Source organism: Ambystoma mexicanum, chromosome 7q (genome assembly GCF_040938575.1).
Source record: "Ambystoma mexicanum isolate Mex_15411 chromosome 7q, UKY_AmexF1_1, whole genome shotgun sequence".
Classification (NCBI taxonomy): domain Eukaryota; kingdom Metazoa; phylum Chordata; class Amphibia; order Caudata; family Ambystomatidae; genus Ambystoma; species Ambystoma mexicanum.
In genome coordinates, this window is record NC_090941.1 from 715,130,978 (window position 1) to 715,275,156 (window position 144,179).

A 144,179-nucleotide genomic window follows, 5' to 3' on the forward strand; every position below is an offset into this window, starting at 1 on the left:
TGTTTAAAGGTTCCTCCGTTGCTGCGTAAAGGTTGGCCTGCATGTACCTTTACTTTTTATGCAATAACCTTAGCTTTCACCCTAGTTTGGTTGGAGTCAGAGCTAATGGATGAACTATCAAGGTCACTCAAGGAGGAGTTTGTCTTTTCTCTATTCACATTAGCATTGTTATCATTACTAGGTTTATATTCATGCAAAATACAGCTAGCAAGAAGGCCTCTTTTCATTTCTTGTCATCTTCTTCTATGATTTGCTTTTTTCCGTAAACGTCTGTTATTCCCTTTAGGTTCTTTTTGGGACGTTGTTGTTGAGCTAAGGGGGTGAATAGGTACATTTGAAACTTCATCCGTACCAGTTACAGATAAGATCTTTTCAGATAACTGTTTCTTTAATCTAGCTTGTTTTCTTGCTTTCTTTCTAGGTATATATGTGGCAGGTGAGCCATCCATACTTCTTGGTTAACTGGGGGGTCTACGATCAGCACTGATTTGTTCTTAATCTCCTCGTCCATTTCCGCTTGATACACAGAAGTTTTTCCCCTATTGTCAACATTAAGCAGATTATTATGGTGTAATAAGAGTTCTAGACTCTCACTATGCAGTAATGTCTGCGTATCTATTCTGTCACACAACTTGATCAAAATTTTGAAAGCAAAATGCAGTAGGTTGGAGGACGGGAGTGTGGTGTTTGCGATCGGCATATTCAAATGCGTCTTGGAGTCATTAGTCTCCAATCCTCTACCTTGCATTGTTTACCACATCTTCTTCCATGATAGTAGTGGATTGTATTCTAGGCTGGTTTGTGGGTGGAAACAAGGAGGGAGTGCTCGATAGTCTAGATGAAGTCTGCGCCACGTGGTTTTCCATCATCACACTGCCATTTACCTGGTCGCTTGTCACAGGATCATTACTATTGCTGCCCATTTCAGCCACAGCTCTGTTAGATCCACATAAACCACAACATAAATCCAGCAATGAGTTATTGTCAATGGCGCCAAAGTTTACCTACCCCTTTTCTGGCATGAATCTGCGCAGTGGTTTTTCTTGAATTCTGATCCATTCCTTCGTTGTCTGGTTTAGAGAAGTCCGCAATTTGATTTGGGTTCTCCCCCTGGTAATATAGTTTCTTTTCAGGGGGTTTTATTGGCAGCTGTTTTCTCAGGTATGGTGGACGTGTCACGTTTTGCTGATTTACCGTCTTCAGAGTTCTGCTTTGAAGTTTTACCATAGGGTTTAGTTTTCCAGCGATTGTAATGCTTACTTTTACTTTGCACTTTCCCCGGCATATTGGAAAACAGTTATTCTCCTTTGCACAGTAGGTTTACTTGTTGGCACACTCATAGCTCCCTTCGCGGCAATAACAAAAGGGACAATGTCAGTACATCTAAAATATGTTACCTTATTTACTGCTAACCTCGCCGAACACCGCCAAACACTCAGCCACACACTCCGCTACATGCTCCGCTTGTGTATCTGTGGATATAGAGTTCTGCAAAGCAGTCCGGAGTGGCTGTTCAGCACGGGCTGAAAAAAGACCAAATCCTTTCCAAGATAAGGAAAACAGACGCTGTTCGTGTTAGTTGCCCACTTCCACACCGCCAAACACTCAGCCACTCACAAAATGGGGTAGTCTGCTGATCAACCATGCAATCTTATCAGCCTCACCCACTTCTTGCACCTCACAAGCATACTCAAAAGTTTTCATCCAATCCATGATGTCATTATTTTCATCATACACACTGAGCCGATCTTTAGGAAACCTAGGATGAGACAAAGGCCCAGAACCATTCCCAGACCCACTGGAGGAACCATGTGAAACCTGAATACTGGCAAGCTCCAGCTAATGATCTCTGTCTTTCTGCCTCTCGGCCCTCTCAAATTCAAGCTTTGCCATGTTAAGCGCAATCTCTTTTTGCTTGATCCTGAGCTTCTCCTTTTTTAACTCCCACATAACTTCAGCCTCTGAGGTGGATGGAGAAACATTTGTAGAATCATCATCATCATCATGCCCCTCCTCTTCCCTCTGAATGGTGGCAGTAGCAGTAGTAGCAGTAATACCATTACTGCTACTGGGGGCAGCCCCAGCACCTCCTGAATCACCCTTGGAAGGTAAAGGAACACTTCTGCTTTCTTGCAGATCTATTGTTCTCTGTATTAGTTCAGCTTTGTAGCCAGAGGATAGGAGTCCTCTGTCAACACATAACGTTCTCAATTGATCAACTTAAGAAGCATTCAAAGTAGGTGCAGTGACTGTTTCTATGATTCTAAGTATTGTAGGTGACTGTTATATTACCAGAAAAATAAAATCACAGTGTTTCTGTGTAAATATAATCCAGGCACTATGCCAGTGGACAACACTGGGGTACCCTAGATGTTTTCCTCACCACTGTATACCAATTTATTAGAATGGATTTTAAAATTCTGGCCTGGTAGACAGATGTTTAGGAGGCCGCCCTTGTTATAGTGAACAGGCAGCAACTTCTGGGAGTTAACCAAACCAATCAATGTAGCATGGAGAGAGGCCAAGACTAGATCTCAGGAGAGGTGAGTGGGGCTTCTATTGCGGTAGCCCAATCAGGTGCTGGTCACTCCACTGAGTGATCCAGAGACACTTCCAAGGGCTCCAACTTGCTTTAGTACCAGAAGACACTGGGACCAGTTTTCCTATTTGTCCAGAAGGTTGAAGCACTGACAAGGGTCTTCTGAGATCAGTAGCCAGACAGGGCTCCACCAGGACTGCAGACAAAGTTGGTTGCCAGTTCATCTCATGAATCGTGCACAGGTCTTCCACTGTCTTCTCAGCTATGACAGGACACTTGGCTCCTCTTCATATCTCCTGGAATGGCTGCAGGACACTTCTTGTTAGTCAGGTGGTCCAGTCGGGTTTCCAGTTTTGTGGTCCTATCTATCCCCTCTACCCATGCTGCCACGGGTTATTGTTCCCCCCGTAGCTCCCTAGTATACAGAGCAGCGAAGATCCAGAAATAGAAGTTGGAAAGAGTCAAAGCCAAGGACCTGTACGGAGAAAACAAAGCCTGTACAGCTCCCTTCCTAAAATAGAGAGAAGTGAAACAAAAGTGTTCTTCACGATCAGATTGCACATGTAGGGCTCAGGTAAAGGAGGGGTTAGAGACAACAAAGGGGCATGCGTCCCATATTTCTTCTCCACATCCATACCAGGTTCATGTAATGCTAGTGCCTCTCCTATCTCCCTACTCTTATTATCATTAATAATGAATTGTGTTCATTGTTCTCTTAGTGTGGTGCATGGCTGCAATGCTTAGGTGCCACAGTTACATTCCTATTGATTTTTCTGCAAAGGCGGTGGCCAGCCGCTTCATGATGTTTATGCAGACCAGATTGAATTTAAAATAGGCAGAGTACCTTCCATCCTTGTTTCTTAAGTGTGGCTAGTGGTCGGGGAGTTCATCAGTGTGTTCATGGTAAGCACAATGGGGGCTCACAGATTGAGTGAACTCTTCCAACAATTGTCAAGTTTCAAGGTTCATTTTGTGTTAAACCATCACCCTAATGTCACTACAACTAAAGATATTTAACTTCAAGGATATTGTTGTGTCGAACTGTTTCATTTTAACTCTTTTTGAACTAAGGTTTTTCACTGAAGGCAATAAACAACAATAATTCGGCAATTAGGTAGCAGAAGCACCTCAGAAGAACCAGAAACTAAAAACATTAAATGCATAATATTGAATGAATTGTTGTATTTGAGCAATAATGCTCTCTTCTAAAGGCTATACTATCTGGTTAGGGCCCAGGAGCCCAGGTTGATAGATAGGCCTGAGAGCAGCAGTACAGCTTTTAGACCAGGGTATTGTTCCTATTAGCACTCCAGGAACACTCCCAGAGTTGTAAGAGCAAGTAGAACAAATGGAAAATACAGTCTGCACTGAGCGTGCAACCTCTGGATGCAATGTTTTAACAAAAGCTGCCTTGGGGAGGTGCATGTGTGTTATGGAGCCTGGAGGAGACTAGAGTGTGGCATTTCAGGAGTTCAGGTCAGGTAAAGATTAGTGGGGTTGAAGAGGGAGTGGGGAAGTGGGCAGGGGATGTGGGTCATGGCAACAGTGGTGATCCCGGGGGAGGAGATGTCAGCCAGCTGGGTGTAATGTTGACCTTTTACCAGGAAATCAAGCCTGCATTCTGAACTCCCGGAATGGCATGCTGGTATTCCCCTTGGTGTGAATTAGGCAATATAGCCCGAGAAGGGGAGCATTAATGGTGAGGTAATACCCTGGGGCAGCTGTTAGAAAGACCTCACTGCTAATGCCCCCCTCCGAGGGGTATATTGCTATAGTACCCCGGCACATTGTACCAGGGTACTATTTGTGTATTTTTCCCCGTGTTGAGAAATGGTGTGTTAACTCGAGAATAAACAACAAAAAAAGAAGGCCATCATGCATCACGGAGAAGGGAACTACTGTGGGGTACATTTACCAGCCCAACAGAGATCCCCTGCATCACAAAACTGCATTTTAGCAGTTACAAAAATAATGGCTGCGCTCTGTCTGCTGAGCACATATGGGGCAAGATGGAACATAGACACCCCGAGATTGGCTGCATTTATTTTCTTCATGTGAATCCAAAGAGAAGAATTCAAAGGTAGAATGGCTCAGCGCTGCTGTGCTGTCATCTCAAAAGCTTAAAAATGCACAAGAAAATGTCCTGTGTTTAAAACAACCTTGCACTGATACTACTTTCATCTTTAAACATCACACAGTTTGTTCTAAGTAAAGCACAGCAATGCCCATCTATTTCAGGCTGAACATCATCAAATGAGGGCCATCCCTCCCTGAATGGCATTGTTTTGTCAAATAGAGTCTGTGAAAACCAGGGAATTTAATTTCAGTCCGCATGGCTAGCATTCAATTTGAAAACAAATCAACACACGCAAAGCACTTCAAAAGAAGCTCTTTCTCACCTTTGCCTGGTGTCAGTTTCAAAGAACCCATTCCCCAAGCATATCCCTGTGTATAGAAATTGACCAGAGCTATGAAAGCTTTCAGAAAGTAAATGCGAGGAAAACCGCATTTTGTTAAATGAACATGGAAAAAAACCTGTATTAACCTGCTTTGCAAAGCAGTGAAATGACATTGTGAAAGCTAAAAGGAAATAATACTGTAAAAGGCACAGAAACACAACTGTACATTTTGGGAACAGGGGCTGCAAAAACATAGGTGTATTGTACTCTGTGTATTTTATTTTTCCTCACAAAAAGAACTTCAACAGCCTGGCTGAGGCAGGCATTCCTTTTAGACCAGTTTGGTTTATAAGCCAAATGTCGCATCTAACCCGTGATTTGATAATGCCAGTGCAGGGGCCCTGTTCTATGTACTGAAAAGTGTGATAATTACAGATTGCCTCAGACAGCCTGGCAGAGATGCTCCCAAGGAAAAAGGGAGATTCAAACCCATGTGTTTGCCTCAGAAGTGTAAATTCCCCTGCATTCAATGCAGTTTAAACTGAAGGACTTCAAAGGAGGAGTCATGACAACCCCTGTGTAAGCTGACCAGGGAAAGACATTTGGCTGGGGGGTTGGAAATACCGGCCACATTTGGGAACAAATCCAGCCCATTTGAATTAAAAGACTTTTTTACATTAAGACATTTATTTCAGTAATCGGAATAAGCAGTAATGTGAAATTATGACGGTTTTTAATGTAATTTTTGTATCAGCAAGATGAGACTATGTGGGTCATCCTGGCATGTGGTTGACGTGAATGGCATTAAAGGGGCATTTCTGGGGAAAGCGTAAATGGCGGAGATATGAAACTTGATGGAAATATGTTTGACACTGTTAGGCTTATGTGTAGCCATTTGTAGAATTTTAGGTAAAATGTTTTCCATAGAAATTGCAAAAGAGTGCCAGAAGGGCAAAGAAGCATCGCACAGACTTGGCATTTGAAATGGCATATTCCTTGTAAAATATGGGATCTGCCTCTCTGATTTTTATGATGAGTGAAGAAATTCCCGGACACCTAATCCAATTGTTTAAAAATCAAATGTTTTAGTTTTTTTGTGTTGTTTTTTTTAATTCCACATTTCACACGGTGCCCCTCCTGATGACACGTGTTTCGGCACCTTGCCTTTATCAAATCAGGGCTTGTTCATATCTCATTCTCAATTCATATTCAATTCAATTCAATTCATATCCAGATTTCAAATGCGTCGGCTCTTTCCTCGTGCACAAGGAAAGAGCCGACACGGATGAAATGTGGAGCAGTTACGGGATTTGACCCATGATAAATGCGAGATTTGAGAATAATATGAATTGAGAATGAGATATGAACAAGCCCTGATTTGATAAAGGCAAGGTGTCTAAACACTTGTCATCAGGAGGGGCACCATGTTTAATGTGGAATTAAAAAAATTATTTTGATTCTAAAACAATTGGAGCAGGTCTCAGTTTCTTCACTCATTGCGGTTTTTTGGCCTTTCGCCGCTTAACTCCGGTGAGACGCGACTAGTAACAAGAATTCAGTTCAAATACTGAAATCGCTCATATACGCAGAAATAGGAACTTATGTAAAGGTGCCGCCGAACAGACCAGATCGCAAGATAAAAACTAGTTCTGTGATTCAATCTGATTTTTATGATGATAACAATTGTAAATATAAGGGTTTTGTTTCATAACTGATTTTGTCAAAAGTAACTGTGTTGAAACAAAGCACATCATAAAACACACAAACTAAAACTGATGTCACTTTCTTCAGTCCAATCAGCTCAGAGGGATGTGGCGACATCCACAGCCTGACCTATCCCATCCAAGAGGTATGTCCAGATTACTTCTGCCCATGTAGTAAAAATTCTCTGATGCCATCGTGCTTATATAAGAGGAAGGCATAGGGACATTCAGGACATTCAAAAATCAACAAATGCAAGATCCAGACATTCAAAATTCACCCTGCAAGACTCCAGAGCCAGGCCAGAGGTAGCTGATCCAGATACAGGCAGAACCACCTATCCAGAACTACCTACCAGAACCTCCTAGCCAGGCAGAACCACCTATCCAGAACTTAACCCGACAAAAATCCCAATAATTCAGGGAGAAAGGAGGAAAGGCTGCTGATCCGTTTGGGAGAATCCAGTGACCAGACCTGTCCTTGCCCAGTTGATGCATCACGCTGCACAGTGACCAGACCCCTGTTTCCCCGCTGTTCCTTTAAAGGAGAGCCCAGCCGCTGCACGGTGACCAGATCCTTGTCCCGCCATCCAGAGACCCATTTAGCTGTCCAAACTTCCCATCTCAAGTGCAATTTGTAAGTACCACCCTTCCCCAGTACCCAAAAAACTGTATACACCGCTCTGTTACCTTGCATTCTGTCGAACCCTATAAAAATCCTATAAGTACCCTAGTAACTTCGTAAATTGTCAGAATCCTTTGTGTATCCTGTCCTTAGACAAATCCGTGTTAGTCTCCATGTGTTAGCGTAATTATTTTCAAATCATTTCAGTCCTTTGTGTAAGTCCTTAGTACTATTTTGAATACATTAATTTCCCAAAAGGATTAATGCAGCGTGAATTGGTTAACATTGCAGTGTCTTTCTTTAATAATTTAGCCACTAATATACAGTTACAGTAGAACAAATCATTTTGCTAACAAAACCGAGTTTGCCTGTGAAATTGTTTCCATTCTAAAATCCGATTTTCCTTTCCTATATATACCCGTTATGTGCCTTTGTTCCTCATCAGAAAAAACGATTTTCGATTTTGACTGTTTAGCTCATTTCTTAAGCTGTTTGCTAGTTTTAAACCAGTGAAATCTAAGAAATTGCAATTCGGTCCTATGTGATTTTGCTGCACTGCTTTCCTTCCCAAAGTCAATTTTCTCAACTGCATGCATGTTGTTTAGTACCTTGCCTTGTAGCTTGTAAGCTTTCTCGTCTCTTTAGCCCAGCCACCCAAATTCCTGTCTTATCCATTCTACTGCACGTGAAAACTGGCTTCTAACTATCCAGTGAATTTCCGAGCGCCATTTTGCTCATTTTTCAAGGGTTTTCAATTCATTTTGGCCTCTCATTCAGGGGTGATAAGTCAGATTTCCAATGTGAGTTTTTCCTTATACCTGACTCCTTGCTACTCCTCTCCACCCACACAAAACTTGTGCAACATGGGTTTGGGGGAGTGTTGCAGGGGGAATGCATAACAGTTGTGCCATCTTAAAGTATGACCAAAAAGCGATCTTGCTTCTATTCATATTTGCATTGATGTATCTGATGTCAGAAAGTTAAATTAAGTGTATCATATCATTTTGCTGTGTAATTATCACCAAACTGGCGATTGCTGCATCATATTGACTCTGTTTGATTTTCATTTGGATTTAAAAATGAATAAATATTTCATTATTACACACTGGCCTGGTTCATACATGGGGTGTTTGTCAAGGGGGGTGTGAGATGGGTTGGCTGCCTTCTCAAAGCAGAATCCGAAATTGAAAACGTTTTTATTGCGCGCCATATCCCTCGCCAGTGGAAAGTGTCTTGGCCTAGAGTGTGCCGTGTATTTAAATCCGTGACACATGTAGTCCCTTCTCCCTTTCCATGGCATCTATTTGCATAATGGGGACCCACCGGGAACACTACTGTTCCCCGTACCAGGCGAGGGACAGCAGTGCAACATTAGTGGAACGAGGACTAAATATGTGGAAAAGGGGAATGGGGGATTGGGATACAGGGGCGCAGGAGCAGACTTACCTGATTATCCGGCAGGGAAAGATGGTGGCCTCCAGCACCGAGGAGGCTCAAAGCAGGGCCTTTACCATGCGTTAAAGCCCCCATTCTGAGCCTCCTCATTGGCTGGGAGGCCAAGACCATGCCCCTGCCGGGTACTAGTAGTTTATAGGGTGCTCAATCTGTTCATTAACTAAAAATCAACATAATTTACATTTCCAATTGTTCCTAAAGGTATTGACTTGCCTAAAGGCCCCCATTCTCTCTGCGATGTTGCTTTACAGGTTTCCTGTTTATAGGTTCTCATATGATTCAGAATAGTTAAGCACCAAAAACACTATTCAGGAACTCAAAAGTATAACTGGTATTATAGCAGTAGTATTCAATGAATGTGATGATGAACAATGAAATGCCATAGAATTGTTAAATTAAAAACTCAATTGCAAAAATGGGCGATATGTGCAAATAATCCACAATAATTAGAATAATTGCTTTTTATGAATATTTCCCAATTGAAGTGAGTCCCTTATCTAACCAATGTTTATGGTGTCCAAAACAGGAATGTTACACAAACATGGAAGGACTGAACAATATAAATATAAGTATTTGAAAGTGGGTGGATGAATTATTCATTTAAAGAACGCATATGCCCCTCGCTGAGATGTATTTCTTATATGTTGCACTTACATTTAATCCAAAGCAAAAGAATCATTACGTCCATTATTTTAGGTGCCCTATATTTAAGCAATAATGTTGTATTCCAAGGGCATTATCAGGTGGTAAAAGCATGGGGCATAAACTTAACAAAGACCAAGGGGCATTATTATTTGTGTAGGGACCCGAACCTCTGTTTTTCTGTGTGAGACCAGAACGTTGCACCTGTGCTATCCTCCACTGCCAACTGGCAACTGCCAGAGGAGGGGACATTATTGCTATTAGAACATTCCACCCAATATGAGAAAACGGTTCTGTTTAAAACAAGGAAAGGTAAACGAGAAACATTGGAATGTTTGGACAAAAGACTTATAGCAACCATTAGTACCCGGAATGCAACAAGCATTCTGATTGGATCTCGCCGGGTCATTTCCTGGCTGAGAATCCTTCGATTCTCGGCCGGGATTCCAGCCGCCTTGTCCTCGGCGGGGGGCATGGCAGCCCCTCAGTCAATGAGGAGGCTCGAAGCGGGGCCATCCCCGCTCCGAGCCTCCCCATGGCTGGAGGCTTCCTTCGTCCCCCACCGGGGACTCAGGTTAGATTTATTTTTTCCCCAGCCTTTCCTCCCTTCTCCCTCCTCCCTCTCCACCCCACTTACCTTCTATCCCGCGGTCTCCGGCGGGGGACCATGGAAACCTCAAGCCGTGTGGAGACTCATTCCAAGCCTCCACACAGCTGGAGGCTTCCATCGTCCCCCGCCAGAGACAGCGGTACGTTTTTTCTTTTTTTTCTTCCTCCCCATCCCCTCCCGACCCCTCTTACCTTCTTTTTTCTCCTGGTCTTGGAAGTGAACGCACTGGGAACACTTCTGTTCCCAGCGCGTCCGCTCCCGATGGCCGCCATGGAAAGGGAAAATGGACTACGTTTTCCCTTTCCATGGCGGTGGCCATTTTTTTGCCATTTTTTTCTGTTCCGAAACTTCTTTCGGAACAGAAAAAAAGCAATTAGTACCCCGGTCTAACGGGCCAGGGTACTAATAGCAATAAGCCACTCGGTGGCTTACTTCGCTCGGGCCTATAACTCGCCCCGGGGGCATTACCTGGGGCGGTATTGGCCCGCCACCTGGTGGCTTATTGCCACATTATTGCCCTCTGCCACTACATTGTCCGCAATGGGACGGCCAACATGCCACTGCTCTAATTATGAAAGAATGAAGCTCAACTGAAGGGTTGGATGCTAATTGATGGGAAGAGTCCTGAGGATGGCCGAAGATCCTATGCTCTTCATTGCTCACTTTTGACCTCTGTGACTCCCCAGTGCTCCTGTTAAGCTGCAGCCAGAGCTGTAAGCGTCACCGGGACTGGTGTGCAGTCAGTCGAGGAGCGCAGATGATCAGACGTAGCAGCGCATAATTAGTGCCCGGTACAAACAGAAGAAATAAGCACATTTTCAGCTCACATGATAATCAACATCAAGGTTGTGCTTAGTGACTCCGGCCCCTTTTGCTGCCAGGGTGGCCACTTATCCTGAAGCAGCACCACCCTTATGACTCATTCAAAGCCAGTGACCGCTGATGATTATGTTAATTGGGGAAGGGCGCTAATATTTCTCCCTTACTTACGTGAGTAAGGACTGACTGCAACAAAGGGCCCAAACTAAAATAGGTGCATCTGGGGGAGGTGGGTTCTTCCCATAAATATCTTTTAAATAATGGGTTGACATGGTGCCTTTTGCAGCACAATTTCTGAGAAGAATTGGGTAAAAAGCCATGAAATTTGCAATCTGTTCTTTAGGGTATCACATGCAAATGTCCTATAGATAGATGCAAGAACACCAACTGTACATAGAGGCATTTTACAGCAATGTCATGGTGCTTGCGTTTACAATACAGGCTGGCAATGATACTTTCATGATGATGCCCACAATATATATCAGCACTGCTACTGTGAAGCACATGTTTGTTATGCTAATACTATATGGAGTGGCAGCGAGTGGCAGTCCTGCAGGGTATTCTATTGTGCAGAGTCTGTCTTCGCTGCCCTTTACTACTGGAGGAGGAGTTATTCCAATCCTATCTACAAGAAACACTACAGTCCGCGCAGCAGACGCTACGGTGTGTGGCAGTCCTGCAGGGTAGTCTATTGTGCAGAGTCTGTCTTTGCTGCCCTTTACTACTGGAGGAGGAGTGATTCCAATCCTATCTTCAAGAACCACTACAGTCCGCGGAGCGGACGCGGAGTGGCGGCGAGTGGCAGTCCTGCAGTCATGACAGTCGAGGCTGCGAGGACTGCCTTCGCCGTTAACTCTCTGCTGAATGAAGAGAGGCGCAGGCTGCGCAGCTCACATCCACACTGGGAGTCTGACTGAGAGATGCCTTTGTATTTCTGATATGTGGACTTTTAGCTAAGTCTATTGTGTATGTGCATGTGCGTTGTATGGCAGAGGCACAGTGTTCCCATTTTTGTGAACGTTTGTGTCCATTGATTCTGTAGCTTGAAGACAAACTTACTTTTGGAGGCTGAGCTTCGGTTGTTTTCCTTTTGAGATTGGTTGGCGCAATCAGGGGATTGATGGTTTTAAGTGCTCTCTTTCCAGCAGTTGTCGCTCTTTCTGGTCGAAGGTCCTTTTTTGTAAAAATCTGAAAGGGTTGGTCCGTACTTTCAGGTTGTAAACGGACAGACTTGTCTACAATTAATAGCACTTCCGTGTTCCCACATTTCCTCCACCTATTACGGATCTTTTAGGTGGTGGTGGTTCCATTTGGCTTAAAGGGTCTGTCGGCACACTTGGTATAGTTAAGTCAATGGCTGGAGTTGTTTGCTCAGCCTTGTCTCTCGTGGTCTGGCCGTGGACCGCCCATCTTCCTGGAGGAAAGTTAGCCCACCTAGGCTCTGTGTTAGGGCGCTATGGTGGAGATGGTCTTTGGTCTGTTTTAGGCGGTCCTCCTGTGCCATTACGTAGCCTTCTAGGTAAATCAGCTTTGTATGAATCATTGCTTGGAGTGTAATATGATCCTTTAAGGTGTCATTCATAGATTCATAAAGTTTTGTAAAGGGAGAAAGTGCTATTGTGATAGCCGACATCTGCATTCTGCATGACCAAAGGCGTGCTGCAGTGAAAAGCCCAAGAGGAAAAAAAGGAAAAACAACTAAAAATGAACTATGCCAGACATTTAAAGACATTTAAAGACACGACATTAGAAGTTCCACACATTCCCCAATTTACTCCAGCAGATCACAGAGGAGCGCAGTGGCTAAACCCAATGAACTCAAGAAAATTGCAAAATCTTGACACAGTCTTCCCCAACTTGGATTGGTTACTGACATGGTCAAACGGGTCGATTAAATCTACAATCGACCACATCTTCACCTCAAGATCATTCTTGGACCTGATTACATCCTTTGAGGTAATTCTAACCAAGGCCAGTGACCATAACCTCTTAACCACTACTTGGAAGAGCACCAATGACCCTGGGGAGACATTGGATTACCAACTGGAACAGAACATGCAAGGAAACAGACTCCGGCTGTTGGCGAAAGACATCAATGACCTGACGAATAATTATAAAAAAATCAAAACTGAAGTCCAGATCAATACGACCGACTACGGCCCTCTGCTAATAGCATATAAAAAGCCCTGTTTAAAGATGCGTTCATCCTCTGAGCTTAAAAGACACACCTAATGACACAATGCTAGTCAATAAACGATGGGGCTATTGAAAAGCACTGAGAAACGCAGCAAAGCTAAACAGAGACCAAGTGGAAATGGCCAGCCAGGAAGCAAAAACCTCATATTGTGCATGGTTAAGAGCTCACCGACTGAACCTACACCAACAAGATTCAGAAGCAATTATTAAGTCCATTTGCACAAAGAACTCGAGAGAATTTTGGTCACTACTAAACTCCACATCATCGAACAAGACTAGTAGTACCCAAAACGCAATCGGTGAAAGGTCCTGGAGAAAGTACATCGAGGAAGCCTTCAAGCTTCCTTTTGGCAGTCAAACACAAAACCCCACGGAAAATCCTACCGTTTGGGAAAAACTGGATGACCAAGAAGAAATTCATGAGCTAATAACCTCACTGAAAAACTCCAGAGCACCGGGCCCGCAGGGCATCACAAATATCGACTTAAAAGCCCACCCCGAAGCCTGGTCTATATTCATCAGCCAAGTCTTCGCAAGATGTGCAGAGTCTAAATCGATACCCGTCTCTTGGATGTCTGGCATCATAATTCCAATCTATAAAAAAGGAGATACCAACAATCCTTCAAATTACCGACCAATTGCTTTGCTCGACCCTATTGGAAAGGTCTATGGCTCATTACTGGTGAGAAGATTTCAAACCTGGGCCAATGATGCCCTGTGCAATGACCAATTCCAATCGGGGTTCAAGAAAAGCATGGGAACCACCACCAATATCCTGACGTTAAGTGTTCTTAAAAGCAGAATGATGGAAGGAGGTCCTAGGCTTTACATGGCCTTCATAGATTTCACCCAAGCCTTCAACAGAGTCGATAGGTGCCTTTTATGGAACAAACTAGAAGCTTGGTCCTGCCCTAAAGGAATCTTGGAACCTATCAAAGCCCTCCATACAAACACCACTGTTAGAGTTCGATTAAACTGTAAAGGCTCTCTGTCATCCACCATCGCGACTCACAGAGGAGTCAAACAAGGGTGCCCGTTGGCCCCTTAAATCTTCTTGGCCTACACTAGAGACTATCAGTCATCAGAAGCTTCAGTTAGATCTTTTCCTCCGTAGTTAGGCCAACAAAGAATAAGTAGGCTCCTTTACGCTGATGATCTAATTTTAATCAACCAGACGTCAGTAGGATTACAACGCCAGCTTGACAATCTTCTGTCATATGCAACAACTAACAATCTGGAAGTAAATAAGGAAAAAACTAAAATTGTAATCCTTGAAAGAACAGCCAAGAAACCAGACAGAACCAAATGGTTTTACCAATGATCAGAGATTGAAAAGGTTCAAAGCTTCAAATACCTGGGTATAACATTGGACAGTTCCAAAAAAGAATTAGCCATGCAGGAAGCGCTCCACTCAAAAATCAGGAAACTGGCAACCCAAGGCAAAGCAATCGACCAAAAATTTGGTTGGTTCTCGACAATTTCAGCTATAAACTTTTACAAAATGAAAGCAGTACCATCAATAACCTATGGAGCGGAAGCCATGTTACTGCTACCGAATGAAATATGGCCGAAACTGGAAGCCTATTATTGGAGAACAGTTTTTGGCTTCCCTACTTCTACACCAGTAGCCTCGATCCGTAGAGAACTGAGCCTCCTGTCCTTACAAGGGACTATGAACTGCAACTCCTTGAGACTATACAGAAAATGCCTGCTACCCACGAGCCCACTGTTGTACAAATTAATAAAAACTGAGTTGGCAACAGACACAAATAAGATGCTACAAACCTGGAGGAAAGACATACTCGCCCATTTGAAATGAGTTGAGAGCGACAAGGAGGAACTGCTCCTAAATCCAACAAAGATTCAGAGGAAAATCAAAGAACTAGACTGGATACAGACCTTGTCAAAAGCCTCTGAAAACAAACCAGCCCTTCATCTGCCCCCAAACATAAAAAAACTGAATGAACTTCAGGGCTATATTAAACAATTTCCGAGCAGACAAGCCAGAAACTGCCTTTTAGGAGCGAGGCTTAACCTTTTTCCAACGAACAAAATCAAAGCTATTAGAGGACTTCACATATAAGGGACTGTAGACTCTGTCTTAAGACAAATGAAAAGGAAACAATACGTCATCTTCTCCTCAGATGCACGGAAACAGAAAAACTCAGGACAACATACATGCAATATTTTGCGTCTGACCCTTCGTTGGAGTCGGAACACTGCTGGTGGTCAAGGATGATTAGTGGTGACAAACCGACGTGGCTTACGGCAATGTCAAAAATACTCCAACACGTGATGACCCAACTCGAAAATTCTCCCTAAGCAATGGACTTTCGCTTGTAAACGTAGAAATAAAAAAAGGGCCGATAGTCAGCCGAAAACCCCAGTTAATCACAAGAAAAACAATTTGAAAATCACTTATCGGAGTCATAGACAATGTTTTGTAAAAATCATTTATTTGATTAAAACAATAAAAAAAAAAAAAATGTCAGCATGCCCCGTTGAACACCTTCCTACGCTGCCTGGGACCAAATATATCCCAGGATTGCCACTGTAAAATATTTTCGTGATGTGCTCATAATGTACTCCAGCACTGCCACTGTAATGCACACATTCATTATGCCATTTTTCACATTTGCTTGCATTGCTTTGTGAATACCTTTTCATGTTCCCTGTAAAATATTTGCCGGTATAGTATAAGTCACTGTAAAACACTTCCCGGATGGTGCACACAATATATGCCAGCTACTGCAAAGCACATTCATTGTGCTGGTGCTGTTCGCCTCCCCTGCCAAACACAGACACACACACACACACGTGTCTCACTCCCACAAACACACACACTCACTGACACAAACATTCATAAAAAGACTCACTCATACTCACTTGCAGACACTCATTCTCTCTTGCACACACGCATGCAGACTCACACACATTCCGTTTTGCACATGCCCGCACACAAATACACCCACACACTTTCACTTACGTAGACACCACAAAGCAATCACAGCAATTATGTACACAAACCCTTTTATTGTTAACTTACCTTTCAACACAATGGTGGTGTCTGCTCCTCCTGTCTGGTGCTCTTCGTTGCACTCTGGAACGAAGGCTCCAGAGTGGAAGCAACATTTCTAGCACAGGGGGAGTGGACTACGTTTTCTAGAGGGCAGTGAGGGAGATGAAGGTACCAGAGGACAAAGGCAGCAGCTGGACACTGCGCTGTGATGCAGCGTGCAACCACTGCCTGTGTTTTGCACACTAGGTATTTGACCGAAAAGTTCGAGTTGATGGTGTCTCGAAATTGCAATGTTCCTTCGTGCACATTTGCCCCTCTTGCGTCTGAGTGATTCATAAGCAATTGGGACAGAAATGACAGCACGTGAACATTGACACAAGCATTTTGAACTTGGTCAGGCAATTTTAATTAAATACATTGCGCAGTGCGGCAGTTTGGGCTTGAGGCCAATATACATCATTTGCATGAACTTCAAATGTTCTCAAGCAGTGTTGCATGTTGGCGCCGGCTGTACTTAATCTTTATCTGGTTGCCTTTGTGTTGCTAGATCTTAATGTTGTTGGATTACAAAAGAAGCTAGCAGGTTTGGATCCTACCACAAATGTGAGGATATAATTTGCCCCATCAATAATATTTCGGTATCGATGTTTGTGAGTATAACAATAAAGCCTTCACAAATCTTTCAGAGTGCTAATTTGCAATAAGTAGCCTAACATAATTATTTATGACAGACATCACAAATTCTTTACATTTGAGATTGAAAATGAATAGGCAAATAGAAAGCTTGATTACAATCACAAGCTTTACTCAAAATAAATGTGTACATTGACCTAAAATCTGAAGCGTTTTGAACAAATTCCATTGTTGAAGGCATAAATAACACCTTTTGTCACTGTGGTGTCTGGAGCTCTAATATGGAGAACACGGGATTCCTAGGATTGTACAGAAACCAATGGCGTGCATTTGAAAAATCATGTATCCTTACGCAATATGCTGTGTGTTCTTAAATGAGGCTTGAGGAGCCTGTTGTGTTAGCCAAATTAGAGTTTGTGTAGAATATATCATGCAAATTAATTCTGACTGAATATCTTGGAGATATGTAGGGGAGTAATTACATTCTATTGATGGACTGCTACAGACCTGTATACTATGACTCATGCGATAACCACATTCCAAGTGGAAACTAATCAAGGAATTATTTGCTTTTGAGTACAATTGACACATTTTGCATAATGCACAAAAAACAATTAAATGCATACAATTTGTTTTAAAAATTGGGTTTCGTACCGACCATTGGCTACAAACATACCTAGAATGAAAATCCAAAAAGAGATTAGATTCCATATTTGCTGTTCCAAATGATTAAATACCTACAGTATGCCAAGACCAATAAGGCAAATGTCTAATCAATTAGTAAGGACTCTAAATCCTTCTTTTGTTTGCATCACCTCGCCTTCCCAGCCCTTCTTCCACCTCCAAACACCTCCTTGATGACCGTTGAAAAAAGGTTCCCTCCTTAACTTTAAGCTGCTTGTTTACAAATGCATGCATGAACTTGCTCCCCCTGTCTTGCTAGCCATACCTCTCCAGTGAATCTCCTCTGTGCAACCTCCACTCTAGTTCCAACCCTGATCTGTGCTTCTCCTGGTTGTTAGGGAGAATTCTCCAGAAGGGCTAATTTCCCTTATCTGTTGAGTCCCTCAGCAGCTTTAATGGATTTCTAGGATTTAAATCTTTTTACCTGGTAAGGGTGTGAGCCTTTTTTCCCACTCTTACATGTGTTTTGCTGTGTGTCGTACATTTTATGCTCATGGCATATGGAGTCTCACCCACTCCATAGGCATCATCGTTTTACTGTGTGTCACACAGCACCTTCAGTGCAGTGACACAGGGTTGTCTTTTCAGACTTCCCTCTTTAAACTCCATTTTCTGGGACTGACAACTGTCTCCTAGAACATGTAAAGTTGCCATTGACTTTACTAGTCTTTTTAAATTTACAGACCCAGTACAACCTATCTTCCAATAGAGTACTGGAGGGGTTAATAGTTATCCTCTTTTGTCTGATTCTCATGGGACATTTTTATGTTCCCCTTTATCTAAGATTTGGCTGGTGGCAGTGGTATCTACCATTTTTATCCTACAGCGAGCTATGAAAATAGCCTCAGTAACATTAGAGGCTATGGTGGTAGCCTCAAACTCTAACCCGCTGTACTCCATTTATTTTTATTTGGTTCCGGTCAAGTTTATTCACCATTTCTTTTTGTAAAGATCTTTCTCGTGTTTTACTCTGCGCGCCAAACCAGGTTTGGTTCCTTTGTTCTCCGTCCTTTGGCAGGCTTATGCACAGAAGCCCTCCTTAGGCGCCTGAGTGTCTGAGTGGACAGGATGTGAGCGAGGGGTTTGATGGCCCCTGCAGAGGGTCTCCTTGGAGACTCAAGTCGCACTGTAGTTTGATTAGCTAGGAGGCTGTCCAGCCAGGACAGCCACCCTGCTGTGTGATTGACAGCCAGGCTGTGTGAATGGGGACAAACTGCTTAAAAGCAGGTCTCTGGGACTTGGAAGGCAGAGTCACCACTGGATCGAGAGAAAGAGAAGCTGAAGGAAGAGGACTACTGCAACTACTGAATCTCCTGGTGAAGCCCTGCTGCGGGTCCGAATTGCCCGAATCTTTGATGACTGGGAAGACCTGCAAGGAATCTTCTCCCCTTGAGCTGGTGAGACCAACCAGTTCGCCAAATGCCGAGCAATACCTCCCTCTCCTGGTTGAATTTGCTGTGCATCGCTGCAGTGAACCGGATAGCCAGGAGGACCGGCCCTGTTTGGGTTTTAAGGAGCGCACCTTTTATTCGTCGCTTTGCTCTGCTGCTGGTTTCTTCCCTGGGCAGTGCAGGACCCTCCACTCTTCCTCCTTCTTGTCAGTCCAACAGTCGCTTCAGCAACCGTGAACCTGTAGGAACTGCCTGGAACTTCTGCCTCAGCTACAGCATTTTTCTTCTACTAAGGTAATGTTCAAATCCGGTCGTTTGGTCTGTCCGACCGAGGTGAAAGTGTTTTAAATCCTTCGCTAATCCGAGGGCTTGTCCTTCTCTACTCTTTTAAATAACTTTTCTTCCGACCAACTTCGTTTTGAACTCTTGGCAAAGACTTAACCGCAAACTACTCTGAACTGTGTGATCCTCTGCAAAGAATCTGAACCATTAACATTGGCCCAGGCCAATTTGAATCCTAGTTGTAGTAAGTCATTTCTAGATTACCCTGCATATTACTTGTTGTTGCTGCTTGATTTTGTATATCCTTGTCTTTCCCTCCCTTTTTAAATTGCTGGAGTGCCATTTTGCTCACACTTCATTTTGAGCTTAACTTGTCCAGAATTGATTGGGTGTTGTGTAGTGGATTAATATTGTGATTTTCTGCTGCTTTATATTAGTGAACTATTTTTTAATTGATTGTGTAAATAAATGTATAATCTTTTACTCAGAAACCTTGAATCAGTGTTTGTTTGAACCATAGTCATTGCTGTCCTTTGTGTAACTTCTGATACTGCTCACTTTACTCTTGCGATAAGTGTGGATGCTCAGCCATCGCTACCACTTTACTGTGTAGTACAGGCTTGTACCAAAGGTGAATTTGTACTTGCACTTGTAGTCTTATTTGTGTGTGGTGTTCCCAAAGGGTACTGCATATGATTTTGCCTGACACTGGTCACCGTGCTCTTCCTCTACCTCCTGTTCCTTCGCCATTCTGGCCTTAAATCATTGGCACTCCCATCCATCCCATGTGATAAACGTTTCTTACGACAGGATCAAGGTCATGACCCTGTTATAAGGAACAGGGATTACTCTCCACCTGGGGTAGGTGCCCTACTAGGGAGTATTTCAGGCCTGGTCCTATCCCAGAGGTGGAGTGTGGGAATAGGAGGGGGGCAAGTCCCTACCTTCCTGGAGGGTGCATTATATATAACTGCTGGTACCACTGTATCTTCCACAATGCCTGTTAGCCTCTCTTTCAAGCATAGTTCTCTTCTGTCTTTTTCAGAACCACAACTCCCAGAATGCACCCACATTGGAACCAGAGTCATGGAATCGAGGAAAGGCATGGAAAGTACTGGGATTTATCCTGTCAAAAGGAGATGAGACACTTCACAACCGACCTACCAATCCTAGATGGACCTCAGGGGAATAGTGGGGCAGCGAAAAACAAACCGAGAGTGGTATGGACATGCAGGGGAGCAGGCGAGACACAAAAATCATCCCCAAACTCAGTTGGAAACACAACTCACCAGAAACAGAAGCAAAGCACAAGGAAAACGAGCAGCCGGTGCACATGACTGCTAATCCACGAGTGGAGATGATTGGGGCAGGGGCTAAAAGACTTCTTAAAGTCTTTCAGAGGAAGTCCTAACCCCCTGAGGAATAGCTTAGCTAGAGATTGGCCGAGAGGAGCATGTGAGCAGGGAGTAAAATTGGGAGCCGGGAGGAGTTTGGGAAGGGATAAGCTGGGCTATAGAAGCCCAGCCCAGAGGAGTGTGGCTGAGGCTAGTTGGACAAGTCATGGACCAAGAAACCAGTGGGAGGGCGGATGGTGGTGTGGAGTGGAGAGGAGACTGTGGCAGTGTTCTGAGAGAGTGCATTTAACGTTTGTGTATGAGAGAGGGTGGTACCCGTTGAGTGCAGTGAGGGGTGTAAGGTGAAAGAGAACACTAGAAAGAGAGAGGAAGAAATGTGCAGGTTGATTTTGAGAGGGGTGGAAATGTGTTGAATTGATAGAGTTTATAGTGGAAGAGTGTTAAGAGACTGCAAGGTGGCACTACGTGTCATGGTGAGGGAAGAGTGAAGCAGGGGGAAGGTAGTTGGGAGGCATAGATGGAGAGGGTGTGTTAAGATCAGGACATAAAGCCGTACATAGGGGATTGAGAGTATCGAGAGGGAGAGGAGAGAAGAGAAGGAGAGTGGGGAGCATAGAGAAAGCGAGGGTGAGGAGAAAAGACTGGCAAAAGGAGCAAAGACAGCTAGAGTAAAGGAGGAGGAGTGGGGCTATGGGCAGAAAAGGGGGAAAGAGTGCAACCATTCTGGCGGGAGGAGAGCAGAGACAGATATAGAGGCAAAAACAAAGAGAGAGAGAGTGAAGGGGAGAGACTGGAATCGAAACCGTGGTGACATCAGACAGTAGAAACAGGCCAGAAATATCTCTTAGAAAAATCCCATAGAGAGATAGAAAAGGACACAGCCTTTGGGTTTCCCTCACAGATAGGAGAAGACTTATACAGTGGGGTTACCTTGTGTTAGAATACGTGGGGGCATTCTGACGATAACTGATGCCTGGGCTGGGATGGAGGGAGCCCACGGGGAGTTTGAAATGGACGTAGGTACCCACTACATTCCACCACCCCAGCGTTCTCGTATGATTTTTTTTAAAGGTAATAGAGCACCTTACAATGTATTAGCCTTGTCTGTAGATTTCTGAGGCCATTGTGGCGTTCTACTATCCACTCCTTGAAATCTTCACTCAAGCTCCACCGTCTTTATGAAGACAAAACACACTCTACCAACTTTCTCATTACTCTCCCTGACCAATTCCATGAGACAATGTAGCCTGTGCCACCTTATTTTAGCCTCAGTCTGCTGAATGCAAAGTCAGTTCTGGCCATGGTTTATGTAACATCTGCTCACAATTGCCCCCTGCTTATCCATGGCAGCCAGATCTGGATTGTCCTGTTGACTGTTACTTGCTTTGGTTGTGCACCTGTTTACCCTGAAAATATAAAGTTTAAGCATGAAATGTTCTTCAGCTACTCTGTCGGTTTCTACATTTCTTTCTGCATTCTTCTTTCCAAAATAGCTTGACGACAGCAGAAAGTAAGCGTCATTACTGATTGATTAGACATTGGCCCTCATTACGACCCTGGCGGAGGACCATGGTGCAATTTGCACCATGGTCCATGGCGCAGAGCTGCCAACTCCGCCATGGGGGTTGGCGGACTTACCGCCCCATTCCGACCTTGGCGGGGCGGTAAGTCCCCAATCCCCATTTACCCTTCCCCATTCCCATTTTTGCCCCATAGGGTATAATGGGAGTGGGGAAGGCGTTAATTACGCCACCGTAAATTACGGTGGCGTAATTAACAACAGGTCCCGTAGCGCCATGGATTTTTCCGCCCGGAAAAACCAGGCGAAAAAACCACCATGGCGCTACGGGAACTCGTAGTAAGGCGGAAAGGTACGCCAAGCATTACGCTGGCGTAAAACCCTTTCCGCCAGGGTCGTAATGAGGGCCATTGTATTTAAAAAGTTCACAGGCCAACATATTTGCAAGAAATACACTATGTAACAAGTGGAATGTGATAATTGTGTTCGCAGTTACTAGCGTATCGGTAATAGATCTGTGGCAGTTCTATTTTTTATTTAATGTATTAGACACAAAATGGATAGTTCAAAAATCGAGAAGTTTTAATTTTAATTCGTGAACCATGGCCTTTAAATCTTTTTTGAAAGAGACGGATTTAGAAACGATTTTCCGCTGGTCCATCTGTGAATAAGTTCTGAAATAGAACCAGAAGAACCACCAGAACACTTCACTCATGCAGATACACACTTTCATATACACATGCACACAAGCAGTCACACACCCATGAATCCTTTCTCAATCATTCCCTGGCACTCACCAGAACACTTCACTCATGCAGATACACACTTTCATATACACATGCACACAAGCAGTCACACACCCATGAATCCGTTCTCAATCATTCCCTGGCACTCACCAGAACACTTCACTCATGCAGATACACACTTTCATATACACATGCACACAAGCAGTCACACACCCATGAATCCTTTCTCAATCATTCCCTGGCACTCACCAGAACACTTCACTCAGGAAGATATATGCATGCACACAAGCAGTAACACAACCATACAGCCTCTCTCAATCATTTACAACGCACCCAGCAGAACACTTTACTCACACAGATATACACATGTACACGAGCGGTCACACACCCACACAGCCTCTCTCAATCATTCACAAGACATGCTCCACTACTCTAGACTCACGCAGATATACACAAACACACTAGCAGTCACAAATCCATGCAGCCTCTCTCAATTATTCACACGACACTCACCAGAACACTTCACTCACTCCAATATGCACATGCACACAAGCAGTCATGCACCCATACAACCTCTCTCAATCATTCATGTACACGGCACCCACCAAAACACTTAACTCATGCACATTCATATACACGCTCACACAAGCAGACATGCATCCATGCAGTGTCTCTCAATCATTCATGCACACGGCACCCACTAGAACATTTCACTCATGCACATTCATATACATGCTTACACAAGCAGTCATGCACCATACAACCTCTCTCAATCATTCATGTACACAGCACCCACCAAAACACTTTAGGTATGCACATTCAAATACATGCTCACACAAGCAGACATGCATCCATGCAGCGTCTCTCAATCATTCATGCACACGGCACCCACTAGAACACTTCACTCATGCACATTCATATACATGCTTACACAAGCAGTCATGCACCCATACAACCTCTCTCAATCATTCATGTACACAGCATTCACCAAAACACTTCACTCATACACATTCATATACACGCTCACTCACACAAGCAGACATGCATCCATGCAGCGACTCAGAATATGATTGAGAGCAGCTGTATGGGTGTGTGAAATCTTGTGTCAACATGCATATGAATTTGTCTATCTGCGCGAGTAAAGTGTTCTGGTAGTTACTGTGTGAATGATTCACTGTGTACTGGAGGACCCGAATTAAAGATGTATTGAATCAACAGCTGAATGAAGTGGAGGGCACCCCCGTGCCCCCACTTAAACCTAAGCGGAGAAATTCGTATGGACTAATGTGGTGTTGTAATTATGTGAAAATGGTATCCATAATGTTAGTATATACAAGTAGTCAAAAGCATCATGGTTATAATGTCGAAAATGTCATTACCATGATGTAGTAAGGTGGCAAGGCACAGAATGGACAATAAGCTTTTCTGTATACAGACAGATAATAGCGCTGCCTAATGCCTTTAATGAAAATGCATGTAATTGAAAATGTGGCTAAAATGAGAGGAAACTGAGTAGTGCTCAGAGTGTGTAAGATGAGGTAATTTTAAAGTTGAAACATTCAAGGTTAGCATGCAGTCAGAAACTTGACGAATGGGCAGAACCTAGACTCTTAATTAGGTCCTGTCTGGAACCTTATCTGAAGAATCCAGCTGCACCAATTATAATTGAGCAGAGCACCGAAGAAAAGTTAGACATGCATGCTAGAGCGTATTTCATTCTGAAGGTTTAGTTTAATTAAAAATAATTGCCCAATGAGCTAATGTTTGATGAAGAAGTTGCTTAAGACTGTGCAGGAACGGTGGGGGCAGACTTCTCAATCACATTTGGCTATAAAAATGAGCTCTATGTGATGCCGAGGGTGGTTGAGGCTGGGATCTCGACCAAGGCACTAAGGCTGCTCTGTCTCAGCAGTGGCATGAAATAAACCGTTATGAACTTTACAGTCTCTTTGCCAAATCCTTGAGTTGTCCCTATTGAATTGTGTTGGAGTATGTGAATCCCTCACCCTAACCTCCTTGAGGTGCAGCTATCTTATCTTAAGGTATTCGAGGGCGAGCTCTGATTCTATGGGCCCATCAGAGGTCACCCGGTCCTCGTTTACATTTGGTAGTGAGGAGGATGGTTATTGACCATCAACTATTGATTAAAATAAGACACCTAACGGCCGTTGACACAAAGTAACTATAGGTCTTTGGCAAAATCACAAGTCCTTCGCCATTTCTGGCTGAGTAGACTGTGAAGATCCCCGTAGACAATGGTAGTGTAATTGAGACTGCAGACGGGACCTGAAGGAGCCCGTCTTTATGAACATCTCCATTTCCATTCCTACGGGCAGCAGACCAGACGAAAACCTGAAGAAGGCAGTGATCACGAGGGTCGGGAGAACAAAAAAGTTGAGTGAAAACTGCCCTAGCCGATAGAGACAGGGACACAGAGAAAAAGAATAATGGCAGTCAAGATTTGGGAACAAACCAAAAATATTAACTACATTTAAAAATCAATAACAAGAGTAAAATATTTGTGAGGGGCTCGCATGCAGCCGACCAGATCGTGTCTGATTTTGACACGTCATGTTATGTTGTGTGTCTAATTGTTGTATGTTACGGCTGTTCATGTGATTTATTTTATGGCATAGCTGCATGTGCACTGTAAAAATATTGGAATTAGTATAAAATGATATTTTAAGCTAAATTAAAAATTGGCGTTAAGCCAAGGTTTTGAAATTGCGAAAAAGTGCATTAAAATAGGTGATCAGATATTATAGTTTAAAGCACACAAATTCATGGTGATTGCAGCCCAAAAAGAGTTAAACAGCCTGTGAAAAGTGCAAAAAGTTGGTACACTTTAAGCAAACACATTTTGTTTCAAACCAGCAGCTATGGAGTTAAATTTGTGATGTCCTCGTAGAAGACAAGATAACTGATAAATCATGCCAAGAACGATAGATTTTCGTAGTAAAATAGCTGAATTATAATGATTTATAGAAGTACTGGTCTTGTGCGTTAAGTGTGCTGAGCGAAAGGAATGCACTGTATGGTAAATGCAGGGCTCAGATCTGGCTGGGTCATTAAATTTTTTAATTTTGACTCGTGGTGGACACGCTAGCAGCCGTCGTAATTGTGAGGGTATTTCAGTAATCTGGAGAATGCTTGAGTGAATGTGTCTTACACATTGCATTTATTTTTGAAACTAGAGTGCATTACATGCAGAATGAATGTGTCTCACTGCAGAACAGCCCCAGGAATTGTAGGTGTCCGGCCTGTTGTGGAAAACACTGCAAGAATCTTTCATTTTAGCACTGGTGGGCGGACATTCCAGCTTTTAGGAGCCGGATGACTAAAGCTAGGCCCCGTTTGTGGAGTTTCAAGAATAGGCGTATATTATTGGGGTGACCTGGAGGGTCTAGAGGACTAACAAGAGTGATTCATTCCGATAAGGATGAATGAGCGCGGACGAAAAGACATCTTTTGCACGCTGCCAATGAGGTTAACAAGAAATGCATTATTTTACTGATAACCTGTGCCCTTCTCTCATGTCTTATGAGAGGCATCTGTATGGGAATATTCAGTATTGCCTAGAGGCCTTACTCTCTGTGAGACATACTCATGCTGATGTGCAGCATTCAAGATAAGCATGTTTACGCCCTTTTTAAATCCCTTACCCTCTCCATTCCTGCACTATTCAGAATGAGAAACAAGTAGCATTTGAAGGCCAACATTAGCAATTTACGAAGAGGTTACTTCTCTTTCAGTATAGAAACAAGATACCTTTTAGCATCCGGGAAAGTATGCAGCCTGCAGTATTAATGTAGGACTGTATGTGAAAAGATACATGCAACTCAGAATAGGCAGATTAGAAGCAGCCAGGAAGGTGTCTTTATCCAGGCAGACTGAGAGTAGGAGTGGGACATAGTTTTCGAACTGAGTTGCCATTAGAGATCGAGGAGACAAGTGCCTGTGGTATGCAATATGTCAATGCTCACTATCATAATGGAAACAACCCCATAGCCAGTGAAACTATGAGTGGTGCCTCGATGAAAAACATACCCTGAGAAGGAAATGACCCTGAAGGGCTGACGATTTTGAAAGGTTTAGAGACTGACAATTAAAAAATGTTAGGCAATACAAGATTAAATGAGATGCCCAGGATCACACAGTGTTTATGGGGTGCAGCTGGGATTTGTGCCAATATTGCAATTCCTGCAGTTGAGCACTTTCTCTTCCAGCTCTTAACATGAACCAAAACAATCTAATGTTATAAAACTGACTTGCAAAAGTATGCAACCCGCATTTCCAAACCTGACAATTTTTAAACCAAAATATTACAGAAGGGGTTACACAACGTGAGAACTATGTTAGCATCAGTCTCTCCATTATCAAGGGGAGTTCCAGCATGCAAGTAGGTAAAACCTCACAGAAGACAGCACAGTAATGCAAGGGATCCTGTATAATCTGACCAGGATCACTGTGCCGTTTGCTGGCATAGCCAGGATACAAGCATGAACACTTTGGCTGCTTAGTCTCGAATCTGCATGCTTGTTTGCCACTTGGATGGATATTCTATGCACATCTTTTAAGGGATTGCTTACGTTTTAGTAATGCCTAGCTGAGCAAACTAATTTCAACCCCTATCTGGTGCAGGAACAGTGCTGTTAATTGCGCCGCTTGTGCTGCAAACCCAAGTAAATGTGCAGGTATGTTTGTGAACTGCAGATTTAAAGGCGGTTCAGCCAGTCTTACTGGGATGTGCCCTTCTGATCTTTCACATGAACACATATCCCTAAAATAAGTGCTTAAAACACTGAGACAACTTCTGAACCTCCATGGATGAATATGGATTTCAACTTTGGTTATTGCACACGATCAGCAACTTCCCACAGAGGGGAAGTAACGCTACAAAGGTCGTGTTACCCAAACTATGTATTCCACAATGAAAATGAAAGGCATTGCATGTGTTCTTGATCAAGGCAGAATGTACTTGTCAAAACCGACAGGCAATGGGTTTGGAGCCTCAGCAGCATGCAATCAAATTTTCCTGGCATGTGCTATTTAAACTGGAATCTTACTTCAGACCAGGCAGCATTGTGGGGGGCCCTGGGCAGTCACCCCATGTGCCCTCCAATAAAAACGTCTCTGGCACCTACTGTCATCTGGCAAGGAATGAGCGATTCCTGGTAGCATGGAGCACACAGAAGCCCGTAGGCATTGTGGTGCTGTTACAAGGAAGGGGCTTGCAGATTACAATAAAAAGGCATACACTAGGGACTGCGTGACGAAGCATCGTCCGTAGTTATAGTATAAATAGATATATATTGTAATTACTATGAATGAGCTGCATGTTAAGCTCACACTGGATAGAGTATATTAAGTAAAACACAGCATAGTGGTTAATTTTGCAAAAGGGGGATGAGTGCAGACACCGCTGGGGGAACTGATAGAGGTAGGTAACCAAAGTAGGGTTGAGAGTTTTGCAGGAAATGAGGAGGGATGGATCCGCTCTAAGTTCGCTAGAGAAAGCATTCCAGGGTACGGAGACAAGACGGGGGAGCTTAGCCCTGTGGCATTAGCTTCTTTGGTTAATGGGGATAGCAGCTGGTGACAAGGAGTCCATGAGCATGGGCACTGGGGGGTAGCTCAGGATTTAAGAATTGCTTGCCTCTCGTATTGCATGCCGAAAAAGCTTCTCATCTAGGTAGGCGCTGCATCGACGAGTGTGTATGTATTTATATATATTGGTAAGTGCTGTATGGAAACAGAATGCTAGCAGTAGTGGTGAATTTTAAAACTGAGTTTGCAGGGTGTGCACGCCTAATTGACTTGTTAAATTGGGATTTTATTCCTTGCATGGGGAGGGGGAATTTAAGGCTGTGTATGACCATCCTGCGCACCCAATAGGGGAACCAGTGATGACAATGAAACAGGTCTTAGCTCCTTTTCTATTTCGTTATATTGTGGGGTGGCAAGCAGCCTGGTGCAGGTAGGCAACCTGACCCAGGTAGGCAACCTGACCCTGGCTGAGCATCACAGAAGATATTGGCTGGGTCAATGCGCCAACCGTCCCAGTGACGCATACATGCAGGACTACCAGCAACTTAGGCAAATGGAATATGGCAGTCAGAGTATGAATGCTGCTCCCTATAGCATGTGTGGCTCTGAAAGAGCTAGAGAATGGGGGATATAGTCACATCTAGCTGCCTCCTCGCTCTCAACCGCTTTCTGGGCTGGCAGAGATCCTTCGAAAGAGCAGAATCTGTGTCTGTGCATAGCTCAGAATTCCACCAGTCTCATACATGTCACTCAATGGTGTGCTGTTTGGACACTTGGCTTTCATACCCTTTGTTTGCAGACACCTTGGCACAGATATTGCTTTGTATTTCTGATATGTGGACTTTTAGTTAAGTCTATTGTGTATGTGCGTTGTATGGCAGAGGCACAGTGTTCCCATTTTTGTGAACTGCCTTTGATGGTGTCGATAGGTGCTACATTTTAGAAAAATGTATTCATATGCATTTTTTGTTAATGCTTTCACATTAGTCCAGTCCAGATGTCCTTGAGCTGGAAAAAACCATTGCCAACATTTCAGAGGATTGCAGGCTGTTTTCGACTCATAATTAGGCCAGGATTTGTGATGTCATATTTCTGTCAGCCTGGACAGTAAATTGCACATCTTGGAAGCCATTTTTCCAAAATGCCTTGCAGAGAGAGAAGCCACCGGCACACTGGTTGGTGTGAGTTGGCCTAGCTCGCTCCCAAATTCCCGCCAAGATATGTACGCCCCACCAACTTCCAAAGTCACCAGTCGCCACTGGGCTGAACTGACCCTAGTAGCAGCATCAGTTAAATAAACTAGCGCTGTGTAAGACTTACATTCATGATTTTAAAAATTAACCTTTCCTCCATGGGTAGCCAGTGCGCAGCTCGTCTGACGTGAAATCACGTGTATTCTCTCAATGAACACTGAGAGTTGCGCACAGCAGCACTCCGCACTTTTAGAGCTTGTGACGATTTGTAAGATGCCTGCAAGAATGGCAGTGTAGTAATACAATTTAACACTGATAATGACACGAGACATGAATGAGCAAGGTGTTGTAAGTATGGCGGGGGAAGGAAAGGGCCGGAGGCATTAGCATATGTGGTAGTGAAAAGGAAGTTATGACACAGGGACGTCATTCCACCAAAATGATAGAGGTAGCGGACGTGACATCTCATGACCCTTGACCTCTGATGGTTTCACTGTAGGAAAAGTTTTAAACATTTATTTTTATTGTAGGGTGAGACCGCGGGGCAACAAGGGATACCTCAGGGGTTGCAGCCTCGACCCCTGGCGTCTCCCAAATGATATCCCTGCAATGGCACTCAAACGATAAGTGCAACAATGCAGAGTGTAGCATGTAACCTGGTATGACATGAGCAAGGGTTATTTTACAGCTACAAAAGTAGTGTCAGAATTAAAAGAGGTAGTAATAAACTTCAAGAGATGAGAAACAGGCGATTTTACATGGGGTTTTAAATCAACGTGCTGGCAGGAGCAGGCACTGCCCTGTAGCTGAATGGTCCATTCCCATTCATGTATACTATCATATTTGACTTAGAATGCCCCCTGAAACTGAAGGAGGTTACTGAGTCATCTGCGACCTGCTTTTGGGAAAATTTGGGGATAGCACACATGTAGTGAAGGGGGTTTTTGGGGTGCTCCTAAAGGCTTTTTCTAGGAGCTCCACAGTGAGGGGTAGGACATTTTGCATGGAGTCATACCAGGGGTGGTATTTTATAATTTGAAGCCTCGACGGCCAGAGTAGAAAACATTTTTATTAAATAGGGAAAATCCTTTTGTGATTTGAGACGAGCAGTTGTGATTCAGGTATTATAGGATTTAGATGAATGAACAAAGGTGTGAATGACAATACGTGAAAGCATGATGATAGCGTTTAGATTGCCAAGGAAAGCATATTTTATGTAGAATATGCCCCATTTCGGGATAAGCACGATTTTGAGGCATGAAAGCGGCAGAAGGTCAATGAGAATGTTTGGGTGAAAACTAAAAGATTTCATTATCATGACAGCATGGTAAGGAACAGCTAGCTGTATGACCTGGTGAAGAAATAACGAAAAAGTAGAGGAAGGATTTTAGAAATTCAGGCGCAGGCTGCGAATTATGAATGTTTGCAGACATGAGGTAGAAACAGATGACCTCCAGGAAAATAAAGGCAGCCATAAAATAGGGAAATATGGCAAAAAAATAAAGAGCAAGCAGAATGAAATAAGAATCATGAAGGACAGTAGTGGTTCAAGTAAGGTTTCTGGGGGGGGCACCCGAGAGAAAAATGTAAGGTTTCCGGGGGGTACCCAAGAGAAAAAAATAAGGTTTCCGGGGGGGCACTCGAGAGAAAAACATAAGGTTACCGGGGGGGCACCCGAGAGAAAAATGTACAGAGGATTCGCCTTGTTCCTGCGCTTTAATACAGCGGTCAGAAGAAACGTGAACCCAGAGCCCACATAATAGGGAACGATAGGCTACGGTGACGATTAAAGACGGCATCAAAGGGGTTAGTTTACAACCCATGTCGGGGTATTGATTAGAAGGCAGGTATATGTGTGTCCAGCTGGTGTTTGGCTAGTCTGTCAAGTGTCTGTCATACATGTCCTGTTGTATGTCACATGTAAGGAATTATGTCTCCTTGTTGGTGGAAATCAAGAAAGGGTTTTATGTGATTCTATAGTTGAGAGGGAATCGCACACAGATTGATGTTCTTGAGGAAACTGGCGGTATAAATAATTTCCCGGGAAGAGACTGGATTGGAGCTTGCGGTATTTGGTGCTCGCTCATAGTAATGGCAGTGTTGGACTCATATAAGGATATCGTTAGAAACAGAGTTAAGCCCAGAAAACATTGCTCAAATTGGAGGAGTGGGTTAAAGGTACCACCCACAAGATGTTTATGCCACGGCCACAAATTGAGTCTTCATCTAAAGCCATCTTACAACGCATGGCAACTTACTTGCATGCCGCATATACAAGAAAAAGGTCAGAAAACGCTATGCTGTTCTATATAAGAACAAGGAAAGGAGGAAGAGCCTCCAGAAGCTTGGTTGCAAAAAAAAAAATATGCACTGAGGGGGGTGAGACACCTGCAGCAACGCCTGCCCTGCCTGAAACAAGAACCGAGGGAAGTAAACCTGAGGGACTTTACCCATTAAAGAGAGCTAAAAGCAGCCACAGGGTATAGCAACCCCGCTTATGAGTAGCCTACATACAGTAGTAACAAAAATCAAGGCGAAGGATAAGAACAAGAATCTCACATCCCTAGCCCCAAGGGACAAGTGGAGACGTGATGATGTGTTAATAAAGGAGGGGATCAGGCACAGACAAGTGCATCTCTCAATAAGGGGAGAGGGGGAAAGAAGAGGAAAGGAAGTGAAGCCAAAACTGATGAGATAGCATTTACAAAGGACGAATAGATGGGAGGACAACTCTCATTGAAACTCGATGGGAAAGAAAGCGATGATGGGAGACCTAAAAAGAAGTTAGATGAGGCACAGAGGAAGAAGAAAGAGAAGGAGTTAAGGGACAGAAGGATAAGAAGGAAGGTTAGACTAAGGCGAGAAACACCTATATCGCGAAGAGCAAGAAAAGCAGCTCGATCGCAAACCAGAGAACAGCCTAGAACGAGAAAGACAGAAACACCAAGGTTTAGAAGAAAAGCAAAAGGTACGTGAAAGAAGGGATGAGGAAGTTCAAAAGAAAGGTGAATGTAGAAATAAAGGGAAAAGGAAGAAGGTAGGGTTAGAGAAGAGGCGAGGAAGCGCAAAAGGATTGGTCACAGAAATAAATAACAAATAAATAAATAAATAAATCGGGAAATACTGAAAATGAGTGGTTATCTTGAATAAACAATGAATAAAGGGAAAATTGAGAAATAGGAACAATTGGGCAAATTAATAAAAGGATAAAGGATACACTCAAAAGCATAAAGCGAAAAAAAAGCAAAAAGTGGAAAACAAATAGCACTTCCAACAGAAAAAAGGAGCTTTGGGCAATAAAAAACATCAAGAGACCATGAATTGGGTTGATTAAACAAAGGAAACTCGCACAAGCCATTTTAAGTAAATATGGTGAAGTAAGCAAAACAACTTGTGAATGCCTGTAACAATTTTGATTTATTTTACAGACAAGCATGGTCCTCTTGCATGGAAGTACAAGAAATTGTCTGCATAGCCTTAAATTAGGGAGAAAGAGAAAAAGATAAGTACTAGTTCACGCCAAAAGGGTCTGAACACACAATCGATTAACACTAAAAGTAAGAGGATCCAGGTGAGTAACAGGAAAAAGGTAGTAAGAGACACAATGTCTTCAAAAGTTAGCTGTTTTTCCCAAGACAGGTACAACAGGTGTGGGGAGAGTAGAAAATAGATAACAACGTGGCCATTTCAGACAACCACAGAAAACAGAAGTCAAATTGAAGGTAAGTAATCATTTTCATGTTCATAATGTCAAAAGGATTGTTATGATAGAGGTATGCAGCATTAGAATAGGCAAGCATTAATGGGAACAATAAAGGTGGTTAATGGGAACAATAAAGGTGGAGGAATGTAGTAAGAATTGGTGCCATAGTCTTAAAAGAAGGGGTAGGCTAGATCAAGTTACACAGGGACGGTGTGCAGCGAAATGCCTCTGTTTTATCTCCCTAGGATGAACACAAAGTACTAGCATAGACCATGGTCCAACGAACGACAACACAAAAAAGTTTAGGAAGAATAGCTGCTAAGCTGAAGAAGAATGTGCAGCTAACCAGCAAGAATGTACTGCTAAGCTGAAGAAGTATGTGCAGCTAACCAGCAAGAATGTACTGCTAAACTGAGGAAGTATGTGCAGCTAAGCAGCAAGTATTTACTGCTAACCTGGATGAATGCAGCTAAACTGACCAAAGAACCAAGCCGAAACTAAGTATCCCCACGGGGTGGTTGGAAAATAGTGTTTATGTGCACCAACGAATAGGGGAGAATGAGGAGGAAGGGGGTTAAAGTCAGAAAGAAAACCTGACCCCTTGCCGATGCTCGAATGACTTTTGTCTTTATTTTGACTTTCTACAGACAACAGGAATCCCCAAGGACATTTCTGTCATTTACTACAGACGTGCCTAGAAGACCAGGAAAGAAGAAGACATCTTTCTTTAATTGTTTTGTCTCCTTAGGGTTGCATGTGGCACCCAGAAGGGGAAAATGTTTCCCATGAAGGACGAGATGTATTTTGTGTTATTGAAAACAAAAATCATTTTCTAAGCCAGCTGACACAGAGCTAGGAATGGGGGGTATTTTAGTTGTGGTGTGAACATGACCCAAAAAAGGGAAATGTTTAAAAGAAAATGTTTTGTAGCTTCTCTATGAGGCAGGGGTGTCAAATAAGAAGGAAAGTCTTGCAATTTCTGGGGATTAAGGTATAAGAGCCATTGCAAAAAGAGGTTTTAAGGAAATGGGTTGGTAGGAAATGTGTTAAATAGTAGAGACCTGTGTATAAGAAACTCATTCTGTTTTATATTACAGGTATACGTCGAGGAACCTGTATGCCTTGGGAAATTAACGTTGAACCGCGTGAGGAGAAAGGGAGGTCATAGAGAAACCCAGTGAAAGTCCGACGCTGAATTGCATCTGCAAAAAGACTCCCCCAAACCTGCATCCGCATGCTGAACCGTCCCCTCTTGTGGACTCATTGAACAATGAACCCTTTTTTCTTAAAAAGAGACACTCTGGAAAAATAAAACTGAATTTCTTGTGAAAAGGAAAAAACAATGGACTTCTGGTCTAAGCATCAAAAGAACCTGGGAGACAGACTGTGAAAACAGCACAATGGAAAGGAAAAGGCGACAGGATGCAGACGGAAGATACAGAAAAGGAAAGAGTGTGGAAAAGAGTTAAGGACAAAGTGAAAACGATATGCATGGGCAGGAAAAGATGATCAAGGAGAGACTGTACTTTGTTGGGGTGGGAGTTGGTGACAAGGTGCAACATACGAAGAGACAATGGGCTAATGGGTTACCTCAAAGCTTGACCAAACCTCTCGAGTCTCACAATGACTGTGAATCGTCCAAGGCATACAGTTAGATTAGAGGCACACGATTACAGGAAGTAGGGCTTACATGGAAGGAGATGAGACACAAATGATTGTTTTAAATAACAATACGTTAGTATGTGCCAAATTATAAGATTGTGTTAAGATGTTTTGGATAAATATTAAGGAGAATAGACATTGGATACGGTTCAAAGTAGTTGTTTTACAAACAAAAAACTTTCAACACGGGGGAGTATACTGGAGGACCCGAATTAAAGATATATTGAATCAACAGCTGAATGAAGTGGAGGGCACTCCCCCGCATTAAACCTAAGCGGAGAAATTCGTATGGACTAATGTGGTGTTGTAATTATGTGAAAATGGTATCCATAATGTTATTATATACAAGTAGTCAAAAGCATCATGGTTATAATGTCGAAAATGTCATTACCATGATGTAGTAAGGTGGCAAGGCACAGAATGGACAGTAAGATTTTCTGTATACAGACATATAATAGCGCTGCCTAATGCCTTTAATGAAAATGCATGTAATTGAAAATGTGGCTAAAATGAGAAGAAACTGAGTAGTGCTCAGAGTGTGTTAGATGAGGTAATTTTAAAGTTGAAACATTCAAGGGTAGCATGCAGTCAGAAACTTGACGAATGGGCAGAACCTAGACTCTTAATTAGGCCCTGTCTGGAACCTTATCTGAAGAATCCAGCTGCACCAATTATAATTGAGCAGAGCACCAAACAAAAGTTAGACATGCATGCTAGAGCGTATTTAATTTTGAAGGTTTAGTTTAATTAAAAATAATTGCCCAATGAGCTAATGTTTGACGATGAAGTTGCTTAAGACTGTGCAGAAACAGTGGGGGCAGATTGCTCCCTCACATTTGGCTATAAAAATGAGCTCTGTGTGATGCTGAGGGTGGTTGAGGCTGGGAGCTCGACCACGGCACTAAGGCTGCTCTCTCTCAGCAGTGGCATGTAATAAACTGTTATGAACTTAACAGTCTCTTTGCCAAATCCATGAGTTGTCCTTATTGAATTGTGTTGGAGTATGTGAATCCTGCACCCTAACCTCCTTGAGGTGCTGCTATCTTGTTTTAAGGTATTCGAGGGCAAGTTCTGATTCTATGGGCCCATCAGAGGTCACTCGGTACTCGTTTACAACTGTGTTAAAGTTGAATCTAGAAAGTGTGCCCAAATAGTGTCAATGTTTTAAAGTTGAATCTAGAAACTGTGCCCCAATAGCATCACTGAGTTAAAGCTGAACTTAGAAATATGCCCTAATAGCGTCACTGTATTAGAGCTGAATTAAGATGGTATTCCCAACATCATTGAATGTGCCTAATAGCGTCACTGTGTTAAAAGTTGAATTTAGAAGCTATTCCCAACATCATTGAGTCGGCCTGGTCGCATACACTTTACTGATTACCACAATATCACATTACTACCTCTCTCCTATACACCACCATTCAACTAGAACACAGCAGTACTATGGCACATTCGGTAAAGCTGTTCCCATACTAACATGACTCATCAAACTACCCATTATCCTAATAAAACACAGCTAGCTAGCACATACCAGCTATCTTAGGCATCTCCTCAGGCCTAACGCAGCCAGAACTCAGTCTGGATGTCCACCCTCCAGACTGAACACATTCAATTGATCTCCTCAGCAACACACCTACCGCTAAGAAGCAGCTATCATGCAACAACTGCACCAGCTTCACACATACCTGGTGCACCCACGCACTTTACAACTCTCTCTCTCTCAACTGACTTGAACTGCGGTTCCCGAGGGCGTTCAAACTACCAGCGCTTTGAGATCATACCAATGATACATAAGGTGCTATACAAATGCAAAATAACATAACATAACATTAAGACGTGCAAGACAGTCGCTCATGTAGTTACTGTATGTGTGTGAGATTAACCCATAACAACTGGTGACGAATAAAGGACCACGCCCGCCGTCTCAGTGAGGAGACACCATGGTTCGGAAGGAGGAGACGTCGGCCCACCCGCAAGCACCAGACCTGTGCTCCTGACGACAGAGAAGGCCAACAACAGAGGTGCAGAAGACAGCATGACCTGGGGAGTTGGTCGACGCTGGTGCTACAGCCCGCGGTGCAGAGGACCGGAGGTCTGCCGGAGGACCGAAGAAGGCAGTGAGACCTGAGGAGGTGGTCAACGCGAGTGATCCAGCCAGCGGTGAGGAGGACCACCGGAGGACGTAAGAAGGCTGCTGACACCCACCTGCAACAGAGAGGTGAGCCCCGACATCCTCGAGCGGCGCCAGCATGGAGGGACGCTTGCACGTGGGGCACAAAGCTGGCCGCAGCTCCACAGTAAGGAGCAATGGAGGGAAGGGCACACCCGCTGATTGCCGCGCGTATCATATATGCCATGTAGCATCTTCACATGAACCCACTAGAAAGCGAGGAGTGCAAAGGAAACACAACCATATGCACTATGCGGAAGTCACCACAAACAAGCCCACTAGAAAGCGAGGAGGGTAACCCGCACTATGCAGAAGTCACCACAAAAATACCCACTAGAAAGCAAGGAGGGTAACCCAATAAAGGCGCAGACCCTCCAATGTACAGACAACCCAGGACAACGGTCACACGTAGGGCACCAAGACCAGTGCTCCCAACCAAAGACTGCAGACAAAGGAAGCTGCATTCCACTCACGCTATGTGGTTTAAAGGTAAACAGGCTCATGCAAGTCAGTGCAGCCTGTCAGACGCCTTGAAGGCCATACAAGGCAGCCCACCGGCCCACATGAGGGTGAACACGGTCCACAAACCAGACACCCAGAACCCCAGCACCACAAGTGCAGTGCCAATCAGGGCAGGAAGCCCAGACAACACTCTAACCATTGAAGAAGGGAACAAACCTTGATGCCACACAGGTACAGGGCAGCCATGTCTCAAGGGCTCACAGGAGCAGTAGCCGCACCAGTGCAAAACGTGGCAGGAATTGTCCTTCTTACAAACCCAATAACTTTCATACGCCGGCCAAACCCTTTCACCCTAGAGCCACAGGAAGATCAGGGCCAAAGATGGCATGAGTGGATGGAAGAATTCGAGAAGTTCATGAGAGCAGTAGGAAATCAGGACACGCCCAACAAACTGGACATTTTTAAAAATTTGGTAGGAAAAGAAGTGAAAGGCATCATTAAAACCCTACCTGCTCAAGAAAAGTCCACTTATCAACTCCTAACCGCCGCCATCAATGGACGACTGGTAGTCCTCCTCAACCGGGACTACGAGCGATATACTTTCAACCAATGTGTGCAGGCACCCCATGAAACAATTGGTCAATTGTTCTACGCCTCCAGAGGAAGATTACGTACTGCAACTACGCAAACTTTAATAATGACGAAGCCATCAGACTAAGGGTGATAGAAAGGTGCATATCATCACAATTCAGGAAACATCTACTAAAGAAACCCCTCCCACTGAAGGAAGTCACAGACTTAGCGAGGATATACGAGAGAGTCGACACGCAAGCAGCCAACATTGATAGTCCCAAAAAATTGAAACAATAGCCGCCATTGTCTCCAACCCACAAGGGCACGCCCTATATTCTGGTAACAGCCTGCCAAGATCCATGGAACACCAATTGCAGAGCCCTGCCAGGAAGACAATGCTACAGATGCGGGTTCGATTTTCCACAGAAGTGCCAATACGCAGCCCTTGGTCAAATGTGCATGAGGTGCGGCCAGGAGAACATTTTCCAGATCATGTGCAGGGAAAAGGCACCACTACTGCCAGCATATAGACCGCCACAACAGTCGGGCCCCAACAGGAGATACGACCCAACAAGGCCACCCAACCCATGGCCGTACCCAGAGAGGGATAACACAAGGACCAACCTCAACAGAAACACAGTGACCTATCCGACACAGGATTCATACGAGCTGTGGAAAACGTAGACGTTGACATATCTGGTGGACCCTTCGAGACATCGGAGCACCTCTTCCAAAAACAACCTTACCAGGTGGAAGACCAAAGACCTGGGAGGGAGGTTTCCATAGACAACCCATATGAGAATCCCTCAGTAGAAGAAGAGCCGTCAAACACAAAACAGTACTATGAGTTTGACAGGTACAGCAGGGAATGCATCCGACTCATATCTGATATCTCTGATGATAGCATGCCCAAAAAGTGCAAATAGGAGGACTCCACACGCTGTTACTCATCGATGCGGGGCCACTGTGAACGTGATGAATGAGAAGACATACGAGACCATGACAAGCACCTACCCTTTACAACCGTCCCAAGCTCAGATCTTCCAGTGGAGAGCGACCCGCCCCTTACAATCTAAAGGACAATTCTGGTGTGATCTAATGCATATAGGGCAGCACATTCCTGTTGCGAACCATGTCATAAACAGTATTTTGACAAAGGTAGCGGGCGCCCCTCTCTCGCAAGAACAGACATGATAACCTGTTCAGTGGTTATTAACCACTTGAGAGTTCGCAGCCACTGCTTTTACTCACTGTGCCTTTCACAGATGGGAAATATCCATTTGCATATCAGTCTTTGTCCTGCCCAGGGGCAGTCCAGCACCGAAATACAATGGCAACTCCAATCTGAACGAGAGTACCACCAGCAACCCCATACACGTGTTTCACCCTTGTTGGGGATCATCAGTGAGGTGAAGCTGATGCCTCTCTAAGCACAGTGAGAGGGAGACCACGTCTGGTTGCCCCCAGGAGACCTAGGGTTACCAATCCCAGGTTCCTTAAAAAATATTTTTACAAAGGTAGCGGGCGCCCCTCTCTCGCAAGAACAGACATGATAACCTGTTCAGTGGTTATTAACCACTTGAGAGTTCGCAGCCACTGCTTTTACTCACTGTGCCTTTCACAGATGGGAAATATCCATTTGCATATCAGTCTTTGTCCTGCCCAGGGGCAGTCCAGCACCGAAATACAATGGCAACTCCAATCTGAACGAGAGTACCACCAGCAACCCCATACACATGTTTCACCCTTGTTGGGGATCATCAGTGAGGTGAAGCTGATGCCTCTCTAAGCACAGTGAGAGGGAGACCACGTCTGGTTGCCCCCAGGAGACCTAGGGTTACCAATCCCAGGTTCCTTAAAAAATATTTTTACAAAGGTAGCGGGCGCCCCTCTCTCGCAAGAACAGACATGATAACCTGTTCAGTGGTTATTAACCACTTGAGAGTTCGCAGCCACTGCTTTTACTCACTGTGCCTTTCACAGATGGGAAATATCCATTTGCATATCAGTCTTTGTCCTGCCCAGGGGCAGTCCAGCACCGAAATACAATGGCAACTCCAATCTGAACGAGAGTACCACCAGCAACCCCATACACGTGTTTCACCCATGTTGGGGATCATCAGTGAGGTGAAGCTGATGCCTCTCTAAGCACAGTGAGAGGGAGACCACGTCTGGTTGCCCCCATAAACAGCCCGGTGACTGGGAGATGTCTCCTCAGCTTCAAAACAGCCACCACTCTACAACTTTTTAACATCCAATGCGACCAATTCGAAACAATACAGGGCCTCCCTCCACAAACTCAAACCTTACAGACCCTATCTCGAGAACTAGATATCAGTGAACTGAAAGACAAGTTTCCCGACCTATTCAAAGGTGTCGGCATGCTAAAGGACACCGTTATCTGACTTCACATTGATCTCACGGTACCCCCCAGTACTGCAACATCCGTGGAGAATAGGGTTTCATCCCCAGGCTAAAGTGACACACGAGCTACAACTACTACTTGAAAAGGACATCATGAAAAGAGTTGACGGGCCTACCCCATGGGTATCCCCCTTAGTGGTAGTGCCCAAATTGGAGGGGCCTCTGTGTAGATATGCGGATCCCAACACCGCAATTCAGAGGGAGAGACATCCTGGGCCCGACATCGAGGACATGCTAGTCAGACTCAACCAAGCCACCCGGTTCCCGAAGTTGGATCTGAACCAAGGCTACCATCAACTGGTCATCGAGCCAACATCAAGACCCATCACCACCTTCACTACACATGAAGGCATATTCCACTACAAGCAGCTTAACTTTGGTATATCGAGATGATACGCTGACTCATATCACCAGTCACCAATGCTTTCAATTACAGCAATGACATCATGGTATTTGGCATCACCCAAGATCAACATGACGATGCACTATGACAAGTCTGCACCATCCTGCACAACAGTGGCCTCACCCTCAATGGCACAAAATGCACCGTCAACAAACGCAGCTGTGCTTCTTTGGACACATATTCTCTGATCAATGGATAAGAGCAGACCCCGATAAAATCAATGCCATTGTAAATCGGGAGTCCCCGAAGGACGTGATGGAACTGCGATCATTCCTGGGAATGGCTGGCCACTGTGTCCACTACCTGCCACACTACACAACGCTAACCAGCACACTCAGGCAGCTCCTCAAGAAAGACCTCACCTTCGCTTGGGATACAGACTGTCAAGTAGCTTTCGACACGATCAAGCGTGAACGGGCAAACGACTGCCAGTTGGCATACTTCAACCCTGACTGGGATTCCGAGATCACGGTTGACGCCAGTCCGGTTGGGCTGGGTGCTATCCTAGCCCAAACAGACCAAGGTGGGAAATCAGATGGGTGCATAGTTGCATAAACCAGCAGAGCAATCACCATCGTCGAGCAGACCTATTCCCAGGCCGAACGTGAAAGCCTTGCTGCGGTCTGGGCATGCGAGATGTTTCACCACTTCGTTATCAGGAGAACATTCACCCTCGTAACGGACCATCAAGCACTTCTCTCCCTATTTGGGAACCCCAAGATCAAGATGCCACCACAGATAGAATGGTGGGGTATTCTATTGCAAGAATACAACTACACCATCGTTCACAAACCCGGAGGCGAGGCCAATTCAGCAGACTGTCATGACACCCAGAAAGCACACCAGAAAATGGCATGCAACTTGGGCCTGAAGCATACATTGCATACTTATCTCTCAATGACCTTCCCCCAGCCCTCACGAAAGACCTATTTGCCCAGAGGTGCAAGGTTGACCCCACCATCCAGGAGGCCATCCAGCTCACAAACACCAACGGGTGGCGGCACCTGACCATGGAACACTTTGAAAACGGGGAGGTGGACTAAAGTGACCTACAGAGAATGGCAACAATACAAGGTGAACTGGCCACAACGGACCAAGCAACACTGCTGAGAGGTAACCGACTAGTGGCCCCCAAGATTCTCAGGAAAGCCCTTGTCATCATAGCGCACAAAGGCCACAGGGGAATCGCCAATACAAAGAAGATTTTGCGAAACCAGGTGTGGTACCCATACACGGACACAATAGTGGGAGAACACTGGTGGCACACTCGGTGGCACTCTGAGTGGAATCATATTGTCAGTAGGATGGCATGTGGGAGTGCAGTCTATAGTTTCCTGGCAGTTCTCCGTGCGCATGCTGTGTATAACAGATCGAACAGCTGGAGAGGTGTTGTTTACCCATACAGAGTCGCTCAGGGTCTATTGCCATATGAAATACTGCTGTGCCCACATGACTGTGGGCAGCGCTGTGAGTACACATCCCACTTCCTATTTCACTGAGCACCTGTCAGGTCAGAATCTTAGGGGAGCACAGAACACACAAGGGAACGATGGAGGATCAGTTTGCCCAGACATCCTTCCCTCCTACCCATCCTACCACTCCTTGCACTGGAATTCCTGCTTTTTCCACGTGTTAAATGATAAAAAGAGAGACGCTTGTGTGGTGTCTTGTCAGAATTAGAACAACTTTGTGGAATTCATATAGTTGGAGATGGCATTAATAATGTGTTATATGGACAAAGTGTGTTGTTCATGGGGCAGCCATTACCTAATGCCAAGTACTTACCATACCAGACATCTTAATATTTGATTCTACCTTTAATCTATTTCTTATCATATTTTTGCTTGATTTTACTATCGAAAATGTGAACATTGAAAACATTATTTCCTACAGAAAGATGTAATGGAAGTTACCAAATTAAGCCATTCACATATATGTTGGTATTAAGTAACATGACAACGAGAAACCTTTTGAGAATATGGCTTGTGGGCATCTCTGTTCCATAGAAAAACTGTGATCTCCATTCTAGCTTCTGCATCAAGCTAATAGTAAGCCAGGTTTAAAGGCATAAGGAAGATTAGAATGGGTAAACAAGTGCCAGCTGAAGACTGCTGGTCAAACACTTTACCATCTCTGACAAGTGTGGCCATCAGGTCAAAATACGCTGCCCAGAGTAAGCCTAAGAAGGGTCTCCCTCAGCAGGATACTACAAGCCTAAAATGATTAAACAGGTCAGAAGGAAGGCTCACATTAGGCCTATGCACATTTGTTGTTCCTTTCCAATGTCCCCACTCAAGACGCAGTCCTGAGGAATGTGGTAGGACCACGGGACCGCCGAAACGTCCATTCACTAATAAAGGAACAGAACTAGTTGAATAATGTTTCCAATAAGGCGTAGACCTGGTTGCAATTGAATACGTGTTTTTATAGGTTATAAGTGGGGTCTAGCTCACAAGGTGATGGTGGCTGTGTGAACAGCATTTATGGTTCACGGTAGAATTGTTTGCATATTTGTAAATGTGAATGCAGCCCCTATGGTTTGCAAAATTGACAAACGCCAGGGGGCGTATGATAAATACAGCATGTTCATGTGAGTATGAAATATGCGCGTATTGGCATCAAATAATGGATGCAGGAGGCCACCAGGGGGCGCACAGGCAATGGCAGCCTGAACACGCCGCTCCCGCCGTAACTGGGACACGAAGAGGGATTGAGCCCCCCCCCGCGACCCCCCCACGAGAGATCTACGGCCCACGGGGCCCGTGAACCTCGGGTGCCCCCCGAGGCGAAGGAGCGGCATCTGGGGACCCCCGGGGGCCCGAGAACGAGCTCCGCGGCCCGAGGGGAGGAGCCCCGGGGAGCTCCAGGCAGCATCGCATCCATCGAGAGGGGAAGCGGCGGCCTGTATTCGGAGGCGCGCGCGATCCCCTCACCCCCCCGAACACGGAGCGCGCCGGCGCCCCGGCAGAAGACCCGCCGGCGACACCCCCATAGCACCCTGCCGAGGAGCCGTCGCGGAGGGGAAGTCCCCCGCTGAGGAGCTGGGAGAAACGCGGGCCGCGACCCGCTTAGGGAGAGGCGGCCTGCCCGCGCTCCCGAACTCGGCGCCGAGGTAGGTGGGGGAAGCCCATCCCAGCCCCCACGCAACCCTCAAGGACCCCGGGGGACCAGCTGCGGGACGCATCAGTGGGCTCGGAGGGGCGAGTCGGCCCCGCCCCCCCCCCTCGCGAGCCCCCCCAAAAAAAAAAATAAAAAAAATAAAAATAAAGAAAAGTGAAGTGGGGAAAAAAAAAAGGTCAGGAAGACGCGGGGGGAAACGCCCCCAGCCCTGGAGGGGACACAAATCTTTTGGAGGAGAGTATCCTCGAGCCCATCACTTTCTTAGGTGGAGGCCCCTGGGCTCAACCCCAGGGCGAGTGCCCGCCTGGGGGCTCTCGCTGAAGGAGTCGCGCCTGAGAGCCCCCCAACAAACCGCGATTGGACGACCATGGCCGCTCCCCCCCACCCTAAGAACTGCCACCAAAGACAGAGGACACAAGGGGGGAGGGGGTGTGAGGCCCCCACCGGAGGTCGGTGGGGCGAGTGCCCGCCCACGAGAGGCCCCCCACAGAGGGCCACACCAGAAGGTGAGAGAGCGCGTTCCCCGACCGGGCTCTGTCCCTTGCCCCTAGGGACGCATCAGCGGAGGGGAGAAGCAGGAGGACCGAATGAGTTGGCGCCATACCCTCCAGGAGTACCGCTACCAAGGCACCAGCAGGGAGAACAGCGACCCAGACCAACGGGCCGGCATGTCTCATTCCGAGACCCCACCCCTGCCCACCCTCACCATGGAAAAGGGCTTTGCCTCGGTCTTGCAGGAGATCAGGGACATGCGGGCAGACATCGCCCAAAAAATGGAAAACATGGACCGCAGAGTGGACAAAGTCGAGGATAGACTGTCACAACTAGAGTCCAACCAGTCCTCAGCAGCGACCCAGGAGCTGGACACGGCCCTGAGACTAACGGCCCTGGAAAAGAGAGATGAGGAGAGGGCAAGACAAATGGACGACTTTGAAAATAGAGAGCGGAGGAACAACCTCAGAATTTTCGGGGTGCCGGAGTCGGAGGGGGAGACGGAAAGAGACTTAACCAGGGTGGTGAGGGACATCATTACCCTCCTCTTCTCGGATGAGATGACAACCGAACCGACGTTTGATCGGATCCATAGAGCGGGGGGAAGAGCTGGGGGCCCCCGGTCAATTCTGGTCCGCTTCCACTACTACACTGAAAAAGCGAAGGTCCTAGAGGAGGCCAGGAAATCCAGGGAGATAACCTATAACAACGCTCAGGTGGCCATCTTCCAGGACCTCTCATCATACACGCTGGCCAAACGGAGGATGTGCCGCCCACTGACCCAGATGCTGAAAACAAAGGGGGTACGCTACAGATGGGGGTTCCCCTTCTCCCTCATGTTCGAATACGAAGGCCAACGAGTGAACCTGATTACAGAGGAAGATATAAGGGGAGCAATACAGGAATACACAACGGACCCGACCCCGCGAAGGGAACCCTCCGGGTTCGCCGCGGATGAAGCCAGAGCGCGCCGGTCACGAGGAGAGAGGAGAAAAAAGACTGGCCCACGGAAATTTAAAAAATTGAACCCTCCGTCCCCATCGACGGACAGGAATGACACGGATCCCGGCCAGGGTGGAGCGGGACTGTCGGACCCGGGCGAGGAAGGGAGCTGAGGCATCTCACGGCAGGCGTCATCAGCCTCGGGGGAACTGTGTAAAGAATTCATCACGGGGACTCACCATCTGTTCCGGCCTGCAGACAGGCCGGGCTCCAGGACCATGGGGTCCGAACTTTTGTGGATCCTCCCGGAACAGCAAGTATGAGAGTTACATTGAGGGGGGGGAGAGGGGGTAGGGGGGCTCATGGAGGCTCTAATTTGGATATTCACCCAGCAGGAGGCGGTAGGCTGGTGGTCCGGCCAGTTACCAACAATGGTAGAACTATTTGGCTGGACGCCGGGGTGGGGGGAGGGGGGTAGGGGGTTTGTTGATATTGTTACGTTCACAGGGGGGACCAGGGGTCAGTTGGGGAAAGGTTACAGGACCACCTGGGGGGGAGGGGGGGAAGGGAAATGGGAGATCAGAGGATAACACGAAATGAGCCGGACAAGGAAAGTGCCACGAGTCAGCTATCCGGTAGCTGGTTATTCTTAGAAAATGGCTGAGGATCTGCCTACCCTGGACGTGGGCTCCCTTAACGTGAGGGGACTGAACACCCCCACCAAAAGATCCCTGGTCTGCAGGGAATTCAGGAGGGCTAAACTAGACGTGCTTTTCCTTCAGGAGACGCACTGGGCGAAGGGGAAAGAACCAAAGCTACGAGGGGGGGGATTGGAGAAGTCCTCAGCGCCTCCCACAAGACCAAGAAAAGGGGGGTGGCCATAGTGCTAGCGAGGGACATTGGCTTTGAAGTAGAAGCCTCACTGAAAGACCCAGAGGGACAATTCCTGCTGACGAGGGGCTCCCTGCGGGGCTCCCCTTTAACACTTGCAGTTGTGTACAGCCCCAATGAAGGCCAGGCGCAATTTTGGGAGGGAGTGAAGGACAGACTGAAATTATTCGTACGCGGGCTAATGGTGGTGGGGGGGGACTTTAACATGGTCCTGGACCCGAAAATTGATAGGAAACGCTTGGAATCCCAACCCACCAGGGCTGCAGACGAAATGATGGCCCGCTCCTTCCAAAGGGCGAACACAGAGCTGGGCCTAGTGGACACCATCCCGACCCCTAGGGCAGAACACCCCTCCTTCACATACTATTCTGCAATCCACACATCATACTCCCGTATAGACTACATCCTGGTAGACGAGTCCCTGCGCCCATATGTCTCTGGCTATGAGGTTGACCCGGTCCCCTCGTCCGACCATGACCTGGTCCGTACCACCATTATAGGGGAATGGCGAGGTGGCAGAAAAGGGCGATGGAAGTGCAACGACTCCCTGCTGAAGGACGACGTCCTGGTGCAGGAAGTGCAGGACGCCATTGTGGAATACTTTAAGCTGAACGACAATGGCGAGGTGGGTGCGCACGTGCTGTGGGACGCCTTCAAGGCGACCTTACGCGGGGTTCTCATAAGAATGGGGGCTCAGAAAAAAAGGGAAAGGGAGGCCCAAGAAAAATCCCTTAGGGAAAAGATCGCACAGATCCAGCCGGGAGGCCCCCCGGAGGCACCCTTGGCTATGGAACAGATCACGGCCCTAGAAAATCACAAATTTCAATTGAAAGATCTCTTGTTGCATAAAACTGAGCGCAACCTCCAGCTAGTGAAACAAAAATACTATGAGAAGGGGGATAGAGCCGATAAAATCCTGGCCTGGAAACTCAGAGAGGTCCAGCGAAGCAGAATGGTGAGGGCGATCAGAAACGAACAGGGCTCACTAGACCATAGCACCCCAGTCATAGGAGCGGCTTTCCGACGCTACTATGAACAACTATATTCGTCAGAATATGCCGGGGAAGACACTCAGATTGAGGAGTTCCTGGACTCCATTCAGATCCCGTCCCTGACAGGCGAAATGGCAGAAGGTCTAGAGGGAGGGGTCACAGAGGAGGAGGTGGAGAATGCAATCGGTGGGATGAAGGCGGGAACGTCCCCGGGGGAAGATGGGTTCTCAGTACTCTTCTATAAGAGGTTCCGGTCTATTTTGGCCACACACCTGGCGAGGGTGTTCAATGCAGTACTGGAGGGGGGCACCCTGCCGGAAACGATGATGAGAGCCATCATAGTGGTACTGCCCAAGGAAGGAAAGGACCCCACTGACTGCTCCTCCTACCGCCCGATCTCCCTCTTAAATATAGATGTAAAGATCCTAGCCAAGGTGATGGGTACACGGTTAGAGGGGATAATGCCCAAATTAGTACACGGGGATCAAGTGGGGTTCGTGAAGGGCAGGCAGGGCTCAGATAATATCAGGAAGACTATTGACCTAATCCACTATGCCCAGGAATCAGACCTAGAGGCTAGTTTGCTTTCCTTGGACTCCGAGAAGGCATTCGACAGGGTCGAGTGGAGGTACATGCAACTCCTCCTCCGTCGAATGGGCTTCGGGCCTCACGTCAGGACCTGGGTCTCTGCCCTCTATGAAGCCCCAACAGCGAGAGTGCAGGTGAACGGGGAACTCTCTGACTCATTCCCCCTCACGAGGGGAACACGACAGGGGTGCCCACTCTCTCCGTTAATATACGTCCTGACGATGGAACCTCTGGCCATAGCGGTCCGGGCCCACCCCGACATCAAAGGGATCAAAAGGGGAGAAGTAGAGTTCAAGCTCTCCCTGTTCGCTGACGACATCCTAGCGTACTTGGTGGAGCCCAGCTCCTCGCTCCCCCCCCTACTGCGTCTGATGACAGCCTTCGGGCAGTTCTCGGGACTAAAAATAAATGCAGCAAAATCAAAGCTCCTACCCATGAGGGTCCAGGACCCGAGGTTGGACCCCCGGGACAGGTGTGCGGGGATTGCGGTGGGGAAGGATTCCATCAGGTACCTGGGGGTAACCCTGACCAGAGATCTCTCGAGACTGGCCCCGGTGAACTATGGGCCTACCTTGGCGGGGGTTACGTCAGATCTGAGGAGATGGGATGGTATGATTCTGTCCTGGTATGGGCGCATGACAGCGATAAAGATGAACGTTCTGCCGAGATTACTATATTTATTCACCGCGCTCCCAACGGAGGTCCCCTCCCAGCTGCTCCGCGATCTACAAAAAGCAATCTGCGAGTTTATATGGCAAGGGCGGGCCCCGAGGATAGGAAAGGCCATTCTAACACTACCCAGAGAGGAGGGCGGGTTCGGGCTACCGGACTTTCTCCTTTACTACCGGGCCGCCCAGCTGCGGGTCTTGCTGGAGCACATGAAGGAGGGGATGGGCACCTACTGGTCATACCTTGAGGATATGGATGCCCACCCTCTGAAAGTGCGCGACCTCCTGTGGCTGCCGCGCAGACTCATCCCTAGCAAACTGAAAGCCCACCCAACCCTGGGAATACTTTGGACACTCTGGAAAGAGGGACCCACAACCTCATACCTCACGACATGGCCCTCTCCAATGTCATCGCTTTGGGGCCACCCGCTCAAACTAGGTAGCAGAGGTTTCAGGAGTGCCCAGTCCTGGTCGGACGGGGGTCTGGAATGGGCGGGACAACTGTTCAAAGAGGGCGAGTTCCTCGAATACGAGGCCCTGCGAGACGCACTGGGGCGGGAGTCCCTTTCAATCTTTGAATATCTGCGCCTGAAAGGCATCCTTTGCGACCAATCATGGGGCCAGAACCTACGGAGACAGCTGACCCCCTTCGAAAAATTTCTGGACACGGCCACATCAAGGAAGGGGGCGGTCTCCAAAATGTACCGAATACTGAACACCGTTAACTTGGAGGGGAGAAGAGGGTTTCGAGGGTTTTGGGATGACCTGGCGGGAGAACCACTTACAGAGGAGGCGTGGTCCAAAGTCTTTAAGATAGCATTCCATGGGAACCTATTTACATCGGACATGGAGCACAACTTCAAAATCTTACAGGGCTGGCACAGGGACCCGTTGAAACTGTCCAGGATGTTTTCGGGAGTGTCCCCCAGGTGTCCAAGGGGCTGTGGCCAAGTGGGGTCGAGGGGGCATATGTGGTGGTCCTGCCCCAAGGTGCAGGAGTTCTGGGAGAAAGTACGGGGGTGGATGGCCGAGGTCACCGAGGAACTAATCCCACTCAACCCCCTAACGATGTTGCTGGGCCTCCCCCCGGAGGACACTGAACTGTATAGGTACCCAAGAATGTGGGAGACGATGTTACGGGCGGGTAGAGTGGCCCTTGCACAAAGGTGGAAGAGCCCAGAGACCCCATCCAAAGAAGACTGGCTTAAGAAACTCAAAAACATGTTCTTAATGGATAAACTGACGGCCATGGTAAATAATGAACTGGGCTCCTTTCAGGTTAACTGGTATGGGGTCTATGGGGCATGGGGTTGGGACCCCCACTGACAACATGAGAACACTCTGGCGAGTTGGCGGGGGGTAGGTTTGGAATGCTTCAACCAAGGATGTAGGAGTAGCCCAGGACCCGGGAGACAGCGGATCTCATCCAGCCAATTTGGACGTGAGAGCATAGCATACCTCTGTGGCAACGTACAATGAGCTACGATGGCAGCCCCAGCTGTCCGACTTTCGAAGTGACTCTGATCTGGGGGGAGGGGAGGAGTTGGGGTGGGGGGGGAGGGGGGGGAAGGGAACCTGGGGGTTTTATGACAATGTTAAAAGTGATGATAACAACGCTCCCAGCGTTGCCGTTTGTTTTTTCCTTCTAAAAACTACTAATAAAACCAAAGTTTAAAAAAAAAAATAATGGATGCAGACAACGAAATGGTAAAGAAACAACCAATACATTGAATCTGATCAACTATTAAAAGTGAGTCAGGAGATTTTGCTTGAGGCATTGAGTGCAACAAAACAGTGAAGTTGTGAGAAATAAGAAAAAAAATATGAAAAGTTGAGGTAGAGGTGTGTAATTATAACATAAGGCAGGCTCAGCCTGCACTGGAAAGGCCTCTTGCAGCGAATCCATAGTGTGCAAGGCCAGCAGGGAAACACTCTAAGGTTGAGGGTGAGGCTCTCGGTTCCATGTGTTAATATCTCTGCAAAAATATTGCGATACAAAAATATCGCCATATTTTTGCTGCGATATTGAGGCATGGACCCTGCGGGGGACACCCCCACAATCCACGCATTATTTTTAAATGTGCGTGAGACACCCACGCAACCATGCTCCCACAAATTATCCCTCCCAAAAATATCGCCTATGGCGTTCCAGACGACCATATATACGGTGATAATTTTGGTGTGGATAATATGTAGGAATACTGAGGCTCTCCTTTCAGATCTTGCAAGGAAGCTGCTGAACAGGAGAGAGAAGGCCCCTACCCAGCTCATGTGGATTACTGTGGGATTCTTTACATCAGTCTGGGCTCTCTAGAAGACAAATAGTGCATATGTGTGATTGAATGAATTCTACACAGGGGAGCTAGAGGAGGTCTCTTGATAAACTGAAAGCTTAATATTTGTACTGCCGTTTTGGGCTGATCCAACATTTTGAGTGTTCTTATGTGGCATAACATTTTCAATAACATTATGGCCACTATCAACATAATGATTGATCTTATGTAGGAATACTAGCCTTGCTGCGTCATCTATAAGGTAGTCGCCCGCAAATAACCCAACTACCTCGCTGAGAAATTCAGCATCTCCGTTGGACAGCGCATCACCAGAAGCCAGGACATGTGCAGTCTTGAAATCAACTGCTACAAAATGGAAAGGACCAGAAAACAAGCCTTCTCTGCCTATGTCCCAAGACAATAGAACCTCCTTCCCGTCAGCATCAGACTCGCCCCTATTCTCCTACAATTCAGAAAAGAACTCAAGACCCACCTCTTCAAGGAGTCTCCCCTCCTCAATATTTAGGCCATCACGTTGCCCCTTGCGCCATCTGACTTGCTAGATATCACCTGCCACTCGCCTCACCACCACCCGGTACAGCTATACCCCTCCTATGTGCCCCTGTGTATCCAGCCCCCCACTTTATATCTGTTCTGTTGTTACCTCTGAAAAGCGCTCGGTTATGCATCAGTACTGTTGTATACCTCTGTAAAGCTCTCCGTTGTGTATCTGCATTGTTTTATACCACTGTAAAGAGCTCTGTTGCTTCTCGAAGTTAGATCTCCGCTCAATAAATACCATAAAATGAATAATAATAATAGTAATAGTAATAATAATAATAATACAATAGTGCAGTCAGTATGGACATGTTTTTTAACAATGGGCATAGATTTTTTACTGAGTGTTATTGTCCTCTACATTGAATTGCGCCACACTCAAAGTTTGTGAAGTCATGTGTAGCTAACACCTGACAGCCGTGGGTACATCAAAAGCCTTTGGCTGTGGGCAGCCTGATTAGAGTTTCAAGGCCCCATGGATTTGCATCTCCATTGTCAAACCTTGCTGGTGGCGGCGAATACTGAAGAATGTTAATTAGCAGGCCTCCGGGAAGGCCTGGGTGCCGGAAGTGACAATGGAGACCAGACACCAACACCTCTTTGTAATGCAATGTGTCCACTTGGTACTAACACCCCTCCTTGGAATGAAAGGGCAGTGAATGTCCTGTCTGGAACCACTCCTTTCAGAGCAGGGACGTATGTGAATTGTAGGAGATGAAAGTCTGCCTGTAACCACCTACTTCAAAGGAGGCCCATGTTGTGATCAAACGCGGCATAGGGCTCAGTTAATTAGGGAGACACTTTGATGTCCAGCAGAGAGGAAGATGGGTGGGACTTAGAAGTATATGTTGTCATCCTTCCCTTGTCTGTTGGCAAGCGCCCTGGTTCTGACCTGAAGCATCACTGAAGATTGTTGGTGGAGACGCAGGATTGGCTCACTTAAGTTAGGCTTGGCCTACACCAATCCCTGCGCCCCGTTTGGCTTTAAAAGGGAGCTGAGCCCCTCACTGATCTGATCCTCTAAAGACTTTGCAAGGAGTAAGAAGAAGGATTCATTTGGACCCGAGCTGAAGGTACAGTCTACCTTACATATTCCACCAGTGAAGGAAGGCCATGAGTTCCAACAGGGATAAGGCTCTCATAACCGGGACTAATGTCTGGCAGAGGGACTAACGAGGACCCCACTTGTTTTTTTGCATATGTTAAGTAACTTTGGGTCTCACCCTTAGTTACTAGGGGAATCCAGACGTGGGCCCCTTGCTCACTATTCTTAGAGAGGCAAAGCTCCACCCTACTGATGAGGTCCAACCAGACCAAAACACGTGTCTGGGGTTGCTGTTAGTACTCTTGTTCAGAGGAGAATTGCCTAGCCTTTTTCTGCTGAAATGCCCCAGGGCAGGACAAAGACTGATATGCTTTGGATATTTCTCCTCTCTGAAAGACAGTGAGCTAAAAAACCTGGGTAAAGCTCTCATAACCGCGACTAATGTCCGGCAGAGGGACTTCCCAAGATCGCCCTTGATTTTTGTCCCAAAAGGGAAGCAAGATCCCTTCCCTAAACATCTCCCAGGGAATAGAGGGAGATACTGGACTCAGAGGACCCATCCAGCAGCTCCAGACCCGGTACCCAGACAGCACACAGTGAGCCCTGCTAGGTTCTGACAGAAAGCTTCCTAGGTGGGAAGAGCCGGAGAGTCTCTGGACAAAGGACAAGGCTGTTGCCTGCTAACACCATCCTGAGCTTTGGACTATCTGCCTTGATAGGACAAAAGCCCTGCAAAGAAGGTAGAAGGAGTGCCACACAAGCATCATCCAGCGTCCATCTTTATAAGGACAATTATGAGACAGTCGAGTCCTCGAACTGCATCCGGCTGCACCGCTGATTGTTGTCATGCCGCAGTCACCAGAGCTGTAGAGGAGGTCCCAAATGCAGCCTGCACTCCGACCGTCCATTTCCAAGTACCAAGAATGTTCACGCCACAATATGTGACGTATGATGAGCAAATAAACCAGCAGAGAGCCGCAGTAGGTATCCTGGTTCAACTCATGACTCTTTGGTCCTGCGGAACTCCACTCTACCACACTATATGGAGCGACATGCTGGACGACATGCCTGGCTGCTTGGTGAGTTGCCTGACTGGGCCATGGCAGTGCATCGGGGTTGTGAGGTGTGTGCCTGAATACTCCACCTGGGTGGAAAGTGGGGCGGAGATGCATACTCCACTTGGGTGGAAATCTTGAAGCCAGTGCACGATGTGCACCTCACCGAACACTGTGCCCCAGAGCCAGTGAAACGGTACATGACTACCAAATTCAAAAGGGAAGAAGTAAGGCTGACACCTAACACTACGTGAATAACAGGTGACCAGGCCACATCCCACAACACATGCACCACTCTTTGCTGGACCTCACACACCGTAAGGGCATCTAGCACTATGCACTGCAAATGCACTATGTTGCTTCTTCAAGCATATCACCACACCGGAGAGTCATCCCTGGGAGTGCATTTAACTGAGCCTAACAGGGATACCACAGTGTGGTACGAATATGCTACTGACAACAGCCAACACTCCCTACTACCAAATCTCACTGAACACAACACATCAATGAGTTCACTCCAACACTACTGCATGCATATACGATGCACGTGCAACAAGATGTGAGTGCGCACCATAACCCATACTGAGGATGCTCATAAATTACTATCTTGTCTTAAAGTGCTTCTGGGAAAACCCCGACTCTATAGGCCGGTTGGGGGTCTCAGAGAACACTTGGTAGCAGAGATTGATGGTTATCGATTATCGATTAGATAAGACACCCGTGACCATCGACATAAAGTAACTCTAGGTCCTCGGCAATATCACGATTCCTTTGCCATCCGGCTGAGTAGACCGTGAAGCTCCCCGTAGACAGTGGTTAGAGTAAAAGTTAAATCTGCAGACAGAGGTCTGAAGGGACCTGTGTTCCCCACATAACCCCTTCCCACTCCTACGTGTAGCTGAGCGGGTGAACAGCATGAGAGGCAGTGACGAAGGCGGTGATTCCGAGCATCCAGAGAGGAAACATGCGAACGATGGGTGAAAAAGACTAAATGCTTTTGCAAAAAGTATAGACCATAGAACAAGTAAGGGAAAAGGTAACGGACGGAGGCAGGAATATAAAACACAGTCAGAAGTTGAGATAGGACATTATATATGGGGAAGGAAATAGTGATTTAAAGGGTGAATAAAAGTAGTAAAAGAGGATACCGGGGAGAACACCTGAGAAAAGAGAGGGTACCGGAGAGGACACCCCAGAAGAGAGAGGATACACCTAATTCCTATGCTTTAATATAGCGGCTTGAAGAAACTTGCATCCAGAGACCTAAATGAAGAGGAGCAAATAGGTCACCACAGCGTTTAAAGACGCTTTGTGAAAGGGATGTTTTTAATCTCCATGTCGGGGTAATATTAAAGGCAGAGGTCTATGTAACCAGCTGGAGTTCGTCTAGTCTGTTAACGTCTGTCTTATGTGTTGTTTGTTGTGACGTCATAGGTTAAAAACATTTCCTTCGAGGAACTAGTATACAAATTACAGGATTGGGTACTTGAAATGGTGTAGAATACAACCTGATTTTTTTGGAGTAAAATAGAAGATATCAAAGTTTGCGGACGATTGGTGCTCGCTCATATTGATGGAATTGTTTAAGTGACAAAAGATATTACCAAGTATTGTATAAAGAGGAAGTGAACAGATTTAAATGTGGAAGCCATGACTCCATTAGTACACATGTGCCAACACATGCACCCAAGCTTAAAAAGTACAGTGCAGAATGGGTTAAAGGAACCGCAAACAAAATGTTAATGCCTTGGCCCCAGGGTGGATCGTTATCTAAAACAGACTTGCAACACATGATGACATACTTGCACGCCACATACACGGGCAAAAAGTTAGACAAACGCCTAGCTAGTCTAGAGTTGTGGAAAATGTACCAATAAGATAAAGAGGAGGAGCCGCCATTAGATTGGATAATCAATGTATGTACAGATGAGGGTGAGATGCCCTCAGCGCCACCCAACCCATCTGAAATAAAAATCGAAGACAGTAAGGACAAAGAGTTATACCCGTTAAGAGAACTTAAAGCAGCCACAGGGTATAGCAACCCGGCATATGAGTCACCTATGCAAAGTGGGGACGGAGTTCTAGACAAAGATAGCGATAGAGATATCACCTCCAAAGTCCAGAGGGACAAGGAGAGACGCGAGAATGAGAAAAAAAAACAGACACAAGCAAGTACATCTCTCAATACAGAGAAAGAAGGCAAAAGATGAAAAGGCAATGAGGATAGAACTGATGAGATAGCATTCACACAAAACGAATGAATGTGAGGGCAGATTTTATTCAAACTTGATGGTAAAGGTTTAGATGACGTGAAACAAAAAGAGAAGCTAGATGATTTACAGAGAAAAGAGAAGGAAAAAGAAAGATGATTGAGAGGCGAAAGAATAAGGAAAAAGATAGGCAGAAACGAGAACAGTTATATCGTGAAGAGCAAGAAAGGCAACACGATCGTAAACAGAGAGTAGCCAATGATCAAGGCAGACAGGAACAGCAAAGGATGGAGGAAGAACAAAGGGTACGAGAGCCAAGAATAAAGAGACGAAGGGATGAGGAAATCTGAAGGTCAAATGAACGTAGAGATGCAAAGAAAGAGGAAGAAGATAGGGTTAGAGAGAAGTGAGGAAGTGCAGAGAATTCGATGATGATGTAGAACGTAAGCGAAGACAGAGAGCACATGATCTTGAATATCTGGAAAGAGAGGTTAAAAAACCTGAGCCAGTAGTAGACTGGGTAGATATAGAAGAGTTCTTTCCTGAGTACGAGTCAGTACCAGGCACGTCTAGGATGAATATCAAGGACGACTTCAACACAAGAAGCATCAGAGAGATGATCGATAGAATATATGATGAAATGGGGCTAGAACAAGTACCCCAAGGGGAGGGGAAGACGAGCGCCTAGAGAGCACTCAGCTGTACAATGCTGAGGATGTCTTCCGAAGTAGTGGGAATAGAGAACTGTCCCTAGATAGTTTGGAAATAAGTAGGAACAAAGAGGATGCAAGAAGTTGCACAAATTGGGCACATACAATGTCTGACACCGAAAGCGAGGAGCATGAGGAAAAAGAGGAAGGAAGGAGACGCAAAAGCGATTCTCAGGAGGGAAAGGGATTAGATGGCTAGATTCTAGTGGGTCTGCACTGACGGCATCAGGATCAACCAGACAGTCAGACCGACTCGAAGAAGTATCTCACGGTCAGAGGGGGCTGTCTCCACCATCCTATGTGAGCAGGCTAAGGACATTGCCAGGTAGGCAGTGATGCAGGAATATTACTCCTGCAATAGACAGGAGAACAATGAGATAAGAGAGAGAGGGCTATGCGTCCCAATTTCCGTTGCTTGAGAAAGGTGGAATAAGATCACAGTATATTCCATGGCCACACATGGATCGGGAAACTCTGAAAAATAAGCTTCCAATGCTGACATCGGGAGCCGGAAAATGGATACAAGAGTTAGAAAAAATGACATTAGGGAACACGTTAACTATAGGGAATATCAAAGGTCTCTTAATCGCCATATTTGGTGATAGAGCAGACAATGTGTGGGCAGGGCAGGTTACCCTGGTGTGACCACAGTTAATACCGCACATGATGGAGCTCCATTTACCAATTGCAGAGCTGCAGTGTGGAAAGCATTACAATTGCTATATCGAGATACTTCCGATATGGGAGCTCTCATGACTTGAAAAATGAAGGAGTCGGAAGACCCGATGATTTACATTCAGAATTTCCAAGACGCATGGGTACTCGAGACTCGGGAATCTTGGAGGAAATTTATACCTGTGTTCTACCATATATTGTGCCAAGGGCTGCCAGAGCCGGTACAGAAACAGCTCAAGAAATTGGTAGGAATCGAGGCCAAACCATGGTCGGAAATACAGTTGACCATTGCACATTATTGCAGGCTACTGCAAGAAAAGAATTGCAAAAAAGAAGCTGCACGAAAGGGTGAAGAGGCAAAATTACTGCAGAAGAAATTGTCAAAATATGCCCTTGAAGGAGCAATGATAACTAGCACAGACAGATCCAACATGCAACAAGCCAATTATCCACAGCAGAATAATCAGGGCAATACTGGGTTTTACCCCAGGGGAAGAGGATTTAGAGGAAGAGGATGGCAGAGTAATCAGGGAGGTTTTCAAAGTAATCAAGGAGGTTTTCAAAACATGCAAAATGGAAACCAAGATGTGTCAAATGGGCAGATGAACAGACCACCGCCAGTATGTTGGTTGTGTGGGATGACAGGGCATCTAGCACACACATACAGAAATGAAGGCATGATGCAAAACGGCCAAGTAACAGGAGCAGGTATGGCAGCCAGGGGGAAATGGAGTTGCACAGAATCACACTGTGCAACAGCAAACACCAGGAGCACAACAAAGCTTGCAACCCCAGAATTCGATAGGTTTTCCACAAGGACAGTCTCAACAGTCGCCAATGCAGCTGACAACATCAGTAAGTACAGGACAGGCAGCGAACCCTGGAATGAGGAGTAACACTGGTGATGGGGGAAGTTCATTCTCAAAGGGTGGGACAAAATTATATATGGACTAGGACAGCTCACTGTGAAGCCTGATGTGTTCTATCCTATTAGTCACACCAGACCCTCACCAGGAACCAAGGGTGGACGTTGTTGTAGGGGATAAAGAATATTCCTTCCTTGTTGACATGCGTGCAACACGTTTGTTTATACGTGAAGGCAAATTTTCCTTGTCCAGCGATGCTATTAATACTCAGAGTTTCACAGGAGCTACAAGTCGTGTTCCTTTCACAAACACACTTCCAGTATCTATAGGAGAATGTGATTTGAATGTACCTTTGTTATATTCACGACAAACCCCAGTAAACATTTTGGGTCGAGATCTAATGACGGAGTTAAATATAACAATCTCCTTCATGGAGGAGGGCACAGTATGGTCCACTCCAGGAATGCATTATTTGAACGTATGTGAAATAATTAGAGCTTACGCAGGACACATAGCTATGAGGGCTATACCATTAGAGCCTGAAATATTCATGTATGGTGTACGTGTGCTAATTGCAGTACTGCCAGGCCTGGCAGACAAAACCATGAGGACCCCAGATGAATTTCTCTTTAGGCCAAGAATACCTATACAAGATGAAAAGGGACAAGTATTTCCCTTGATGATACACACAGCCATAATACGAGGGAAAATGGCTTTGATCGATGGTTGTGATGATGAAGTCCAACAATGGTGCGCAGTGATCAACATTGAAGACGGGTACAGATTGACTGACATCACTGATGACGATCTGTTTGATGAGCAAGCAGATGGGGGAGAAACAGCATTTGAGGTAAACCTCAACTTTTGGGTAAAAATGATCAAAAGAGAAGAGCCTCACAGAATGATGGTGGCACAGAACCGTCCTGAATATTTTGAGGAAGACATGGCCCAGGTGCCTGTCTCAGTTTGGACCACAGGCCCCTATGATTGAAAGGAGTCAGAGAAGTGAAAATTAAACTGAAGCCAGGAGCAATTTAACCAAAAGCATGACAATACCCCATGTCCAGGGTGGCAGATGAAGGACTTTTTAAGACAATTTCGGGTATGATGGAGCAGTGCATCTTAGTGACGTCAGAGTCATCATGCAATACTGCAGTTTACCCTATCAAAAAATCAAAGAGAGGGTCTTGGAGGCTAATTCAAGATCTGAGGCCGATAAATGACATTGTTGAGGCCGAGTTCCCTTTAGTTCCGGGGTACGGCGATGAAGCAGAGTTGACTGCGCCAACCCGAGATGAGGTGAATACCTCCCGTGGTAAATAAGGTAAATCCTTGGGGGTAGCTTGTATAGCCTTAGAGTGTCCCCTTGCTCACCTTGCTGTCTTTGTCTCCTTAGGTGTCGGAGGGCGACCGCGAGATGGAGAGAGCATGATGGAATGCTGAAGTACTGCCAAGCAGGTGAGTTCAGCGCGGCGCCGTAGGAATGCGAAGCGATGCTTCAAAGACTTCTGTCTTTCAGTTCCGTGGCGAAATGGATCAGGATTCAGGTAAGGATTAAAGTTAAAACTCCTGTTCTAACCTTTATCCTTCTTTTCTTCTTGTTTCAGGAGTCCCAGGACTGAAGCGGGCGTGGCTGAAGACTGGAGCTGCTGAAAACACGGTGAGCGTTACGCTGCAGCAAGCAGAATAACGCAAAGCACGTGTGGCTGTCCGGGCGTGGTTTAAATAGCCTTGGAAGAAGATCCAGGTAAGTATTCTTCCACAGCCCCACCCAAGTAACAAAATAGTCCCTTCAGTAAAATAGTCCCTCCTAAACCTCATTTGGCTTGAGTCTTCATGCAGCATGGTCTGCCTCAGGTGAGTATGCAGCATGGTCTGCTTCAGGTAAGTTATCAATAATGAGCCTGGTGCCCATGGCGCCAGGACTGACTTTATCTTTATGAGCCTGGCGCCATAGGCGCCAGCACTGCACCCAAACAGCCCCTAACTGGGGCTTTTGGGCATGCTCCAAGTGGCATGATGCCTGCTTCCGGGGCTGCTGGGCCTGGTCTGGTCTTCCGGGGGCAGGCATCATGACAATACCATCTCAATTTTCAGCACAGGCTGCAAAATTATTAGCGTTGATACTCGCGATTGAGAATCACACAGAGCAGGAAGTAACGGTGTACAGTGACTCTGCCTATGTGACGTCTAAGTGTATGCAGGCTTAGCGCGCTCGAAAAGGAGGGGCTACCTCAGAGCGGATAGAACACCAGTGCAGCACGCAGCCCTATTGGGCAGATTAATTAAGGCACTACAGCTCCCAGTGGGCATAGCAGTCGTGAAATGTGCCGCCCACACGAAAGGGACAGATTTTATCTGACAAGGAAATCAAGCAGCAGACACAGAAGCAAAGTGTATGACATCCAAGAGCGAGACAATCCTGGATGTGGAAGTCATTAACATAAATGAGAAAATGATTGTCGCACGGAGTGAACCTGAAAGCTACAATAACATGGGACAAAAGCGGTTAATGGCACTCCAAGAGGAGGCACCACAGCAGGAGAAGGAGTTTTGGAAGTGGCAAGGGTGTTCTTTAAACTCCTCCGAAAGCTTGTGGCAACAAGACAGCACTGGTAAACCAGTAATGCCTATAGGCCTGTTAAAATAGCGCTGGAGCAGTTACACTATCCAGCACACATGACAAAACAGAATCTAGCAGCAACACTCACGGAAGACTGGTTCATACTGAACCTAGCAGAGCATGTTGCATTTTTTCTGGTGAACTGTATAATGTGTCAACAGTTCACAGCTGGGCACACACTAAAAGTAATTAGAGGAGTTAACCCAAGGCCCAATGGACCTTTTCAGCACTTGCATTTTGACTACACGATATGATTCAAGTATGTAACGGGTACAGGTATCTAATTGTTGTGGTGTGTCCATTCTCTAGCTGGATGGAAGCAGGTCCATGTACACGCCCAGACTCTACCTGTGCTGCCAAATTTCTAGTGACAGAGGTATTTCCCAGGTGGGCAGTATGTGAAGTCATGAGATCAGATAACAGGACTCATTTTGTAAATGAAGTTTTTGAGCAGATTAGCTTGTTGCTTGGTATAAAGCACACGTTCTCATCGGCTTATATCCGCAAGGTAACTGGATATGTGAGAAGTTCAACAGCTTGTTAAAGGAAAGGATAGCCAAGTTGAAGCTTGCTCTAAGAAAGGGTTGGTTACATTGCCTTCCCTTGGCACAATATGCACTCAAGAACCAACCCAGTTTGACCATCATCTTACGCCGCACGAAATAACCACAGGAAGAAGAATGCACACTCCACTGACACCCCAAGACAGAGCTAGATGTGATGCCCAGTCGACAGGAGAAATCTTAGGGTCTGAAATGCAAAATTACTTCAATTGCATGACATCTTGCCTTACTGAAATTTCAGGCCAGCTGAAGCGATGATGAAAAGGGTGCAGGGCAGCACGGAACACAGAAGGAGATACTACTGCAGACACAGCTCAAGGATTACATCTTCCATCCATCTTCCCTGGAGATACCGTCCTGGTAAAGAATCATACTAGGAAAAGGTGGGATGAGCCAAGGTTTAACAGCCCCTATATAGTGGAAGACTGCACTCCCTTTGCAGTGAAGCTACAAGGAAGAAGAGCTTGCATCTTTTTAGGTGACATCAAGCCAATCATCGGAGAAGGCCCCCTGCCTGCACCCCACCACGAAGAGACTACAGACGACGGGGAAGAACCACAGCACGTGCAGACGCGATCCATGATGAGGGAGAAGGACACATGACCAGCAACAAAATAAAGACAAAGAACTTTTGTGCAATAGTTGTGGCTTCATTTTGGACATTCCTCTGAGCAAAAAATGGGATAAGGACATAGAAAACTGACACCCTGTGCATCCTAGTTGCAGGGTGAAGAAGAAAATTGCATTTATAAGCCACAACATAGTCTGCCAACTTTGAACTTTGGACTGGGGCGCATTGAAGCCTTGATGAGAAAAGAATATGCCAAATTTTGACCGAGGACACATAAATTGGAAGAAAATACAGTATCCAGATTCCTTCCACACAGAGACCTTGTTCGGAATCACTTATGGTGTTCCACAGTAGCGACATCACCAAAGATGTGGTGACATATTTAGATCTAGTGCTAAAATCACACCCGTCACTGGTAGGGAGGCTCACCAGCATCACTGACTTTCTTCAAAATCCCGAAAATGAAAAAACTATAAGGAGGCCGCTTTCTGTAACTGCCGAACAGTTCCTCCTACTTCCAGAATACAGCGAGGCAAAACCAAATGTCCCAAGTAGAGGAAGAAGCGAATAGGCTTATCAATGTACTGTTCATTCGCCTAATTGAAGACTGTCCAGATCTTGTCAGAAGAAGGACAGACGTATTGAATTTCTTCGAGATCCAGCAAATACAGAACGTTTAGCATAATCCTAAACGATATTGTTATGCAAGTAGCTCTTCACGCACACCGAAATTTCAGAAACTGTTCACAGTGAGTAAGAGCCAACAGACCCCAAACCTCAGCAAGGGCAGGACAAATGTCCCTGTCACCAGAAGACAGCAGGTTGGCGAGTAATGTCTTCTTTCGCCTAATCAAGGATTTTCCAGAGCTTGTATGGAGACTTGTCGATGTTGACATTCTCACATTCATCAGAGACCCAGCTAATTCTATGCAAATGGGCATGCTCTTGCATGGTATTGTGATGCAAGTGGAACTCTTTAACCATCAACAGAACTATTTGAGAAGATTTTAAACTTTCCGCCAAGGGACAGATCGAGAGAGCAGTGCCAGAGATTTCATTTCTTATTTTTATATTGACAAGGACACAGCAATGACACACACGCACACACTTGTGGTATCAAACAAATTGAAAAGCCGGAGATAGGGACGGCAGAGTATGAATGTAAAAAGGTTACTAACAACCACACGCATGCAAACATTGAATGCACACACATCAGGCCTAGTGTCAACAACTGCAGAACCACAATCCAAAGCATGGGAGAAGAAAAGACTGCCTACTATGAGAAGTTCCATTACAAGTGAAGTGAAAAGACAAATGAAAAAAGCTGAACTCCTGAAGAGGCAGAGGACTTGGAAAATAAACCACCAGAGACAACATTAACAAGCACACATGATCCAATGAGGAGGAAGAGTACAAGTCCTACAATGCATCCATATACTGGACCAATGACAGAGTGGAAATGGACATTCTTAACCAAAAGGAAACAAATGCAAGAGAAGTTGTAGAAGAAACCAACCGAAATAACATTGACGAACACGCCTGATATGACACGAACAAAGGCAGAGACAAGCTCAAAGAAAATCTCACGGGCAGAGCTGATAGCAAAACCACTCTGGATGTCATTAGCTAGAGCCAGGAAGAGGCAAGAGCAAATAGAAAGAATTGCCAGACTTTCCTCCACCCGACTGGCACAGATGGAAATATTTGTATCATGGACCAGGATACCCAAGAATCCTCCAGAAAGAAGGAGCCATACAGATGCATTCAGGGATAGCGAACTACATGAGAACCATAAGGATCAAGAGAAGCACACAAGGAGATGCGAGTGAACTAAATAACTGCTCATTTGGGAAATAACATCTGGTACCAGCACATGAAAGAAGTTGGAAGACGGAGTTCAGAAGGGGAATGTTTTGTTTGTGCACTCCTACCGTACAGCATGGGGAAGTCCAACATCTTCCTAGCTGTCGAAATTGATGTCCAGACAGCACACTGTCTTTCACACATAGCAATGTGCAAGACCAGAGGCCAGTTCATTGGTAGTGATGCCTCACTGTAGTGGGCAACTGAAGCAACCAATCCAAAAGAAGACGATTATGTCCAGGATATAAAGACAAGAAACCATGGAAAGATGAAACACATTGTGAACAGACATGAGAAGCATGGAGTTAAAGGAGAAGAAATCAGAGGAGAAGCAAACCAGAAGCTAAATGTCCAAGGAAAAACTCCAGAAGAGACGCGAAGTTGGGAAAACAGAGGCCAAATGCAGATTTGGGGTAAAGTGCTTTCACCAGACGGATGGGAGAAAGGGGTGGTAATTTGTAGAGCCTGGATGGTCATTGGTCAATACGAACCTACCAACAACATAATGCGAAATGGAAGTAAGCCATTATGACCAAAGCTTGCAAAGCTGCTGACATGGGTCAAAGACAGAGGAGGACCCTTGCAGATAGTACCACTAGAAAGCCCAATATTCTGCTTCAGGAATAATGGCACAAGAAAGATGGGACAGAATCAGAACTGTGGACAAGTTTTTGATGCTCCAGGAATGGTGCATGGGACTGCAGTAATTATGGATCATTATTGGGCATGTAGATCAAAAGCATACATCAGACTGCCGAGAAACTGGGGAGGTATATGGACAATAGTGAATGTTCACGTTCAGCGTTGGTGATCCTGAAAAGTGACCTGAACATTGACAGTTTCCCGAAAGCAGATGCTCGCCTAAGGAAGAAGAGATCTGTGGAACTGCTGACTCGAATGAAGAGAGAGAATTACTTTTCTGCCAAATCAGAAGAAGCTTTTCATGCACTCCCATGTGAACACACGCTGTTTAGCCTCACCTCATCAATGTTCATGACAATTTTCATGCCAAGATTTCAAGTTGGAGCAAATACTAAATGGTTGCAGATAACCAGATGGGAATTGCTCCAAACCATCAACACAACCATAAAGGGATTCAACGCAATCAAAGAAGAGTTAAGGGCAGTCCGCCTGATGACTCTCCAGAACAGATATGTACTTGACATTATCACAGCTATGGATGGAGGAGTTTGTGCATACATTGGAGAATCATGTTGCACATTTATACCATCTCACGATGATGAAAATGGAACTTTAACAGAAGCCATAGGTATGCTGAAAAAATTTAAAACCAAATGATTGATGAAACTGACAAAGTGGACAAAGACAGTTGTTTTGGATCACTATTCCCATGGGTTCCACAATGGATGGCAGATGCATTCAAATTCCTAGGAGCCCTGTTAGTGATGATATTGCTAAGATTCTGTGTTATCAAGATAATGATCTCTCAATGCCAGAAAACTGCGAAAAAAAGCCACAGGGATGAAGATCATGATTGATGTCAAGCCAGGATGGAAGCCCAAAGACCTGACTGATGAAGAAATAAGAGACTTTGTGAAGGCCAGCATTCATGCATCAGAAGGAACAAAGTTTCGATATCCCAGGAAGCATAGAAATTATGTGGGAAGATGGATTTACTGCAGCCCAAATGGACAATGTCAACTGATGACATGGAACAAGGATGAACACGTGAGAATAGCAGGAAGTTTAAAAGGAGTAATAAAGATATGGACCTCAAAAAGACATTTCTTCAGACCATCATGTATAGACCCAGAAGATGAAGAAAGAATGGATCCAGGCGATGAAGTAAAGGTGAACACAGAGGATCCAAAGAAGGAGGTGAAAGTGGTTGATGAATCACCCAGAGGGGGGAGTGTAGAGGAGGTCCCAAATACAGCCTGCACTCCAACCGTCCATTTCAAAGTACCAGGAACATTCACGCTGAAATATGTGATGTATGATGAACAAATAAACCAGCAGAGAGCTGCAGTAGGGCTCTGTCCAGTGCCTATCAGAAGAACATCACCTATTGAAGTACCGATACCAAGGAAACCATGCACAGTAAGGTACCCATTGAGAAAACCATATCAACAAATGAAACAAAATGAAGATCGTCTAAGTACAGTCCCTGAAGAAACCAAAAAGGTCTTAATGGAAGATGAATGGTGACATAACGAGAACCTGGACTGACTCACATATAAAAGAAATGATGACCAGAGAAGATGTAAAGAGACGAAACGCCATGGGCTAAGGATATCGTGAACCTAAAGTGAAAGGACGATGTCAAATGTAAGAAGCTCAAGCCATGAGCATGATGAAGATATTCGACCAGTTTATGCATGTACATATGCTTGGAACTGCAAGAAAGCTAAGAAAATTGTGCGGCTTGCTATGCTTAGTAGAAAGATAGTGCGGCAAGCGCCACATATACATATCTAACTCAGACAAAACACATTATATGTGTATTTCCACTTTGCACAAGAAGCAGAATCAACCCACGTTTACTAAAGGCCACACGAGAAGGACTTCATATTTAGCAATATCAAAAATAAGCATCAGAAGTGAAACTCTGCAGAGTCGAACCGAGCCAGGAAAACCAAGGTCGTAGCAGTAGAATAGACAAACAGTAGCTACAATTAATTGAAGCTAAGAACAGAATATCCTGCCTCTGAAAGGTCAAGATAAGAAGGCAAAGGCAGGTGGTGGGTGAAACGAAAATCAAATACACAAATTATGTGGAGAAGAGGCAAATTCACAGTGTCTGAATCACGTGACCAGCCGAGCAAGAAGAAGCGAGAGTTTCACACCTACACATGGCAGCAGGCCAGGCGAAGATATCAGAACTTTTTCCAGACAGGAGATGCAGTCTTGAGGTCAACCACAGTGAAATAATTAACACATGGCCACTAAAGTGATGATTGATGTAGCACAATTGGAGCAAGGTGGGGGGAAGTAAGGGGCAACCCGCACCTCGCCCACCATTCTCCGTGCTGCTAAGCAAAGTGGAAAAGTATGCATGGGGTTGGTGCCAAACCAATCAAAATTAACCAAGTAATCTAGGGTCCTAAAGTTAGTAGAACCAATAGAACATCATACTGTTAGTGACGTTTGAAGTAGCCATTTTGAAGGAAGGGCTTAGATACCCCACCTGACAGTGTTAACCCAATCCCCTTACTCCGTTACCATATGCAGATATAGTACCTATATTGAAGTTACCTTTTCCAAACCAAAAGAGGTGCATGCCAATTTTTAAATGTTACACGTCAATGATGACAAGTTTTCAGTATAAATGTTATGTTTAATGAAGTTTGTTGGAGAAGGAAGATCTTGCATCCGCTGATATTCATGAGACTCACAGTTTTTTGTACTTGTCATTAAACAGACTCCCTTTGCCAAACAGTCAAGTTGTCATTATTGATTTGGTGTTGGAGTATTTAATCTGCACCCCCATCCATCTCACGGGTGCTGCAATGTTGTCTTAAAGTGCTTCTGGGCAAACCACGACTCTATGGGCCGGTTGGGTGTCTCAGATCTCAGAGCCACCCTAGATACCTCGACCAGCATTCCAGATCCGCCAACCAGCTCAGAGACAACAGTTCATGGCCGGAGCTACCGCATCGGACAGCCTGCAGACATCTGTCCAGCTTTGCTTCCCGAAACACCTGCCGTCTGGTACCCGCAGCTGTCTCCTGCCACGAACTCAGTCTCACGAGCTGCAAAGGGCCCTAGAACCGCCTCGATGCTGTCGAGCACCAATAACTTATTCAGCACAGGTACATTGTGATTCCGCCCCCCTGGTCCTTCTACAAAGGCCCCTAGAGACAGTTATGACCCTTTTGCCCCTTTGGTGCTGAAACCAAAATAACTTTGAACAGTAAGACTGATTGCTTTACCAACTACCCTCCTGTCAGTATCCAGAGTGCATTTCCTTCCTTTGTGAAACTGTCTGTCCTCTGTGTTCCTTTACAGTGTGTGTTGTAATTGTAGTGTGCTAGAACTGTCTATTGTAATAATAATAAAGTCGATGTTTTTATACAACCTTGACTGGACAGTCCCTTTTATCATTGGGTAATAATTGTATTTTTGCTGTGTTGCAACTAACCAACGATCCACAACAGTGCGGAGATAAGCCTGCCGTCTGTCCACGTTACCAAAAACTGGTGAAGGAGGTCTTAAAATGTACTTTTATTCCAATACGTTCAGATCCCTTCTGGTGTACTAGAGGTGTGGGGTTGATTGATGGTTTAGAAGCCGATATTCATCCCTGGACCACTGGTGCCCCGGAAGTTGATTTGTCACACTGCATGAAAATATCTTTCCACTGGCAGAATACTGGCATGTGGTGCGTTCAAATGCATATTGAAAATGCATTGTAAAATGCTCAGGTATACTGTTGGTGGCTTGGCATTTGTTGGATTTTTACATATGTTAGAATACCAAACTGATTGCAAACTGTGTGGCTTTTTACACATTTTTTCACAGGAAGTGTACCATAAAATGCACCATTGTAACCCACTATTTAAGCCTTGATGTGCCCCCATTGGGAGGTTGGGGTTCTTTCGCTACGCCTTTTCGTTTGTGCAAATTCATGGGAAATGTTTGCGCCACCCCAATTAATAATTCACCAGCCACCACTGCCTAAACCTATGAGGGGCTGAGGCAGCAAGCGAAAGTGAATTACAGGGTGCTGGGGGACATCCCTTGTTCTTAGGGGCCCCAGACCAGGCAGTGGTTATCTCCCTGTGCACAGGCCAGACATATGGCCTTCTTCTCTAAGACTGGGGGTGGAGATTCCTGCCTGAATGGATGCTCCTTCTCGTGACCGCATGCCCCAACCATCTTGGATCAAGGGTACAGACTTTACCATAACCTCCGGCCAAAAGAGGTAAATTTACTGTTTGGTTAAAGTTGACCCCCAGGAGTTGGCATAGGGGGCTTTTAAAAGATCTGCTGGTGGAAAACACACTTTTAGCATTCCCATATTCTAAACTGAAAGAAAGACATTGACCTCGTCCACTGACTCTGAAGGACTTCCTCTATGTATTGGAAGGGCCATCTCTGTGCTTTACAACTGGACTGGTTAGCAGAATTGGAGATGTCAACTGCCCAACTTAATCTTGGGAACTGTGGAACAGTGCCTGGCCTTGACACCTGCCTAGTAATTTTCATTTTCCAATCCTGGTGGCTGTGCAAGTTTTAGGGTGCAGTGAGAGGCAGGACCAATACAACGTCTCCTACAACGCCCAAGATGTGGATGATTACTCAGAAGTGGATTGCAGGAGAAGAGACAGTTGGGGTTATTTGCTACAAATGTATGTCTCTGCAGTTTCCGAGAAAGTGATGGGCCTAAAACTCCGCCTCGGAAAGCAACCTTCCTGAGTACCAGCTGAAACTATTGAGCTTACCCCAAAAAAGATACAGTCTTGGCAGACGCTCCTAGTGGCATGGACTACTTAGCACTTTCTTGCAAATTCCAGGAGTGGTCGATGCCAAGGTATCCAAAAGGGTATTCGACAGTGTGGAGCTCTAACTTGGCCACTACACTCGGGAGACCCCACTCCCTTCTCTGCATTGGGACTTCATCATTTAAAAATTATTATTTTTATTTATTTATTTATTTATTTATTTATTTATTGTTTAATTGGTTAATAAAAACCTTAAATACTTATACAAATTCAATCTTCACAAATACAGTATCAGTTAAAAAAATACATTAAAATGTAAACATATATAAATTGTGATATAAATCATTCATACGGCAATATTATACAAATCTTATACAAATACAAATTCATCTTATATAATCAGTAAATCCATCACATTACAAATATTCTAATCCTGAAGTAAGAGAGGCATTAAAATCACATTAAAAGACATTGGGCCTCATTCCGACCCTGGCGTTAACCAAGGCGCTACTAGCGCCTTGGTTGACGCCGTTATCTTTCCGACTCCGCCATGGTGAATGGCGGAATTACCGCACCATTCCAAGGTTGGCGGGGTCAGTAATTCCCCATTCACCAAGGGCCCTTCCCCATTCCCATTTTTGCCCCATAGGGCTCAATGGGAATGGGGAAGGCACTAATTACGGCACCGTAAATTAAGGTGCCGTAATTAGCTCCTAGGTCCCTTTGCGGGTTGGTTTTTTAACGCCTGCAAAAAGCAGGCGTTAAGTACCAACCCGCAAAGGGAACTCGGAGTAGGGCGGTAAGGGTTTAACGGCACCGGTCTCGTTAACGGTGACCGTTAACCCTTACCGCCCGACTCGGAATGACCCCCATTGAGGCATCCCAGCACTAAAATAAATTGCACATCTTATAAACTGATAAACTTGAGCATCTAAGCCTCCTTCCTCGCTAAATATTCAAAGGTATAGCTGTTCAAGTAGCAGTTGCAGCCTCCCATTTCTTAACAATCTCTTTCCAAATGAAATAGGCTGCACCACATACATCAAAGAAGAAGCCATATAGATGCTTGACCAAAACTGATCCGTTGCTATCAACCTTAAATCACAGGTCAGATCCTTATACCCCTTATAATATAGTTCAGATAATTGTTTGCAATTCGTCAGCAGGTCTCTAATGGTTTCCACCTCCTCTTTACACATCCTGCAGACCCTTTTCTCTCTTGGTATGCCTTTCCATCCTCCCACATGCTCAAAATATGGAAGAAGGTTAAATCTTAGTAACATAATAAACCTGGATAGTTCCATATTTGCAACTTTAAAAATATAGCTTCTAGGTTTAGAAGCTTCCAAACCTTGCAGACTATATTCTGTAAACCGTTTCCTATTTTCAAGGGAATCTGGGTTATTGCACATATCCCACTGTATAGCTTTCTTTTTCAAAAGTTTTATAAGGTGGACTGTCTCAAAAATTTCACCAGGGAGCTTAAGATTGATATCTTTTAGGAAGCTGGTTGAAGTATGTAATAGATCTTTCATGAAACAATTATTATTATTCATCTTAATCATACTACTACAAACCAATTGCAACAGACCATCTTCCTTTTGTGATAGCATTCTTATATAAATCTTGCAGCAATATATCTTCCATAATGTGGTGAGAGAGGTAAGGCCCAATTCACATCTAATTGCAGCAATAGGAATAGATCTAGGAAGTCCCAGTGCTGATCTCCACAATTTACCTTCTATTTTGTCCAGATCCACCAAAAATCTAGAAGATAGAGATTCCAGGGCATACAAGGCAACTGGTACAATGCAACTTTATTACATTTCTAGTAGGCCTGAGTAACCACCTTTAGTAGAAATGTATGATCTAATCACGCTCCATTTCCTAGAGACTTTATCTGCTATCATCTCATGATAATATTTAGGGGTAGGTTTTTCATAGATTGGCATGCCCAGATATGGGTATGCCTCTACAATTTCAATGGTTTGTTTATCAATTTTCCATTGATATTTCGATTTCTTACATTTGCCATTACTTCCCCCAAAGATCATTATTTTAGTTTCCCCAGCATTTATCTTAAGGTTGTAGTCTGCCGTGTACCTTTGAAGTTCGTCCAGTGACCTATGCAGACCGATCGGCATCCTGTCCATCAGCATAGTATTGTTTGCATAGGACAAGCAGCAAATGTAACACCCCTAAATTTTAGGTGGAAAATGTCTTACTTTATCAAATCTCTCTCCATATCTGCTACATATAAATTATACAACCCTGTTTTAAGCCCAGTTTAGTGGATATAGGAGAGGATCGAGTGATGCCCTTATTCAGGCAGATGGTAACTGATGCTTCTCTATACATTTCCCGCAAAAGATGTAATACCAAAGGATTCATATTCCATCCAGCTAACTTACTCCATAGCCCATCCCTGTTCACACTATCAAAGGCTCTGGAGAAGTCTATGAAGCAAACATAGAGCCTTGAATCTTTATTTTTACTAGTTTCTCCAAGGATGCAATTCAGAGCTATCATATTATCCAAGGTTCTAAAGCCCTCTCTGAATCCTGTTTGGTAGGGAGATAGGAGCTTATTATCTTTAATCCAACTATAATAATAGTAAGTAAAAGTAAGCAGAAAATCTTGCAGCTGGAGTCAGTCATCGCTAATAAGCGATAATTGTTAGGGAAATTTCTATTCCCCTTTTTAAAGATGGCGATAAATAGAGCTTCTCTCCAGCTAGCTGGAATTTCTCCAGTTTTCCAAATTTGAGTAAACAAAAATAACATTATCTTAGCCTATTTCAGAAGGTTTTGCTTAATCACAATGTTAGTTAATTTATCCGGGCCGGGAGACCTTGACGCTTTCATCTTATTAATAATAGCCAAGATGTTATGCAAATTGAACGGAAAGAGTCTGTCCTCTCCAGACGACCCTATTTCATGCCTGACATCTGGCGAATTTTCTACAAAATACAGGTCGTTAACATGCTTAATCCATAGATCCAAAGATATGGTATTAACATCAGAGTCTGTTTCCTCAGTGAGGTATTGTCTATAAAGGTACCAAAACTTTTTCGAGTCATGGGTACGTCATAAGGACAGGATCATTTTCCAATTTGCATTTTGTATACAGCTCTTATGCGCCCTAATCCAATTTTTATATTTGGTATGCAGGTTTCTGATAAACAATATTTTGTCTGTATTCTGAATGGCTGTATCATTTTTAATTTTCTTTATATCCATCTTCAATAACATTTTCTTTTCTTGGATCTGACAGTCATAAAGATTCCTGTGTCTCTTTAGTTTGTTTCTCTTCAATTGAGACAGTGTAATTCTGCTATTTGTTTTCATCACCATATTTAAAAGATCCCCAATAACCGTAAAACCATTTAAAATAATCTCATGGCCTGCTATGGGTAATTAATCAAGCAGTTCATCAAATTTATTTAGATTTTTTTCCATCCAGCATATACTAATTGAAGCTCTGTTAATTTGTATGTTCAAACTTTCACCTGCAAACCCCTCACTTACCCTATGACCTTTAAAAAGACATTTTAGCGCACTATGATCGCTTAAAAGAGTAGAGGGACATGCTCAAACCTTATTATTCTGCTTTCCAATCCATGGTCTATAAACATGTAATCCAATCTGTAACTCACAGATCCATTGCTCCATGTAACGTGTTTGGACCCCCTATTAATGGAATCTACAAAATGTTGTTGCAGTTCTGAAGTAAATTCAGCCAACTAATACCATTATTGATTTGTGGCATTGTTTTAGAACCCGAATTCCCAATTATCGTAGGGGGAATAGCCTCATGGATACCACATTTTTCTGTCCAATCCGCCATTTTTTACAAAGCCACATCACAATAACTTTTTTAATCACCCACTAACATTACATCCTCATAGGGAGATTCCTCCCTCCAACTGTTAATTGTGTGTCTGATGTTTTTTTTCTATTCTCTCAAAATCCTTCCCTCCTGGCCTAGAATACACATTAATTAGTAGTAGGTCTTTCCCCGAGATGGGTTTTTCAATAATAGCACACAATACCTAGTTAGAGGGATCTGCTTTCTCATATTTTCTAAAATTAACCCCTTAAGTGCCAAGGGCGAGCTATCTCGTCCTTGGCATTACTTCTGTGTTGCAAAGGACAAGATAGCTTGTCCTTTTTGGCACCTTGTTTTGAACAAAGCAGTAATCCAACCCCCGGGCTATGTGAGGGGGCGGTACCCTCTCACTGCTAGGGGGCTAGATTACCTTCAATTTCACGTTGGCGTGCGTAATGGACGCCGATGTGAAAGTGAAAGTAATTTCACTGAGGCAGCCATTTCGGGCTGCCGCGGTGAAAGAGAGAAGGTAAGAGCCCTTCTTCCTCTCCCTCGATCTCCGGCTGTATTTCCAGCCGGAGATCGAGGGAGATGTCATTGGAAAGGGGGGATTCTCCCAATTCCAACGACGCATTGTGTGACAGCATTGCTGGTCACGGATCGGTTGTATACAAATTGTTCGTTTTACAACTGTTCGAATTACAATTGACCTTTTCACAATTGACCGAATTGTGAAGGTCAATTGTAACATATATGTAGGGGGAAACCCCCCACAACCCCCCACCCAACACCAAACCCCCCAAAACCACTATATATATATGTATATATATGGTCAATTGTGAAAAGGTCAATTGTGACCCTTTAAATTCGGTCAATTGTTCATTCGAACAATTGTAAATCAAGAATTTGGCTAATACCCACGGATCAGGCGCAGAGCGCTCGATCCGTGGCTAGCAATGCCACTAGATACCAGGGATGTCTTTTGAAAGAGGGGGGAGGGAGGGCTGCAAAGAATGGGGCCACATGCATGGAGATCCCTGGGGGCAGATGGGTGACCATCTGCCCCCAGGGGTAGGGGCATATGAACAAAAAAAAGGAAATGCAATGGGAAGGGGGGAGGGGGTTGGGGAGCCTAGCCACCAGGGATTATTTTTTGGATGGTGTTGTTGGAAAGGGGAGAATCTTCCCTTTCCAACGACACCTTGTGTAAAGCATTGCTGGCCTCGGATCGGGCGCAGGGCGCTCAATCCGTGGGTAGCAATGGCCACTAGACCACCAGACCACCAGGATCCCATTTAGAAGCGGGGAGGGGGGCTGCTTACTAGGTGAGGGGGAGAGGGCCACCACAAAATGTCGGACAGGCCCCCCAATGGGTGGGGCAGTAGGTTTTAGGCAGCCTGAGGGCAGAATGGCACACTATTTGGCCCATCTGCGCCAAGCGGAGTTGGGTAACCAAAGGAAAAAAGTGAAAATGGTAGACAGCATTTTAGGGGGGCTGTGGGGCACCCCAAACCGAGGGGGAATTTTCTAATGGGAAGGGGTGGTGGCCCCCTCCACACCACCCACAATGGAGTGGGTGCCATGTCATACTGACCTCCCTGGGGGCAGATATCTGCTCCTAGGAAGGGACACCTGACCCAAGGGAAGAGTGCATGACAGCCCCCCCTTATCTGCCCCAGGGAGGGCTACATGAGATGCGCCGCCCCTCTAATTGGGGTGGGGGTGGAGAGGTGCACCACCCCTTCACATTACAAAATTCCCTGGCGGTGCAGGGTGCCCCTCAGCCCCCCTAAAGTGCAGCCTGTCATTTTCAATTTTTTTCTTTGTTTACCAAACTTGCCTTGGTGCAGAGGGGCACATTGGTGTGCCAATCTGGCCCGAGGGTGCCAAACCTTACTGCCCCACCCACTGGGGGGCCTGTCCCACAATTTTTGGTGGCCCTCTCCCCCCTACCCCAAATGGAAGGAGGGTGTACCTCACGCCGCCGTTCGTAGGAGGCCCGGGGAGGACTGCATGAGGTGCCCCTGCCACCCATTTGGGGCGAGGAGGGAGAAGGCAACCACACCCCCCCATGGGTTGGGCAGTTGGTTATGGGCACCCTGGGGGCAGAATGGCAGACTATTTGGCCCATCTGCGCCAAGGGGAGTTGGGTAACCAAAGGGAAAAAAGTGAAAATGGTAGACAGCATTTTAGGGGGGGGCTGTGGGGCACCCCAAACCGACGGGGAATTTTCTAATGGGAAGGGGTGGTGGCCCCCTCCACCCCACCCACAATGGAGTGGGAGCCATTTCATACAGCCCTCCCTGGGGGCAGATATCTGCTCCTAGGAAGGGACACCTGACCCAAGGGAGGAGTGCATGACAGCCCCCCCTTATCTGCCCCAGGGAGGGCTACATGAGATGCGCCGCCCCTCTAATTGGGGTGGGGGTGGAGAGGTGCACCCCCCCTTCACATTACAAAATTCCCTGGCGGTGTAGGGTGTCCCTCAGCCCCCCTAAAGTGTAGCCTGTCATTTTCAATGTTTTCCTTTGTTTACCAAACTTGCCTTGGTGCAGAGGGGCACATTGGTGTGCCATTCTGGCCCCAGGGTGCCCAACCTTACTGCCCCACCCACTGGGGGGCCTGTCCCACAATTTTTGTGGCCCTCTCCCCCCCACCCCAAATGGAGGGAGGGTGTACCTCACGCAGCCGTTCCTAGGAGGCCCGGCGAGGCCTGCATGAGGTGCCCCTGCCACCCATTTGGGGTGAGGGGGAGAAGGCCACCACCCCCCCCCATGGGTTGGGCAGCTGGTTATGGGCACCCTGGGGGCAGAATGGCAGACTATTGGGCCCATCTGCGCCAAGGGGAGTTGGGTAACCAAAGGGAAAAAAGTGAAAATGGTAGACAGCATTTTAGGGGGGGCTGTGGGGCACCCCAGACCTATAGGGAATTTTCTAATGGGAAGGGGTGGTGCCCACCTCCCCCCCACCATCAATGGAGTGGGTGCCATGTCATACAACCCTCCCTGGGGGCAGATATCTGCTCCTAGGAAGGGACACCTGACCTCAGGGAGAAGTGCAGGACAGCCCCACCTTATCTGCCCCAGGGAGGGCTACATGAGATGCGCCGCCCCTCCAATTGGGGTGGGGATGGAGAGGTGCACCCCCCTTCACATTATGAAATTCCCCGGCAGTGTAGGGTGCCCTCAGCCCCCCTAAAGTGCAGCCTGCCATTTTCATTTTTTTTCTTTGTTTACCAAACTTGCTTTGGCGCAGAGGGGCACATTGGTGTGCCAATCTGGCCCCAGGGATACCCAATCCTTACTGCCCCACCCACTGGGGGGCCTGAGCCACAGTTTTTGGTGGTCCTCTCCCCCCACCCCAAATGGAGGGGGGTGTACCTCACGCAGCCGTTCGTAGAAGTCCCAGGGAGGCCTGCATGAAGTGCCCCGGCCACCCATTTGGGGCGAGGGGGAAGAAAGCCACCACCAAATGTTGGACAGGCCCCCCCTATGGGGGGGCCGTAGGTTTTGGGGACCCTGGGTGACCAAAGGGAAAAAAGTGAAAATGGTAGACAGCATTTTAGGGGGGGCTGTGGGGCACCCCAAACCTATAGGGAATTTTCTAATGGGAAGAGGTGGTGCCCACCTCCCCCCCACCCACAATGGAGTGGGTGCCATGTCATACAACCCTCCCTGGGGGCAGATATCTGCTCCTGGGAAGGGACACCTGACCTCAGGGAGAAGTGCAGGACAGCCCCACCTTACCTGCCCCCAGGGAGGGCTACATGAGATGCGCCGCCCCTCCAATTGGGGTGGGGATGGAGAGGTGCACCCCCCTTCACATTACGAAATTCCCCGGCAGTATAGGGTGCCCCTCAGCCCCCCTAAAGTGCAGCCTGCCATTTTCATTTTTTTTCTTTGTTTACCAAACTTGCTTTGGCGCAGAGGGGCACATTGGTGTGCCAATCTGGCCCCAGGGATGCCCAATCCTTACTGCCCCACCCACTGTGGGGCCTGAGCCACAGTTTTTGGTGGCCCTCTCCCCCCACCCCAAATGGAGGGGGGTGTACCTCACGCAGCCGTTCGTAGGAGTCCCAGGGAGGCCTGCATGAAGTGCCCCGGCCACCCATTTGGGGTGAGGAGGGAGAAGGCCACCACCAAATGTTGGACAGGTCCCCCCTATGGGGGGGGGGCGAAGGTTTTGGGGACCCTGAGTGACCAAAGGGAAAAAAGTGAAAATTGATGGTAGACAGCATTTTAGGGGGGGCTGTGGGGCACCCCAAACCGACTGGGAATTTTCTAATGGGAAGGGGTGGTGGCCACCTCCCTCCCACCCACAATGGAGTGGGTGCCATGTCATACAGCCCTCCCTGGGGGCAGATATCTGCTCCGAGGAAGGGACACCTGACCCAAGGGAAGAGTGCATGACAGCCTCCCCTTATCTGCCCCATGGAGGGCTACATGAGATGCAACGCCCCTCTAATTGGGGTGGGGGTGGAGAGGTGCACCCCCCCTTCACATTACAAACTTCTGTGGCGGTGTACGGTGCCCCTCAGCCCCCCTAAAGTGCAGCCTGTCATTTTCAATTTTTTACTTTGTTTACCAAACTTGCCTTGGTGCAGAAGGGCACATTGGTGTGCCAATCTGGCCCCAGGGTGGCCAAACCTTACTGCCCCACCCACTGGGGGGCCTGTCCCACAATTTTTGGTGGCTCTCTCCCCCCCACCCCAAATGGAGGGAGGGTGTACCTCATGCAGCCGTTCGTAGGAGGCCCGGGGAGGCCTGCATGAGGTGCCCCTGCCACCCACTTGGGGTGAGGGGGGAGAAGGCCACCACACCCCCCCATGTGTTGGGCAGTTGGTTATGGGCACCGTGGGGGCAGAATGGCAGACTATTGGGCACATCTGCGCCAAGGGGAGTTGGGTAACCAAAGGGAAAAAAGTGAAAATGGTAGACAGCATTTTAGGGGGGTTGTGGGGCACCTCAAACCTATAGGGAATTTTCTAATGGGAAGGGGTGGTGGCCACCTCCCCCCCACCCACAATGGAGTGGGTGCCATGTCATACAACCCTCCCTGGGGGCAGATATCTGCTCCTAGGAAGGGATACCTGACCTCAGAGAGAAGTGCAGGACAGCCCCACCTTATCTGCCCCCAGAGAGGGCTACATGAGATGCGCCGCCCCTCCAATTGGGGTGGGGGTGGAGAGGTGCACCCCCTTCACATTACCAAATTCCCCGGCAGTGTAGGGTGCCCCTCAGCCCCCCTAAAGTGCAGCCTGCCATTTTCATTTTTTTTCTTTGTTTACCAAACTTGCTTTGGCGCAGAGGGGCACATTGGTGTGCCAATCTGGCCCCAGGGATGCCCAATCCTTACTCCCCCACCCACTGGGGGATTGAGCCACAGTTTTTGGTGGCCCTCTCCCCGCGCCCCAAATGGAGGGGGGTGTACCTCACGCAGCCGTTCGTAGGAGTCCCAGGGAGGCCTGCATGAAGTGTCCCGGCCACCCATTTGGGGCAAGGGGGAAGAAGGCCACCACAAAATGTTGGACAGGCCCCCCCATGGGGGGGGCAATAGGTTTTGGGGACCCTGGTTGACCAAGGGAAAAAAGTGAAAATGGTAGACAGCATTTTAGGGGGGCTGTGGGGCACCCAAAACCGACTGGGAATTTTCTAATGGGAAGGGGTGGTGGCCCCCTCCACCCCACCCACAATGGAGTGGGTGCCATGTCATACAGCCCTCCCTGGGGGCAGATATCTGCTCCTAGGAAGGGACACCTGAGCCAAGGGAGGAGTGCATGACAGCCCCCCCTTATCTGCCCCAGGGAGGGCTACATGAGATGCGCCGCCCCTCTAATTGGGGGGGGGTGGAGAGGTGCACCCCCTTCACATTACAAACTTCCCTGGCGGTGTAGGGTGCCCCTCAGCCCCCCTAAAGTGCAGCCTGTCATTTTCAATTTTTTTCTTTGTTTACCAAACTTGCCTTGGTGCAGAAAGGCACATTGGTGTGCCAATCTGGCCCCAGGGTGCCCAAACCTTACTGCCCCACCCCCTGGGGGGCCTGTCCCACAATTTTTGGTGGCCCTCTCCCCCCCACCCCAAATGGAGGGAGGGTGTACCTCACGCAGCCGTTCGTAGGAGACCCGGGGAGGCCTGCATGAGGTGCCCCCACCACCCATTTGGGGCGAGGGGGGAGAAGGCCACCACAAAATGTTGGACAGGCCCCCCCATGGGGGGGCAGTAGGTTTTGGGGACCCTGGGGCAGAATGGCAGACTACTGGGCCCATCTGCACCAAGGGGAGTTGGGTAACCAAAGGGAAAAATGTGAAAATGGTAGACAGCATTTTAGGGGGGGCTGTGGGGCACCCCAAACCGACGGGGAATTTTCTAATGGGGAGGGGTGATGCCCCCCTCCACCCCCACCCACAATGGAGTGGGGGCCATGTCATGCAGCCCTCCCTGGGCGGAGATATCTGCTCCTAGGAAGGGACACCTGATGTTACGCTCACCTGGTCTCCACAGGGGAGTTGCACGAAGCTGAGCGATGAACGTCTGTGCGCATCTCTTCCTGTCCCACTGCTTCACGCACGCTTGGGCGCTATCCTAAAATGATGAACGAAGAGGTTAACTTGCTGCGTAGGGTGGGCAAGACTCCCACCTCCCTCAAACCTCCAACCGCTTCCCTCTGTGTTTATGTCTCACCGTAGGTATTTTAACGATGGGCTCTCCGTCCTGCGTCTGAATGCAGAGGCGCTTTAATATTCTTAGGCACTTTAACTGGATCTAGTTCCTTCACTGATCCTATGGCCTGTAAGTGGAATCCAGACCAGCTGTGACTCCGTAAGTAAGTCTTGGTACCAATTGGTTCTTGGTAACTGTTTTTGCTAAATGTGTTTCTTCTTGTTGCCAAAGTTTCACTATTGTCCTTATTATTTGCAGGAGCGGTCTTGGAGATGCCAGGTTAAGCAATGGACTCCTACATGCCGCGCTGAGCAATATTTATGCAGGTGGATGTTAGCTCATGAGGGCGGTGTCGAGATGTATTTTAAAATGGGTATTTTTCTATTGCGCGGCTAACCTGGTGTCTCTTTTTCCTTCCTCTGCAGGTGCGGTGATGCTCCGGAGCAGCGACCATGTGGACCGCTTTGATGGAATCCTGAGATGCCTGATGCCTCCCGGTAAGTTTTCTTTCTCCCTTCTTGTCTCCTTTCTGCAGGTGCGGTGGTCTACAGGAGCAGCGGGAGAGAGAGCCATTCGGATGGAATTGGAAAGACTTCTTCTCGGAAGTAAGAACTTAACTAATGTTCTTCTTCTTGTTTTTTCCTTTTTCAACAGGTGCTGATGGTCCGTGGTTCCCGATGAAGATAACAGGGTGTGGCTGAAGTCCAGGCAAGCAGGAGCGGAGCTGGCACAGTAAGCGTTACACTGCAGGAGTGCAGAATAACGCGAAGCGTGTTCTGCTCTTTGGGTGTGGTTTATATAGCCCAGGTAAAGTAGTCCCAGGTAAAGTAGTTCCAGGCCCAGCCGCACCATAGAAAGTAGACTGCATAGCTCAGTTCTTCAGGACTGGGCTATGTGTGCCTCCATGTTCACTGGAACCTCATTCCATGTGGTCAAATAGTATGAGCCTGGTGCCAAAGGCCCCAGGACTGGCTCCAGGAGAGCACCTGATAACGTTTTGTGTTCTTTAAAGCCCCAATGGAAGCCTGCAACTTGGGAAGGCTGGTTTGGTCCTGAAGACTGGGGACATGCATCATGATAGCACTCCCCACTAAGGCTCCTCTCAGGGTGGGTTCTCTATCTGGTCCAGGCTTGTTTGGAGGATTTTGATGGAACTTTTTCACCCGGCGTGGTGCATGAATATGGTTGCTAGATTCCCATGTTCTTTCCTGTGGTCCATAGCCTTTCCAGTCAACTAGGTAGAATAATTTAGACTTGACAATTTTGGAATCCAGAATATCCTTAACCTCAAATTTGGGTTCCCTGTCGACAATGATTGGCTTTGGTGGTTTTTTAACTCGAATTCCTGGTTGCACTGGTTTCAAAAGTGAGACGTGAAACACTGGATGGACTTGCATATGTGGTAGTAACTCCAATTTCACTGCCACAGTATTGATGATGGCCTTGATGGTATATGGTCCTAAATATCTGGGATGAAAAGTATGAGTTCCTCTTACTGGTATATGTTTTGAAGCCAACCAGACTTCATCCCCAATTTGATATTTCGGAGCTTCACTCCGATGTTGGTCAGCAAATCTTTTGTGTTTTTCTTTAGCTTGCTTCAGATGCTTTGCCGCCTTTTTTCGAAAGCATGTGTGATGGTAGCGTGTAGATTTCTTGCGGCGGGCATTTCCAAGAGTAGAGGAGGGTCTAGGTTGGAGGTTCATGGATGTATTCCATAAATTGTATAGAACATACTTTGCCCAGTGCTAGAGTGTAAGGAATTGTTATAGGCATACTCGGCTATCCATAGAACATCTTTCCAATTTCCTTCTGTTTGGTGTAGCATGCATCTTAAGTATTGTTCCAGAGTTTGGTTGGTCCTCTCGGTCTGACCATCGGTTTGATGGTGATGGCTAGTGGAGAGTCTTACGTCGATTAAGGCTAACTCCCAACATTTCTTCCAAAAATGTGAGATGAATTGACTACCACGATCCGAAATCAGGATGGAAGGGAATCCATGTATTCAAACAATCTGTTCTAGGAATTCCTTTGCCAGGGTGGAAGCCGTGGGTAGGCCTTTTAGTGGAATGAAGTGGGCCTTTTGGAAAACAGGTCCACTACCACTAAAATGGTGTTGAACCCATTACAAGGAGGAAGGTTGGTGATTAAATCAAGAGAAAGCGTATGCCAGGGTGTAGGTGGAATGTCTAAAAGTTGCAAAAGACCTGATGGTCTTTTCTTTTGATCTTTGTTCTGTGCACAAATACCGCAGGATAGTACAAATTGCGTCATGTCTTTACGTCAAGTTGGCCACCAATAGTTCCTTTTAATTTTAGCTAACGTTTTTGCTATCACAGAATGACCTTCCAATAGAGATTCATGGTAATTTGAGATGACTTGTTCCTGTAGTTCTTTACTGGGTAAATAAAGGCGCCCTCGAAAGTATGGCAGTTGATTCGCAACTGTATGGGGTTCGCTTTGGGTAGACCAATCTTGCAAAGTCTTTGCATCTATTAGATGCAAAATTTCCTTTTGGATATTTTCCAAGGTCAGAGATGTAGTAATTCCCAAGATTCTTCCCCCTGGGATTATGGCTACTGGATCCGGGGGTTGAGTATGCATTTTCATCTACGCCGATACGGGAAAGAGCGGCAGCTTTTCCGTTCCGACACCCGGGTCGATATGTAATCACAAAATCATATTCGGCAAAGAATAGGGCCCTTCGGAGCTGGTGAGATGACTGGGCTTTTGCTGTCTTTAGGTACTGCAGATTGCGATGATCAGTGATCACTGTGTAGGTGTGTCTTGCTTCTAGGAGGTAATGCTGCCAAAATTTAAAAGCTGCTTTAATGGTCTAGAGTTCTTTGTCTGTCATGGCGTAATATAGTTCAGGTGCTGAGAATTTTCGTAACCAAAAGGCCACTGGATGAAGTTGACCCGTCTCAGGATCTTTTTGGGAGAGAACTGCCCACATTGCGAGACTGAAAGCATCGATTTCAACCACATATGGGAGATCTGGGTGAGGGTGTTTCAGGATAGTTGCTGAGGTAAATCATTCTTTCAATTCCTGGAAGGCCTTTTCCGCTTCATCCGACCATTGAAAGCATTTCTTCTTTCGCAATAAGGATGTGATTGGATGCACAATTTGAGAAAAACCCGGAATGAACCGGCGATAAAAGTTTGCAACGCAGAGCATACTCTGGACTTCTTTGATTGATGTTGGAGAGGGCCAATTGAGGATGGCATCCACCTTACGTGAGTCCATACGAACACATCGGGGAGTTAGAAAAATCCAAGAAACTCGACTTCGGTGACATGGAAGGAGCATTTTTCTAGTTTAGCGTATAACTTATGTTGCAGGTGTTTTTCAAGGACAGCGTGCGCATGTTTCACATGGTCTCGCTTGGAAGCGGAGTACACCAGAATTTCGTCAATGTACACTAAGACGCAAACATCTATAATTTCTCGTAAGATGTCATTCATGAAGTACTGAAATGCCGCCAGAGCATTACAAAGCCTGAAGGGCATTACCTAGTATTCAAATAGCCCATATTTGGTGAGGAAGGCGGTTTTCCATTCATCTCCTTTTTTAACTCGTACAAGATGATACGCCCCTCTGAGGGCCAGCTTGGTATAATTCTGGGCATCTTTCACCTAATCCAACAGTTCAGGGCTAAGAGGTAGGGGGTTAACGATTTTTTACAGTCACTTGGTTCAATGCACAGTAGTCTATAAAAGTCCACAAATCTCCCTCCTTCTTAGATACGAATTAGGGGTTCTGGGTAATAGATCCTGGGCCGTTTCACGCAAGTCAGACTTCTGTGCATTCCCACGGGTGTCCTCCTTTTGAAAATGCATGGGGCTCCCTGTTTTCCTTGGTGGCTTGGACACCCTAGGCCCATATCTGTATGGTGTGCCCTTCTGAAAAAATCATGAAATTCAGCTTTGGGAGAAGACTTCGGGTTAGCCGTGTTTCAGGGTTTCCCCTTGGTGCCCAGATAGGTGCACGCACACATGTTAGGTACTGTTTTCGTCGGGACACGTGTGGGAATGTGGGAAGGTAGGCCATGTTTTGTTGGCAGCGTGTGTCGGTGGGTGAGCTGAGTGAAATGTGCAGAAATTGGGGGTTTTTTGCCGCATTTCAGACTTAACCGGGCTTTCTGGGTAATCAATTCTGGGCCGAATTGTGCAAGTCAGACCTCTACGGATTCCCACGGGTGTCCTCTTTTCGGAAATGCATGGGGTTCCCTGTTTTCCTTGGTGTCCTGGACACCCTAGGCCCATATTTGTATCGTGTGCACTTCTGAAAAAATCGTGAATTTCAGCTGTCAGAATAGACTTGGGGTTAGCCGTTTTTTAGGCTTTCCCCTTGGCAGCCAGGTAGGTGCACCCACACATGTGAGGTCCATTTTCCTCGGGACACATGTGAGAACGTGAGAAGGTAGGCCATGTGTTGTTGGAGGCGTTTTTCGGTGGGTGAGCCGAGTGAAATGTGCGGAATTTGGTGTTTTTTCGCCACATTTCGGACTTTGCCGGGCTTTCTGGGTAATCAATTCTGAGCCGATTTGCACAAGTCAGACCTCTGCGGATTCCCACGGGTGTCCTCTTTTCGGAAATGAATGGGGTTCCCTGTTTTCCTTGGTGGCTTGGACACCCTAGGCCCATATGTGTATGGTGCGCCCTTCTGAAAAAATCATGAAATTCAGCTGTCGGAAAAGACTTGGAGTTAGCCGTGTTTTAGGCTTTCCCCTTGGCGCCCGGGTAGGTGCACCCACACATGTGAGGAACTGTTTTCGTCAGGACACGTGTGGCAAGGAAGGTAGGCCATGTGTTGTTGGCGGCATGTTTCTGTGTGTGAGCTGGGTGAAATGTGCGGGAATTGGGGTTTTGTTGCCACATTTTGGACTTTGCCGGGCTTTCTGGGTAATACATTCTGGGCTGATTTGCACAAGTCAGACCTCTGCGGATTCCCACGGGTGTCCTCTTTTCGGAAATGAATGGGGTTCCCTGTTTTCCTTGGTGGCTTGGACACCCTAGGCCCATATGTGTATGGTGCGCCCTTCTGAAAAAATCATGAAATTCAGCTGTCGGAAAAGACTTGGAGTTAGCCGTGTTTTAGGCTTTCCCCTTGGCGCCCGGGTAGGTGCACCCACACATGTGAGGAACTGTTTTCGTCAGGACACGTGTAGCAAGGAAGGTAGGCCATGTGTTGTTGGCGGCATGTTTCTGTGTGTGAGCCGGGTGAAATGTGCGGGAATTGGAGTTTTGTTGCCACATTTTGGACTTTGCCGGGCTTTCTGGGTAATAAATTCTGGGCTGATTTGCGCAAGTCAGACCTCTGCGGATTCCCACGGATATCCTCTTTTCGGAAATGCATGGGGTTCCCTGTTTTCCTTGGTGGCTTGGACACCCTAGGCCCATATCTGTATGGTGTGCCCTTGTTAGGTAGAATTATATGCAGTACCCTTTGGGAACACTGCACACAATTAAGACTACAAGTGACAGTATAATTTCACCTTTGGTACAAGCCTGTATTACACAGTTATAGTGGTAGCAGTAGCGGAGCAGCCAGTCTTATCTCCAGAGTAAGTGAGCAGTACAAGGAGTTACACAAAGGGACAGCAATTACTATGGTTCAGGCAAACACTGACTCAAGGTTTCGATGTAAAAGAATATATATTTATTTACTCAACAGTTCTTTAACATTTCACTAATCTAAGCAAGTCAAAAATCACAATCACAAATACACCACACCACTTCCCTTAAATTCCAGACAAGTTAAGTTAAAAGTGAAGGAAAGACAAAGTTATTAGAAATTAGGCAACACCAACAGGTAGGTAATCAGGGCAGTAGACAAGAGAGACTACAAGGTTAAAATCAGATAGAAAAGGCTTAGGGCCAAAGTCAATGGTTCAAATAAGGGCAGTAGAACAAGAGAGACTACAAGCTTAAAATGGGATAGAAAAGGCTTAGGGCCAAAGTCAATGGTTCAAAATTCTTTTGCTCAAGATAATAGGTTCAATGTAGTTCGTGGTAAACTTAGTGGCACAGACTCCGGACGAGGTTGGTTGGTAGAAAAGTTTGTTCAAAGAGAAGAGAAGGACAAACCCTCGGATTGGAGAAAGATTTCAAACACTTTCACCGTGGCTGACCAAAACGGACAACCGGATTTGCATAGTACCTTAAAACGGAGAGGGAGCTGTAGCTGAGGCAGACGTTCCTGGTGGTTCCTGCAGGCTCACGGTTCCTGAAGCGACTGTCAGACTGACACGAAGTAGGAAGACTGGAGGGTCCTGCGCCACCCAGGGAAGAAACCAGCAGCAGAGCAAATCAACGAATAAAAGGTGCGCTCCTTAAAACCCAAGCAGGGTCCGACCTTCCTGGCCATCTGGCCCACTGTAGCTCTGTACAGCAAATTCGACCAGAGGAGGGGTCCTGGCTTGTAGTTTGGGCGAACTGTTTGGTCCCACCGGCTCAAGGGAAGAAGTTTCCTGGAGGATCTTCTCTGTCGTCGGATTTGGAGATTCGGACCTGCAGCCGGGCTTCAGCAGTGGTAGAGGTCCTCTTCTTCCAGTTCCTCGTTGGTTCTTTCGTTCCAGTGGCGACTCTGCTCTTCCAGTCCCAGAGACCTGCTTTTTATGCAGTTTTCCCCCATTCATACAGCCTGGCTGTCAATCACACAGCAGGGTGGCTGGCCTGGCAAGGCCAGTCCCCTTAGCCAATCAGACAAGAGTGCGATTTGGGTTACTAAGGCAACCCATGGCAGGGGTCCGAAGATCCCTCCCTCACATCCTGCCTACCTAGACTATCAGGCGCCTTAAGGAGGGCTTCTATGTAGAAGCCCGCGAAAAGACAGCGAACAAAGGAATCATCCCCGGTTTGGCGTGCAGAGTTAAACACGAGAAAGACTTGAACAAAAAGAAATGGAGACTATACCCAACCGGAGCCAAAATAAAATGTATTTGGTCAAGCGGGTTTATGTTCGAGGCTACTGTAATAGCCTAAAACATTACCACGTTTATATAAGATCATCGTGGTAAAAACGTAAGGGTTGTTACCACTGCCACCAGCCAAGTCTTTGTGTTAAAGGGAGCAAAACAAGGCTCCAAGAGGCACAGACAAAAAGGGATAAGAGCTAACCCTTTCCAATACTCCATGTAAGATGGGGTGTACTGGGTCTGCGGTTTTAAAGTGACTAAGGCCCTCATTACGACCCTGGCGTTGGACCATGGTGCTAACAGCACCATGGTCCATGCCAGTAACTTACCGACTCCGCCATGGCGGAATGGGGAATTACCGCCCCATTCCGAGGTTGACGGGGCGGTAATTCACCATGCCGCCATGGCCCTTCCCCATTCCCATTTTTCCCCCATAGGGCTCAATGGAAATGGGGAAGGCGCAAATTGCGGCACCGTACTTAGCACCAAGGTCCCTTTGCGGGTTGGTTTTTAACGCCTGCAAAAAGCAGGCGTTAAAGTCTCCAACCCGCAAAGGGACCTCGTAATCAGGCGTTAAGGGTTTAACGGCGCCGCCACCTTTTACGGCGCCGTTAACCCCTTAACGCCTGGGTTGTAATGAGGGCCCATATAAAGTTAATGGCAACTTTACATGTTTCTGGGGGACAGGAGTCAGCCCCAGAAAAATGGAGTCAGTGGGAAGTCTCAAAGACAACCCTGTGTCACTGCACTGAAGGTGCTGTGTAACACACACAAAAAGTGGTGCACATGGAGTAGGTGAGGCTCCAGTGCCCAAGATCACACAAACAGTAAAAATACACACAGCAAAACACATGTAAGAGTGGGAAAAAGGTTCACACTCTTACCAGGTGGAAGAAACAAATCCTAGAAAACCATCAAAGCTGCTGGGGGACTCTTTAGGTAAGGGAAATCAGCCATTTATGAGAATTCTCCCTAACACTCGCCCCCACGGCCAGACTAAGGGACAGGAGGATTTAATCGACTCCTGCGTGAATCTCTACCTCTAGTCAGTTAAAAACATCCTAAAGAGGCCATCAGCATTTTGGTGGTGACATCCTGCTCTGTGCTCAATGGTAAAATCAAACCCTTGCAGGCAGATCGACCATCTCAGAAGTTTTGGGGTTTCCCTTTTCATTTGCATTAACCATCTCAAGGGCTGGTGGTCAGTTTGAATCAGAAAAGTAGATCCATACAAGTATGGTCTAAACTTCTTCAAACTCCACACAATGGCAAAGCATTCACGCTCTATGGTTGCCCACTTTGTTTCTGGTTCCTTCAGTTTCCTACAGAAGAAGTATGGTCTAAACTTCGTCAGTGACCACACAACAGCAAAACATTCACGTTCTATTGTTGCCCACCTTGTCTCAGGATCCTTTAACTTCCTGCTGATGAAACAAATCGGATGTTCTCTACCTTTCTCATCCAGTTGACTAAGGACTGCACCTATACGTATATTGGAGGCATCTGTCTGCACAATGAAGGGTTGGTGATAATCAGGAGCTCTTAGGACTGGAGCTTGTCAAATGGCTTTCTTCAGGCTTTCAAAGGCTTGAGTGCACTCCTCATTCCAGCTAACCTTTTTAGAAAATTTTGGAGAGGAGATCACATTTGCTTCCCTTTATGGTCAGATGGGCCTGCTCAAGAGCCTGCAAAACATATCCCAGGTGATCAATATGTTCTTTCCATGTAGGGCTGAACACTGCAATGTCATCCAAGTATGCCATGCAGAAGTCCTCCATCCCATTTAGAACTTGATTAACCATCCTTTGAAATGTAGCAGGTGCATTCTTTAGTCCAGAAGGCATTACATTAAACTGGTAGAGGCCTGCTGGGGTAGAAAATGCAGTTTTCTCCTTGGCATGGTCGGTCAGTGCTATTTGCCAATAGCCTGAAGTTAGGTCAAATGTACTGAGGTACTTGGCTGAACCAGGTCTATCCGCCAGTTCATCTGTCCTTGGAAAAGGATGGGCATCAGTCTTAGTGACTGCATTTAGAGCTCTACAGTCCACATAGAATCTCAACTCCTTGGATCCTGCCTTTGGTACTAGAAAAATTGGACTAGAACATGGACTTGTAGAGGGCTCTATAACACCGAGATCAAGCATCTTGTTGACCTCTCCTTTGATGTGAGATCTCACATGTTCTGACATTCTGTACCCCCTGCTTTTGACAGGTAAACAGTCACCAGTGAGGATATCATGCTGGCCCCAAGGGGTCAAGCCCGGTGATAATGGAAACAGGGAGGCAAACTGATTCAACAGAACTTTGCAGTCCTCCTGTTGTTCAAAAGTCAGTTGAGAAGAGAAATTAACTCCTTATATTTGTTCATCTAAAGGTTGGCTTCTGAGGAGGTCAGGTAGAGGTTCACTCTCCTCGTCCTCTTGAGCTGAAGCTAGAAGCAGAGCTCCCACTTCTGGTCTCGAGGCATAAGCCTTTAAACGGTTGGTGTTAAAGACTCAGGGAGCCTCCTTAGGTCTGCCTAAGTCCACCAAATAGTTCACCTCTCCAGGTTTGCCCACAACTTTGAAGGGTCCTATCCATTTGTCCTGCAAGGCCCTCTGCCTTGTGGGGACCATAACTAGTACAAGCTGATCTTGAGAGAACTCTACCATGTTGGCCTTCTGGTCATGCCAATGTTTGACCAGAGCCTGACCTGCTTTCAAGTTATCCCTTGCTTCTGCCATCATGTGTGACATTCTCCTCTGGAGACCTATCACATAGGCAGTCACTCTGACTGGCTTGGGGGAAGGAGCACTCTCCAACCCCTCCTTGATCAAGGCCAATGAACCTCTGACTGGATGGCCATAGAGAAGTTCAAAGGGACTGTATGCAACTCCCTCCTGAGGGACTTCTCTATATGCAAAGAGAAGGCATGGCAGTAGAAGGTCCCACTTTTTCTTAAGCGGTTCCTCTGAAGCACCTATCATGCTCTTCATAGTACGATTAAACCTCTCGTAGTCCATTTGTCTGTGGATGGTAGGCTGTAGAGAACTTGTAAGTGACACCACAGTTTTTCCACATGGCTTGCATGTAGTGGGACATAAAGTTGGATTCCCGTCGGATATCACTTCCTTAGGAAACCCGACTCTGGTAAAAATACAAGTAGAGCCTTAGCCACAGCCTGCGCCGTAACAGTTCTCATAGGTATGGCTTCTGGGTATCTTGTAGCATGATCTACTACAACCAGGATAAACCTGTTCCCTGAAGATGTGGGAGGATCAAGGGGACCGACAATCTCAATGCCCACCCTCTCAAAAGGAACTCCCACCACTGGGAGAGGCACCAGGGATGCCACATTCTTGGCTCCACTCTTGCCAGACGTTTGGCAAGTGTGACCACACCTACTGAATTTGTCAACTTCTGAACCCATCTTGGCCAATAGAAGTAGAGAGAGAGCCTTTCCTTGGTCTTCTTGAAACTCAAGTGACCAGCCAAAGGTATCTCATGGTCTAACTGTAGGAACTGGAGTCTGTTAGCAAGGGGCACTACAAGTCTTTTGCAGTCCCCAGGGGTAGACTCAGTCGGTTCACTGTAGAAGAGGCCATCTTCCCAGCTTAACCTGTGCTTTCCAACTTCTTTCCCATCAAGTTGGTTAGCAGCCTGTTGTCGAAGACCTTCAAGAGTAGGACACTCTCTCTGTCCTTTGCTAAAGTCTGCCCTGTCAGGTCCGCCTTCTGCCAGTAAAGACTGCAGCTCAGGATGTTCAACATGGTCAAGATCTCCAACTAAGACAGTGTCTTCTTCTATATCTGACTCTTCAGATATTGTTTCAACCACACAAGGTTGCTCCTCACACTCTGCCTCAGCCGGTGGTGTAGTCACAGGAGTGACCTTGGACAATCTTGGTGATGTCCTTGTTGGTAGCACAGGGGTGCTGTCTAGCTTTTTCCTGGAGGTCTTGAGTTTCCCCTTTGCCTCAGTCTTTCTAGAAATAGCAGTGAGCAACTCCTGTTGAGTGGGAGTGATATTTTCTTCCATCATCCCCTCTGGAGAGCCTCTCAAGGTTCTCTCCCTTGCAGACCTTGTGAGCTCCTGCCTCCTTTTACTGGGAGGCCTGGGGGTGCTTGACACAACTCCAAGAGTTTTAAGGTCATTACCCAACAGGACTCTCCCAGGTACTTCTCTCTGCACACTAACAGGTATCTTGACAGTCATATCATTAAACAGGATGAGAGCTGGTAACTGGGGATGCATTTGCATAGGGCCTCCAGCTAACTTGGTGAGGTGTTTTGGGTGCCTTAGCAACATCCTCCACCTTGAAAAATGATTCGTCCACCACAGTTATGCTGGCTCCAGTGTCTCTGATGGCAGCGGTTTCCTGACCATTCACAAGAACACTATCTTTATAATACTCTTTAGTATTATCTGGGATGGAATTATAGACATCTAAGTTCTGTTGTTCCCACAAGCCCAGGGACACTAAAGAAGCACTATCTGAGACTCTCATGGGTTCTTCAGCCATTAGGTGAAGGTTTCCACTTGCCATAGGTACTTCTTCCTCTGGGGATAAGGCTAAGGAGACAGTGTGGACCCCTGAAGGTTTACCCTTACATCCGGGATCCCCTTTCACATGGTCAGTTGACACACAAACATAACATTTCCCAAATGTTTTGATGAATGGGGGTTTGTTCTGCCCTCCATCTGGTTTGGGTCCAGATGGTGCACTAGCCTGATTTTGTTTCCCTTGTGGTTTACCCTTGTGTTGCTGTTTGTGCCCCTCTTTTGGTTTGGAGGTATTAGAATTCTCTTTGTTGTCTTTCTTTGGCTGTTTCCCCTCATCCTTTTTCTGAGTAGGCTCAGAATCCTTGTGAGTAGCCCTGTTGGCAACCCACAAGTCAGCAGCCTTGGCTAACTTCTTTGGATCTATCTCCTTAGAATCAGCCAAGTGCTGTCTGAACTCATGAGAGCAGACCTCAGAAATAGACTCCAACATTACAAGATTTATCATTCCTTTATAAGTGTTTACTCTGTAACCCTTAATCCAACCATCTAAGTTTTTCAAACACTCACATACCCAGGTAGCCCAAGGGGTACCATCATGCTTTTTGAGGGTCCTAACCCTCTTAAGGTACTGGGAAGGGGCCTTCCCAAATCTAGCAATTAAAGCTAGCATCACACACTCCTAATCCATCCTATCCACCTCCCCCAACTCCATTACAACATCAGATGAAACAGGGGGTAGCCTAGAGAAGAGCCAGGGAAGCAATTGATTCCCCGTGAGACCTTCAATACCATGGTTATATTCAAACATTGCCAACCAATCTAAAATATCAAGCTTAACCTCATACATACCCACAATTTCTTTAGGCATATGGGGTCTCTTAGGACTGGAAGACCTAGAAGACTCTGGGAGAGAAGCATTTTCAAGAGACAATCTTTTCATTTCAAGTTCATGTTTCAACTCCATTTCTCCGAGTTTAAGTTCTTGATGTTTTTGTTCAGTTTGAGCATTTAAACATTTGAATTCCAGTTCAAGCCTCATTTTCCTTAGAGCACTGAATTCAGGACTGAGTGTAGGACCTGTGGGGGTCCCATTGGACACGGTATGAGGTTGCTGAGCAGGCAAGGGAGCAGAGAAACCTACATTAGGAGACAAATCTACTTCTTCCAACTCATCATTAATAGACATAGCATCATCCTCAATACTTTCCACATTTGCTAAGGAGTCAGGCATTTCAGAGCCCACTCCCTAGACGTGCGTTCTTTAACAACTTTTCAACTAATTCAATTTCTTTGCCTTTGGCAGAGAGTTTCCTTTCTTTACACATGTTTCTTAAATAATCAGCAATGTAACTCAGGAGTGTCTCCTGACTGTGGCTTTCCATATCAGACATGATTAATTTTGCTTTTTTAGTGATGTTAGCCTTGTTGTTAGTTGATCCAAGGTAATAGCAACACTCCAAGTGTAACCACTCTACTTTTATCCTCACCGATGTACACCATTGTTAGGCAGAATTATATGCAGTACCCTTTGGGAACACTACACACAATTAAGACTACAAGTGACAGTACAATTTTACCTTTGGTAAAAGCCTGTACTACACAGTTATAGTGGTAGCAGTAGCGGAGCAGCCAGACTTATCTCGAGTAAGTGAGCAGTACAAGGAGTTACACAAAGGGACAGCAATTACTATGGTTCAGGAAAAAACGGACTCAAGGTTTCTAAGTAAAAGAATATATATTTATTTACTCAACAGTTGTTTAACATTTCACTAGTCTAAGCAAGTCAAAAATCACAAATACAACACACCACTTCCCTTAAATTCCAGACAAGTTAAGCTCACAAATGAAGTGGGAGCAAAATGGCACTCCAGCAATTTAAAAGGGAAGGAAAGACAAAGTTATCAGAAATTAGACAACACCAACAGATAAGTAATCAGGGCAGTAGAACAAGAGAGACTACGAGGTTAAAATCAAATAGAAAAGGCTTAGGGCCAAAGTTGTCAGATGAGAAATTATATCATGCCTCCTATTGCGACGAATATGTGTATATTGGCCTACACCAAGCTGCTTGTAAGCCACTTGCGAAGAAATCCGTGTTGCAAGGTCCTGACCTTAAAATCAATGTAAGCTGCCATTTTAGGTCAATCCGCCATTTTAGGTTCTCTTTGTAAAGTCACCCTTTGAGTTAAAATGGTGGACGATGTAATTCCGAAATACAACATGGTCGTCTTGACCTCTGTGTGTAATTAATATGCAACTTGCCTGCAGGCCACTTGTTGGGGTCGTGAACTGAGACCTTGTCCTTCGCTGACCTGTGTGTAAAGGATCACTTGTGCAATGAAACTAATCCACAAGCATATGTTAAGAACAATGTATCCAAATACTGAACTAAGAACACTTGTTTAACTACATTGTATTAATGTTTGAGAAGACCTGTATGGGAAATCCCAGAATACACAGTTGCAGTGTAGGCTTGTTGAAGTATGTATTAAAGGCAAACTAGTTGTATGTGGATATGCGAACTCGGCATGAACCCTAGATCAGTAATGTATAGAGGAATATTAACCCGATGTAGGGTTGGACATCATGTTCGCAAATGGTATAAAAGAGCGACAAATTCGAATGTACAGCGTCTCTCACTGAACACACTGAACCACGCTGGAGTTCGTTGTGCTGTACTGAGGGCCGATAGCTATCTGTTACTTTTCTTGGAAAACTGTTCAGTATAAAATAAAGTTATTTGTATGTTCCTTTGTAACCCGTGTTCGGTGTATTTCCTTTTGGGGTACTCAGCCTCGATATTTTGATTTTGTTTTCACAGTTGGTGCCCGAATAGGGACCCTCAAGATTGATGCCGGATTATCGAAGGTTGACCCTCGCTATCGGACCGGGATTGGACGGTGTGACAAAAAGGGGCCCCTACTGAACGAGACGCGACACGTCAGCAACGCTGCACGACCCAATCCCTGGATGATTAGCTTGTGGTCCGAGACGGCATCTTGACGAGGGTCCACTTATCGAGGCGGGCAGATTTGCCGAAATCACCAAACACGAGGTAAGATTAGTTAGGTAAGATTCTTTGTAATCCGATTGGACCTCCTTAGGACTGATCAGGTGAGTCGTGACCCGACTCTTAAATAATCCTGATAATTTGATTTTGGCGTATTGTATCTGCAGACACAATTATTGACCAGGTAACACCAATAATTTGATATGCTTAGGAAATTGTCTACCTGCTTCAGGGCTTTGTTCCGCAGCGATAGACAATCTTTGGAATTTAGCCATCCGGCACCACAGGAGGGGTCGCCGGCGTGCACTATGTACTGTAAGCATGGCATTGGAAGTATAGTGTTTAATGATATTTGGCACAGACAAACCAGACATGGCTCCGAACTTCAGTGGCCATTCAATGGTAGTTTTGAAATCCCTCGTATTGAGTATTTAGAGTTAATTCTATTAAAGAAAAAGGCTAGACCTGCAGCATTTGATGTTTTACAGAATTGGAAAAAAGAAGCGTTGCAGCAACTTAAGAGTAGAGAAAAACATGAGCGCCATCATCAAACAAATGCCGAAAAAGCATTATTGTATGACCAAGATAAGCATTTTGGGTCGACTAGGAATATGGATAGGGTTTTCTCACTTGGAATTCAGAAAATCTATCCTTCTAAAGACCTTCATGTTTCCAACGAATTCATAGACATATTGTTAAGTGAACGAAGGCCTGGGACCTCTGCGCCACCTCCATATGTTCCTCTTCCTGCTGCTTTGCCTCTTCCTGCTGATATTCCTGCTCTACCTGCTGTTGTTCCTGTTGTTCCTGCTCCTCCTAATGTTCCTCTTCCTCCAGTTACTTTTCCTCCACCGATCCCTCCAACCCTTCCTATTGCACCAGTAACAGTACCTCCATTGAATTTGCCTGCTCCCCCTCTTCCAAGTGGTCCTGTGCCGCTTGTAGTCGATCAGGGTGCGGGGTCAAGGGTTGTCACTCGCAATACTGTACCGCCAGAGAAGAAACGTGATTTGATTGCATGGGCTAAGCATTGTATGGAGAGAGATGATCAAGCTTATGTCTTTGCCACACTTTTTAATGGTATCAGGTATTAATATCGCCACATATATGGTCGCCGTAAATAATATTGCCGGGAAAATGTCATGGCGATATTATTTGGCTGACCATATATGTGGCGGTAGGGGCAAAAAGAAAAAATGTTAAAAAACAAAAAATGTTTAAAAAAAATAAAATTTGGGGGTTGCAGGGGTGTCCCCCGCATGTTCCATGCAATAATGTCGCCACAAAAAACAACAATTTTTCGGCAATATTTTTGTATGGCGATATTTTTGTGGCGACATTATTACATGGAACCTTTTTAATATGGATAATTTTCCGGAGAAAAATGTTTTTATTGACGGTTTAGGGATTCATTTATGTGTAATGTGGGGTAAATTAAATTATACAGATCTCCCGCAAGGGTTAAGGGATCTAAACACTTTAGCGTTTTTCAAGAGACACTGTGGAGAAAGTAAATGAGCATGTCGAAAGGTTATTTGAGTATAGAAAGGAGTTGGAAAGGTTACAGAATGAGGATGACGAGGGGGAAAGTATGTATGTACAGAAGCGGTTCCTTCCTTGTCGTAAATCGATATCTGAGGAAGCACGAATTTGTACGAAAGACGCGCTTGGATGGATTTTAGATATGTCGATAACTCCAGTTGAAGTATATGACACATATAGTCAGTATACGCCAGAAATGCAGAGGAAAGTGATACAGGTAATGATAGAGTACCTGCAGGATGATTGTGTAAAGAGAAAAATTAGTTGTCCCACAGAGTTATTGAGTATTTATAAGAGAGCTTTTTCACTTGACACTTCTTCAACTGCTTTAGCGCTCGACTTAGCTCTGTTGCTTAGTAAGCGTTCGGAGTTGCCTACTTCTCAGTTGCCTATGAGAGAGGTTCCTCTGACATTTGTCCCGAAGGTTGAGATTGCGGCTGATCATGCAGCAAATATAGTCGCTGTGAACATTCCTGCACATTATGTATCGCAGTTTGTTCACGTCCCGTTCTCAAGACAGGAAGTGAATACTATTAGACAATCTGTTCCTGATATTAGGAAAAATCCGACAGGATTCTATAAAGAAATAGAGTCCGTCTTGCAGTCCTCGGTGTTCACCTTAGGCGATATTGATTTGTTATTTCCTGTGCTCCTACCCGTAGGTTTGTGGAAACAAGTTAGGACTATAGATGACGTTCCAGGGTTGGGAGATACATGGGCAAATATAACTAGATTTGATGGAGAAAGGCCAGCTGGTGAAAGACCGCCCCAGGTGATACTAACTTTGCCTGATAGAATCATTACAAAATTGAAAACCATAATTCCCGAGAAAAGAATTATTTGGGACAAACTTACGGCCTGTGTCCAAGGGAAGTCTGAGGGTGCTACCGAGTTCTTTAATCGGTTCAAACAGGTATTCTCTGATTCCAGCAGACAAGATTTAGGCACAGAGTCTGGGAAAAGATTATTTGTCGACAAATTTGTGTGTGGATTGCTGCCTGACATCCAGTCACAAATTATGTCTTCTGAGAGCGCTTGGCAGGCAAAGTCCAAATCAGAAGTACTGCACATGGCTCAGTACTATGAGAATCGTGTCAACAATGAAAAAGATAGAGTCGAGAAGCGAAAAGGTGATTTAAAGACTAAAGTACTATTACAGCAAATTGTTAGAGGCCCCAGAGGGGGTAGTTCGCAGATTAGAGGTCAGTATGTTCCACAGGGGAATGTGCCCTTGGGTCCTGTGAACCTTAACCAGTGTGCCTATTGTCGGCAAGAGGGTCATTGCCGTGCACAATGCCCCGTCCTTCGACAGAGGTCGAATAATACATTTGGGAATATGGGTAGACGATCCATAGGTCGCCCGGGTATAGGGGGCCCTGGTAGAGGTCAGTTTGCACAGGATCCTCAGCAACCTTTTTCACAGGATAATCAGACTCCGAGTGTGTATTCTAGGAACATATTTGATCATCCTTCTGCTGCATATCTATCTGAAGAGCTTCCTTTTGATGATATTCTGTTTCGTTAAGATTGCCCGAAGCAGGGTTTGGAACCTACACCTATTCCCGTCAATCAGAAAGGTCCCTACCTTGAAATGGTGGTGGGAAATAGGAAACATCAGTTTTTGATAGATACTGGAGCACAGAAGTGTTCCATTGATCATTCACGGGTTCCAAACATTCCACTGTCAGGGCAAACCAATGTTTCTGTAGGGTTTTCTGGCACACCAGTTGTTTGTCCAGTTTCTTCTCCGGTACCTATTTCTTTGGGTCCCTTTACGGAGCACTGTCCATTCCTTTTGACTTTGAATTGTGGAGAGAATTTGCTGGGGTTGAACCTGCTAAAGGAATTGAATGCAGTAATTTATTGTTCTTCTGATGGAGTGCGCTTGACGATTTCACCACAGCAACTTTCTGTCTCGCAATTCTTGACTAGACCTTTGCCGCCAGAATTCATTGATGTACCAGAGAGCTTATGGGCTGTTGACGACAACGATGTCGGTGTTTTACAGATTGAGCCTGTTAAGATAGTCTTGAAACATGGAATTGAGCTGCCACGCATTCCCCAGTATAAGATTTCAGTTGAGGGCGAGCAAGCTTTTAAATGCATTGTTTCCGATTTTGTGCATCACGGGGTGATTGAGGAAATTTCAGGAAGTTTGTGCAATAGTCCGATTTTACCTGTGTACAAGAAAGGCGATAATGCAATTCCATTTTGCTTCATAATTGATCTACGTGCCATTAATAAGCCTGATGTGACGACAATATTGACAATGATTCCAGCTACAGCTACTTACTTTAGTGTTGTGGATCTGAAGAATGATTTCTTTAGTATTCCTATACACAAGGATAGTAGATACTTGTTCGTGTTCACCTTAGGGAGACGCTCGTTCACATTTACTCATGCACCTCAAGGTTACACAGAGAGTCTAGCATCTAGAGTAGGGCTTTGAAAGAACACTACTTGTACATTGCTTCAGTATGTTGATGACTTGCTTTTAGCTGCTGATTCTGAGAGTGCCTGTAAGGAGGGCATTGTGTTGTTGCTTATACATCTAGCTACAAATGGTCACAAAGCTTTGCTTAAAAAGTTTCAATATTGTTGCCAGGAGGTCGCCTATTTAGGCTATCTCCTGTCAAAGGAGGGAAGAAGATTGACACCTGAACGTATAAAACACATTTCTGTCATGTCTGTCCCAAATACACAGAAGGAAGTTAGAGCCTTGATAGGTATGGTTTCTTACTGTAGGTTGTGGATCCCAAATTTTTCACTAGTGATCAAACCGATGTTGGCTTTGACAAAGAAGGGCATTTCTTTGCCATTGCCGTGGAATGAGGAGCACCAGCAATCGTTTGATTTGCTCAAGACTGCATTATGCTCGGCACCAGTTTTGGGCACACCAAACTATGAAAAGGCCTTTGTGTTGTTTGTGCATGAATGTGATGGATGTGCTTTGGCTGTATTAACGCAGGAACATAGGCTGTGTGGTTACTTTTCTTCCGCCCTTGATCCTGTAGCATGCGCTTTGCCAAGATGTTTGCAAGCTGTCGCTGCTGCGTCTATAAAACAGAGTGAGGGAATGGTCCTAAGCCATGATCTAACCCTGATGGTGCCTCACTCTGTAGATGTTCTACTGAACCGAACCCAAACGCAACACCTCACTTCCGCACGGTTGACGAGATATGAATTGATCTTGTTTGCTCCTCACATCCAAATTAAGAGGTGTTGTGTTCTTAATCCGGCTGAACTCCTACCTTTCCCGCAAGGTACTACTTGCGGCGATGAAGAGTAACATGACTGTCTGTATACTACCGAACAATGGACAAAGGGTAGAATTGATTTGAAAGACACTCCTTTGAATAATCCGCAAGGAGAGCTGTTTTGTGATGGCTCCTGCTTCAAACTTCCGGATGGTACATCCACAGCTGCTTATGCAATCACCACATTAAGCACGGTCGTGGAAACCAAGAGAATCACGCATAACTCTGCGCAGGCCGCAGAGATTATAGCATTGACCCGAGCTTGTGAACTTTCTGAAGGGCTTACAGTAAACATATATACTGATAGTCAGTAAGCCTTTTGGGGTGGTTCACAACTTTGGGAGACGTTGGTCAGAGAGAGGGTTCTTAACTTCACATGGTACCAAGATCCAACATGGCTCCCTAATAGTACAACTACTCTCAGCGCTTGCGCTCCCTATTCAGTTAGCTGTTATGAAATGTGCAGCACATCGAAAGATTACAGATGGCATAGGAAAAGGGAATGCTTTCGCTGATCAGATAGCTAGACAAACTGCAACCAATCTCTTTACGGAGATGTATGTTTCAAAGGAGACTGTAAATGCATTTGCAATGGACAAGAGTGTTGGGTCTGTACGGGATATCCAAGCTGATGCCACGTTAGAAGAATCCAAGAGGTGGGCAGAAGGCTTGGGGAAACTTGATGATGACGGGTGTTGGGTGGACATAGTTGAAGGGAAATGGCTACTCCCTGACGCCTATGTAATGATGATGGTCATCATGGCCCATGGTCCTACGCATATATGTAACCAGAAGGTCACGAAAATGTTAGAGAAAGTTTGGGCAAATGACAAAATTTCGAAAATTGCCCAGCGCTATGTTCAGGACTGCATGATTTGCCTACAACACAATGTGGGAAAAGGGACAGCAACTCCAAGGGGAAGTTGTGGGCCATCCTCTGTCCCCTTTGAAGTCATCCACTTTGATTTTATCGAAATGGAACGCTTTAATAATATAAAGTACATATTAGTGGTCATCTGTGCTTTTAGTAAATGGGTTGAGGCTTTCCCTGTCAAAGATGCTACAGCCATGACTACTGCGAAAACCACGTTAAAAGAATACTTCCCGCGGTTCGGGCTACCGAGAGTCATCTGGTCGGACAATGGTCCACATTTTGTTGCTGCTGTAATTCTGCAAATATGTGCGGCATTACAGATCGACAAACGGTTCCATTCGGCCAGGCACGCTCAAAGCGCCGGACTAGTAGAAAGACACAATGGGATCATCAAGAACAAGCTCGCTAAAATGTGTGCTGCCACTAAATTAAAATGGCCGGACGCCTTACCGATCGTGTTATTAGCCATGCATACAACCCCTCAAACTAAGGCTGGGCTCTCTCCATTTGAGGTGGTAATGGGGAGACCCGCCAATATCTGGAACCTTCCTAAATGTAGATCTTTGAGAAATGTTGAAAATGTATTACTTTCAGATTATTGCAGCCAGTTGACTAAAAACCTGTATTTGATTTATCACCAGGTGCGATAGGCTTTACCTGTGCGATAAAAGGATCCGGGCCACAGCATACGGCCTGGAAGATGGGTGCTCATCAAGGCATTTGAGCGCTCTTCCTGCCTTGCACCTCGCTGGCAGGGCCCATTCCAGGTCCTGTTGGTCACACAAACGGCGGTGCGGTTTTATGGAAGAAAGAATTGGATCCACGCGTCACATGTCAAGAAACTTCCTCATCCAGTGCCACATGATACAGAAGAAACAGAACCCCTCGCTAACGCTGCAACCAACGATCCCAAAGCAGTAAATAGCGCCGAGAGTGTACTGGAGAATCTTTCTGAGCCTGTGAGGCTTGGGAAGCCTGCCATTTTGTCTCCACACTCTCCAAAAGTTTTGCATATTCACTTGTTTCTGATACGTTGCTTCCAATGGGAAGTGACGACACATTGTTTCCGGATCAATCAGTACCGGGAAAAGCAAGGTACAATCTGCGTCCAAGAAAATAGACTTACAGCACGGTTTTGCTGTGCATCTGATAGACTTACGGCACAGTTTGGCTGTGCATTCGGAGAAGGAAAGGATCATCGAGGACTTGTTTTTGCACAAATTTGAGAAAGGGGATTCTGTTGGCTAGGGCTGTGGAAGGACTAAGAAGTTGCGCGGCCGGGAGGTCACCAGCAACGAACATTGGGGGTTTGTCATTTGAAGACTACAATGCCTGCCACTGCTACCGCTCGTATGGGACTTGTAAATGATTGTGTGACCAACCGGGATAATGGACAATGCACCAGGGCCCCGAAAACATATTGCTGTGTTTTTAGAATAATATTTGGTTTTATAATAGTCACTGTCTTAGCCTTATGGTACCTCGAGGAAACTCATCCTTTAGAGTCCTTTTCACCGACTGAAAATGTACCTACTGTTCCTACTCCCTTTGTACATTTGCATACTCTGTCCCCTAGGGACTCCCAGCATAGACAAAGGTGCCACAATAATACACTGCTACTTATCATGAATGCCACGCATGCCATTTTTAATAAGTCCAACTGTTGGGTCTGTTCACATTTACCGCAACACGGGTATAAGGGGATAGGTTGGTATATTCATCCTTTACCTTTGACAACTGCTTGTTATGCTTCTCTTAGAGCAGTTCTTTGGCCGTTGGAACAATAGCATCTCGGGGAACTTTGATGGCACTAATTTGAATAGCTTTGAGAAACGTGTTCTGATTCCCCTGGGATGCTCGCTTTTCGCAAATAGGAGTAAGCCCTACGTTGCTTCGATTAGGCCTTCCGACAGACTGTCTCATCCTTTCCAATCTTTGATTTCCTTTAAGATGACTCTGATAGGCAATAAGGATGCCATGCCTCCTTCTTATACTGTTAACCATAGCCCTGATTCAGTTTCTTTCTGCATACAGAGGAATGGTACTCAGTCAATGGGAGATTTTAGAGGTTGTGCCAATGTTGCAAATTTGACGGGGGAAGACAGACCTTTGTATGTAGGCGAACCTGTCTACTTTGTTTGTGGTAATGTAGCATTTCCACGGTTGCCCAGGGATTTGCAGGGAACCTGTTATTTAGGGATCCTGTTACCTGGGGTTTATATAGCTAGTACTGTAGAGGTTTTAAAGACTCGTCCACGGAGGGACGAGAATGGTGACACTCCAGCACAGATCTTGGGGGGAGATGTAGCAAAATCTTTTGTGCCATTTTGGGGGCAAATAACGAATTCCAAAGATATCAGAAGACTAGCGAGAGTACTGGAGAGAACCATCAACTGGACCACGGACATACTCTATAATATGACATTAGAATAGAAAGCGATAAGATTAGTAGCACTTCAGAACCGGATGGGATTAGATGTCATTCTGGCTGAACGTGGTGGAGTGTGTAAATTAGTGGGGTCCGCTTGCTGTGTTTTCGAGCCAGATTCCTCCCCAACTATCTTCAAGGCAATACAGAATCTGCACGTCCTTAGTTCAGAAGTGCATATTCCCGAGGGAAACTGGGATCTTAGCGCTTGGTTCTGGGGTTTCTTGCAATCTTGGGGTTGGAAGGTACTTTCGGTTTTACTGACCATTTTGGAAATGTTGTTGTTCCTTTGTTGTTGTATTCAGTGTCTACCTAGTATATGTTCGATGCTAGGGGGATGTTGTGCACAAGCGATAGGTACGATAGGACATAAAGTGTATGCCCTGGATAAAACCTCCAAGGAATACATGTTAAAGGAAATTTTAGCGAATGATCTGATGGCAATAGATATTTCTGACAGCGATTCAGGGTGCATGGACGATGATGCATGGAGTTATTTTCAAGGAGATCAGAAGTAGTTTAGCACTTGGCATAGGCCAAAAGGAGGGTTTGTCAGATGAGAAATTATATTGTGCCTCCTATTGCAACGAATATGTGTATATTGGCCTACGCCAAGCTGCTTGTAAGCCACTTGCGAAGAAATCCGTGTTGCAAGGTCCTGACCTTAACATCAATGTAAGCTGCCATTTTAGGTCAATCCGCCATTTTAGGTTCTCTCTGTAAAGTCACCCTGTGAGTTAAAATGGTGTACGATGTCATTCCAAAATACAACATGGCCGTCTTGACCTTTGTGTGTAATTAATATGTAACTTGCCTGCAGGCCACTTGTTGGGGTCGTGAACTGAGACCTTGTCCTTCGCTGACCTGTGTGTAAAGGATTACTCGTGCAATGAAACTAATCCACGAGCATATGTTAAGAACAATGTATCCAAATACTGAACTAAGAACACTTGTTTAACTACATTGTATTAATGTTTGAGAAGACCTGTATGGGAAATCCAAGAATACACAGTTGCCGTGTAGGCTTGTTGACGTATGTATTAAAGGCAAACTATTTGCATGTGGATCTGCGAACTCGGCATGAACCCTAGATCAGTAATGTATTAGAGGAATATTAACCCGAAGTAGGGCTGGACATCATGTTCGCAAATGGTATAAAGGAGTGATGAATTCTAATGTACAGCGTCTCTCACTGAACACACTGAACCACACTGGAGTTCGTTGTGTTTTACTGAGGGCCGATAGCTATCTGTTTCTTTTCTTGGAAAACTGTTCAGTATAAAATACATTTCTTTGTATGTTCCTTTGTAACCCGTGTTCGGTGTATTTCCTTTCGGGGTACTCAGCCTCGATATTTTGATTTTGTTTTCACAAAGTCAATGGTTCAAAAGTCTTTTGCTCAAGACAATAGGTTCAATGTAGCTCGCGGTAAAGTTCGTTGCACAGATTCCGGACGAGGTTGGTTAGTAGAAAAGTTAGTTCAAAGAGAAGAGAAGGTCAAGCCCTCGGATTGGAGAAAGATTTCAAATACTTTCACCGCGGCTGACCAAAACAGACAACCGGATTTGCACAGTACCTTAAAACGGAGAGGGAGCTGTAGCTGAGGCCGACGTTCCTGGTGGTTCCTGCTGGCTCACGGTTCGTGAAGCGACTGTTGGACTGACACGAAGTAGGAAGACTGGAGGGTCCTGCGCCACCCAGGGAAGAAACCAGCAGCAGAGAAAATCAACGAATAAAAGGTGCGCTCCTTAAAGCCCAAGCAGGGTCCGACCTTCCTTGCTATTCGGTCCACTGTAGCTCTGTACAGCGGATTCGACCAGAGGAGGGCTCCTGGCTTGTAGTTTGGGTGAAGTGGTTGGTCCCACCAGCTCAAGGGAAGAGGTTTCCTGGAGGATCTTCTCTGTCGTCGGATTTGGAGATTCGGACCTGCAGCAGGGCTTCACCGGGCAGTTCAGTCATGGTAGGGGTCCTCTTCTTCCAGTTCCTCATTGGTTCTTTTGTTCCAGTGGCGACTCTGCTCTTCCAGTCCCAGAGACCTGCTTTTTATGCAGTTTTCCCCCATTCATACAGCCTGGCTGTCAATCACACAGCAGGGTGTCAAGGCCAGTCCCCTTAGCCAATCAGACAAGAGTGCAACTTGGGTTACTAAGGCAACCCATGGCAGGGGTCCGAAGATCCCTCCCTCACATCCTGCCTACCTAGACTATCAGGCGCCTTAAGGAGGGCTTCTGTGCAGAAGCCCGCGAAAAGACAGCGAACAAAGGAATCATATAAATAACACATCATTATCATTATTATCATCCCCCGTTTGGTGTGCAGAGTAAAACACGAGAAAGACTTTAACAAAAAGAAATGGCGACTAAACCCAACCAGAGCCAAAATAAAATGTATTTGGTCAAGCGGGTTTATGTTCGAGGCTACTAAAATAGCCTATAACATTACCACATTTATATAAGATAATCGTGGTAGAAAAGTTAGGGTAGTTACCACTGCCACCAGCCAAGTCTTAGTGTTAAGGGAGCAAAACAAGGCTCCAAGAGGCACAGACAAAAATTGATAAGGGCTAACCCTTTCCAATATCCCATGTAAGATGGGGTGTGTCATGGGTTTTGACCCATGTTGAATCAATAGACTGGGTAGATGTGGGGATGAGCTGTCGCCGCCCATTATTCTATCCCAGAACAAACTAAATCAATAGACTGGGTGGATGTGGGGATGAGCTATCGCCGCCCACGTTCATGCCAGAATAGGAGAACTGCGCAGTTGGCACAAGACCACTCCAAAGATACAACCTTCTTGTGGGGAATTCATTTTCTTAATCCCAAAAATGGTTGCATTACCAGTACTCACCACTATCAGAAAGCCGGTGTTTTAAAACCACCAGACTTTTGTGTAAAACTGAACAAATGAAACAAAACCAGACCAAGGAAAGACTTGCTAAGAGGTGGATACAATGTAAAACTATATTCTGAAATGACTTGAAGGAAGTGAATATTTAATGTATATGTAAAAATTGTAAGTGATTTAAACTGGGAACAAAAAGTGACATTTAGCTGAAACCTGGCTTAATGAAACTGGATTCTGCCTGACAACTACCCCCGACAGGAGTTAAAACCTGCTCAACCACTCTTCCCCTTGTCAAAAGGAGTTGTCACCGCTCTGATTAGATTAGGGGTGGAGCAGCTGGGAACTACAGGGAGTTGAACAAAGGCCTGTCCTGGACTCAGGCAAATGTTATATTGGGGGCGTCGTAAAAGTGGCTTCCTCTTAGGGGAAACTGGGAGAGGCAGTGCCTCTGCTAGCAGCTGAGCTTGGGGGAAGTGGATAAACAAGTTATTCCACCCTGTGATGTGGGAAGCCACACCCCTTTTTTGACCAGAGCATAATTTTAAAAAGATAGATAACTCATAGTGCGGACCTGTCAGAATTATATAAGTAATATCATTATTTTTGTGATTTTTCTGTGAACATTTTGAGAGGCGTTAGGACCCTGTGGTGTATTCTGGGGGGTTGCTAGCGGAAAATAGGGTCTCACTCCAAATGTATGCATGTTAAAAATCTGACACTTTATCATCTGTAACCCATATCCCTGGTGCACATTTGTGTAAAATCTGGAAAGGTTTAGAGGTCGTTATCTGCATGAAAAGGGGAGAATTCTCTCATCAGTGGACACGACATCGTACAAAGACAGGGATCGGATGGTTTGGTGCTACAGAAAATATGTTAACTGGACCTATAATATTAGAAAAATGGTGCATAGATAAATATGTATTTGGGTCAGAAAGAGATTTGTGTGCAATCTGACAAGGGGAGGTTCCTCTGACCATAAAACCTACAGCATCACTCTGACTCACATTTCCTTCCCCCAATCATGGGAGAGGGGAGAATTGGGCCAATGACAAGCAGAGAGGGGCAAGCTTAGCTAGGCCCAGGCACACACCCATTTTCAAAACACATAAAAAGAGACTGCTGGGACAGGTAGAGACATTCAATTCCATTTGCGGCGGAGCATGCTGACCGACGACTTCACATCCAGGGATCCAGACTTCAAATCCATCAATCTCCAGAACCTGTAGCAGTACCTAGAAAGCAGTGTTACATCCAGAATCCAGAGAGGCTAGACCAGCAGAGTAGAGCTGACCCAGATCACTGTGAAGTGCAGAGACCAGAACCAGAGTCCAGTCCAAAACCAGACCAGATCCGTGGCGAAGCCTATTTCAAATTTATATTGTGAGTACCTAGCAGAACTGTGCAGAACCAATCTCTTAGTTAAAATAATCTAATCCAAACTATTTTAACCTAAGTAGAACAGCCTCCTAGAAATCGTGTCATCTGTAATTTTAAAGCTGCACAACTGTCACCTGTCAATTCTGAAGCTGCAAGCTGTCACCTGTCATTTTGAGTTTACTTTAAATCCGAAAAACTACCTTTATTTAATCGTCCATATCTCTGGAGCCGTTTGTCCTAGGAACTTGGTTTAACTTTCCTCTGAAATCTTAGAATCTAGAACCGACTTGCTACTCCTTACACTTTTGCCGCAATCATGAGACACGCACTCGCGAAATTTACCGCGATTTGCGATTTTGGCTCAATTTCTCCACTTGTCAAAATAGCAGCTCCATTCTTCCTTTTGTTAAAATCTGTTTGCAACTTGGTAATAACTCATAGAGCATTGCTAAAGTGAGCCTGAACTAATACCAACACGCATCTCCCACTCACCCTGAATCTCTAGAGGGAATTAAAATCAGTTGGCACATTTTCCCATCCATTGCCATCACATTTAAAAAGCATTTTGGGCCTGTGTTTCAAACTCCTACCTGTCTGTTTCCTTTAAGCTTGCTGGGGGGGAACTGAATTTCGTATTGTATTTGATTGCATTCCTGAGAACTGTGTGCTCCTCTTTCCATCTCCTTCCATTTCTTACATTGCATAGGGGAGGGGGGGTGAATTGCCAGAGAAAAAGTGATTATCTTGTCTTTTGCTAAAATCATATCAAGTATTTCTGTACTGCATTTTATTCCTCATTGCTTTTCCCTTGAAACCGTAAAAGTATTTTTGCTACTTTATCCATCCTATACTAACTCCTCATTGATTGTAAAGAAGTGTGCTAGTGCCAGATTACCCATTGTTGATCAACCTCATATGTCTAAGTGTACTGTCAGATATTAATTTATTATAAAGTGTGACATATATATATATTGTTTCATTTTTCAAATAAACCTTTTAATTTGCAAAACAAACCTACTTCTTGGCTCAGTGGGGTCAGGGGGATTCTAAGAAGGGGGTGTTATACAAGGGTTGTCATCCAGAGTACTGAACTGATTATAAAATTACATCAATAAGGGTTTTCCTCAGCATCCCAGACTAGGCATTGACTTAGCTGTAGTGTTGATTGAATATCGTTTACAATAGTGGGGGCTCGAGCCGGGGTATTCTGGGTTAGATCTATCACTTGTGCAGATTAATGCAGTGTGCTAACTGACGGGAGACATACATCCGGTCGGATCACCACACTGTGTTACGCTGTAAAGCACTCCTCAAAGGAACGCTCTAAGGAAACGGTCTGTTTTGCAAAATAAAATACAAACTTCTGTAAGTCAGGAAGGAACTCAAATTCCAGAATGACGACCGTGGTAGACATGAAAATAGCGAGGGAGAGCCTCTTACATAAGCTATTTGTGAGAGGTGAGTGGACTCATCAGGACCAAACGGTCTGGTTGCAATCGTGCAACAGGTCACTGAAACAGGATCAGATATATGGGGAGATCAGGGTCCCCTACATGTGCCCCTGAGCGAACTATATATGACCCCTAAAGCCAAAGATGAACATAATAAGATTGCCAGGATAGCGGCATATTTGTATCTCTATATGGGAGCCATGCAGGACAAATGTGCTGAAGGCCAAGATCTGGCAAATAGGCAACAGATGGCGTTAGAGAAGGCCCAATCTGATCTGGTCTCTTCTGAGCAGAGGCTGCAGAGGAGCCAGGAGTCAGAAAATGAGAGCAGACAGTATCTCATTAGAATCAAAGAGGACATGTGTATCCTGCAACAGGAAAAGTCTGACCAGGATACCAGCTTTCTGGCCTTGCAGAAGGAGTACCAAGAAGGTTTGGACTCCCTCCTGCAGAGCCAGAAAAAGCTGGAGCAACAACTAGACTTTAACAGGGCATGCACAGAGCAGGTAGCCATCCTGCAAAGTCATCTAGATAGAGTGAAGGCAGAGAGCAACTAACTGATTCTGAAAGACCTGGATACCCAGGCAGAGTTTGATGAAGAGCGCCAGAAAGCTGGTGCCTTTTAAAGGCAGAGGGACGACCTGGCATCACAAATTCAGGCTCTTGGTCAGGAAAGGGACACCTTAGGCCAGGAAGTCTGCCATTTAAAAAGAAAAATGGAAGAAAATCACCTGGCCCTCCAGGGACTGGGTGACCTCCAAAAAGAAAACCAGAACTTGTTAGAGCACACCAGGAGGGTGGAGGAGGCTCTGGCAAGAAAGGAGCAGGCCAGTAGGGAAGGGACTCAGGAGGTAACCCTCCTGCAGCAAAGACTGGCCCAGTACTCCAGGACCAATCAGGAGGCACAGAGAGAAAATTAGGCTCTCTGTCAGCACAATGATAGGCTCCAGCAAGAGGTAGCGAAGCAGGAGAGACTGATAGACTCTAGTAAGGCCTTAACTGAGGAACTGAAAGCGCAGGCTCTTGCATTGCAACAGGAAGCAGGGGCGGATAGAGATGAGGTTCGCTGGGAAAGAGAAACTCCTGAGCATAACCTCAGGAGCCCTAGTACCAGAGGCCTTCATCTCTCCCAGTCCCTGGACTCTGCCACCCCCATGTCCCCTCGCACACATGAGCCCAGGGCCACGGGGATGGCAGATTACTATCCAGCTAGAAGTATGGGGCTCATAGGCCAGTACCTCCCAGGAATGGATGGGCGGGTATCCGGGTATGGGCACCCAAGCACAGTGCAATTTAGTGGGGAACCCCAGGAGAGTAGGCCCATTAAGGGCATCCTGAAAACCTCTGCCCAGTTAGGTCAGTGGGGGGGGATACCCAGCAAATCCTGGTAGCAAGGAGGGATCTGAAGACTCCTCTGAGTGTCACAGGACACAGGAGACCAGGTCCCCACATTCTGCCAGCCATTCCCAGGCTCGCAGAATCCGGGAAAACCTGGAAGATCAGACGGGCACCTCTGGGAGCAGTGCTTCTGAGTCAGAGGATGAATGGACCAGGGTTACCCGAACCAAATAGGCCAATAAGGCAAAAAGGGCCTTGCTTAAGGACCCATTGAAACAAATAAAGGCAATCAGGAGCGTCATCACTCCTTATCATAAGAACGCCAAGTATTCCGTTTGGGAACACATGGAGCTCTATGAGCAAATGATGGAGACTTTCCATTTGAAGGACAGCAGTAGCTGCATCCAGTACGTCAAATGGACATTCTCCCCAGAATACTCCAGTTTCTTTGCGGGGCTGGAGGACCAAAATCATTTAAGATGGTCCACCTATAAGGCGGCCATCTTGAAACATTTTTCTGTTCACAGAAATCCTCAAGAGGCTCGCAAGGCAGCCTACAATTTGCAATGTGGGGAGGATCAGGCCCCACAAGAGTTTGTGCAAGAATTAAAGCGTGCTTTTGCGCAGACCACCAGAAGGGTACGAACGGATAGCAGAGAATTTATCAATACGTTTTTCCATGCCTTACCCAAATAATGACCCAGCTCGTGAGAGATTTTCATGAGAAAAGATCTTTAGACTGGGTCATTGAACAGGCTACCCGGATCTATGAGGTGCAGAAGCCTATCAAAAAATAAAAATAACGCGCCGAAAAACCCCAAAACCAACAGCACCCCTGCTGCTGCCAAGGTGGCAGAGGTAAAGGTTGCCCCCGTTTTAGATTTGGAGATGGGGGGGGCCTAAAAACCTGCCTGCACCAAATAATTCACAGCCCAAAAGGCCCTCGGGCCAGTCACAGACAGGGAGTCGAGGAGGTAGTCCCACAAATGGGGTCCCCCGCTCCCCTGACTATGTAAGTCCCCGCTATAAGGGAAACCGACCAATCCTGGGTTATGTGTGGACTCCTCCAGCCCAAGGGGGTGGATCCAGCCAAGCACCTAACCCAGGGAACTTCCCTCCCGAATTCCCCCAGGAGGGCAGAAATTCACCAAATCCTGGGCAGAACTTTTTCCCCAGGTATCCGCCCAATTTCCAGCCCCAAAATCATCCATCCTTCTTTCCCCAATTCCCTGAGCCCAGACAACCTAATCCGGGAGAGGGGAGGCCAAGGGTGGAGGGGTACCAAAATGTTCCCAACCAGAGGTACTACCAGAGAAGGGATAGCTACCCTTCCCGGGATCAGCCCAGGGGAGAAAATAGAGCCCTGTATCAGCCTGAGCGGGTTTCACAACTTGAGCGCCAGGTGCAAAATATGGCACGAGATCTGGGTCACATACTGAGGGCTCAACAGAACCCTCAGATGAGCATGCCACCGCAGAATGCCCCAAACTCTGGACCTGGTGCTCCAGAACAATGACGGGGGCAGCACCCCGATAACCCACTGGTTCCCACGGAGGAGGCACAAGGGGAAGGGGGGGGTAAAGCCTTGGAGGAAGCTTCCTTCCCAACTTGTAAACAGCCCCTGGAAAACCAGGAACCAGAAACAAAATCTCCTACCCCTGAAAGTCTGCCACCTAAGGAGCAGAGAGGAGGTAGGAGAAACAAAGGACCCAAACAGACCCACTTTGTGGAGGAGGTACAGGTCTTCCAATTTGAGGGAGAGGGATCCTCAGAAGATCCTGGGAAAAGGATCTTCTCCTTCAGAGATGGGGGAACTCCTCCCAAGGAAAAATGGGTCCCAAAGGATGCCAATTCAGACTGGGAAGATGTGGAGACTGAGCTACCGCCGCCCATCATCTCATCCCAGAACCGACAATACCAAAATCCCGTGGGTCAAACCCATCCTGAGGACTGCCTCCAAAAAGGGGGGGGTGGTGGCCCAGAACCCGAAACCATTTCCAGTTGCCAACTTTTTCTTTCAGATTCCCCAGGCTCTCCACAGAATTATGCCCAAATCGCTTCGCTAGCAATGTCCAAAACAGAAAGTTAGCCCACCGGTTGTCCAAAAATGTGCATTATCTGTGCCCCCTTGAGGAGAAGGAGGGAAGATACTATGCCCCGGTACAAGTACAGGGGAAGGGTACAATTTTGGCACTGGTGGACACTGGATCCCAAGCTACCCTTCTGTCCAAAAGGGCCTTTGAGGAACTAAATGCAGGAAGGGGGGAGAATTACCGTATTCCTCTCACCTCTCTTCCTGGACAACTGCAGAACTTTGACGGGAAGGAAATTCCTGTCGAGGGGACTGCAGATTTGGACATCAAAATTGGACGACACAAGGTGAAACACCCGGTCATAGTAGTGACTCCAGAGGGCACCCTTTGTTTACTAGGGAATGACCTCCTGAGAAGGTTGTCACCCCTAATAGATTGCGTAAACAAGGTCCTCTGGACCCAGACTAGCCGACCAATAAAATTAAAACAGAGTGTCAACCATGTTAGTTTAAATGGCACCTGCAACATGGTTGAACAAAAATCTGACCAAGTAGAATTTCACTTCCAGAACAACCAAATTCCAGACGTGACAGTAATAGCAGTAGGACAACAGACTGGTGATGGGCGGTCCTCTCTATTTCTGCAAATCAACCTTCCTTCCAGTTTAAGGTGGTATTCCACACTGGAAGGAAACACCCTGAAATTCTTTACTAATCCACAATCAGAAACTCCCACTCCTATAGTCCAGAAAGATGTGAAATCAGCTCAGAGCCTGGCTGATATTCAGCAAATTGGAGAGCAGTTGTTCATCCCTGTCCAGTTAAATGATGGGAAGGACTCTGTTCTCGCTTGAGTGTGTGTGAACAATGGTAAGAGCTTCATCAGCGAAGCCATGTTCCGCCAACTCCCAAAAGATCCAGCCATTCCCACATTCAAACTGATAGACAAATGGGAAATGGACCTGGAAGCACCTAATTCCAAACATCTCCTGCCAAGCAGGTGTATGCTCAAAATCTCCATTGGCAACAAGAGCATAGTCCATAATTGTTGGGTCGTGTGAGACGTCAGTGCCGCCTTTTACTTAGGCAGTGACATTCTCAATCACTTTGCCATTAGTTTGGACCTAATAAACTTCAAAGCTTGGTCCCAATTAGCGGATAATCCCATGGGCTTTGATGATCCAGAAAACGCATTTAGGTCAGCTCAATTGCTACCTTATGCAGTTGAAATTCAGATCAAAGAGGAAGTCACCATCCCAGAAAGGACCCGACAATTCTCCCTGGAAGTGAAAGTTAAAAGAGGACAAAAATTGCAAAACCCTGATGCTTATATACATCTAAAGGCTTCTCTCCAACAGCAAGGGTTGGGGGTAAACCCAACTCCATTAGTCAACATAGAACATGGCACCATTCCAATAGAGGTGGATAAGAGCGACTTAAAGAGTATTACTCTAGCCGCAGGCATCAATATTGGAATGGCGGTTGATGACTGACATTTCTCCATTGATCTAGGAAATGAACTGTTAGGACCAATCCCCAAGGACTGTTTTGACAGTGACAGTGATGACAAAACAACACCAGACAGGATCTTCACCCGGCATGGGGGGAACTTCCTGGTGTACACTTCTTACCCTTACGGTAAGGAAGATGTGACTTGTGACTTCAGGAGGGATGAGGTGATTTTCCAGGTCCATGAGGGCTGCCTTTCCCACCTGAAGCCTCCAGTCCAAATCAGCACTCTGACCAGGGACTTCTCCACACAGCTGGAGGAGGCCGCTGAGATAGCCAAACCAGAAGTCTTTCCAGGCTTCAGGCAGATGGTGGAAGAGAGAGTCAACCTAGTTGATGCCTGTGTGACTCTGGAACAGAAGCAAAAGTTGAAACAAGTTTTCTTGGATTTTCAAGATCTCTTTGCGGTAGACTCATATGACTGTGGTTGCACCGACATCCACACCACAACAATTCCCACGGACCCTGGAATGACTCCAGTGTTTGTGAAGCAATATCGCTTGCCTCTCGCATCCATGGAGTCCCTTACTGAAATAATTAAGAACCTAGAGTCCCGGGGAATAATCCGTCCAGTCCACAGCACTTTCAATAATCCGGTGCTGGGAATATTGAAGCCAAACAGCCAGTGGAGACTCTGCGCCGACCTTAGGGAGCTCAACAAATGGGTCCATACTTCCCGATGGCCTCTGCCCTACATTGACCAAGGGCTGGGCCAGATTCAGGGGTCACAGGTATTCACAGCAATAGACCTGACCAATGGATACTGGACCGTGCCTGTCAGTAGGGAGGACCAATACAAACTGGCTTTTTTCTTTGGGGGCCAGCAGTACACATGGACCCGGACTCCCTTCGGATACCTCAACTCCGGCAATGAATTCAACATTTTCCTACATAAGGCCATGCCCGACCTGGGTGCGAGGGGTAACCTGGCTTATGTAGATGATGTCCTCATCAAAAGTTCATCTGTGGAGGAACACATAGCGGAGATCCGTTATGTTCTGACACAGTTGAGGGCCGCCGGAGCAAAACTTTCCTTTCAGAAAGCACAGTGGTGTAGAACCCATGTTAATTTCTTGGGGCATGAGATTACTCCTCAGGGTCTCTGTCCCCAAGAAAAGAAAGTGGAAGCACTCCAGAAACTGAAAGACCCCACAACTCTGCAGGAACTAAGGAGCCTCCTTGGACTGACTAATTACAGCCTAAAGTTCATTGCAGGCTACGCAGAGATCACTAGACCCCTGATTCATCTCTTGAAGGGGGGGGTCAAGTGGGAATGGGGTCCAGAACAATCCGAGGCGGTAAGACAACTCAAAAGAAGCCTCTCACAAGCGCCTTGCCTAGCTTACCCTGCCTAGCTTACCCTGTCAGAAACTCTCTAATACGTGCTTGACAGCAGTATTATACCAAAAGCATGACAAGGTCAATAAAGTAATCTCCTATGCGAGCAAAACTTTATCCTCTGTGGAGGAAAACTTCAACAATTGTGAGAAGGCACTCCTGGCAATGGTGTGGGCATTGAAGAATTACCGCCCGTTTATCCAGGGAGAACACATCATAGTGGAGACTCCACACCAGTCTCTGAATATCTCCAAAGTGACAGAATCCGGGCCGGAAATGTGAGTAATTCCCGAATTACTTCCTGGATTCTGTCAATGCAAGGCTTTCCTGTGGAGGTCAGATATGGCCAAAACAAGAAGAGTCCCCTCGCGCAAGGTCTGGCTGACTTGCATGATTGTGCCAGAGAAAACTGTCTCGAGGACGAAAGTCTAAAAATCAAGGACAACATGGAGGCATACCTTAATTCCCCACACAAAGTCTTTGAAGAAGACAAGTGTGAGGGAATGCCCACTGTCTATGTGGATGGATGCTCTTACCATGTTGACAACGACGGGGAGAAAGAACTGGTGGCTGGCGTAGGGAATGCATGGGTGAAAGGGTTCCCAGAACCCTTTGCTGGATACAAAATTGGTACCTGAAGTAGTCAGGTGGCAGAATTGATGGCTGTGCATCAGGCCATCCTCACTGCTGTCCAGCATCAACTCCACGAACTGGTCATAATCACAGATTCGGATTATGTACGGAACGGGTTCGTGGAGCACCTGGTCAACTGGAAAACCAGAGGCATGTTATGCGCTAATAACAAACCCCTGAAACATGGGAAGTTAATCCAAAACATTGATGATCTGGTCACCTCGAATGGGATGACCATCTACTGGAAGAAGATCAAGGGTCATTCCAAAGTAGAGGGACCAGACAAACTGTAAATGACTTAGCTGATCAGCTGGCCAAAACCGGGGCCATCCAAGGGGATCTAATCGAAATAGAGTCCCTGTTGGGGGAAATCCAGGTCACCGCTATCACTAGGTCCCAGACAAATGCTCACAATGATCTTTCAACTGCACAATGGAGTAAGGAGACCCCTGATGCTGATTTAATTACAGCTCAGAAGGGGGATCCAATTATTGGTACGTTTTACCAACACCATGAGGACCCTGAGAACTTTCCCCTGACGGATACCGATTACATTGGGAAAGAGGACCTAAGAGTGTTGATGAAATGTCCAAAAATGTTCCGAATCCAAGATGGTTTGTTGGTAAGGAAATCCCAAGCTGGCCATGATCAGTGGGTGGTTCCTACCTCATTCCGAAGCCTGATGTTAAGTCACGCCCATGATGCGGCCACCGCCGGTCATAGGGGGTTTCACACAACACTGGAAATCTTAAGAGAGGTTGCATACTGGCCACACATGGGGCAGGACCTCGACCAATACTTGAGGGTGTTTCTTGTGTGTGCACAATTTCAGCCATCATCCCTCACACACCGTGCGCCTCTCCAAAAGAGGGGGATGACACTGCCATGGTCAGGTTTGCAAATCGACTTTGTAGGCCCTGTGATTCGCTCGTCTAGAGGAAACAAGTACATGTTGACCGTTACATGCTTGTTTACCAAGTGGGTGGAATGTCTCCCAGCCCCAAACTGCAAGGCAGAAACAGCAGCTGCCCTGATGATTAACCACATCTTTTCCCGTTTTGGTCTACCTCAAAGGATTGAGTCAGACAGGGGTAGCCACTTCACCAGTGAAGTAATGACAAAAATGTGGGAGATACTGGGGGTTAAAAGGAAGCTACACATTGCTTACAGGCCAGCTTCTTCTGGAGCAGTGGAGAGATATAACCAAACCATTGTGAGCATCTTAAAAAAGTTTGTGGCAGATTCTGGGCCAAGTTGGGATATCCGATTACCTCTGGTCCTAATGGCCATCAGATCTACCCCTTCATCTGCAACCAAAATGTCACCATTTGAGTTGATGACTGGACGCAAGATGGTGCTTCCCCAGCATTTGCTCTACAGAACCCAAGAGCTCTACAGAACCCAAGAGCAAACGATGATAAATGCCTCCACAACTCATGAGTATGTGGAGAATTTAAGGAAACACCTTCAGCATGCTTTTGCCTATGCTCAGCGGAATCTAGAAAGATCAGCCGAGAGCATGAAGACCCAGTATGATTTAAAAACTACCCGAAAGGAATATAAGGTGGGTGATCGGGTCTATCTATACAATTTCCAAAGGAACCAGGCCAAACAGCGAAAATTCTTGCCTACATGGAAGGGACCGTTTGAAATTATAGACAAGATCTCCCCTGTTGCCTATAAGATCTGCATTCCCAAAGGCAGTCTGGCGGAGCGGAAGGGGAAGACAAGTGGGTCCATATTAACCAGCTAAAGTGTTGCCATCCCAGGCACACTTTGGAGAAACTGGAGGAGTCCTCTGCAATACCAGAGGGGACCGCTCCAGATTAATTCAGTTCCAACCCTAAAATATCCCACATATAGTCTTTAAAATATTATACTCTTGTAAGCCACTATCTTTGAATGATAACTTGTATCTCAAAAGTAAAATGTTAGCTATGTTAAAGTATAAAATGTATATGTCTGCCACACCATTAGTAGTGATGGAAAAATGTCTACGAATAGGTATTGCCGCTTTCCCTTTGTCGCCTTGGAGAAAGAAAACCTGGCCACTGGCCAAGGAGGACGATAAGGAGACCGGGAGCAGAGACCCGAGGGGCCCGGGGTACCGCCCAATCCTCCCATCAGGACCAGCAAGGAGAACTGATTTATCGACTGGAGGGAGGAAAAGATGCTGAACTGTGCCAACTACAGGATTGGAAGAAGATAATGGGGACATACCAGCGCAAGGGCTCAAAACCTCCTTTGCACCCGACTTCCCCTCGACTTGAATCAAAGCGCAGTCGGGCGGGGGGATTTGTCATGGGTTTTGACCCATGTTGAATCAATAGACTGGGTAGATGTGGGGATGAGCTGTCGCCGCCCATTATTCTATCCCAGAACAAACTAAATCAATAGACTGGGTGGATGTGGGGATGAGCTATCGCCGCCCACATTCACGCCAGAATAGGAGAACTGCGCAGTTGGCACGAGACCACTCCAAAGATACAACCTTCTTGTGGGGAATTCATTTTCTTAATCCCAAAAATGGTTGCATTACCAGTACTCACCACTATCAGAAAGCCGGCGTTTTAAAACCACCAGACTTTTGTGTAAAACTGAACAAATGAAACAAAACTAGACCAAGGAAAGACTTGCTAAGAGGTGGATACAATGTAAAACTATATTCTGAAATGACTTGAAGGAAGTAATTATTTAATGTATATGTAAAAATTGTAAGTGATTTAAACTGGGAACAAAAAGTGACATTTAGCTGAAACCTGGCTTAATGAAACTGGATTCTGCCTGACAACTACCCCCGACAGGAGTTAAAACCTGCTCAGCCACTCTTCCCCTTGCCAAAAGGAGTTGTCACCTCTCTGATTAGATTGGGGTGGAGCAGCTGGGGACTACAGGGAGTTGAACAAAGGCCTGTCCTGGACTCAGGCAAATGTTATATTGGGGGCGTCGTAAAAGTGGCTTCCTCTTAGGGGAAACTGGGAGGGGCAGTGCCTCTGCTAGCAGCTGAGCTTGGGGGAAGTGGATAAACCAGTTATTCCACCCTGTGATGTGGGAAGCCACACCCCTTTTTTGGCAAGAGCATAATTTTAAAAAGATAGATAACTCATAGTGCGGACTTGTCAGAATTATATAAGTAATATCATTATTTTTGTGATTTTTCTGTGAACATTTTGAGAGGCGTTAGGACCCTGTGGTGTATTCTGGGGGGTTGCTAGCGGAAAATAGGGTCTCACTCCAAATGTATGCATGTTAAAAATCTGACACTTTATCATCTGTAACCCATATCCCTGGTGCACATTTGTGTAAAATCTGGAAAGGTTTAGAGGTCGTTATCTGGATGAAAAGGGGAGAATTCTGTCATCAGTGGACACGACATCGTAGAAAGACAGGGATCGGATGGTTTGGTGCTACAGAAAATATGTTAACTGGACCTATAATATTAGAAAAATGGTGCATAGATAAATATGTATTTGGGTCAGAAAGTAGTAGAACAGCCTCCTAGAAATCGTGTCATCTGTCATTTGTAAAGCTGCACAACTGTCACCTGTCAATTCTGAAGCTGCATGCTGTCACCTGTCATTTTGAGTTTACTTTAAATCCGAAAAACGACCTTTATTTAATCGTCCATATCTCTGGAACCGTTTGCCCTAGGAACTTGGTTTAACTTTTCTCTGAAAGCTTAGAATCTAGGCTTTCCAACGAACCTAGAACCGACTTGCTACTCCTTACACCTTTGCCGCAATCGCGAGACATGCACTTTACCGCGATTTGCGATTTTGGCTCAATTTCTCCACTTGTCAAAATAGCAGCTCCATTCTTCCTTTTGTTAAAATCAGTTTGCAACTTGGTAATAACTCATAGAGCATTGCTAAAGTGAGCCTGAACTAATACCAACACGCATCTCCCACTCACCCTGAATCTCTAGAGGGAATTAAAATCAGTTGGCACATTTTCCCATCCATTGCCATCACATTTAAAAAGCATTTTGGGCCTGTGTTTCAAACTCCTACCTGTTTCCTTTAAGCTTGCTGGGGGGGAACTGAATTTCGTATTGTATTTGATTGCATTCCTGAGAACTGTGTGCTCCTCTTTCCATCTCCTTCCATTTCTTACATTGCATAGGGGAGGGGGGTGAATTGGCAGAGAAAAAGTCTTATTTTTTGCTTAAATCATAGCAAGTATTTCTGCACTGCATTTTATTCCTCATTGTTTTTCCCTTGAGACCATAAAAGTATTTTTGCTACTTTATCCATCCTATACTAACTCCTCATTGATTGTAAAGAAGTGTGCTAGTGCCAGATTACCCATTGTTGATCAACATCATATGTCTAAGTGTACTGTCAGATATTAATTTATTATAAAGTGTGACATATATATATATATATTGTTTAATTTTTCAAATAAACCTTTTAATTTGCAAAACAAACCTACTTCTTGGCTCAGTGGGGTCAGGGGGATTCTAAGAGGGGGGTGTTATACAAGGGTTGTCATCCAGAGTACTGAACTGATTATAAAAATACATCAATAAGGGTTTTCCTCAGCATCCCATACTAGGCATTGACTTAGCTGTAGTGTTGATTGAATATCGCTTACAGGTGTACTGGGTCTGTGGTTTTAAAGTGACTATATAAAGTTAATGGCAAATTTACATGTTTCTGGGGGACAGGAGTCAGCCCCAGAAAAATGGAGTCAGTGGGAAGTCTCAAAGGCAACCCTGTGTCACTGCACTGAAGGTACTGTGTAACACACACAAAAAGTGGAGCACATGGAGTAGGTGAGGCTCCAGTTCCCAAGATCACACAAACAGTAAAAATACACACAGCAAAACACATGTAAGAGTGGGAAAAAGGTTCACACTATTACCAGGTGGAAGAAATAAATCCTAGAAATCCAGCAAAGCTGCTGGGGTACTCTTTAGGTAAGGGAAATCAACCATTTATGAGAATTCTCCCTAACAGCCCTTCTGAAAAAATCGTGAAATTCAACTGTCGGAAAAGATTTGGGGTTAGCCATGTTTTAGGCTTTCCTCTTGGCGCCCAGGTAGGTGTACCCACACATGTGAGGTACCGTTTTCATCGGGACATGTGTGGGAACGTGGGAAGGTAGATCATGTGTTGTTGGCGGCGTGTTTCGGTGGGTGAGCCTATTGAAATTTGCAGAAATAGTTTTTTTTGCCACATTTTGCACTTTGCCAGGCTTTCTGGGTAATAAATTCTGGGCCGATTTGCGCAAGTCAGACCTCTGCGCATTCCCACGGGTGTCCTCTTTTCGGAAATGCATGCGGTTTCTGTTTTCCTTGCTGGCTTGGACACCCTAGGCCCATATCTGTATGGTGTGCCCTTCTGAAAGAAATCGTGAAATTCACCTGTCGGAAAAGACTTGGGGTTAGCCGTGTTTTAGGCTTTCCCATTGGCGCCCAGGTATGTGTACCCACACATGTGAGGTACCTGTGTTGTTGGCGGCCTGTTTTGGTGGGTAACTCGAGTAAAATGTGTGGAAATTGGGTTTTTTGCCACATTTCAGACTTTGCCGGGCTGTCTAGGTAATAAATTCTGGGCCGATTTGCACAAGTCAGACCTCTGCGGATTCCCACTGGTGTCCTCTTTTTGGAAATGCATGCGGTCCCCTGTTTTCCTTGGTGGCTTGGACACCCTAGGCCCATATCTGTATGGTGTGCCTTTCTGAAAGAAATTGTGAAATTCAGCTGTCGGAAAAGACTTGGGGTTAGCCGTGTTTTGGCTTTCCCATTGGCGCCCAGGTAGGTGCACCCACACATGTGAGGTACCTGTGTTGTTGGCGGTGTGTTTCGGTGGGTAACCCAAGTAAAATGTGTGGAAATTGGGTTTTTTGACACATTTCGGACTTTGCCGGGCTTTCTAGGTAATACATTCTGGGCCGATTTGCAAAAGTTAGACCTCTGCGGATTCCCACTGGTGTCCTCTTTGCGAAAATGCATGCACTGTTTTCCTTGGTGGCTTGGACACCCTAGGCCCATATCTGTATAGTGTGCCCTTCTGAAAAAATCATGAAATTCAGCTGTCGGAAAAGACTTGGGGTTAACCGTGTTTTAGGCTTTCCCATTGGCGCCCAGGTAGGTGTACCCACACATGTGAGGTACCGTTTTCATCGGGACACGTGTGGGAACGTGGGAAGGTAGACCATGTGTTGTTGGCGGCGTGTTTCGGTGGGTGAGCCTATTGAAATGTGCAGAAATTGGGTTTTTTCGCCACATTTCGGACTTTGCTGGGCTTTCTGGGTAATAAATTCTGGGCCGATTTGCACAAGTCAGACCTCTGTGCATTCCCACGGGTGTCCCCTTTTCGGAAATGCATGCGGTTCCCTGTTTTCGTTGGTGGCTTGGACACCCTAGGCCCATATCTGTATGGTGTGCCCTTCTGAAAAAATCATGAAATTCAGCTGTCGGAAAAGACTTGGGCTTAGCCGTGTTTTAGGCTTTTCCATTGGCGCCCGGCTAGGTGCACCTACACATGTGAGGTAACGTTTTCGTCGGGACACATGTGGGAACATGGGAAAGTAGGCCATGTGTTGTTGGCAGCATGGTTCGGTGGGTGATCCCAGTAAAAAGTGCAGAAATTGTTTTTTTTTCACCCATTTCGGACTTTGCCAGGCTTTCTTGGTAAAAAATGTGGGGCCGATTTTCGCAAGTCAGACCTCTGCAGATTCTCACGGGTGTCCTCTTTTCGGAAATGCATGGGGTTCACTGTCTTCCTTTGTGGCTTGGACATCCTTGGCCCATATTTTTATGCTGTGCCCTTCTGAAAAAATCGTGAAATTCAGCTGTCCGAAAAGACTTGGGGTTAGCCGTGTTTTAGGCTTTCCCATTGGCGCCCATTTAGGTGCACCCACATATGTTAGGTACCGTTTTCATCGGGCCACATGTGGGAACGCGGGAAGCCAGGCCATGTGTTGTTGGCAGTGTTTTTCGGTGGGTGAGCCGAGTGAAATGTGGGTAAATTGGGTTTTTTTCACCACATTTCGGACTTTGCCAGGCTTTCTGGGTAATACATTCTGGGCCGCTTTTTGCAAGTCAGACCTCTGCGGATTCCCACAGGTGTCCTCTTTTTGGAAATGCATGTGGTTCCCTGTTTTCCTTGGTGGCTTGGACACCCTAGGCCCATATCTGTATGGTGCGCCCTTCTGCAAAAATCGTGAAATTCAGCTGTCGGAAAAGACTTGGGTTAGCCATGTTTTAGGCTTTCCCCTTGGCACCCAGGTAGGTGCACCCACACATCTGTGGTACCATTTGTAGTAGAGCATTGTTTTTCTCAAAATTCATAGAAGCCATTGCCGTACCAAGCCTGCCACGTATACCACATACCTTTTTTCAGTCATTTTCCCGATTTTCCCCCAATCTATGGCATTTTCCCTTACCGAGTTGTTGCCTGACCTGCACAAATCACCCATTCCTAAACTTGGAATTGTGTCTACTTTTCAGAAATGTATGCCTTTCTGTCCTCCAGTTCGGCTTTCCTACCCTTTTCTTCCATTCCGTCCACGCATGTCCAATTGGCAAAAATGGCCAAAATCGCCTACCTCTCACAAAACGGTTGATAACCACATACAAATATTTTTTTTTCGTTTCCACTCAACCTGTTCTTGAAAGCCAGGACATTGGGAAATTCATTACAGCAAACCATTTGTTCCTAGCTCTTACAAGGAAAAAACCACAGGCTTCTTTGTACATCATTTTATTGTCATTTTTTGAAAAATCTCAAATTCTTTGCACTTTTTGCTTATTTTCTCTCACCACCCTACAGCAACCTATGATTCCTGGGTGGCGTTACGACCAGCTACATGTGGGGAGAAAAGGTCCCAAATTTGGCTGTGATATCTCATGTGACAAAAAAGTTACAAAGCATTGAATAGCGACATACTGAAATCACCAAAAAAGGCCTTGGCACTGCAGGGGTCGAGGGGGACCCATGGGACTAAAAGGGTTCAAAAATAATTATTTCAAGATGACCAGAAGCCATGTGAGGACGTGATCTGACATTATGGAACTCCAACCTGGACACAGCAACCCTGAGGTCTCCCACCCATCTGATAGAAGGGACTTTGAACATTGTTTTTAATTGTTACCGTACGCAGAGTTCTAAAAGGTGAATCCAACCTCTGTCAAGCACAATGCTGCTAATGCCGATTCATTGGAATTCAGAGTTCTGGCCTTGGAAATTCCATGAGAAATGGGATATGTGTTTGTGCAGATGCACACACGTGTGGGTGCATGCGTGCATGTGTGTGTGTGTATATATGAGTGTGTGCTTGGCCCCCATTAATAATTTGCCACACTTGAGGTGTGGGCATTATCGCAGACCTTCCAGGATTTTGCAGCATGAAATGGCAAATTTTGCGGCATGAAATGGCAAATTTTGCGGCACAAACCTTTATTTATTGTGGGATTTTTGCAGGACATTTTTTTATTAACTGGAGGGTGTAAGATTGCCACATTGCAGGAAAAAGGCAGAGTGCACGGCTACTAGAGAGCCAGGGTATCATTATTATGTATCTTTTGGATTAATTTAATAGGAAGAGTCCCAGATGTCTCTGGATTGGCAGAACAGTGTTTTATTTGGATACATTTTTGGTTTAATGTGCATGCCTATATAATAGTATTAACTAAATTGATCATAATCAGTTGTAATGCTGAAAATATTCCCTTCTATGTTCTCCAATACCCCAAACACCCACACACCTCTCACCAACACACATCACACATCTCACCCACTCCCCATAACAACTTGCATTCCTGAACCTCTGTCATACAAATACGTGCTATGTCACTGTCAAGTCACAATTTGCACTCCCCAGCCCCTGCCACACTCGAAATCATACTCCCAACTCACACCTTACACTCTCAATTCCTCCCGCAATATACTGTCCTTCATTCTTTTGTGTTGCTTCTGCATCTTGCATCCTTTCTCCCATCCTAACGCACTCTTCCCTCATCCTTTTTCGAAATCTGCAGCTCACTGTCTCTTTCCGGCTAACCGCTACCTCTCTGCTTTCTGGCTCACTGATCACATGCTCCCTCTACCTTCTGTACCTCCGCTCGCTCTCAGAATTCTGGCCCACCACATCACTGTTTCCTCTGCTCTCCTGTCCAACGCTTCCTCCTCTGACCCACTGCTCTCCCTCTGCTTTCTTGCCTATCACTTCACATGTCACCCATCACTCTCTCCCTCTCTCTCCTTTCCCTCTCATAGTGTTACCATTTTTTAAAATGTAGATTTTGACCCAGATCCTCAAAAAATGGGGCATTTAAAAATAGAGCCAGGATATGCTATTTTTAGACAACCCATTTTTGGAAATTAACAGATCACCTTATTCTCAAAGGTGACCGGCACATTTCCACTGGCTTGAGCTGTAGCACAAATTTTGCGCTGGCCAGCTGCCTTGAATGGGGTTCTGGGTTGTTTGACTGAAGTGTAATTATTTGCGGCTGAATTGACTGTAGTCAATTTTGCCGCAAGTTGATTGGCACTTCAGCCAAACAACCCAAAATGTACCTTTCACCACCACCCCACCCGCTCCCCCAACTGCTTGGTCGCTGATGCTTCCCCTGCAACCCTACAGTGTCAGATCCGTCTCTCTAACATGGGTCGGATCCAACTCTGCAGGGTCCCTTTTTAGTCATGTTCTTTTTTTTCGGTCCCCTGCCTCCAATTTTGAGGAAGCGGGGGACACCCGTGCAATACCCAAGCCCAAAAATACTGTACATGGTGATAGGGTGACACCCATGTAACACATGTTCGGTATTTGTTTTGTTTGTTTATTGTTTGTTTGTTTATTTTATTTATAAAGCGCTCTGGACCCAGGGGTAAATGGGCGCTGGTACATGTTACAAAGCACAATACATGGTCATTAACAGTGATACTTTTTAGCAAAGGTTATATACAGAGAGTACAGGCAATGGCCAATAAGAGACATAACTGGTACATGAACAGTATATGCAGATAGTAACTGTGCTAACATGCTAATTGACTTTGTGCCAATAGCCACCCAATGGCAAGTTTCCTGAAGGACTGGAAGGAATTGGCCGACTTACAGGCCGATTCATGGAATAAATGTGCGCCGAAAATTCCGGCGCAGAGGGGCCTATACGTGCGCTGCGCCGAAAAATAGCGAAAAGCGCAGGGAAACCAGCGCACGTCGATTCATGGAAGTCCGTGCGTAAGAAAAGCATAGGACGTGCACTGAAAAAGTGCGTGGCGCACGCCGGCGCACAGGTCAACCAACGGCGTGCGCCACGGCCACTGCGCTATCACTCCGAGCGCAGCGCACAGCTCTAAAGTAGGCGGAACACAGGGCGGGACACTCGGAATGGGGAATAAAATGGGGCACAACACTCGGAATGGGGAAGAATGTGGGCGGCACGGGGAAGTACAGGAGGCAAGTGCGCGGAACGCCCACACGCTCTCCGGCAACACGTATTCATGGATTCGAACAGGGCAAAGCAGCGCTCGATCAAACCAGCGCACAGGCCCAAAAACGTACGCCACAAGTAAGCAGGCGGTAGCGTCCCGATGCACTTAACGAAAGTGCGCCAAAACCTGCGCCAACAAATACCACCCACATACAGCAATGGGCCATACCGTGACCCCAAAGGACAAATGATGTGCAAAGGTGTACGCCATTAACACGGACACCCACTGTTCAAAAATTCACGCGCATGTGTACAACGGGTTGCGCGAGAAGTCACTCGCGCGATTGCCCTGGGTACGTGTATCCCGGGGTGCGGGGAAGTCCCACACGCGATTGCCCTGGCCACGTCGATATCAGGGGTGCGTGTGAAGTTCCACACGCGAAAAGCCAGGGTACGTCAATTACAGGGGTGCGCGGGAAGTTTCACACGCGAAAAGCTAGGCTACGGGAATTCCAGGGGTGCGCGTGAAATCCTACACGCGAAAAACTAGGGTACGTCATTTACAGGGGTGCGCGGGAAGTTTCACATGCGGCTCTGCTGGGTGGGTCCTCACAGGTGTTCCATTCACACCCTCCACGTCCCCTGCATGCAACCCACACCACAGGGGACTACCCTGCACACCTGCTCATGCCTCCCACCACCCCCACCCCCCCGCAGTCAGGGGCACCTGCCAGAAGGCCCCCACCCATGTCTACCACCACCCCCACCCCCCCGCAGTCAGGGGCACCTTCCAGCAGGCCCCCACCCATGTCTACCACCACCCCCACTCCCCCCGCAGTCAGGGGCACCTTCCAGCAGTCCCCCACCCATGTCTACCACCACCCCCACCCCCCCCCCGCAGTCAGGGGCACCTTCCAGCAGGCCCCCACCCATGTCTACCACCCCCCCCCACCCCCCCAGCAGTCAGGGGCACCTTCCAGCAGGCCCCCACCCATGTCTACCACCACCCCCACCCCCCCAGCAGTCAGGGGCACCTTCCAGCAGGCCCCCACCCATGTCTACCACCACCCCCACCCCCCCAGCAGTCAGGGGCACATTCCAGCAGGCCCCCACCCATGTCTACCACCACCCCCACCCCCCCGCAGTCAGGGGCACCTGCCAGAAGGCCCCCACCCATGTCTACCACCCCCCCCCCCCCGCAGTCAGGGGCACCTACCAGAAGGCCCCCACCCATGTACCATCCATGTCCACCTTCACCTGGGTCACAACCCCACACAATCATGACCGTAATGGACAGTCTGCCCTGCAAGAATTCCCAAACAACTATCCCATCCACCCACATATCAAACACAATGACATGTGACACACCCAATGTAAATCATATGAATGAACACATGTCTGTCACACACAGATGTTGCAAGTGAATGTCCAAACACCCCACATGTCATGCATGAAAGCAATGAGATGATACAACACATTGAAGGATCAAATGAAAATGTATTAAAAATAAACAAGGATGGTAAAAATAAAAAATAACAATAAACATGCAATGCAAACTAAATAATAAAAAAGCACAACCAAAAAAATCAGGAACACTAATTAACAAAAATAAAGTAAAATAGGGGTCCAAAGTCAAAGTCCAAAATTAAATCCAAGTACAAATGAAAGAAGAAACACATTGCCTCATGTGAAAAATTCAAACAAATATTAACATCACTCAAACTATCAACATGATGATCCGGGTCCATGAGCCCTAATAAATGAAACCTAACTATTTACACTAAGTAAGAAAATGTCTATATACAAAAATGTGGTGCATTGTCCTTTGGCAACCAAATAATAACATTAAAACAAAGGAAACCTAACTACAACTAAACTACAGAACTATATACAAAGGCGGCGGGCAAGTCCTGCGGCTCACTGATTGTTGTCCCGGGCCAGGGCATCATCGAACTCCCGCTCGATGTCCCGGAGGCGGCCCCGTTCCACAGCCCCGAGGGTCCGCAGGGACGCCGATGTACCCACCTCCAACTCCCTGCGGATGGCCTCGAGGCACTCGGCCCGCCTCAGGGCCCTCCGCATGGAGTTCTCCGCCCTGACCATAGCGAGCCGCGCCTCTTCCGCCCGCCGCCGCTCCGCATCTATGGCATGGCCCAACCGCTGCCACACGGAAGACACTTGACGTCCAGGGTCCTCCTGCCCTCCGGCTGATGCCTGCCCCTCTGATGGTGATGGCCCCGAGCCATCAAGGCTCCCACCTTCTTCCTCCTGCTGCTGACGTGCTGGTGCCGGTGCCCTGACACCTGCTGCCTGCACATCCTCCATTGTTTGGGGTGCTGTTGTTGCGGTGGCCACCCCTGCTGGACTCACGACTCCCGACTGGGGCAGGGATGTGTCCTCCACCAGCCTGGCCCCATCGTCAGAGGCAGCTCCACAGGGCACCCAGGTGACAGGTGGGTAGGAAGATGGCACGGAGGACGACTGGCGCATAGGGGGTTCAGGTGAGGAGGGGGTCGGAACAAGGCCCAGTGTATGGAGGAACACAGCCTGGTCTCCCTGAGAATGGGTCCGGACGTGGGCAACCCTGCTGGTGCAAGATGATGCAGACACAGGACCGGGGACAGGATTACACACAGGCACCTCCGCGGCGGCCTGTGCTGCCTCCTGTCCCTGCCCCTGTGCTGCACCACTAGCACCAGTGGAATGGCCACCTCCAGACCCCATCTCAGTCCCTTGCACGGCCTCCTCCTCCACCAAACCCACCACCAACCTGGATGACTCCCTGCCATCTTCCGCCGCGGAACCCTGTGGGGTCTCAGCTGCCCCTTCTGCTGCCGAGGAGTCCAACTTCCTCCTGCGCCTCCTGGACCTCCCCTCGGCAGCTGCGACCTGGGACACAGCACCGGACTCCTCACTCCCCGACGAGATGACAACAGGGGAGGGGAGCCGGGCCTTGCGTCTCCGGCTGACGGTGGCATCCCTGCTGCTGTGCTCCACAGCACCTTCTCCGCCCTCCACATCAGATGACGCTGCAGGCAGGGAGAGACAGGAGACAGGCATCAGGACACTGTACAATTGACTCACACACATAACAGTTGTACAAGAGTGGCATTGTCATACTCCAGACCTGGCATCACAATCCCCAACACACTTGTCTCCTCAATGCACACACATGAGTCATTCAACAGCCATATTGCTACAGCCCGCTACATACATTCACATACAGCAGCATGAGCAGACAAAGGTGAGCCACACATCACATGATACACACGGACTCAAATACACATGCACACATGCAAAGCACACATCCAAGCATGTGTACCACTCCGCAAACTGTCAGTCATGAGATGAACATCCATGTCACATTTGCAATTCACTCTCCAACAAGACAGTGTCACCTGCATCCATGTAGCAACACTGTTGCACCCTTCACAACTACACACACGCACACGCTGCAGACTAATGCACCTGGAATCAACATCCATGTGTCACACCACAAGCATGCCAACTCACATGCACAGTCAAACACATGTGCCCACACACAAGCATTTGCACTGCAAGCACACACACACACACACATGCACCATCCTTGTCTCACACATCACAGGCACACATGTGCTTGTCTCACAGCCCTGCACACACACATTTATACATGGCCACACAAAGACATGTGCAACATGCACACTCCTGGCACACCACCACACACACAGCTTACAATCAGTATGCATGTACACTCACCGCTCGACTCCAGACGGGTCTGCCTCCCAAGGACCTGGACATGGAGCGCTGGGGATATGCGTTCCAGGACCCGAAGTTCATCTTGCGACAAGTGGCCCCGCCGCCCCTTGGCATCCACTGCCTTCACGAGGCGCCGGGCCTTGTTCAGGGTCCTGGACCTGTAGTCCTCCCAGCGCTTCTTGACTTGATGGAATTCTCGGACTGCCACCCCCTCTGCGTTGATGGCAGTCACAATGCCCGTCCAGATCCTGGTCCGTCCTTCCTTGTCGAGGCGCATCCGTCCGTAGAGGGCATCATACTGCCCCAGGACTCGCTCCACCAGGACACCAACTTCGGTGGCACTGAAGCTGGTGCCCCTCTGCCTCCCTGGCCGGGGGTTGCCAGTCGTGCCAGATTTTGTGCTCCCTGACATGGCAACCCCAGAGGCAGGAGTGGGTGGCCAACTGGGTCCTGGGGCTGGGCTGTGGAGCGATGGTACGGCTGTCGGGAGTCTTTGGTTCCAGCAGGGGTGGTCACAGCAACTGCACCCCTGGCTGATGTGCAGGCAGCAAACAGCAGGGCACGTGGGCAGCAGGCAGTCAGGCAGCAGCAGATGGCAGGTGGGAGCGTGCTCGGGGGTCTGGGGGGCAGGATTCCGGCCTTAGGGGCAGGAGCGTGGTCTTCCGTGTGTGAACGCGTGGCCAGCTTGATACGGAGTGAATTGGCACGTGAAAATCATGCACGTCTGCGTGGAATCCGAGGAAAGGCCACGTAAGCACGTCAGCACGCGTACGCGATTTCATTGGTCCAAAGGGCCAGGCGCGTAAGCGCGTCTATAACGCACAGCCGTTTCCCAACCCGCGTGATTGGTCCAAAGGGCCAGGCGCGTAAGCGCGTCTATAACGCACGGCCGTTTCCCAACCCGCGTGATTGGTCCAAAGGGCCAGGCGCGTAAGCGCGTCTATAACGCACGGCCGTTTCCCAACCCGCGTGAAAAAATAAACCTCCCGCGCGAGCGCGTCAGCACGCGTACGCGATCTCATTGGTCCAAAGGGCCAGGCGCGTAAGCGCGCCTATGACGCACGGGTGTTTCCCAACCCACGTGAAAAAAATACACATGGCGCGCGAGCGCGTCAGCACGCGTACCCGATTTCATTGGTCCAAAGGGCCAGGCGCGTAAGCGCGCCTATGACGCACGGGTGTTTCCCAACCCACGTGAAAAAAATACACGTGCCGCGCGAGCGCGTCAGCACGCGTACCCGATTTCATTGGTCCAAAGGCACACAGCGAGTAATCGCATATTCAACAGCGCGCGTGAAAAACGCCCGGTTACCATTTACATCTGAATACAATTACAATATTAATAACGTACATTTAACCTGGTAAACCTCGAGCATGTAGTCACACACGCTCGGCCACGACACGTGCAAAATTACAACAGGCAATACGGAAAGACGTACGCCTGCAGGAAGCAGGCGTACGTGACCCGGCACGTCTAAATATTCACGTGAAAACATCCTACAAGCTCAGTGCAAAGATGAACATACCGTTCCTAGCAGCAGTGGCTGTGGGTTACCAAAGGAGGAGGAGGAGGAGAGTCAGGGCCAGAATTTTCTCACCCAGAACCAGCCTATTCGGGATGCCTGATGACCAGGTGTATGGGAGGTACAGGTTTCCAGCAAACATCATACTGGACCTGGTCAGTGAGTGGGAGGATGACCTCACATCACCCACCCTGTGCTCCCAAGCACTCAGCCCCCTGCAGAAGGTCCTGAATGTACTGCACTTCTTGGGCACTGGATCTTTTCAGCGGACAAGTGCCATAGTGGGTGGTGTGTCACAGGCCACGCAGTCACGCTGTCTACACCAGGTCTTGAACATCATCACTGCACGGCCATCAGTCCACAGGCACATATATCTCCCCAGGACTCCTGCAGAAAGGCGGGCGTGCATCCAGGAATTCTATGGTGTGGCTCAATTCCCCAAAGTGCTTGGTGCAATTGACTGCACCCATGTGGCTCTACGTCCCCCCAGGGCAACAGAGCACATCTATAGAAACCGCAAGCACTGGCATTCCATCAACGTGCAAGTTGTATGCAATGCCAAGGGAATCATCACATCAGTATATGCCAACTATCCCGGGTCCACCCACGACAGCTTCATCTACAGAATGTCTACCCTAAGCCGGGACCTAGAGGCTGGCCGGCATGGAGATACATGGCTGCTTGGTGAGCATGAATGCCACTGCACATGCATGCATGTCAGATACAGGGTCATGTCACAACACCACTAATGATACCCATCACCACCTCCGCAGGGGACAGTGCCTACCCTATCAGCCCCCACATGATGACCCCAATCCGGAACCCCACCACGCCACCCGAGGTAAGGTACAACACAGCCCACATTGCAACACGGGGCATAGTGGAGCGCACATTCGGAGTGCTGAAGTCACGCTTTCGCTCCCTTGACCGTTCTGGCGGGCAGCTGTTATATGCTCCCCCACTAGTGTGCAGGATCATAGTGGCAGCATGTGTCCTGCACAACGTTGCAACACGCCGGGGCCTGCCCGTGGACATGGTGGTGCCCCCACATCCACAACCACATGCACGCCCGCTGCGCATGGGAGGGGAAAGGGCACGGGGGGAGGCAGCCCGTACGCAACTGGTGGCCAACTTCTTCACCTAGGAATCACAGTGCTGGCTAGTGCACACTGCTCTGGCACATACCATCTGACGATCAATGATGACACTACCTGACAATGTCACAAAATTTCTTGGCAATAAACTGTCAGAAACACATCAGCCTGAGATTGTTAACATGGAAGTGTCACTATGTGTGCACCCCTACCTACACATACACCAGCAATGCATAACTATGAAAAGACACAACTCCATTCATCAAAAATGCATTGACACAGGCAAATTGCTACATGACAACATTGCCATGTCACCCAATCCCTTCACAGTCCCGCCACAGAGGACACCATGTCATGGTATGTGAGAGCAAACAAACTGACCCTCACAACATGACACCGGTGTCACAAATTGCAGTGCCCCAAATGGTACATAGCCGCACTTGAACAGCTAACCGTGATGGAGGCACTACTACACACCTGTGTAAGAGTCATTTCAATCAAATTACACACCAACCCACCCTGAAGCCCACCAAAACAAGACACAATGCATGTAATCAATGGTAGTCTCAATACCTGATTGTGCTGGTATGTCCTCACCGTCCAGATGTACAGTGATGGCGCCACGCAAAAGTGTCACTGCACATCTACCGACATGTAGTCTGACTCCAGAGAGTATGCCCGTGTGAAGAACTGTGTGAAATACCTGCAAAACATGAGTAACATATGTAAGTTGAGGCACATATCAAACCATCATGCATAGTTAGGTGCAACAACAATGTACACCATGAATGTCTACACAGTATTGACTATGGACTGCCCAACAGCTCATGGGAGTCCAATGTCACCGTGTAATTTGCTGTCACTTGGGCACACCCTTTGCAAGCCCATGGAAACGGAAGCAGGAGGGGTGTGGATGCCAGGTACCCAAGCATCGAAACCAAACTCAGGACAAGCCTGCATGTGCCCAGCCACAATACAGTGTATGCCCAGGTACCCACACAAGGCAACACACTTGAAAAAGAAAAATATGATAAGAAAAAATGGCCATGAAAGGGCCGGCGGGGAGGGGGGGGGGGCCACCTATGAGGTCCGAGGACAGGATGCACGCCACAATCCACCTGTGTGGATCATGGGAAGTAAAAACACCCCATAGGCTCGTGGCCCACACGGCTACTCTGTTGTGGGAGATGAGTCGCTATCGCTCTGGCCAGACCCTGCAGCTGACTCAGGAGGTGGGGGAGCTGCCTCAGAAGATGGTGTGACAATGGGAGGCAGCCCACGCAAAGCCCGAGTTTGCTCCTCCATGGCTGCAAGCAGGCGGGTCTGGAAGGTCTGGTTCTGGATTATAATCATGCGGAGGTCCCCATGCAGTAACTTCCGGGATGACCCGACCTCCGCACAAGTTGCCTGCATCTCGGCCGAGAGCGTCCGTGTCAGACGCTCCAGCTGCTCCTCTGTCCTTCTATGGGATGAAGCCTCAAGCTCTGACAGGGTCGACCTGAGGTGATGGAATTCTTCCCTCAGGCCTTCCCTGTGGCGCTGGGACTCCATGGAAAGTGATTCCCGCAGAGTCGCCAGTCCTGCCCGCCTGTCCATGTTGGACGCCAACATGTCCTCCCTGTGTGCCTGGCAGATGGACTCTGTAGCCTGCTCCAGTCGCTCCATCAGCCTTTCTGGGGGGACAATGGAAGTGGCCACCCTATCCATGGCCTGTGCAATCATCTCGGATGATGCTGCCTGTTGGGTGGCCATACCGTAGATGGATTGCTCCCAAGCGGTATTGCCAGGTGGCATACGGCCACCACGTTGGCGGGCACCACACCTGCCTGGGGCAAGGCGGACTGCGCCTTGCTGTGCCGGCAAAGCCTCAGGCTGCAGGACTGCATTCCCTCTCTGATCTGCAGCCCCAGGAACAGGATCAGAGATTGTGTGGTGTGGCCCTGCATCCGTAACCACCGGAGGCTGAGCTGCCGACACTGACATCCCCATTGAGGGCAATAACCCGGCTGCAGGTGGGTCGGACAGAGGAGATTCTCTCCCAAGAACACTCACCTGCGACTGCACATAGGTGTCATCCTCCGAGTCTACACCTGAATACTGCTCGGGGGAGGAACCCCCAGAGACACCCCTCGACAGCACGACCTGCAGCACTTGTGGGTTTTCACCCACAAACACACCACGTCCCTCACTTGTGGAAGGTCGGCCCGGGTTGCCCTCCTGGGACGGCTCCACCACCACATCCCCAGCATCAACAAGTGCGTCGTCCCCTGCAAAGACATGAAAGAGAGAAATGGAAACAGGCATTAGCACCATGGCATACAACAAGGGCTGATGAACAACAGAGCCAGTAGTTCAATGACACATGTCCCACATGACTGGGAAACCTCCTATGCATTCACCATCACTGGGTCTGGAGGGGAGGCTCAGGGCACACAATGATGACACAGAGAATGGAGAGCAACGCCTGCTCCCCATGCTGCCTAGCACTGGCATCACACATTGGCCGGTGATTGCCATGTCAAATGCACATGCCATCACACACATGGCATGTGACATAGCCACCAAGTGAAGAGGGAGAGGAGGGCAACTAATTTGGATTTTGGCCACTCTGGTCCTGACATTGCTTCATCACATCAAGAAGTTAACATGTTGGACATGGATCTGCTAGTCCCAATTGGCCACGATGCACAGTGCCTTGTCAACATTAACAGAATGCAGTAAACAATGAGATTCCACCTCCCCATCACCTGTAATGGAATCACATAGCATTCGTGAAGCACCTGTACAGAAATGTATGAAGGTACAGCGGAGCACTGAGGGGTGGTGGGGCAGAAGGGGATGCCATTCAACAATCCTACTGGTGCTGGTGTCATTCATGTAACGCAGGTGCAGAGGTGGGTGGCACAATGAAGTGCAAGGGGAAGTTGCGGCTGGAAGTGCTGTACAAGGTAAGTAGGACTTAACGTCGAGGGCAGATGGTGGTAGGCGCAGACAAGTGCTGGGGGGGTGGCCTATAGGGGTACAGAGACAGTCATGCAGTGCTGTGGGCTCGGAGGGGACAGGGGAGGTACACACTGCATCTGGCTCGGCAAGGTCCTTGCAGATTTCAATGTGTCCTGCAGAGTTGTCAGATGCCGCAGATATGTGCCCTTGGATTGGGGCTCTCATCTTGGTGAGAAGGGTGAGACGCTATTGCCTTTGGAGGAGGCGGCAGGCCAGTTTGCCAGAGGATGAGCATGATGCAGGCCATTTCCTCTCTGCCACCCGGAACCTGTGTTTTGGGTTCACAAGATCCGAGTCATGCCAGGAGTCAGCATTGGCATGGGGCTTCAGGCGGATTGTCATGACCGTGGCAAAGACATCCAGTGTACCTGACATAGAGTGGAGCATGGAGTGGGCCCTGTCAGGATGGGAGTGAGCCTAAGGGGGAGCTGGATGGGGGGGAGATTTTGGCAGCATAAGCCTCGACTGACACACACTTCATGGGTTGGAATACCAAGAAGGTGTGTGACAGTGGTGAGGGTGGCTTTGCCTGTGGGGTGGTGAGGGTGAGGTGGGAGGAGAGGAGAAAGTGATCACTCCAGGAGAGAGGAGTGCAGAGAGGGATGGAGAGGGGAAGGTCAGATGAGATCAGAGCATCAAGAGTGTGCCCTGCAGAATGAGTAGGGACAGACGGGAGTTTAGAGGGTGATAGGGAGTTGCTGAGGTCACGGAAAAGTCACGTGGGGGGGACAACAAGCATGCAGGTGGATGCGTACATCACCAAGGAAGAGGATTTCAGTGTCTGGGGACATGAGTGAGGAGGAGAGGTGAGGCCACTCAGAAAGGAAGTAGTACATTTGACCATTTTTCCAATACACAGTACGCACAGTTTGTGAATGTCGAGGTGAGATGGAGAGAGACGTCACACAAGCCATTCCAGAGGGGAGTAGTCTACGTAGGAGTGACAGTGGCAGGAATACCCTCAGGGAAGGCAAGGGCACACCCCCCCCTGCACAGTAGTGCCGGGCCAAGGAGAGGATCTCCGGAACGTCAGGTAGGAGTGTGTCAAAGATGCAGACAGAGCTGGCCGTCAGACATGTTTCCATGAGACCAAGGATGTCAAGGTGCATTACCTCATGTAAGTGACATATATTGGAGGAATGCCTGATGCAGCGGCAGAGTAAGGAGTGTAAATGTGGAGGAGGTTGACAGCCTTGTAGGACTTACGGGGAGTGCTACAGATCAGAGGTGCAGCATGTGTAGGAGTTGGAGTGGGAGGCGGAGAAGGATCATGGGAGGGTGCAGGGAGGCAGTGCAGGATAGATGAGGAGAGAGGAGGGGGGACAGCAGGAGAGGAAAGTTGATGAGATGTGGGTAGCATTTGTCAAGGAGAATAAGGTTGGCCTGAGGTCCTTGGACTGAGATGCTCCCATTACCATACACATCAATTGTGGCCTCTGAGGATTGGAAGGAGGCCAAGAGTACACCCCAACGGGTCACACCATTGATGGTGGAAGAGGAGCAAGGAGAGAGGACTGGGACCATGTGAAGGGTCCATGGGACAGGCAAAGGCATGTATGAGCAGATGTCAGTGAGAGTTAACCTTGAGTAGGCTCAGATGTACTTGTCAGCAATAGGGTGGGTCGCATTGGAGGGCAGGGTGCCCTCATTTGACTGTTTGCAAGCAGGTGTCGTGAGTAGGGCACGATGGTCTGAACAGTAGAAGTCAGGGAAGATAGACCATGAAGAGCAGCATGGAGTGTGAGGGAATGGGGCTTGAAACCAGACGGAACAAGAGCACACAGGTAGGAGGTGGGCGTCAAGGCAAATTCCAGAGTATGACAGCATGTTGAGTGCCATGTATATACAGAGGACGCATTAGCATGTGGTATCATTGCATGTCAGGCATGTGACGATGGAACTTGAATGGCTGGGGGAAAGTGTAGGAATGATATGTAAGACATAAGATGAATAGACAGGGGAGAATGAGCAACAATGTCGTGACAAAATGACAATTCAAGGGGAACTTCCATGGTGTAGGGCCATATGTGCACTGTTGGCAGTAGGGATAGTGGTGTGGGCACATGGTGTTGCACTGGACATACTGGATGAGGCACATGGGTGACACTATCAACTCTGCCACACACCCCCTTGACAGGCACACAACATGAAGGCTTCGCACACACACCATGCACATGGATATAACACACATGCATGTGCACTCACCGGATGATGCCTCGTAATCAGGGAGATCTCCCACACCTTGGAGTTGTCCCTCGGTGACGTAGGATCCAGCTACGGACTCGTGTGGTGTGAGTTCTATTTCCTGTGCTGGGGACCTACCTCCAGTCACCAAGGTTGCGGCATGACTTGAGGCCAGCTTATCCTTTGCCCTGCGCTTAAGGTCATTCCAGCGCTTCTGGCAATCACTAGCTGTGCGCCTCACTACTCCAAGGGCACTTATTTTGTCAGCAATGGTCTGCCAGTGTGCCTGGCGTCTGGCATGTGTGGTCTTGGACCCTGCAACGATGACCATTTCCCTATCATGGTCTGACACATACTGAACAAGTGCATTCAGTTCGGCGTCTGTGCAGCTGGGCTTCCTTGATGGGCCGGACTGTGCAGCCGTGCCTGGGGCATCAGCCTGTGCCGGACGTGCACTCTTCCTCTTCCGCTTGGAAGGGGGTGGGGATCCAGAGTGTCCTACGCCGCTGTGGACACTAGGGGCAGGAGCCGTGGTGGACTCAGTACTGGGTGTGTGGGATTGCACACTCAGCATGGGAGTAGGTGCAGGCATTGGGGGTAGAGGGATAGGGTCAGGCCTGATCTGAGGTGCATGAACTAGGACCGACACAGTCTTGGCAGGGTGTATGAGAGGTGGGGTGGATGGAGCCACACCCTGCCCACGGGGGGCAGCAGATGACCTATCTGGCATAGATGCGCGTGTCCTGATGACACCAATGTGCACCGGTGCACGTGCAGTGGACCTGCTGACCTGGATGTCAGCGATGGAGTCACCCTCGGACAGGTCTGGTGCCACAATGGGCTGGTCCAACAAGGGCTGATCAGGGTTGGTATCAGCCACATGACCCTCAACCTGGAGGGGGGGGGGGGGGGGCATGGGTGTCCCTGACTGGTCCTCCAGACTGGGGGGGACAGGGGCACCCTGCAAGTCACAACCACGTCCCCTAGTGGATCCTCCACGGCCACCACGTGTGGCTCGGCCACCTTTGCCACCCTTACGGCTTGCACGCCTCCCAACCATGGCACTGATGTTATTGTGCGTATGGGAGTGGGTGTGCACAATTGTCCTGGGCAATTGGGTGTCAAAGGGGTTGGGTACCAGATGGTATTCGTACCCTAGTGCAGTGGCAAGGCTATATGACACCCCTGGGGAAAGATGACGGGTCACGCAACGCACAGGCACCCCAAAAAAGTTAAGGAACGTGCACGATACCCCTCCTAGACCACGTGTGCGTATAAAAAACCCTGCACTACGCTGTGGCATCCAGTAACACAGTAATGAACGTATGCGTGTCACACGCAGCCTAGATTGACCTCTGAAGAGGTACGTGACACAGGGGGCAAGCACAGATGATAGATGCGTGCGCAACTCACCGTCTGCCAGGGAGAAATGCGTCAAAAAGACGCGCGTGTGCGCGTTGGCAACACCCCCGCCAAAAGAAGAATGGGACGCTGTCTGAGGAGACAGGACAACAGTAGAAGGGAACGCTGTGTGAGGAAACAGGCCCAGGAAAAAGAGCAAAAGAGAAAAAGCTGTCAGAGGTAACAGGGAGTACGACCTTTGAACGCCGTGAAGTAAATCGCGTGTCAACTGACAAGAAGTACAGAATACACCAACTCGCTCTCCACGAAAAGCACGTACAAGGAAATGGCGTTCTACATGTACCTTTTATGCAGGCCCACAGGTCCTGCGTCACTTCCGCGTGTAGGCGCTGAAGGGCCAGCCTCCAATCACACGCATTGACACTGGCTTGTGTTTCTTTCACGCGTGTTGGGAAACGGCCGTGCGTTATAGACGCGCTTACGCGCCTGGCCCTTTGGACCAATCACGCGTGTTGGGAAACACCCGTGCGTCATAGGCGCGCTTACGCGCCTGGCCCTTTGGACCAATGAAATCGGGTACGCGTGCTGACGCGCTCGCGCGGCACGTGTATTTTTTTCACGTGGGTTGGGAAACACCCGTGCGTCATAGGCGCGCTTACGCGCCTGGCCCTTTGGACCAATGAAATCGCGTACGCGTGCTGACGCGCTCACGCGGCACGTGTATTTTTTTCACGTGGGTTGGGAAACACACGTGCGTCATAGGCGCGCTTACGCGCCTGGCCCTTTGGACCAATGAAATCGCGTACGCGTGCTGACGTGCTTACGCGCTGAGGGCCTTTCCTCGGATTCCACGCAGACGTGCATGATTTTCACGTGCCAATTCACTCCATATCAAGCTGGCCACGCGTTCACACACGGAAGACCACGCTCCTGCCCAGAAGGCCGAGTTACTGCCCCCCAGTGCCCCGAGCAGCCTCCCACGTGCCATCTGCTGCTGCCTGCCTGCCTGCCTGCTGCCACCGTGCCCTGCCATTTGGTGCCTGCACATCAGCCATCTGCAGGCGTACAGTTGCTGTGTCCACCCCTGCTGGAACTGAAGACTCCCGACTGGAAGAACACCACTCCACAGCCCAGCCCCAGGACCAAGTTGCCCACCCACTCCTGCCTCTGGGGTTGCCATGTCGGGCACTGAAACATCTGGCACCACTGGCAACCCCCAGCCAGAGAGGCAGAGGGGCCCCAGCTTCAGTGTCACCGAGGTTGGGGTCCTGGTGGAGCGAGTCCTGGGGCAGTATGATGCCCTCTTCGGAAGTAGCCGCGCCAACTATGAAGGACGGACTCGGATCTGGGACGACATCGTGACTGCCATCAACGCGGAGGGGGTGGCAGTCCGCGACAACCCACATGTCAGGAAGCGTTGGGAGGACTGCAGGTCCAGGACCCTCTCAAAGGCCCGGCGCCTCGTGGAGGGGGGCCGGGGCCACATGAGTTCGATCCAAATGAGGGTCCTGGCACGCATACACCCAGCGCTCCACTCCCAGGTCCTTGAGAGGGAGACCCGTCTGGAGTTGAGCGGTAAGTGTGCAGGCATTGCTGTGTGAGACAGTGCATGTTGCAGTGTGCTGGTTGTGTGATGCTGTATGTGTGGAATGGGCCTTGTAGGCATGTATGTGTGCAGTGTTGTCATGGCGATGCATGTGCGACCAGTAATTTGTGGATCACATGGTTGTTGTATGTGTTGCTATGCAACCTGAGGAGGCCTATGCAGATTGGACACATGTGAGCATGCAAGTGTATGTTCGTGGACATGGGTGTGGGTGAGGGATGGATGCTGATGCCAGGTACATGTATGGTGTCGAGGTCGGTGTGCTTGACCTGCATGTCTGTGACTTTTGAATGGCATGGATGCATGACACATGTCTGTGACACTGTACAGATTCACTGATGCTGCCTAATCATCCTTGTATCCACTGTGTTTGTGATGTACGAGGCCACATGGATGTGACAGAGGTGAAGTGTGTGCGTGTGATTTGCATGACCAATGATGCATGTGAGTTCCATGACATCGTACTTTAGAAGAGTGCAGTGGACATGTATGTTGATGCGCATGCCATGGACCATGGGTGTTGCGTGTGTGTATTGCCTGACCCATGTGTTGTGGAGGGACATGATAGAAGTGTACTTTACCATTGCCAGTCATCTGATATTGCTTCCTGTGTAGGGGACCATTGTACAGTGCCCTGATGCTTGTGTTCTATGTCTCCCTCTATGCAGCGGCTAGTGATGGAGAGGGCGGAGACGGCGCTGTGGAGGTAGACGGCGGGGATGCCCCCACGGCTGCGGCGGAAGGGGTGGGTGAGCCCCCACAGGGGCCAGCTACAGCGGAAGAGGGCAAGGAGCCATCCAGGTTGGTGGTTTCTACAGAGGAGGAGGCGGCCGAGACTGAGGCACACCTGAGGCCTGGTGGGGGCATCCCTGCTGGTGCAAGTGGTGCAGTCCAGGGCCAGGGGCAGGAGGCAGCACAGGTCGCCGTGGAGGTGCCTGTGCATGTCGCTGTCCCTGACCCTGTGAGTGCACCACCATGCACCAGCATGGATGCCCCGTCCCAGGCCCGTCCGCAGGTGGAGGGGGTGTCTATGTCATCTGACTCCCCTCCACCTGCGGACGAGGGGACCCGTGGGCGCATGGAAAAGGTCCTGATTGGGGTCGCGTTGCGCACGGGGGTCATTCGTGATGACGTGCGTGCTTCCCAGGAGGAGCACGCACATCATCACGAAGAGCACCGTGCCGACGTGGCCCAGTTGGGATCTGCCATTGGCGCAGGTTTTCTGCAGGTGATGGCCAATGTGTCGGGCATCTCCTCCTCTGTGGAAAGTATGCGCCGGTCGTTCTCCTTGCCGTCTTCCGGCCCAGTTGACACCAGGGCCCCCTGTGGACCTGCCCCGACCAATGCAGCCGGCTCAGTGGGGATCCCATCCCTGCCACAGTCGGGAGTCGGTGGTCCAGCTGGTGTGGACACCATGGCAACTGGACCCCTGCAGGTGGAGGATGTGCCGGCATCATCAGGCAGGGCACGTGCACGACGCCGTCGGTGGATACCATCAGCCTGGATGCCGTCGTGCTGGCAGAGGCAGTGGCTGCAGAGGCAGCGGCAGCGACGTGGGAGGCGTCATGGCTCGGGGCCATCAACATCGGAGGGGCAGCCATCGGCTGGAGGGCAGGAGGACCCTGGACAGAATGTGTCTTCCGTGTGGCAGCGGTTAGGCCACGCAATAGATGCGGAGAGGCGGCAGGCAGAAGAGGGGCGGCTCGCTATGGTCAGGGCGGTGGACTCCATGCAGAGGGCCCTGAGGCGTGCCGAGTGCCTCGAGGAGATACGCAGGGGCTTGGAGGTGGACACTGCGTCAGCCCTGCGGGCCCTCGGGGCCATTGAGGAGGAACGCCTCGGGGAGATAGAAAGGGAGTTCGATGATGCCCTGGCCCATAACATCTCTCAGTGAGCCGCAGGACTGGCCCGCCGCCTTTGTATATAGTTATGTAGATAGTAGGTTTCCTTTATTTTTATTTATTATTTGGGTTGATTGGACAATGGCCCACGTTTTTTGTATATAGTTAGCATTAGTTAGGTTTTGGGTAGGTTTCATTTTATGGTTTTTAGGGATATTGGACCCGGACAATCATCTTTGTACATAGTTTGTGGATATTTTCGATTTTATTATTTGGACCATGGGGCAATGTGTTTGTTTTTGATTTCCATTTTGATTGACTTTGCACCCGTTCTTTTGGATTTCACCTTTCATTAGTTTTTGTTTTTTTTTACCTGTTACTTTGTGTATTCATTTAGGTGTTTCTTTTTTTTCCTTCTTACATTTTAATACATTGTTCTTTTGATTCTATTGTGTGGACTTCTCTCATTGGTTTGTTGACTGTCACAATCTGGGTTTTCACAGTCATGTGTTGCCATTGTGTGAGTCTGACGGACCTGGACTCATGCGCATACTGCTCATTGGTTATGTATCATGTAATGGGTATTTGATTTTTGAATGGATGTGTACCTTGGATGTGTGTATGGACTGGGGTGACATGGGGTGGGATGTGGTTGCCCATGGGATCCTGGGATCTGTATTGTGATTTCCTATTGGTAGGGGAACATCTGTGTGGGCCTGGTGGAGGGTGCCCCATGACTGCTGGGGGGTGGGGTTGGTGGGAGACATGAGTGGGACATAAGTGGGGGCCTGCTGGCAGGTGCCCCACAGTGCTGGGGGGTGGGTGTGGTGGGAGGCATGAGTGGGACATGAGTGGGGGCCTGCTGGCAGGTGCCCCACAGTGCTGGGGGGTGGGTGTGGTGGGAGGCATGAGTGGGACATAAGTGGGGGCCTGCTGGCAGGTGCCCCACAGTGCTGGGGGGTGGGTGTGGTGGGAGGCATGAGTGGGACATAAGTGGGGGCCTGCTGGCAGGTGCCCCACAGTGCTGGGGGGTGGGTGTGGTGGGAGGCATGAGTGGGACATAAGTGGGGGCCTGCTGGCAGGTGCCCACAGTGCTGGGGGGTGGGTGTGGTGGGAGGCATGAGTGGGACATAAGTGGGGGCCTGCTGGCAGGTGCCCCACAGTGCTGGGGGGTGGGGTGGTGGGAGGCATGAGTGGGACATAAGTGGGGGCCTGCTGGCAGGTGCCCCACAGTGCTGGGGGGTGGGTGTGGTGGGAGGCATGAGTGGGACATAAGTGGGGGCCTGCTGGCAGGTGCCCCACAGTGCTGGGGGGTGGGGGTGGTGGGAGGCATGAGTGGGACATGGGTGGGGGCCTGGTGGAGGGTGCCCCATGACTGCTGGGGGGTGGGAGTCATGAGCAGGTGTGCAGGGTAATCCCCTGTGGTGTGGACTGCATGCAGGGGACGTGGAGGCTGTACAGGGAAGACCTGTGAAGACCCAACGATCGGAGTAGCGTGTTCAACTATCCACGCCCCCCTGAAATGGACGTAGCCTGGGATTTCGCGTGTGAAACGTTCCCGCGCACCCCTGAAATGGAAGTAGCCTGGGATTTCGCGTGTGAAACTTCCCCGCGCACCCCTGAAATGGACGTACCCTGGCTTTTCGCGTGTGGGACTTCCCGCGCACCCCTGGAATTCCCGTAGCCTAGCTTTTCGCGTGTGAAACTTCCCGCGCACCCCTGTAATGGACGTACCCTGGCTTTTCGCGTGTGGGACTTCCCACGCACCCCTGCAATTCCCGTAGCCTAGCTTTTCGCGTGTGAAACTTCCCGCGCACCCCTGTAATGGACGTACCCTGGCTTTTCGCGTGTGGGACTTCCCGCGCACCCCTGCAATTCCCGTAGCCTAGCTTTTCGCGTGTGAAACTTCCCGCGCACCCCTGTAATGGACGTACCCTGGCTTTTCGCGTGTGGGACTTCCCGCGCACCCCTGCAATTCCCGTAGCCTAGCTTTTCGCGTGTGAAACGTTCCCGCGCACCCCTGAAATGGAAGTAGCCTGGGATTTCGCGTGTGAAACTTCCCCGCGCACCCCTGAAATGGACGTACCCTGGCTTTTCGCGTGTGGGACTTCCCGCGCACCCCTGCAATTCCCGTAGCCTAGCTTTTCGTGTGTGAAACTTCCCGCGCACCCCTGAAATGGACGTACCCTGGCTTTTCGCGTGTGGGACTTCCCGCGCACCCCTGGAATTCCCGTAGCCTAGCTTTTCGCGTGTGAAACTTCCCGCGCACCCCTGTAATGGACGTACCCTGGCTTTTCGCGTGTGGGACTTCCCGCGCACCCCTGCAATTCCCGTAGCCTAGCTTTTCGCGTGTGAAACTTCCCGCGCACCCCTGTAATGGACGTACCCTGGCTTTTCGCGTGTGGGACTTCCCGCGCACCCCTGGAATTCCCGTAGCCTAGCTTTTCGCGTGTGAAACTTCCCGCGCACCCCTGTAATGGACGTACCCTGGCTTTTCGCGTGTGGGACTTCCCGCGCACCCCTGCAATTCCCGTAGCCTAGCTTTTTTCGCGTGTGAAACGTTCCCGCGCACCCCTGAAATGGAAGTAGCCTGGGATTTCGCGTGTGAAACTTCCCCGCGCACCCCTGAAATGGACGTACCCTGGCTTTTCGCGTGTGGGACTTCCCGCGCACCCCTGCAATTCCCGTAGCCTAGCTTTTCGCGTGTGAAACTTCCCGCGAACCCCTGTAATGGACGTACCCTGGCTTTTCGCGTGTGGGACTTCCCGCGCACCCCTGGAATTCCCATAGCCTAGCTTTTCGCGTGTGAAACTTCCCGCGAACCCCTGAAATGGACGTACCCTGGCTTTTCGCGTGTGGGACTTCCCGCGCACCCCTGGAATTCCCGTAGCCTAGCTTTTCGCGTGTGAAACTTCCCGCAAACCCCTGTAATGGACGTACCCTGGATTTTCGCGTGTGGGACTTCCCGCGCACCCCTGCAATTCCCATAGCCTAGCTTTTCGCGTGTGAAACTTCACGCGCACCCCTGTAATGGACGTACCCTGGCTTTTCGCGT